Source organism: Hemiscyllium ocellatum, chromosome 47 (genome assembly GCF_020745735.1).
Source record: "Hemiscyllium ocellatum isolate sHemOce1 chromosome 47, sHemOce1.pat.X.cur, whole genome shotgun sequence".
Lineage (NCBI taxonomy): Eukaryota > Metazoa > Chordata > Chondrichthyes > Orectolobiformes > Hemiscylliidae > Hemiscyllium > Hemiscyllium ocellatum.
Genome location: NC_083447.1, coordinates 27,357,796 through 27,501,974, shown reverse-complemented (window position 1 = coordinate 27,501,974; position 144,179 = coordinate 27,357,796).

Sequence of the window (144,179 nt, the reverse complement as noted above, 5' to 3'; positions counted from 1 at the left end):
GAGAATGGTCCCCCTCTGTACTAGACAATCCACCAGGACCTCCGTGCCCCTGTCGACAAACCGGGTGTAATTGCCCCTTATCTGCCATGCTCAGAGTAAATTGTGCAAGGCAGCTCTAACCTGGGAAAGCTCAACCATGTGCCTATTGGACTTTTAAAGATGGCACCAGTGCCAAGGATCACGAAATACCAAAGGCATGCGGGTGATGGTGAGTATCTCCAACCTTGATGGGTGGGAGAATCGGGCTGGTATTGAAGGAGAGGGACACCATGGGTGGGGTGAGTAGCTAATGAGGTGAGTCCAATAAGATAGCAACAGGAAACTAGCTCAGCCTCGTGCAGACAATCCCTCTGTCACACTCAATGAAAATGCAACTGAAACAAATTATTGTTTGGTTCAACCCAATGAGTCGAAGACTCTGCTGACCCCATCCCAGTGACAACCCTGCAGCTGCTTGACCAATGCACTCCATCACAGAGAAGGAGCTAAACGTCACCTTATCCTTGGGAAATAAGGCAGTGGGAGGGGTGGTTGAAATATCAGTGGGGGAGCACTTTATGGCAAGTCATCATAATTCTATCAGTTTTAAAATAGAAATGGAAAGGGATGAAGCAGGTCTAAAATTTAAAGTTCTAAATTGTTGAAAACCAATTTTGATGATATTAACTAAGAATTTTCCAAAGTCGATTGGGACAGATATCCGAAGAGAAGGGGGGTTAGTTGAGAAGTGAGAAGCCTTCAAAAATGAGATGTCAGGAGTACAGAGACATTTTGTCCCTGTTAGGGTGAAGGGTAAGGCTGGTACGTGTAAGGAATGCTGGAGATTGGAGAAATTGAGGTTCTGGTCACGGAAAAAGGGAAGCATACGTCAGGTATTGACAGCAGGAATTGAGTTTTTTTTCTTAATTCATTCATACGATGAGGGCGTCCCTGGCTAGGCAAGCATCTATTACCAATCCCTAATTTCCCAGAGGGCAGTTAGCAGTCAACCACATTGCTGTGAGTCTGGAGTCACTTGTAGGCCAGGCCAGATAAGAATGGCAGTTTGTTTCCTTAAAGCATATCAGTGAACTAGATGGATTTTTCCAACAATCGGAATGGTCATCATCAGCCTCTTAATTCCTGATTTAAAGTGAATCACGAGAAGAATCTGAAGGCAACAAGAGTATAGTTAAGAGTGAAATTGGGAGCATAAAAATGGGACATGTGATAACTTTGGCAAATAGAGTTAAGGAGAATCCAAAGAATTTCTATAATTATGTCAAGGACAAAAGAGTAACTGTGGAGAGAATAGGACATCCTTAAAGATCAGCAAGGCTGCCCATGTGCAGGACCATAGGAAATGGGGGAGATACTGGACGAATATTTTGTTTCAGTATTTACTGTGCAGGAGGATATGGAAGCTAGAGAACTTGGGAAATAAGTAGTGATATCTAGGAAAGTGTCTGCATTACAGAAGAGCTGCTGGAGGTCTTAAAACATGCAAAGGGAGGAAAATGTCCTGGCTCTCATTGGATGTACGCTAGAACTCTGTGGGAAGCTATGGGAGTGATTGCTGGGCCTCTTGCTAACATCAATGGCCACAGGTAAAGTTCCGGAAGACTGGAGGTTGGGTATCTTGGTGCCACTACTTAAAGGATTGAGAAGGGTAATAAGGAAAAGCTAGTGACCCTGATGTCAGTGGTGGGTAAGTTGTTGGAAGGGATTATGAATCATCGGATTTTCAGGTATTTTGAAAGGTAACGAATGATTAGGGATAGTCAACATAACTTTGTGCAAGCAATATTGTGTCTCACTGACTTGACTGAGATTATTTTGACGAAGCGATTAAAAAGATTAATTAAGATAGAGTTTTGTACATTGTTGATATGGACTTCAGTAAGGCGTTGAATAACTTTGTGCCTGGTCATCTGGTTTAACAAGGTTGGTTCATATGAAAGTCATTTGGATGCAAAACTAGCTCAAAGGTAGGAGGCAGAGGGTGGTGGTAGAGAGTTGAAATGTCCTGGAAAAGGTTTGCCATATTTCCCATGTTGTGCAGAAAGTCCAGTTTATGGAGTAATCCTCTAGCACGGCCTGCACAGCCTTCCATCTTAGCAGTTACCTTACCCCAGTTTATGGTGTCTGGGCTGGTTCTCTGAAGCAGATTCAGAATTTGAGGCAATGGACCATTCCAGCAGATTTGGCAATGTTTTTATTCTTTGTTTGCATTCTTGTGAATTGGCCCACTGTTGTCTCATTTATCCAGTTATTCCAATCTCCCATCTCCTTATCCATATTTTCAGCAAGTTATCAGTTAATAAGTTATTTGTTTTTTTTCTGTATCTTTCCCTGGCCTTAGTTTTTGACTACCTCCTGTATCGATTGCTGTCATTGTGAAGCTCAGAAACAGTGAAATGGTGTGTGTCAGGCTGTTGTTCAATTCCCGATGCTTCCCATGTGGTTCTCCATGGACAGGGGTGTTCCAGCCGCTTTGACTCATGTGTTTGAAATCTTGGTATGCGCCTGCTCACGGAACACCTCTGTTTGTCTCTCAGTTGATCGTGCAGTCAGTAACACGAGGAAAATCCTGGAGTCTAATTGTAAAGGAACAGGCACCTAACTTGGAGCTGAGGGGCTTCTGACTGACTCCTGTTATTGAAAAGTTAGTGGAGATGCTGGGGATGGTTTGCTGGAGGTTGTAATGTGAGCTGCCTCAGACATTCAGGGAGATCTTAGGATTTGCTGACCCAACTCTGGGTCATGGGGACTGTAGTTACTGGGTCTGTAACATGAATAACAAATGGAGCAGAGGCTGCAGAGAAGTAAAGCTCTGAAACCACGCAGTGAGTGTGTGTGTGTGGAAAGGGATGTTCTGTATCTGTCCGTGTTTTTGCCTGGACAAGCACATACTCTCACTCTCCCCGTGACATACACTGATGCACACTCTCCATATCTGCTCCACACACATTCTCCCTCTCCTCTCTCACATGCACACACGCGCGCTCCATTCTTTCACACGCACGCATGCACACTCTCCCTCCCACACTTTGTAAATAAAACCAGTCTGACTCCAGATGAAGATGCAGATAGCGTCCAAACAAGGTCTCACGCTTAGAATACATTGTCTGACCGCAAGTGTTACTTCATTTACTTGAAGGTATTTCCAGGACTGACTTGAAATAAATTCTGTGATTTGCATATTAATCAATCAAATTTTCTCATCCCTTACTATTAGAGACTGGTTTGATCCTGTATCTCTCAAAATTATAACTTCTTGCCCTTCTCCCCCTGTTAGTTCTGAGTAACCGTTACTCACAGAATTGAATTCTTTATATATATCAGGTAATAAATCCACATCCAGCCCCTGCCTAGGCTGTGCACTTTCCTGAAGCTCCTCAGCTCGTGTTGGGGTCTCCTTTAAAACTTTCACTAATGCCACTGGCTTAGCTTCTTTTACGAAATCTTTTCCCACAGCGCCTTTCATAACGATCAGCACTGTGACCATACGTATCCCTCCTTATGGCAGTGAAAACATCATTTCCTAGTGCCCTTCTGAAACCACCGACACTGTAATTTTCTGTGTCCCACTCCATTTCAGTGAAAACACCTGAGACCTTTCAACTCCTTTCCACTCTCTTGGGCATCTTCTTTAACCTGTGGTAATCTCTTATTCTCTACTCTTTCTTTTATAGTGTAGCATCTCCCCTTCTCCCAAATTCTAACCCTCACAGGACGAAATTCTGGCTGGAAGCTTGTCTTATGCAGCAACATGTATTCATCTGCTAATTCTGCTGCCCTTCTCAATTCCTGAACTTTCTGTTCCTCCAGATAAATTCTTACCATTTCTGGAAGTGAGTTTTTAAACTCCTCCAGTGGAATAATCTCCCTTAGCGCCTCATAGGTCTTACCTATCTTTAAAGCCCGCACCCATCTATTAAAATGTCTATGTTTAATTCTTTCGAACTCAACATAAGGCTGACCTGGTTCCTTCCTTAATTTTCAGAACTGCTATCTATATGCTTCCAGTACCAATCCGTAAGCACTTAAAATAGCTTGTTTGACCTCTTCATAATCTTCTGATCCCTCATCTGACAGCGCAGCAAATACCTCACTAGCCCTGCCTACCAACTTAATCTGAACAAGCATTACCCATAGATCCTTGGACCACTCCACCTGCCTAGCCAAACTTTCAAATGAAATAAAGAAGGCTTCAACACCTTTCTCATCAACACGTGGCAAATTTTTGACACAGTTGTATCGATAACTAACGCCCCTTTTAATCTCCATCGTGTTAACTTGACTTTGCTGACTAAATTGCAATTTCTCAAGTTCGAATTCTCTCTCTTTGCTCAGCTAAGAAATTTCCTTCTCTTTTTCTCCCTCTGTCTTCTCTGTTTGATCAGCTAAGACCCTTCTCTCTTTCTTCTCTCTCTTACTCTTTCCCTTTGTTTATCTTTAAGCTGCATTTTCTTCAATTGTAATTTAAGTTTTTTTTTCTAAATCCCCTGCACTTGTCTGTTTCTCTGACGCACTTTAGTGTTTCAGTAATTTCCTGACAATTTCTGTTTTACTCTTGTTCTTGATTAGACCCAAATCTAAGTTCTTTGCTACTTCAGAAAGTTTGGCTTTTATCTTTCCTTCTAAACGCTCTCGGCAAATATGGGAATCATCTTCAAACCCCAGAACCTCTTTAACATTTTTAAGAGCCATTTCTCTCACTTTTAACTTAACCAACCACAAGTCACTGAAATTTAACAAACCGTCTCACCGACGTTTTATTTAAAGCTCTCGTACAATAATGTGCAAATAATTAAACCTACTGTGTGTTTTTCACAGCCCAAACCTATTTAACTCTGCCCAAATCTCAGACTGTATCTGTCTAAACCTATTCAAATCGCAAACGAAAGCCTGCAAACTGTTAAAGTTCAGCTCATGCTGGAATCTGTTAAATTTCGAGAGGCAAAGATCTCTTTACAGAGCTCACTATTGAAAGTAAAACTAACAATTTGGTTAGTTAAGTCCAACAGAGAATATTAAAATGAACAACTAATTAGAACTCATTTCGTTAAACCTATTTTATACCTACCACACTACAATACTGGTCCGATAAAACAAAACACTATGAATAATATTTTCAAAAAATATATCCCACTTAAAAACCAGTCAGCTTTTTAAATTCTCCTTTGTAGATGTTGCTTGTAGATTTTTTTCTCTAGTACCTCTTCGATGTTCTGCTGTACAAACCTCTTGTAGACAGGCACTTTTATAAAGCTTTTCAGCTAGTATTCTATCTTTGTGGCTGCCCTTGGCAGTTTTCCCCCTAAATATTCAACACGACCGGTTTTATACATCAAAACGTTGGATCATTTCATTGATTTTGAAGTCATAAAATACATTATATTTCAAACTCGATTGGATTTCAGTGCATTTGGGCATAATTTAAACTGACTGGCCCAATTTGAATTTGTTTTTGTTCCATGGCAACTCAGCATCACTGTTGATTTCACAGTCAAATTTTATACTTTAACTTCTTTCAGAACAATATACACCTCTACACCTTCATAACAATATCTTTTGTTTTCTGTAAACTTGATGATCTTAGAAAGTTCACACAATAACATATTCTGTTCCATAAAAATACCGTTTACTGTCATCCTTCCTTTAGCTAAATCTTTCTTTCCAGTTATGATTCCAGTTACTAACAATGTTACTGGCATTCTTCAACAAAGTAATACATTGTGTGTGTGTGTGTGCGTGTCTCTCTGTGTGTGTGTGCGTGTGTGTTTTTTGATTAATCTGCTATAATTAAACTGACATGAAAGAATGAGATGCAATCACATTCCAATAAGAAGAAGTAAATGTGCAACATTTCCGAGCTTTCTGATATTAAAAAGGTGCAAAAATCTCCTTTATTCAGGATCGAAAAGTGAGCACATGACTTTCATGTACAGGATGGAAGTAATTTAATGAACTTTTACTGGGACTATTGAAAAACCAAATATTTAGTTTTCTCCTGAAAGTTTAAATTCAGCATTTTTCAAGTCTGAGTTGCACATGTTCTTATCAATATGCAATCGTTATCAGTGACAAAAGCAGAAGTTTCTGGAAATGCCCAGTAGCTCTGGCAGTATCTGTTGTGAGGAATCAGATTCTACATAAATTAGTGGAATAGGTCTTGGATGTTTACTTTTCGCCAATAGTGTTCAGCAATGTACCGGTTAGATGCATTAGTCAGGGGTAAGTGCAGAGTAACAGAGTAGGCGGATGGGTCGGGGTACGTTACTCTTTGGAGGGTCAGCGTGGTCATGCTGTGTGAAACGGCCTGCTTCCCCATCGTAGGGATTCTGTGATTCTATGAATTCTTCATACAAAGGGCGGTTAGTGCCAGCATCAAGAATGTTTCAGAGCATGTTCATGGCATAGTGAACAGCCAGTGGTCATGGTACACGTTGGTGCCAATGACATAGGTAAGACGAGTGAAAGGTCCTGCAAAAAAGCTCAGAGAGCTCAGAGTGAGTTTAAAAGCAGGATCTCCAGGATTGTAATCTTGGGATTGCTCCAAGTGCCACCTGGAAGTGGGACAAGAAAGAGGAAGATGGTCGAGTTGAAAATGTGGTAAAACCTTTAACTAAACGTATGCAGTATTTGGAGTAAAATGAATGAGCTGACAGCTCAAAAAAAGGTAAATCAGTATGGCCTTGTGGGAATTACTGAAATGTGATTACAGGAAGGTCAGGACTGGAGTGTTAAATGCCCAAGGAGACTCTATTCAGACAAGCCGGAACAGCAGGTGGAGTGTCTATATTGGTTAAGGATAATGTCAAGGCTGCATTAAGAAATGATACTAGCACGTAGGACGATAATGATTAATCAGTCTGGTTCGAAATAATACACATGGAAAAAACCCATTGATAGGAGCATTTCCAGCCCACAAGCTCCCACCCCGGCAACCTACTTTCAAAGTAGCGAATGGCATGAAGCAGGGAATATTGATGGCTTGAGACAAGGGCACAACAGTAATCATGGGTAATTTGAACATTCATATTTACTGGACTAATCATTTTGGCAAGGGGAGGCTCAGAGGGCGATTCACCAAATGTATGAAAGATTATTTCTTTTTTAAGTAAAATGTAATCTAACTAAACAGAGAACTGGCTTTGGTATTGCGTAATGAGAAGGCTTGATAAATCATATTGTAGTACTGGATTATTTTAGAAAGAGTGACCACAGCATGCTGGGGTTTCACATTCAGATTGAAACAGGAAAGACAGAGTCACATATGAGAGGTTTAGTGTTGGACAATGATAATTTTACTGGCCTGAGGAAGGGGTTGGCTCGAGTGGACTTGGCAAAACATTAAAGTGCAAGACAATTGAAGAACAGTGGCAACTACTTAGCGAGATCATCAAACCTCTCAATTAAAGTGTAATCCTGAGTGGAACAGGAATTGTAAAAAGATGAAAAGTGATCCATGTCTTAACAAGGAAAACAATAATAACGTGAAGGTGATAGCCTGGTTGTATTATGTTCTGGGGACAGGCTTCAAATGTCACCATGGTAGATGGTGGAAGATATTTTCAACATAAAACAGGGATTAAGAGTCTATCAATGATAATGAATCCACTGCTCATTGTTGGATACACCCATCTGTTTTATGACTTTCCTTTCTGGACAGAAGCCACAATCCTTACCTGGTCTGACCTACATGTGACGTCAAACCCACACAAATTTGTTTGATGCTTAACTGCCCTCTGGGCAATTAGGGACGGACAATGAGTGCTGTCTAACCCAGCGACGCCATCATCTTGTGAATGAATTAAAGAAAAACGCTTACATTGTCAGCAAATGGTTACTAAAAACAAAATCAAAATGGCTACGAAGGAAAACGAGCAGTAATCATAAGAATTGATGAAGAACACTTCTCCGAGTATCAAAAAGGAAAAAAATGCTGTACCGAAATGTTGGTATTTTAGAGGATGACGGCAAGGTAATAATGGGGAACTCAGATTTGGCAGAGGCAAAACCAACATTCCTATTTTCACTGCTAGAAGATAATTTCTTCCCAAAATGTACAACAATTGCAAAGGATCTTGATGGAAATACAATGATGAGGAAGAAGATATTAAATACATTGATGGGATTAAAGTCAGGTCAGGCCCTCGGCCTAAACTCTATCAATTTAAAGGAGGTAACAGCAGAGGTACTGGATGCGTTAGTTACGATTTTCAAAACATCCCTGGATTCTAGAACAGTGCCAAAGTATTGGAAATTTAATAATGTGGCACTAGCATTCAAAACAGGAGATAGGCAAACAAATCACAAGTTATAGACAAATCAGTTTAACTTCTGTCGTGAGGAAGTTTCTTCAACAAACATAAAGTAGGAAATAACTGAACACTTGGAAAACAAAAATCAATTTACCAGTGTCAGCAAGAATGTAACCAACAATGTGGATAATTGGGATGCAGTAACTGCTGTACATCAAAACTTCAGAAGGCATTTGACAAGATGGTGCATAAAGGACTGATCTAGAAGGTTAGATTCCAGGGCTGAAGTGTAGAGCATTGAATTGGATAGAGAATAGGATGACTAATGGAAAGCAAAGCATTGGTGTATATCGTCTTATCTGGCGAAGTGAAACTACTGAGGTGCTGCAGCGTTCAGTTTTCGGACTTCAATTTTTGTTTGCAATCTGCCCAAATGACCTGGAAGGAGAGACTGAATGCAGTAACTAAATTCACAGATGATATAAAAATAGGTGGTAAAGCAGGCTGTAATGAGGAGCTAAAGAGTTTACAGATGAATATTTATAGGCTTGGAAAATGAGGCATATTGCTATATCTGGCCGATGGCGTTTAGTGTGGATAAGTGCATGCTTGAATTTCCTACCGCCAGTCTTAAAGTCTATGTTCTTGAGTTGCTCCATCTACAGTTCTTTGCATTTTATTTATCGTTGGTGGCTGAGGTAACAGGAATAGTGGGATTTTGGTTGAGAGGGAGATGCAGGTTGCTCCGTGTGTGGGGAACATGACATTAATGTGGAGAAAATATCGCAGTCAGGCCTTGTTAATTGCCACAGCAGGCCTGGCAACCAGATGGCCTATCCTAGTTCTTAATAAACCAAATCACATTGTTGCAGCCAGACAGCCAATCCATAATTAACATGCCAATTTCATAATAAAAGGACAAATGGCCATTGAGATCGGAAGTAAAGATTTGGCAAGTCCTTTTAGATTTAATGACTATTTGATACTGCAGTCTGAGAAGTGGCTGACGTACAACAAAACACTTCAGCATTTTTGAAACTTCATAGTTTAGATATTGAGTAAAAATGTTACATTATCAACATTGTTGGAAAGTGTCCATTATCTACGTCTTATGAACAATATGTTGAGTGTTTCATGGGAGAACACAAGCTTTGAAATGGTTAGAAAAGGAAAATGTGAAGAGGATATAAGTAATTTAAAGAGGTCTGGGCATGTTAAGTGAACTGGTAAATATTGGACTTTGGATCATAGTTGGGAAAACGTGCCTGTTTTTGTGAACGTTGGCGAGTTGAATGGAAAAACAGTGTATTTTTCGAGAGGCAATATAAATCTTGAAATATTTTAATACCAAATACGTTTAGAAATAGGAAGGTTTTTCTACAGTTTACACATTAATGATGAGGCCAGTTTCACTTTATAGTTACAGTGTGTCTCCTTATTATTGAGCCTTGGAATAAGGGGAAAAGCTGTTCTCTCTTCACCCTGTACATACAACTGCCAACCCCACCCCCCCCCCCACCCCCACCCCCCACCCATGCAGTTAAACACCTCCATCAGGAGCACACCTGATCATTCTTTGGTTAAAAGTAAAATCAAATAAATCGAGCCTCCCTTCAGTTTGAATGCTCTCTTGTCTTGTTACTTCTGAAATGTATCACATTTATCAGTGTAAATTTCATCACTGATTGATCTGGCCACCTGAACAATCGGTTTATACCCTCCTGCACACTCACGAGTTCTTTCTGGCTGTGAGTAACCATCTCATCTTTGTGTCATCAACAACATTATTTATCATTTCCCCAATCTCCATCCCTCCAATTCTTATCATCATCTTTTATGAAGTTCACTATATAGCCTTGATTTTCTTCGTGTTTTTCAGACGTAGTCCACAGGAAAAGAACTGAGAATTCCATTCTCTTGTATTTTTTTTTCTATTTCGATGAATTTACAGCAGAATGCAGTTGAGGTTTTTTCTTATTTTGGACATGGAGCTCAATTCCCCTTTTATATTAAACGCCTCTGTATGTTTTATTCATAAAGCTTGTACGTAATTAATGTTGGATTAGGTTTAGGCAGTTTTCACTGCAGCATTTGTGTTTTACGTGGACCTGGATAATGTTCTTTCTGTCGTTCCCTGCAACAGTCAGAGCTGAAGGAACTTTCCGTCTGTACGATGGACACAGATTTCGTTTGAAAGAGCTAGAGAGATGAGATAAAGATTCAATTAAATTCTACATATATAGCCTCACGGCAGGAGATCAAATTATATCGTAAGACACCTTGAATTGGAAACAAATTATTAAAACATACGCCCACTTTCCTTCATTTTGTAAAAACAGGTCCAAAAAATGTTCTTAGAGAAGCTTGGATCTTACAGCTGCTCCTGGGATTGTAGGCAGTCAAATATTTCATGTAGTTTTTTTTGCAGTTGATATAGTTTTCATAGTTTATTAATGTAACATTATTTTTTCTATTTTGTTTTATTAACATTCAATTCACACCAAAAAAAACTTACGACTTTCTTCCAAACGAATATTTTTAAAAAATATCTTTTTAAGGTGGTTTACGAAAAAAGAAATGTCTATTTATGTTTTAAAATGTTTCTTTTATTACACAGCAATAGATGTTTTAGTATTGAAAAGTTAATCAGTTTTTTTTAGAAAAATACAACGGAGTTGTCTCTTCATTCCAGAGAGTTCTACACATGCTCATGTCCGGAGAAGATTTTTCTTCTCAGAATTTGTTGTAGGGGAATACTTTTAGTGATTTAATTAGCTAAATGGTTGATTTTATTTAGTTTTTGTATGTTTGAAACGTATAAGTATATATTTTGCCATTGTCTGTAGGTAATGAAAGGTAACATAATGTGTAGTAAAAGAAATCCTGCTTTTAAGGTCACATTTAAGGGACAAAGAGGATGGCTGGTAGATTTAGAAAATAAATCCAGCAACTCAGTCAGATAGATGGATGGCAGTCAGAAAAGATAGGAATATAGTTCAAAATTCTCTTGTGGCTATACTTCTATCAAAATGATTTTCAGTTTTTATAACTGCTGAAGGGAATTGTGTCTCTGAGTAAAATGGAAGAGCCACCAGTTATTGGACACATGGAATGATTCTTATGTTCAGCAGCGTTTGACAATATTTAGTAGAATTATTCCTACAGTGAACTCTTCTGTCAGGGGCATCAACAGGAGATTCTATGGCAGTGACCATAGATTTAGGATGGTTTGTTGCTTTCCCTGTGCTAGGATTAAGAACATCTCTAAACCTTTCACGTACATTGTTAAAGGTGAAATTGAGTAGCCAGAAATTATTGTAGGAATGATAATTTAGGGAAAGTACAGAATGAATTTAAGAGGGGAGGTCGAAGATTAAAAATAAAACCTTAAAAGTAGTTATTTCTGATTTACTCCCAATGCCAACCCCAACCGGCAAGGAACACAAGGTTAAAGGAGAAAAATCAATGGCTGAAGAACTATTATGTCGTTGAGGGATTTCGGTTTTTGGGAAATAGAAATCTATTTTAGAATAGAAAAGACCTGTTCAGAAAGGAATGGTCGAATTTAAACTGGAAAGCAACCAATACCTTCGCAGAGAGATTTGCTCATTCTATGCAGGGAGACTTTATATGGATAGAGACAGCAAAGGGGATATTCCAAGTAGCATAACAAATTGTAGGATGGATGGAGAAGTTTATGAATGCGAGAAAGCATGTCAATTAGAAAAGAAAGACGAGAGAGTCAAGAGTATACAGTAATTCTGAAGCACTCAACTGCATTTATTTAAATGTAAGGGGTCTTACGGGGAAGGCTGATGAATTCAGAGCGTGTTTAAGAACATGGGACTGGGACATCATATTTATTACAGAAAGTTGGTTGAGAGATGTTCAATTCGAGAGTGTAGTGCTGGGAAAGCATAGCAGGACAGGCAGCATGTGAGAAGCAGGAAAATCAACGTTTTGGCAAAAGTCCCTTATCAGGAATGAGCTGATGAAGGACTTTTGCCTGAAACGGCGATTTTCTTGCTCCCCAGATGCTGCCTGACCTGCTTAGTTTTCCAGCCCCACAATCTCCAGCATCTGCAGTCCTCACTTTCGCCTGAGAGATATTCAAGACTGACAATTCAATGTTCCAGGTTTTAAGTGTCACAGAAAGGATAGAAAAATCATTCAGTTAGCTTTGAGGGGAGGTCTGCCATTTTTGATTAAGGAATAAATTAATGATGCAACTGAGAAAGTTATGTCTGAAAAAGCATCCAGTTAAAATATACGGGTAGCAATAAAAATAAGAAAGCAAAGATCTGTTTGAAGAGTTTGCACGAAATGCTCATTTGTGACAAATCGTCCAGTGAAAATACATTGGTAGGAATTAAAAATAAGAAAGGAAAGAGCACGTCAATGGTATTGTACTGAATGCTCTCCAACAGTAAGAAAGAAATTGAGAAACAAACCCGTAGGGACATCTCGGATATATATAAGCTTAATAAAGTTGTAATACTGGGGGATTTTAATTTTCTAAAATTGATTGGGACTACCACAGTATTATAGGGTTGGATGGTGAAAAAATTGTCAAATGTGTTCACGAAAATTTTCGTCATCAATATGTAAACGATCCCCAGGAGATGGGGAATAAAATTCCATTCCTGGTTCACTAGACAGCAACAAAAAAACAACATTGAGTGCACCTCATATTCATTCAGCTTGAACTGTATTTGTCCACTATGCCACCAGTTTTGGTGTCATCTGCAAACTTACTAACCTTGCCTTCGATATTCTCACGCAAATCATGTAAATAAATGACTAACAATGAACACCCAGAACCCACCTATGTGGAACACTGCTGGGCACAAGCCTTCAGTCCGAAATGTAATCGCCCACCATTTCTCTCTGTCTGCTGCCATTGTACCAATTGAAATTGCTGGAGAGAAACCCCACAGTTCTGGCAGTATCAGGGCAGAGAAAAATGGAATTAACTTTTTTTGGAGTCCAATATGACTTGTTCAGAACATGTTCATATAAGACTTGATATGTTAACTTTGTGTCTCTGCCCAGATCCTGCGTCATCTGTTGCATTTCTCCATCATTTTTCATTTGTATTTCAGATTTCCACTATCTCTAATATTTTTCTTTTTTTTAATTGGTCTAGATGCTGAACCCGGTTATATTTGGACAAGATGCTCCAATCCTGTTCCCATTACTTATCCCAGTGACGCATGTATTACACCTGATTCTGTTTCTTCTTTAAGTTCCACAAATAAATGTGTAGATCTCATGAAAGTGATTTTGATTTAAAAGGCCTTTTGGAGACAGACAGCTACACTCAAAGAAAAAAATAGATACGGTTAATTAATTATGACATTGTGCGTTTTATGACTCACATTGTCTCCTCAGTCGCTGAATATTTTCAATGTATTTCTCTGAATAATTGGACATTGGTGAGAGCACTGTTGGAGTATTGCATGCAATTCTGGGCTCCTTCCTATCATAAAGATGTTGTGAAAAGTTTCAGAAAAGATTTCCAAGCATGTTGCCAGGATTTGAGGATCTGAGCTACAGGGAGAGGCTGAACAATCTGGGTCTGTTTTCCCTGGAGCGTCATAGGCTGAGGGGTGACCTTAAAAACATTTGAGGGGCATCCAGAGGATATATAGTCAAAGTGTTTGCCCTGGGGTCGGGGAGTCCAGAACTAGAGGGAATAGGTTTAGGGTGAGAGGGGAAAGATATAAAAGAGACCTAAGGGGCAACGTTTTCGTGCAAAGGGTGGTACGTGTATGGAGTGAGCTGCCAGAGAATGTGGTGGGGGCTGGTACAATTGCAACATTTAAGAGGCATTTGGATGGGTATATGAATAGGAAGGGTTTGGAGAGATATGGGACTGGTTTTGGCAGGTGGAACTAGATTGGGTTGGGATATCTGGTCGGCATGGACGGGTTGGACCGAAGGGTCTTTTTCTATGCTGTACATCTCTATGACTCTGTGGTTATCATGCAGCCCATCATCTCTGTACCAGCTCGGTATGAGCTGTATCCTCACCCTAACTCTGCTGCAACTCACTGTAACTCATTACAGTTTGCTATCTATGTCTGATTTTATTTCTAAATATCCCGTCTAGATGTAAACAATCTTAACAACCTGCATAACCTGTGATTAAACAGTATCTAGAGTATAATTCTGTACATCACATTTAAAGATGACCTGTTCTGTTCACATTGTCATTCATCATTCCATGTACCAAAGGTTATTTGTTCTCTTGCTCTGCGTTTCATTTCATTCCATTTGTCAGAAATAGTGATGGTTGAAGATTCGTGACTAGGAGTTACTATACTCCCTTCAGGGATCTTCATCCTCTGGCCCCAGTCCTTTCTGTCTCATAGCCAATATAACATTCATTCCTTCCCATACACCTTAATTCATGACATTTAATGAACAAGGTTTTGGTACCTTGTTATGGAGCAGGCCCGACGCCTCAAAACATTTTTGAGCAAATAGCCCAGACCGCAAATTTGTTATTTTTTGAAGGTGATTGCATGGTGGATATTCCCAGACTGAATTAGCGACGTTTACACCAGCAGAATTTAATTATAAAAGTAAGGAATAAAACACAACTACCTGAAAATCCAGTACCTGAATAATTCATCCTAACCGAACATGACAGGCTGACACAACTTAATGATGTTGTTCCAGATTACTTGCAATAATCACAGAAACAAACCCCTGAGCACAAAGAGTAAAAATTACACAGATAAAGCTTACAAAGGTTACAAAGTCAGAGGGCAGAAGGAGGAGGAGAGGGTCTAGTTTCAACCATGATCCTGACTCAACTAATCCTTGAATTGTACTGACCTGTGCAGCTGGAGAGCTGGCCACATCCCCTTGCTTACACCAGTATTTTCTAGGAGACTTGAAGGCCTTCTGCCCGAGACATTATTTGTTAGGTAAAAAACAAAGCACCCTAATAAAGCATTCAAAATTGAGACATGTTGGAACCTTGGGATGGTTAGAAAATCTCTGAAAACAGTTCAAGAACAACATAACATTGTAAAGTGTCTACCTTTGTGACAACTCCCCTGATATAAAACTGAATCATCAATATCCAAAGATGTCTTCAGGTTTCAAACCCCTCCACGCCCCCCCCCCCCCCCACCAACCCAAAAAATTGTGATCAGTACACTGAAATACGGATGTATGTACATTTACTATAAACATACAAAAATGCACAACTACATCCGGATTCAGTGTGTGGTAATCCCATCATTGAGTGCCTCAATCTGTCATTCAGTATTGGCAATGCATCAACAATCATGTTTTCAAGACCTGCCACATGCACAATTTTTTATTTGAATGGCTGCACCAACAGGCTCCAGCAAAACAGTCTCGCATTTTTGTACTTAAATTTCTCCGAAAACGTCAATGGTTTATGATCAATGTACATGGTTGTCTCAGATGTGTTGCTGCTAATGTAAATACTGACACGTTATAGTGCCAACACAAAGCTCACAGTCACTTTCTCAACTGTTGAATATTTCTATCATTGAGCATTCAAGTTCTCGGAGAAATACTTAATAGGTATTTCTATCTTCTCGTCGCTTTCCTGCAGGAGCCCAGCACCGACACCCACATCACTCACATTTAAAGCCACTTTGAATGGTTTTGCATAATCAGGTGTGGCTGATAGTGGGGCAGTGGTTAATACATATTTCATGGCGTCAAATGCCTTTTGACAGTCCTCTGTCCACTGAAACTTCTTGCCTTTCTTCAACAATTCAGTGAGTAGAGCAGTCAGATTGCGAAAATGAGGCACAAACCTTCGATAAAATCTACACAATTCCAGGAACCATCGTACTGCTCCTTTTGTCAACGGTATGGGAAATTCCCCAATCGCCTTCACTTTTACATCCCATGATACCGTTTATCTGTGTCCAATAGCATGGCCCAGGAAGGTGATTTGAGCTTTGGCAAATTCAATTTTTGCCAGGTTTACCACCAAGCCTGCCTTCCGAAGCCAATCAAATAAATCCAATAAATGCTGTAAATGTTCCTTCCATGACTGACTAAAATTCACCAGGTCATCAATGCACATTACACATTGGATAATCTTGTAACTTATTGGTTAGCCCCTGAAATGTGGCCGTCACGTTTTTCATACCAAATGTAAGTTGCTTGTCCCAAATTTTGACCACAGCCTTCCAATGGCGGAACTGGGCATAGATCAATCTTTTTAACTGCATTGACTTTACGATAGTCCACACAGAACCGTTTGGTACCATTTGGCTTTGGCACCATGACTATGGGTGAATTCCAGTTACTGTAACGCACGTTGATTATGCCATTTAGAGCATGCATTCAATCTCCTTCTGAACCTGTGCCAACTTTAGAGGATAATGCCTGTAAGGATGTTGGTTAATCATAACAGCATCTCCTATAGCTACATTATGCACAATTGGGTTAGTACTTCCAAGTTAATTTCTGCATTTCTTCTCATATAATAGTAATAACTCTTTCTAGTCATTACAATTTTTCTCAGAAAAGTAACTCAATAATTTATCCCAATTTTAGACAACTACCTCATTGTCCACTTTATTTAAGGAACGCCATAATCATTAACACCTGCTCCCCTTGCTTTCCTTCCCTGTCAAAATACCTTTTGAGCATATTCACATGACATACGCTGTGAGATGTCTTTCTGTCTGTAGTCCTTCTAAAGTAGTTACCCCCACTCAATGTCCTTTTTATTTTATGAGGTCCACTAAACCTTGATTTTCACCTATCACTGGAAGTAAAAGAAATAACTTATCCCCGATAGCAAAATTGCAAATTTTAAATGTCCTGTCCGCTTCCTGTTTTATTGCATGCTGCAATACTTTTAAATACTGTCCAGCCAATTCCCAAGCGCTATTAATCGTTCCCAAAGAATTGAGATATAGTCCAAAAGTGTGACCTTTGATTTCTGATTTACTTCTTTCTCCTTAATCAACAACTCACTAGAACAAAGGACCCAATACCCAGCACGAGCCAAACTAACGTAGTTTACAAAATACCATGCAAGGACTGCACAAAACACTATATAGGACAAACAGGAAGACAGCTAACAATCCGCATCCATGAACATCAGCTAGCCACAAAACGACACGACCAGCTATCCCTAGTAGCCATACACTCAGACAACCAGGAACATGAATTTGACTGGGAAAACACTACCATCATAGGACAAGCCAGACAGAGAACAGCCAGGGAATTCCTAGAGGCATGGCATTCATCCACCAACTCCATCAACAGACACATTGATCTGGACCCCATATACAAACTACTACAGCTGAAACTGACACCCGGAAGCGGCAAGAACAAACCACTATAAATACCGGAAGAAACATCAAAGCAGCGCTTCACAGGAGGCTCCAACAGCACTGATGATGTTCCCTAGCCAGGGGACGAAACGTTTGCAGCAAAAAGTCCCAGCTCGGCGAACAGAACCACAACAACGGACACCCGAGCTACAAATCTTCAATCAGACTTTAATCTTTTATCTTTCTGCTGTGACTCAATTAGTTTAGCTGAACTCAAAATACATGCATGATCACAAACTTGCTCCTGTTTTGTCTCAACTATCTGATGGAACAAATTCTCCGTTAATGCCACTTAAGCTTCCTTATCTTTACTTTTTTGATATTGCCTGTTTCAACTGGTGACACTGGGAACTTGTTATCCCACAATCAGGAAAGTTTCCAGGATAAGACTCCTGCATTGCTTCAGTTGCCTACGTCTCCACTGGTTCTTCAACCAGAGTAAGCAGGACTCCTACCGGGGAATCAGCTATATTTTCCACAAGGATAACTTGCATTCCTGGAGCTGAGAGTTTGTCCAATACCCCTCCCACAATTGCTCCACACTTTCTTGAATATGTTATCCTCGCTTTACAAAATGTTGCACTTTTTGTCTCAAGATGAAATCCCTTTAGCAGTACATTTCCTGGAAATAGTTCTTCAGGAGTACATATCTCCTCATCTTTCAGAAGCATACACTGAGAGGATCGGTATCCCTTAATATTGCATCCTCTTTACCTGCCTATGTGAATAAACTTTCACTTTTCAGGTATATTTTCTGAGCAGATCTGTCACTTCCTCCTTAACAAACCTCCGATCAGTTTGTGCACTCTGATTCACGTTTCTAGCTTCCACTTTTTTCTGTTACCACTCCTACAAAACTCACAGGCTTATCCCGTTTTCCTGCATCTGTGATTTTTTTTCCCTCAACCCACCAACACAGTGATTTAATGTGTCCTAATTTGTTGCAATGAAAACACCATAGCTTCTTAACTTCTTTGTCTCCTTCAAGTATTTCCTTTTTAACCTGTGGAAAGTTATCATTTCAATCTTCACCGAGATCTACCTTTCCCTTTCTACGTGAGGACGTCTCTTTGCCCTAGTTTCTATCCATCATGGACTGAAATTGATTCTGGAAGCCAAAACAAGTTTTATAATCATTAATCACGAGTCATAATCATTAGCCACTTCAGCGGTCAGTCTTCCAAATGAGTTTGCACTATGTCACATTGTGAATTTTTGAACTCCTCCAATTTAATTGTTTCTCGAAGAGCATCGTAGGTTTGATCTCTTTATAAAGCTCTTATCCATCTATCAAAATTACTTTGTTTGATCCTTTCAAACTCAACATGAATTTGACCAGGATCCCTCCTTAGATTCCTGAAACATTGTCTGTAGGCTTCTGGCACAAGCTCATATGCACATGTCCCCTCCTCATTCACCCCAGATCCCTCCTCTGATAGTGTTGTGAATACCTCACTAGCTCTACCTACAAGTTTTGTTCGGGTCAATAAAGCCCACATGGTCACTGGCCACTGAAAATGTTTAGCCACTTTCTCCAAGTGTCCATCTCTGAAGCTCAAATGCTCTCCCTTTTCCTTTCTCTCCTGCGAAAGCTATTAGTTATTCTTTCTCTTTCCTCCGCTAAACCTATTCTTTCTTTTTCTTCATCTTCTAATGTTAGTCGTAGCTCAAACTGATTCATTTCTGCTTCTAACTCAAGCTGCTCAATTTGAAATTGAAGTTTAGTCATCTTTACAGATCCTGATGGAGTTTCCAGCAAATTGGAATGCTGAGCTACTGCTGCAATCATCTCATCTTTCCTCACATTAGGAGGTAGCTTCAATTCCCTTCGTCTACTAATTCTCGCTGCTTGGACTTATGTGCATTTTTTAAAACACCCAAGCTCACTTTTTCCACCTCCAAAACAAGCTTGGTTCCTGCAAGAACCATCACCATCTGAAGCATTGTTTACTCGCCAATCAACACACGAAATAAGAGACACTAACACCTGCCACTCGCTATCTAAACACTGCAAATGGCCCCCAGTCTGTTATGGGCCAAACCCAACCTCTCAAAACATTTTAAGCAGCTAGCCCAGACCATAACTTTGCGGCTTGTTGAAGGCTAGTGTGTAGCTGATATTCCCAGAGTGAATTAGCCGGTGAGACTGCCGAGATTTAAACACGTAACATTTATTCACCAACTTACTAAATTAAACATAAGGAACCGAAAATAGAATTCCTGAATAACGTATCGTATCTGAAACCAGCGTGCTATTCCGACTTAAGGATGCTGTTGCAGAATACTTGCAACAATCCCAATTAAAAAAACCCTTAGCACCAAGTGTAAAACAGACACAACTGCTGACAGCTTACAAGGTCAGAAGCGCAGAAGGAGGCAGAGAGCGTCCAGTGACCCTGACCCAACTAACCCTAGAACTGATTCAACCTGTCCAGCTAGGGAGTTGGCCACATCCTCTTGATTATACAGGTTTCTTTTTAAAGACATGAAAGGCTTCTGGATGAGGCATTATCTGTTAGGTATAAACAAAAGGGCACAAACGAACCTTTTAAAATTCTGACATATTAGAATCTTGGGTCGTTTAGAGCCTCTTTAAAGAAATCAAGGACAATCAAGGACTGGTTTTGCGACAACATTCCACGTTTGGCTTTGGACTGAATTCCACAAATGTAATTCTTACTGCTTTGAAGTCAATAAAGTGTATTAAGGTGTTCGTGAGTTTACAGAAAACAGTGCTTAATCGTATTGTGTGTTGAAGATTCAACATTTTCTTATTGCAACGAGAGGAATGTCCAGACAGATCCGCACTTCCTGTGCATGTTCAGGGCAAATATGCCCACTGAAAATCTGTTGCTAGGCACCTGTTCTAGTCGAGACGAAATCAGCATGTTAACAATATCTAGATTGTGTTTATTTTGGGTGGTCATGGTGGAGCGGTCAGGCAGTTACACTATTGCAAATGGACAACACAGCAGAAGCATCGAGCCTGCGACAAGAAAACATCCATCATTCTCCCTCACAACTAACTTCACGACAGTAATTGCTGATGGAAGATGTGACCATTAGCCAGCAATGTCAACATTCAATTCAATCCAAATGTTATTGTGAACTGAAGCTAGAATACTGAAAGGAGTTTACTGGATTTGTTTGTTCAGTGACTGTGATTGATGTCAGTCTCCATGGATCCTAATTATGTCACTGGACGGCTTTCCTCTTCTATATGTAAAGGGCTTCTTGCAATGCTTTATCCCATTATAGCTGCGGATGCATCACCTCCAGCACGAACAGGGATCAGCTGTAGCAGAGACAGGGAGAGGAGAGAACAGAATCTGAGAACCATAGACTGGAATGTTCCAACAATGGATCAGAATCTGAGAACAACAGACTGGAATGTCGCACCAGCGGTTCAGAATCTAAAAAAATAGAATGGAATGCTGGAACAATGGACAGGAGTTTATCCTGGGGTCTTCTCCTTGTTTCCAGGTATTGGCACAGATTACCATATCGGATATATGGTGTACTGCTGATTATTCAGGCTGGTTACTATCCCATGCTTGCTATTGTTGGCGTTCCTGGTAAGTCTCCCCATCTCTATCAATTTATTAATCCCACTAGCCATGGCGAACTTCAGTGATATTTCGGTTATCTATATTTAGTAAAGATTGAAACTTTTGTCTTCAGTTTCAAATGCAAATCCATTCATTCTCCTCAAATTTCAGAACCGCCCATACCCCCGCCCTCAAAAACATCTGAGAACAAGACTGTTCACACTCCCAAAGTACCGATTTGCCCCTAATTGATTTATGTCTTGGTATTCTCTCCATCACCAAAGCTACCCACGACCAGCTCCATGATATCCCCAGACCCAATCTTGACGTCAGTGCAGGTGTTAAATAAACCATTATCTATACCTTGGTAAAATTCAGACATTATGGTTCCAGTTCTCTTCTAATCATTCTTTCTCTTACAAATGTTTCCATCTCAATCTTGTTCTTGTCTGTAAAGTAAATTCATGACAGGGACACTGTGTCAGAGTAGTAATGTCGTGTTCACGTAATTCAGTGGCCCAGGTAACTACACTCAAGACACTATTTCAGAGAATGATAGAACTTAAAATGAAATGACAGGAACAGGAAATAAAAGCGAATTTTACTAATATAATCTCACCAGTACTTCATCAGTAAGTTTATCTATTTCACTGTTGTCCTTTGTTGACGATATCCCGCATTATTATCTGGTCCAGATTAAGACTGACGTCAAACCAACTGCCTTCAGGAATTACCTCACAGTGAAAGACATTTATTGAGGTCAACAAGTGCTGCAGACATCCCATATCATAACAACATGAAAGGTTGAACAAAAAGAATGATGCTACAGATCAGAAACAAAAAGAACGAGGAAGTGCCACAGAAACTGAAGATATTTGACAGCCTCAGGTCGAGAGAAAAATAGAAGTGACATTTCGAGTCCAACGACCGTACATCAAAACTGAACGTAACTGGGAAATAGTGTGACTGATGTTGGTGACAGGGATGTCTCTTGTGAAGGGGAGAAGAAGGGAGTTGAACAGATAGAGAAAAAGTGAGAGAGGAAGAAACAAACAAAGTGATTGTTGATGATCAGCTGGAATGGAAATAAAAATCCAGATTAATCGTATTTATTTTTCTCCTGTTCCCATATTATTGAAATTCATGCCTTTGTAAGGTGTACATCAAAGTTCCGGTTTTAAGTGAGTTATGTCCCTTTGTTTCTCTTCCGTGAGTGTGATCATCTTCCTTAATTCATTAGAATGGTGGGCCAGTAATTAATTTCCTTTCCTCATTGTCCTGAGAAGGTATTGGTGAGCTGCCTTCCTGATGCACTGCAGTCCATGGGCTGTAAGTAGTCAGTGCTGAGATCCGCCCGGTTTCATTTCTTTGTAGACTTTGATGTAACAGAGTGGCTGGCTTGGCCATTTCAAATTGCAATTGTGTGTTAACCACAGTGCTGTGGATCTGGAGTCACATGTAAGACCAACCAGGTGAAGATGGTATAATTCCATCCCTGAAGGGCATGAGCGTGCCAGGTAGGACAAACACAGTGATTTCATTGATTCATTTGATTCTCAATTCCTGATATTTTATTGAATTCAAATTCCAACATTTGCCGTGGAGAGATTCAAATCCGGGGTCTGGGTCATCACCTGTGTCCCTGGGTTAATATTCCAGAGATAACACAGCTAGGCCATCACCTCTTCAACCATCTCCATGGCAATAGCGCTGTGCTGCCGGCATGGCTGTGCTTAAAGCATAGCGCTTTGCAAGGCAATGAAATGATTTGGCAAAACATACCATCCTTCTTATTTTGTATTTATGAGCAGGCGAAATGATGGGAAGTGCTCTTAGTGTAAAAGAGCTGGATTTCCTTGGTCATGAGCCACTGACAGAAGTCATACGGAGCAGTACGTAATCAGCACAGTAAATGTGTGCTGTCCTTCTTTGAAAAATGATGGAAGTATAAGAGTGAAGACACTTTATTGAAGTTGTAGAGTGATATTGAGACAGTATTTGGGGCACTGTGAACTGATCTTCTCTCCTTTTTAAGGAATGACCTCCTTGCCACAATGAGACAGTGTAAAGGTGTTACACCACACTAATCCATGCGGTGATGGTACCATGGGGAGATTGTGAAGGAAATGAGTGTTTAAATTGTAATGCGACAAAAGAATAAAATGTGATTGCAATAAAACTTGAGTGTTATTAACCAACATTCATCATTTCCAAAACAAGACATTGATATCGTGAAATATAACGTGTTTTCCGCAATACATATTTTCACATTTGGACAAATTTATGGTCGGAAACGTTTAGAACGATATGGGCCAAATGCAGGGAATGGAGTTAGCATGGATGAACATTTTAGTCGGAATGGGCCAGTTTGGTCTGAAGGGCCTGTTGAACTCTATTACTCTATGATAGTTTACATATCTGTGTGGAGCCCCCATGTTGGTTGAGTGAGAGCTCCATGCTCTGAACAAACTCTCACCTTCTGAATGTACAGTTGGAGTGAGACCCTGCACTGAGCATCATGTTGCTCACAAACCTGTCAGCAGCCACACACTGATAGGGTTGGCCATTCGCAAAAACTTCTGACATCCGTGCAGAAGATTAGTCTGTCTTCTCAGAGATGGAAGATGCTTCCTTGAGACATCGCACAAACCATCCGGTGTGTCTCCTTACCATCAGGAAACCACGTTAATGTAACGCACGTGAACTATTATCAAGGGAGCTAGGAGGAACAACATGGAGCAGTCTGTCTTTGCAGTCTCTACTTCGTTGGTTTGTCGTTTTGTAGCATCAATGACATCCTCCTATTTCACACTCCATATTTCGTCCCTCATCTACAAACCAAGGCTCTAAAGGAACCTTGCAGATCCATCAAAGTTTTACCTGCACATCCACATAAATCATTTATTGCATCCGTTGTTCCCGAGGCGGTCTCCTCTACATTGGGGAGACTGGACGCCTCCTTGCAGAACGCTTTAGGGAACATCTCCAGGACACCCGCACCAATCAACCACACCGCCCTGTCGCCCAACATTTCAACTCCCCCTCCCACTCTGCCGAGAACATGGAGGTCCTGGGCGTCCTCCACCGCCGCTCCCTCACCACCAGACGCCTGGAGGAAGAACGCCTCATCTTCTGCCTCAGAATACTTCAACCCCAGGGCTTGAATTTAGACTTCACTAGTTTCCTCATTTCCCCTTCCCCTACCTCACCCCAGTACCAAACTTCCAGCTCAGTACCGTCCCCATGACCTGTCCTACCTGCCTAGCCTCTTTTCCACCTAACCACTCCACCCTCTCCTCTGACCTAGCACCTTCATCCCCACCCCCATTTGCCGATTGTACTGTATGCTATTTTATCTCCACCTCCACCCCCCCCTCTCATTTATCTCTGCACTCTGCAGGGACCCTGCCTCTGTTCCTGATGAAGGGCTTTTGCCCGAAAAGTCGATTTTCCTGCTCCACGGATGTTGCCTGACCTGCCGTGCTTTTCCAGTACCACTGTAATCTAGACTCTGGTTTCCAGCATCTGCAGTCTTTGTTTTTACCCCATGACTGAACAAGATGTTAAGGATACAGAATAAACTTGAACCTAGTGGCAATCAATTGTAAATTCCCCACTGGTTGGGCCATTCAGAACACAATGTAGCTGGTGGAGATCAATCCTCTCAGTCCCAGGATATCTCTGTGGGCGATCTTCCGGGTAGCTTCCTCGGCACGAACACCTTCAGCTGCTTCAGCAATGTCTGATCCTCCGTAGTTCGATCAGTAGTCAGGATGCTCAGAAAAGATCGCATAAAGTATCAAAACCTGGACAACATTCAAGCTCGTGCTGTTAATATGTAACAGTACTACTGGAACCTGAACATTTCCAAAAGACTAAAAACGAGGAACTCATTCGGCATCTAAAGCTGGTTTCACGGAAATATGAGAACGCCATTCAGCTCATCGCAGCTATTGGATAAGAAGGGGCGCAGCTCGTTCACTCTCTCTGACCTATTACACAAGAAGAGATTTGGTTTAAAAATGTGAATGTTGGAATGCAGGAGGCTAAAAGAACACAACGATCTAGGCAGCATCAGGAGAAGAAGTCCACACCTTGGGTATACCCTTTCTTCAGGACTGGGGGTGCTTGTACAGATAAAGAGGCGAGGTGGGGGAGTAGGAGGAGGCGGCATGGTGAGGTGGGGAACACAGGTAAAGGATACCACCGAGTTGCTCAATGATAAGAATGAGTCCAGTTGACATCTGGACGCTATGTCCACAACTTGTGCTCATATCAACAGGCCGAGGTATATGTGTGGAGACTGTTTCGTTCTCTCAGAGGGTAGCGACTGTTGGGGCTTGTTTATCCCAGCCAGCTACACCTCTGAAATGATTTGGGGCACAGGGAGATGTTAATGGATTTTGACACATCAGGGAGTTGAGGACTAGAAAGAATTCGACATGAAAGAGAAATTGCAGTCGAGAGAGATCAGCCCTGACCTTACTGGAGGGAAGAGCAGGCTTGAGGGGCTATATAGCCTGGTGTTAGTATACCCCATAGTCCAGTCACTTTGTTGCCTCTTCCATTTCCTGTGTTACTGACTTCAAGTAGCTGAATAATCAGATACTGTTGCAGCATGATCTAAACTGGGTCTCGTTCTATCTACTCAAGGGATGATTGGTCTCCTCCTGTAACTGTATAACATGCGCCAGGGGCTGAAAGCTTCATCCTTTTCTGGTGTAACTGAAATACACTTTCTCCAATGGTCTCCCACCCTTGGAGAAAGTGATCACTGCAGATGCTGGAGATCAGAGTCGAAAAGTGTGGCAGTGGAAAAGCCCAGCATGTCAGGCAGCATCCGAGAAGCAGGAGTATCGATGTTTTATACATTCCTTATGATGGAATCATGCCGGGAATGTCGATTCTCCTGCCCGTCGAATGCTACCTTACCTGCTGTGCTTTTCCAGCACCACACGTTTGGACGTCTACCGGCCTGCCCTACTCAACTTTTCTGGTCACGTCAAAACGCCTTGCCTACTATTCCTAATCAAATCCTGTTTTCCGAATGCATGCTCATCTTCTCCCTCAGAATCTTCTCAAGTAATATACCTCCCACAGATGTTAAGATGAATGGTCTGTCTTTCCCAGGCTTTATTTTTCAGTCCTTCTTTAATAAGGGCACAACATTTGCCATCCTTCAGCCTTCGGGGATCTCACCTGTGGTAACTGATGATCAAAATTATCAGCCAGGGCCCCAAAAAATTCTTCTCTAGCCCCTTGTAGTGTTCTTGGATATATCTGGTAAGGCCCATGAGATTTCTCCAACTACAAACATTCTAGTGCATCCAATACCTCCTCTCCTTTAATATGGACTGTCCCCAAGTAATCACCACTAATTTCCCCAAATTCCCATGTATTCATGTCTTTCTCCACTGTAAATATAAAGGAGAAATATTTGTTGAGGACATCGCCTATCCATTATGGTACTACACATACATGTCCACTTTGGTCTTTGAGGGGTCCTATTCTCTCTCTAGTTACTGCTTTTCCTTTATTATACTTAAAACACCTCTTTGGATTCACCCTGATCTTCTCAGGCAAGGTTATCTCATACCCCCTATTCGTCTTCCTGATTTCCTTCTTCAGTAAACTCCTATATCCCCTGTACACCTCCAGGGATTTCCTTGATTTTAGCTGCCTCTACCTGAGCCATGCCTCCATATTTTGTTTGGTCAAAGCCTGAACATCTCTTGCTATCCAGGGTTCCTCATTCCTGTCAACTTTCCTTTCACCCCCACAGGAACATATATATCTTAAATTCCCACTTGCTGGAACTCCCTTTTCTTGCAAACAGACGACTCTAACCAACCCCTGCAAACTCCTGTCTGAGTCCATCAAAATTAACCTTGTCCCAATTTAGAACTAGAATGTGTGGTCCAATTTTTTCCCTCTCCATAACTATTTTAAAATTAATAGAACTATGGTCACTGGTCACAAAGTGCACATCTACTGTCACCTCACTCACCTGTCCTGACCTATTTTTTTAAGAGTAGGTCATATTTTGCCCCTTCCCGATTAGGACCCTCTATATACTGCTTGAGGAAAGTTTCCTGACGCACCTACTTGATTCCATGCCATCGAATGGCTCAATGCTCTGGTAGTTCCAGTCTGTTATAAAAATTAAAACCCCTATTATGACAACCTGAATGTTCCTGCACGTCTTCCCAATCTCTCTAGATATTTTTATTCCTGTAATTCCTGTTGACTATTTGGGGGCCTATAGTACAACCCCATTAATGTCACCATCCCCTTCTTTTTTTCTTAGTTCCACAAACAAAGCCTCATTGGATGATTCAACAGTTATTTTATCTCTGATCACTGCTGTGGTACTCCTCTTAAACAGAAATGCAACCCCCTCCCTTCTTTCCACCATCTCTGTCCCTCCTAATGCACTTTACCCTGTTACATTAAGCTGTCAGTCCTATCCATCTCCCAGCCATGTTTCTGTGATAGCTACTCTATCCAGCGCCGATTACCTAAACACACCCTAAATTCATTGGCCTTACCTGTCAGTCATTTTGCATTGAAATAAGTGTAATTTAATCCGTAGACATTCCTTGCTCCCTATCGTATTCCTGCCTGATCTATCTCTTCAACGTACTATTCTGAATACTGTATCTCCTTCCAGCCTCACATTTGCCTCCCAGCTCTTCAGGATACCACCTCCTGCCAATCTCGTTTAAACACTCCCTTGAAGCACTAGCAAAACTGGCTGCGAAGATATTGGTTCCCCCCCTCCCCACTCCAGTGCATGTGCCACCAGTCCCCCTTGAACAGGTCAACTCTGTCACAGAAAAGCTCCCAATGATCTAAAAATACGAATCCCTCCGCCTGCACCAATTCTTTAGTCACATATTTATCTGCAATATCCTCCTATTCTTACCTTCACTACCTCATGACACTGGAAGTAATCAGGAGATTACCACTGTCAAGGTCCAGGTTTTTAACTTTTCTCCTATCACTCAGTAATCACTCTGTAGGACCACATTCCTTTGTCTACCTGGGTCATATGTATCAATGTACACAATGACTTCTAGCAGCTCAAACACCCCCGCTCCCCCCAGAACATTCAGTAGCCACTGAGAGACATCCTGGACCCTGACACCTGAAAGGCCACACAACATCCTGGGTTCCCGTTTGTGTCTCCCTAACAATCTAATCTCCTATCTCGAAGGCGCTGTTTATCTTTATTCTATCCCAGAGCCAGTCGCACTGCAACCAATCTGGCTACTGCTGCTTTCCCCTGAACGGTCATTGCCTGATACCCATCCCCCATCTCCCAACATTCACAATCAGTAACCAAAATGATATATTTATTTTTGCGAGGAATGACCACAGGGGATTCCTGCACTCTCTGCCTATTCCCTTTGCCATTCTTGGTGGTCGCCCAGCTACTCTCTGCCTGGAACACGGCTGTAAGCAAGGAATGCTTGTTGGATTAAATTTCATTTATTTAAATGTAACAGGGCTGACAGGTAATGCATATGAACTCAAGGCGTTGATCCTTCCATGTGACTGGGATATTATAGTCTTTACACAAACATGGCTAAGGGGGGACATGGGCGTTACCACCTCACTGAAGCTCTTATCTATGAAGTTCTCAGTATCTCGGATGATCCGGAGAGCAGCCAATTGCAGCTCCTGAACACGGTCTCCCAGGAGCTGCAGCTGGTTGCACTGCCCACATGTGTAGTCATCAGGGACGGTGTAAATCTCCCTGAGCTCCCACATCCCGCAGGAGAAACATGCAACTGCCCTAACTGCCAACTCAACTGCTGTCAGACTAGCATTAAAACGACTTTACTTGAGCTTACCTGCAACTTTTGCTGTGTTGCTGCTCACTGAAGCCTGTGGACCCAAATGCAACTAACAGCACGTCAATAGACCACTCTACATTTAGTTTTAGAGGGGGACGATACAAACAGGAAGACAGCTTACGATCTGCATCCATGAGCACCAACTAGTCACGAAACGACACGACCAGCTATCCTTAGTAGCCACACACGCAGATGACAAGCAACATGACATCGACTGGGACAACACTACTATTATAGGACAAGCCAAACAGAGAACAGCTGGGGAATTCCTAGAGGCCTTGCACTCAACCACAGATTCAATCAATTAGCACGTCGACTTGGACCCAATATACCGACCACTTCAATGGACAGCTGGAACTGACAACCGGAAGCGGCAGAGACAAACCACTATAAATACCGGAGGAAACATCACAGAAGCGCTTCACAGGAGGCTCCCAAGCACTGACGATGTCACCTAGACAGGGGACGAAACCTCTGCAACACAAATTCCCAGCTCGGCGAACAGAACCATAACAACGAGCAGCCGAGCTACAAATCGTCTCACAAACTTTGAACATTGAAAATATTCATGTTCTGAGCAATAATTACACTATATAATGATGCTAGCCTTGCAATAATTACATTTTAAATGCTTATGCTGCACTAAATAATCAGATATTCGCGAGCATTTACAATGGGAAATAATTGGATACTGACTTTTATTCACATCAGATACATGTGCAAAACTTTTAAGTACAGGAGGAGGACATTGGCCACTGTGTGTGCATAAGCTCCAGAAGTGATTCCCAAGCCCCTCTAATTTGCCAGCCCTTTTATCTGCAGCCTGTTAAATTCACATTTCCAAATACATGCCCAGTTATAGTCATGAAACAGACCCTTCGGTCCAATGTGTCCATGCCGACAAGATATCCCAACCCAATCTTTTCCCACCTTCTAGCAACCAGCCCATATCCTGCCAAACCCGTTCGATTCATTTACCCACCCAAATGCCTCTTAAATGTTGCAATTGTACCAGCCTCCACCTCATATTCTCGCAGCTCATTCCATTCACGTACCACCCTCTGAGTGAAAATGTTGTCCTTTAGGTCTCTTTTATATCTTTCTCCACTCATCCTAAACCTATGTCCCCTAGTTCTGGACTCCCTCACCCCAGGGAAAATACATTGTCTATTTATCCTATCCTTGCCCCTCATAATTTTTAAAATCTCTATAATGTTACCCCTCAGCCTCCGATGGTCCAGAGAAAATAGCCCCAGCCCGTTCAGCCTCTCCCTGTAGCTCAGATACTCCAACCATGGCAACATCCTTGTAAACCTTTTCTGAACCCTTCGAAGTTTCACAACATCTTTCCGATAGGAAGGAGACCAGAATTGCAGCAATATTCCAAGAGTGACCTCACCAATATCCTGTACAGCCGAAACATGACCTCCCAACTCCTGTAATCAATACTCTGATCAATAAAGGAAAGCATACCAAAAGCCTTCTTCACTATCCTATTTACCTACGACTCCACTTTCAAGGAGCTATGAACCTCCACTCCAAGGTCTCTTTGTTCAGCAACACTCCCTAGGACCTTACCATTAAGTGTATAATTCCTGCTAAGATTTGCTTTCCCAAAATGCAACACCTCGCATTTATCTGAATTAAACTCCATCTGCCACCTCACAGCCCATTGGCCCATCTGGTCCAGATCCTGTTGTAATCTGAGGAAACCCTCTTTGCTGTCCACTACACCTCCTATATTGGTGTCATCTGCAAACTTACCAACTGGACCTCGTATGCTCGCATCCAAATCATTTATGTAAATATCAAAAAATTGATGGGCCAGCAACGATCCTTGTGGCATTCCATTGGTCACAGGCCTCCAGTCTGAAAAACAACCCGCCACCACCACCCTCTGTCTTCTGCCTTTGAGCCAGTTCTGTATCCAAATGACTACTTCTCCCGTATTCCATGAAATATAACCTTGCTAATCAGTCTACCACGGGGAACCTTGTCGAACGTCTCACTGAAGTCCATACAGATCACATCTACTGTTCTGCCCTCATCAGTCTTCTTTGTTACTTCTTCAGAAAACTCAACCAAATCCGTGGTGGATGATTTCCTACGCATAAAGCCATGTTGACTATCCCGCGTCAGTCCTTGTCTTTCCAAGTGCATGTACTTCCTGTCCCTCAGGATTCCCTCCAACAACTTTAACACCACAGAGGTCTGGCTCATCCACAACTCTCCCAGGCAGTTCATTCCAAATCCTAACAACACTCTGAATAAAGAAGATTTTCCTTATCTCACTCCTGGCTCTTTTGCTGATAATCTTGAAATTAGAACTCCTTGATGCTGTAATGCCAGCTAACGGAAACGGAGTACTCCTGTTTTACATCTTTTCATACTTTTGAGCAAGTACTACATCGGAAAAACAGGCAGAAAACTAGCCATCTGGATGCATTAACAACAACTAGCCAGAAAAACAGACATAAACCACTATCACTAGTATCATTACATACAGATGAGAAAGTACACCATTTCGACAGCGTCTGCACATCCATCTAGGACAAGCCAAACAGATACATGCACGAAAATTCCGAGAAGCATAGCATTCCACCCTGAAGGTCGAGTTGAATAGGATATCAGGCACGGCCAGTTTAATGACCATGCCGAGTGAAGGAATCAAATCAGTCGAAAATGTGAGTTGGGAGTTGGAATAAATTATCGAGGTAAGGCACAGATTTTTCAGAGATTCATCAATAAGAATGGAGAGTGTGGGGGATGTGAGGGAGTGAGGTGTGTGAGATCAGGGAGACAGTGCACAAGAAAATGTTAAAGTGTAAAAAGGTTGGGGGGTGAATTCTGTGAGAAACAACAGGCAAAAAAACACAGGAAAACCTGCTGTTTGTCAAAGTGAATACCTGGGAAATAATTTATTATGCTTCAGAGTAATAACATTCTTATTGTTGAGGGTCTGTATCATATTGGAGGAAATGCTGTGTTCAAGTTCTGGCTGTGACTATAATAATGGCGGCAAACAGCCAGAACAATATCAGTGCTGCTGTTGGACAGTGCTTGCACAGAACATGTGAATTACCCTGGATGTTCCCAGAGATGGTTGGGCTGTCTTTGGTTGAGTAAGTGCTGAAGCTGCATGACATGATGCTGGTTTGTAATGTAGCCACTTACTGAGTACAGTCAAAGGAACAAAGCAGCAACTGCCATTGCTTATTGTTTCAGAATATACCAGAGTGTTCATGGCTGCCACTGCAAAGAATCCTGCAATGAAAAACAGGCCGATCACGTCATTGCCAGCAAGTGCATATCCAAAGGCCTGTTAAACGTTTGTGTGGTTACCTGCCTCAACCATTCTCCTAGACAACGCATTCCAGATTCATACTCCCCTCTCAGTTTGAAAGACATTCCACAAATCCTCTTTCGCTTTAAAAGTGTATCCCTTTGTTTTTGATTCTTTGACAAAGAAAAAAAAAATCTGTTGTCTGTTCATCCTCTCCATACCTCTTATGCTCTTGTACACCTGTACCATGTTCCCTCCTCAACCTTCCCTGCTGCAAAGAAAAAACGAGCAAATTTAGCCCTTCTCTTTCATACGCACTTTTGAGTACTCACTTGTCTTGTTACTTCTGTCTTGCATCTTCCCAATTTATCGGTGTTAAATTTCATCAGGCCATTGATCTGGCTATCAGAATAATCTGTTTCTATCCTCCTATGGCCTAACACCTTCCTCCTGACTGTGATCCACCCAGGTCATCTTTGTGTCATCCATAACATTGGTCATCATTCCACTGCTCCCCACCTTCCACATTCTCACAGTTGTCATTTCTGAATATCACAAACAAACCGTGATTTCCTTTCTGTTCTCCAAATGTTATTAAGAGGATAATTTGACAATTCCAGTCTCTTGCTTTTCTTATTTTGGTGAATTTATGAGTGATGTAGTTAACACATTTTACAAGGGAGCCACAAATGGATTTTCGACACAGAGTTGAATTCACCTTTTACACTCTGCCCCTCTGCATGTTTAATTTAGAAACATTGTAAATAATTTAGGATAAACTAGGGTTTGGCACCTTGCAATGGAACGTTAGTATTTTGTGTGGAACTGTTCTTTGTAACATTCCCTGCAATTGCTAGAGTTGAAGAATTTATTTAATCTGCAGGTTGGACATGTACTCATTCATTGTTTGTTTAAATCAGCGAGTGTGATGAGCATAAATATTCAAATAAATTCTATGTTATGGGCAAACTGCAGAAGATCAAATCATATTCTCATATCCACCATGAATTGGAAGCAAATATATACTGCAAATAAAATCAAAAATATTGAAACACCACCGTAGGAGACAAAGAAAAATGTCGTCTGCACTTGATGGAGATATAGAAATATATAATACATGTCCAACCTGAACAAGAATCAAGTGATAGAAGAAAAAGTACAAGAAATCCTTTCTGTATTTTGAATGGAAACCAGATCCCGATTTTTTTGAACGGTGATGTTTTCTCATCCAATCTCACTTCCTCAAAAACAAGCTTTTCCCTGTCACTAAAACATCATCTGCCATTCTTCCTCCTCCGTCCTACTCTTTTCTTACACTCCTACTCCCCTTGCATTACCCCTTCTGCTGCTACATACTCTTCCACTGATGATCTCCCTTCACACACTTCTTCTGCCACTCACACTTTAAGTTATACCAATTCCCCAGTTAGTCCCACTTTCTATGGCCACCCCTTCCCATTTTTGCTTTCCAACTGGGATAATGGGAGCCGCTGACATCTGTGCTGCTATTTGTCATCAGTCAGTGATGAGATTGAGATGATCAATATCACATAGGAACAGACAATAGTAATTTTCTGTCACTGTCTGATGCACCGTGAACAGGCTGGTTTAGTTCGCTATGGTACAGAGTTAAGTGTCTTTCTGTCTCTCTGTCACAGCATTTAACCAAACAGCCTCATCACAAATAGGACAAACCTCTCCTCAGGATCAGAAATCCATGCATCAGTTTTCCATTAAAAATTGTGAGTAGAGTGAGCACATTGTTCAAATAGGCTGTGTACTTTGCTTTGTTCTTTATTCATTTCACTGATTTTCCAATGTCAGATGAGGTGAGGTCAGAGCAACTTGCGTTGCTTCAAAGTAGTATTTGACTCATGTGACATCAGGGATCCTGAATAAATTGTGATCAATGGGAATCGCAGGACGTTCTGCACTTGTAATTTCCTCACTGAACAAAGACACTTTCCCCAGAGCTATTGGGAATGAGAAATAAACTCTGCCCTTGCTCGTGCATTCATAAACCATGGATAAATTTGTCCTGTTAATAACATCAAGATATATTATGTTTTCAGATTGGTCTAAAGTCTACAAAAAGAAAGACCTTGCTGCTTGAGTGTCACTCCAGTGAAATTGGGACGTTACAATAAGATTATCTTCCCAATTATTTTCAATCAGTTACTTTCTGAAGACTGATCGTGCGATATCAGCACCACTGAGATCAACATTTTCTCAGTCCAGCAGCAACGCATCATATTGCTTCAAGGCTTTACCACTCCACAATTTTAATTTATTGACCGGCTCATTCGCCGTGCTGACCAGATGTACTGGGCACACAATTTGCAACAACGTGGAGATGCCCTTGACCCTCTGGAAACTTCCTCCACTCCCATACCTTGCCCTCTGACTCCATCCCTCCCCCAACTCCACCTCCTATCGTTTATTCACCATCCCTCCTGAACTTCCACTCTCTGATGCTGAATGTTCTGTACTTAGCAAATATCTGCACTTTACTTCTCTGTGCCCCCACTTTAAAGAATTTTAGGCATGACATTAAGTTGAGCTCTTCCCCTGTTTTCGCCTCAGAGCCCATTTATTTCGGCAAGATTCCTCTCCCTCTCCCATATACCCCGTTACCCAGCTTCAACACTCTCCCTCCATCTGGCTTTTACCTGAACTAAATCGGTTCATTGAGAAATCTCCACATGACATTGGTTGTCTTAATTTCTCTGCACTCCCCTCGCCAAATCCAACCTGTCACTGTCCGAACAGTCTACACTCCATGTGCTCAGATCCAACCCTGACTGTGTTACTCAGCCTGTCCCGATAAGTCTGGGGGATTGATTTCGAAATTTCAGAGGTAGAACGCCCACTCTCAGATACCTCCTCTAATCTCCCCCTGCACTATGACCCTACCACGGCACATCATGGCATTTTATCAACTATGATAACTGACCATATTTCATCTGGGAATTCCTGCCCCACTCACCCCTCCCCCTAACTGCCCCAAATTTGATGGTCCTCTGATAGCAGTGCTCACTTCTATCTTCCCGCTAAAATTCACAAACAGAACTGCCTGGGCAGATCAATTGCTTCAGCCTGTTCCTGCCACACAGAGGAAGTGCATGGATACACACGTATGCCTGTTTCTTCTTGGGGTACGTCGACCATTCCCTGTTCCAGTTCTATTTCAGCACACATCCACAATGTTTGTCCGGTATATCGATGATATCATCGCTGCTGCGTCTCTACCATGTCCGGAATTGGAAAAGTTCACCGATTTCGCTTGGAATTTGAACCCCTCCATCACTTTCATCTGGTCTATATCTGACTCCTTCCTTCCTTTCCTCAACATCTCTGCTTCCAGTTCTGGGGATAGACAAGCCACTGATGTCCAGTATTAACCCACCGACTCCCACAGCTTCCTGGAGTATACGTCCTCACACCAAGTTTCCTGCGTAGACTCAATTCCATTCCCCCAGTTCCTCCGTCTCCACCGCATTGCTTCTGATGATACTAAATTCAACAAGGAGGCCTTTGAAATGTCCACCTTGTTCCTTAATCAAGGGATTCCCCATCGTTGTTGTCAACAGGGTCCTCAACTAAGTCTGACCCATCTCCTGCACTTCAAGCTTTTCCCTCCCCTTCCCTCTAGCAACGGAGTTTCCCTTGTCCTTACCTACTATCTCAGCAGCATTCACATTCAGAGGATCATCAGCCCGCATTTCCCCCATCTCCAGCGAGATGTCCCCACCTGCACATATTCACCGCTCCCCCATTGTCCACCTTCTAGAGGGATCATTACCTCCGAGACACACTGGTCTACTCTTTATTTATTCTCAACGCAGGTACACTTCACTTCCACTGCCGAAGGTGTAACACTGTCCCATTTACCTCCCTCCTCATCAGTATCCAAGGGCCCAACTATGCCCTCCAGGTGAAGCAGCACCTGACCAACATTTCGCAGAATCTGGTCTGCTACATGCGCTGCTCACAATGTGGTCTCCTCTACATCGGGGAAATGAAGAGTAGGCTGGGTGACCGCTTCACAGAACATCCAAGTTGTACCGCTGCAAATGACTCTGAGCTTTCAATTGTCTGACAGTTTAACTGCCCGTCCTGTTCCCTGGCCAATATCTCTGTGTCTGGCTTGCTGCAGTGTTCCAGAAATGCTCAGCACAAGCCCTTTAGACTCATAATTAAGTTCAATAATTTTCGAGCTGAACTCCCCTATGTCCTCCATAACCTCATCACCTCAGAGGATCTTCCATCCACCGCCTCCAACCTCATAGTCCCACAACCCCACACCGCCCGTTTCTACCTCCTGCCCAAAATCCACAAACCTGACTGCCCTAGCAGACCCATTGTCTCAGCCTGCTCCTGCCCCACAGAACTCATCTCTGCATACCTCGACACGGTCTTGTCCCCCTTAGTCCAAGAACTCCCCACCTACGTTCAGGACTCAACACACGTACTCCACCTCCTCCATGATTTTCGCTTCCCCGGTCCCCAACGCCTTATCTTCACGATGGACATCCAGTCCCTGTACACCTCCATTCCCCCATCACGAAGGACTCAAAGCCCTCCGCTTCTTCCTTTCCCGCTAGACCAACCAGTACCCTTCCACTGACACCCTCCTTCGAATGACTGAACTGGTCCTCACCCTGAACAACTTCTCTTTACAATCCTCCCACTTCCTCCAAACCAAAGGAGTAGCCATGGGCACCCGCATGGGCCCCAGCTATGCCTGTCTCTTCGTAGGATATGTGGAACAGTCCATCTTCTGCAACTACACTGGCACCACCCCCCACCTTTTCCTCCGCTATATCAATGACTGTATCGGCGCTGCCTCGTGCTCCCACGAGGAGGTTCAACAGTTCATCCACTTTACCAACACCTTCCACCCTGACCTCAAATTCACCTGGACCGTCTCAGACTCCTCCCTCCCCTTCCTAGACCCTTCCATTTCTATCTCCAAAGACCGAATCAACACGGACATTTACTATAAACCGACTGACTCCCACAGCTACATAGACTACACCTCCTCCCACCCTGCCTCCTGTAAAAACGCCATCCCACATTCCCAATTCCTTCGTCTACGCCGCATCTACTCCCAGGAAAACCAGTTCCAATACCATACAACACAGATGGCCTCCTTCTTCAAAGACCGCAATTTTCCCCCAGACACATCTCCTCCACTTCCCGCTCCTCCGCCCATGAGCCCTGCCCCTCCAATCGTCACCAGGACAGAACCCCACTGGTCCTTACCTCCCACCCCACCAACCTCCATATACCGCGTATCACCCGCCGTCATTTCTGCCAACTCCAAACGGACACCACCACCAGGGATATATTTCCCTCCCCTCCCCTATCAGTGTTCCGAAAAGACCACTCCCTCTGTGACTCCCTCGTCAGGTCCATAACCCCCACCAACCCAACCTCCACTCCCGGCACCTTCCCCTGCAACCGCAAGAAATGCAAAACTTGCGCCCACACCTCCTCCCTTACTTCTCTCCAAGGCCCCAAGGGATCCTTCCATATCCGCCACAAATTCACCTGCACCTCCACACACATCATCTATTGCATCCGCTGCACCCGATATGGCCTCCTCTATATTGGGGAGACAGGCACCCTACTTGTGGAACATTTCAGAGAACACCTCTGGGACACCCGGACCAACCAACCCAACCACCCCGTGGCTCAACACTTCAACTCCCCCTCCCACTCCATCAAGGATATGCAGGTCCTTGGACTCCTCCATCGCCAGACCATAACAACACGACAGTTGGAGGAAGAACGCCTCATCTTCCGCCTAGGAACCCTCAAACCACAAGGGATGAACTCAGATTTCTCCAGTTTCCTCATTCCCCTCCCCCCAACTTGTCTCAGTCAAACCCCTCGAAGTCAGCACCACCTTCCTGACGTGCAATCTTCTTCCTGACCTCTCCGCCCCCACCCCACTCCGGCCAATCACCCTCACCTTTACCTCCTTCCACCTATCGCATCTCAAACGCCCCTACCCCCAAGTCCCTCCTCCCTACCTTAGCCTGCTGGACACACTTTCCTCATTCGTGAAGAAGGGCTTCAGCCCGAAACGTCGAATGTCCTGTTCCTTGGATGCTGCCTGACCTGCTGCGCTTTTCTGGCAACACATTTTCAGCTCTGATCTCCAGCATCTGCAGACCTCACTTTCTCCTCCCCGATGTCCTAGCCCCCTACGCATACACCAGGCCGAGTTGTCATATAGCTTTCCATTACTCACACTCTATTGTTAGCTACTAACAGTCTCCATTAAGAGCTATCCAGTCTCTTCTACACATAAACCAACATTTTCCGTGTTACCATCAGTTCTGAGGAAGGGGCACTGGACCTGAAACGTTAACTCTGATTTGTTTGCATAGATTCTGCGCTACCTGCTGTGCATTTGCTGCAACTTCTGTTTTGTTTCAACGTTTTCATCACAAGTTCTCACAATGCAATACGTCACCGATATTTAGAGCCCTGTCAAAAATAGGAAATTTCTAATTTCTCATTTAATGTCCATAACAAGTTATTCGATATTCAATTGAGATAGCAGATTTGCTGCTATCATTCAGATCAGACACTTTGTCACAGTTCAGAAAGAAGAAAGAAATCAAAAGAGCTGGAGCGAAACTCAGTAGATCTGGCAACATCTGAGCAGAGATGCAAAAAATTAACCTTTCATTCCAACATGACTTTTCAGAACAGTGTCACATCGTATGACATATGTTAATTCTGTTGCTATCTGCAGATACTTCATCATCTTTTTTCATTTCTCCAGCATTTTCTGTTTGTTTTTCATGTTTCCATTATCTCTGTATTTCATGTTTCTTGACAGGTCTACGTGTTGACCTTGGTAATATTTGGACAATGTGGCACTTTCTTGTTTCTATTACAGTTGGTGTGTCAGTGACATCTGAATTACAGCCGAAATCTGTTCCTTCTTTAAGATAGAAAGTACAAAAACATTCTGAACATCTTGTAAATTTCTGGAAATCGCTGGAAATCTACTTTGTTTGAAAATGCATTTTAGATGCAGCTGAACTTCATGAAATAACAGGGATAATTTTTGATGATGGAACACTTTGTGTCCTTCATTGAACGAGCTTGTCTCTCCAATCTCCAAAAGCTTTCAATGCATAATATAGAATTATTACAACAAAGGTGGTGAAAACTCAACCCATTGTCTCTTCCAGTTTGGAATGAGCAATATTTCTACTATTCTTCTCCTATATTGTCCCCATAGCCCTGAAAATATTGTTATTTGCATCAACTTTTAATTGTAAGCATCCTGCCAGATATGAACAATATGATCAATCTCAAACAAAAATAGACTTTGGAGTGAAAGCTCAGCAGGTCTGGCTGTATCTGTGAAGAGACATCAAAGTTAATGCTTCAGGTGCGGTGACCCTACTCAATCTATATTCCCAATGATTAAATGGTGTGTATATAAAATATAGTTCAGTTTATCGCATTTAAAATGATCCTGTTCAGTTCATATTGTCATTCAGCGTTGCATCTCCCAAACGTTGGCTCGTTCCTTGTTGTGAACTATATTCAATTCTATCTGACGTTTAGAGTGATGATGACTGGGGAATATCATTGTACTTCCCATTCCGCCCTAATTCCTAGCTAAACCTGACTCATTAATTCATAAGTCTTAATTAATAAGTCCACTTCTGGTTTTGGACTGTTTTACAGCAAGTAAAACTGCATTAGGATGTTTGTCAATTTGTATAAATTAATTACTGAAGCATATTATGAATGGAAGGTCCAACGTTTCTTTATTAGAGCAGTGAGAGCAATATTCAGAGAAGTCTACACTTCCTGTCTATGTTCAGGGTAACTGTTCCCAGTGACAGTGTGTTGGCTGGTTTGTTCCCGTGGAGGAGAGATCAGCACAGTAACAACACCCTGTTTGTGTTTCTTTTTTTAGTCGAGGGGCGGAAATTTGGGTTAAGATGGTTACTGCATTGCAAACGTACAATAGAGCAGATTCATGTAGCCTGCAATAAGAAAACATCCATCATTCTACCTCACAACTGACTTCACTAGAGCAATTGGTGATGGGAGGTGTGACCAAAAGCCAGCAATGTCAGCATCCAGTCCAGTCCAGTTATATTGTGAACTGAATGTGCTGTATTGAAAGCAGGGACTGTTTGCTCAGTGACTGTGATTGATGTCAGTCTCCATGCAATGCAACTGTGTCGCTGGAGGGTTTCCCTCTCCTATTGGTGAAGGGCTTCACTCAGTGCGCTATCCCAGTGTAGGAGCAGATGCATCAGCTCCAACAGTAACAGAGATCAGCAGCTGCACAGACATGGAGAGGACAGATCTGAATCTGAGAATAATGGACTGGATAATTACACCAATGGAGAGGAGGTTTTCCTTGGGTCTTTTCAACATTTCCCTCAATTGGGAATTTATACCATATCGGATATTAGCGGTGCTGAATATCATTTTGGGTGGGGTGGAGGGTGTGTTACTAACCTATTCTCGTTATTGTTGGTGTTCTCTACCTCTGTCCATTCATTAATCCCATAAACAAATTTGAACTTCATTGCAATTTCTGTTATCTAAATTTGTCAAAGAAAGAAACTATTATCTTCAATTCAAATTGCTGTCTCCATTCATCTGAATTGCAGACCACTTACAAACATCTGAGAACAAAACTGTGAACAACCTCGAGATTTCCTTTTGCCCTGAACTGATGTATGTCTCATGTTCCCTCTGTCACCAACCCTGTCCACTACCAGTTCATAATATCCCCAATGTCCACCTCCGCGTCAGTGCTGTGGCTGAACAACGCATTGGCTGCATGTTGGTAAAATTCAGTCTTTATGTTTCAAGCTCTTTTCTGGCCACTTTTCCGGTTACAAGTATTTCAATCACAAAATTGTTCTTGTCTCAGACGTTACTTCATGGTTAGGACAATGTGTCAGAGTAGGAATGTCACTGGATATAATTCACGAGCAAAGCTTATTAAACGAAAGACATTGTTTCAAGCGACTTTGAAGATTAAACCAAATAAAAGAAGATGCTGGAGATCTGAAATTGCATAATAAATGCCAAGAAAAGAACTTCGAGTGCTGGGGAGCTTTTCTGAACTGAAAATAGTTGGAAAATAGTGTGAATAATGCTGGTGACAGGGAAGTCTGCTTTGAAGGGGAGCAGGAGTGAGTTAAATCGATAGAGAAAAAGAGAGTTAGAAGAAAAAGAGCAAACAAAGCGATTGCTAATCAGCTGGGATGGAAATAAAATGTGAGATTCACCTTATTTATTTTTAACTTTTCCCATCTTCCTGAATATCATGTCCATGCCGGTACATGTATATCCCGCTTTTCGAAAATTCGCTTTTTGCCACTTCAGTTTCCAAAAAACCTCCATTACGTCCTGTTTTCACTAACCAAAAGAAATCCGAAGAGGATTTTCACTTTTCCCAAGAAGGATGATTGTTTTCCCACATAAATTAATGCTACTTTGCTTTACTCCATATCAGCTTATGAAAGGTTTTGTCGGAACACTCTACTTTCAGATACCGAGGGAAACCTAAGATCACGTTTACAATGATTTGATCCCACTTGTCTGTCTTCGCTGAGTGTCGTCATCTTCTTAAATTTGTTAATGTGAAATAGGTATCGCTGGCTGGGCCAGCATTAGTTCCCTTTTTTGCTTGCCCTTGAGAAGACCTTGAGCCTCAATGGCACTTACACAGAGTGAGATACAAGGTGACACCTGCACAGGAGGTGTGCAAAGCAGGATCGACTTTCACAAGATTAACATTATTTGACAAGTTAGAGATTTCAATTCGTCAGTGTAATTAAGGTAAGGAAGAATGTGTTCCTGAGCATGCTGGTCCATGTTTTCAAGCCTCTGTATCTTCTCCCTTATGGACGGGGTTGTAGGAGATCATTACCGGTTTTGGAGAGATATTTGATCTTGCCAGCCTTTCGCTGACAATGAGAAGTATAAATGGATGGAAGGTTGTCTTCCATGATAGTCCGGGATGTGCGCACAAGCGTCTGTAGTTATGGTCTTGTGAAGAGCTGCTACCATCACACTATTGTGCACAAGAATAGAATGCTTTAAGTTGCCAGTATGCAGAGCACTGGGAGAAGGCAGTTCCAATATATTTAGATGTAACATTTGGCTGTTAAATGGATATCCAAGTTCAGGTTGCTTTTTTGACAACAATTGAAATTTAACCAATAAATTGAAATTATGTCCAAGATACCAAAACACAGTTGAGTTTATTTTATTGCCAACATCCATCCAAATAGCCATCGCCTGCTTCCAAAAAATAGAGAAGCCATCACCATCACAACGAGGGAGAAATAAACAGACATGTATAAGGAGACAGAGAACACAGCGAGGGAAATAGAAGGGCAGTAAGTAAAAAAAATGAAAGGAAACAAAACAAGAAACAAACAGTCACATGGACAGGGAGAAGGGGAGATAGTCAGTTCATGGAAAGAAACAGAAGACAGAGAAAAGTAAAATACAAAGAAATAGACAGTGTGAGAGAAATAGTGAGACACAAAACACACAGTGAGCTGAGGATGGGGAATGGGAGGTGCTGGGGGTGAGGACCAGAGAGAGCTCGGAGTGAGTTGGGGGTAGGGAGATGAGGATTTACTTTGACCTGTACCAACGTGTACAGGCTGATCATAGTAAGCAAGGATGTGCAGAACAATGGCTGTAAAACATGTCTGAGAGGCATGCAGGTTACGCTGCACACGGCGTGCACGAGGCGAGATCAACATGAATAAGTTCAGCATCATCTGAGATTAGAGAGTACATTCATCAGTCTAATAACAGTCAGGAAGAAACGTTTAATGAACCAGCTGCTCAGTGTTTTCAAGCTTCTGTGTCTTTTAGCCTGATGGAAGAGGTTGTGGGAGACCCTTACTGGGGTGTGATGGGTCTTTGATAATTTAACAAAACATTCCAGCACAGAAACAGGCCATTCGGTGGTCCCAGCCTGCGCCGATCCAAATCCTCTATCTAAACCTGTCGACTATTTTCAGGTTGTGAGTATCCATTTGCTCCCTGCCCATTCATGTATCTTTCAAGAAGCATCTTAAATGGAACCACTGATCACAGTTCTCCATTTTGAGAAACTCTCTCCTCCTCCTATTCTCTGCCTCCTGTTGCCCAGCCAGTTCTTTCTCCACGTAGCTAGCGCACCATGTGACTTTCACTTTCTCCATAACCCGACCGTGGGGAAACATATCAAACGCTTTCCTGAAGTCCATGTACATGACATCTACAATATCTCCCTCATCAATCAACTTTGTCACTTCCTCAAAGAATTCTATTGATTTGTTAAAACATGACCTTCCCTGCACAAAACCATGTCCATCACTGATAAGACTATTTTCATTCAAATGAGAGTAGATCTTAACCCTCAGTATATTCTCTAGCAGATTGCCTACCCCTGACATCAGTCTCACCTGTCTATAATTGACTGGATTATCCCGATGTTCAAGGAAGCTACAATGTTATCTGTAAATGCCCCAGTTATTTCCTGTCTCCCTTCCCTCAGTAATCTCGGGTAGATATTGGCAGCCTTTCTGCGGCAACAAGCCATGTAAATGGAATCAATCGTTGAGATGTTAGAGTCCGTGTTGGTCAGAGCTGTGCACCCAACCTTCTGTAGTTTCTCACGATCCTGAATAGAGCAGTTGCTGTACCAGGCTGTTATTCACTGGAACAGTACACTCTTCATGATGCATCTGTCGAAGTAGCGCATGCTGAATTTCCTCTATCACCTCAGGGAGGAGAGGCATTGTTGAACCTTCCTGACGTCGGACCTATGTGAGAAGTTCAGGACAGGTTGTGAGTTATCATCGTCCGAGGGACTTCATACTCTGCACTCTCTCAAACGGTTGATGTAGATGGAGTATGTTCCCCTCCTTTCTTCATAAAGTCAGTGAACAGTCCTTTACATTTGCCTGATTAGAGAGAGGTCATGATCAATATACCATGCCACCAAGCTGTCTACCTCCTTTCTACATTCGGTCGCGTTGTTGTTTAATATCCGTACTGCTATCGTGATGTCATCAGCGAACTTGTAGCTGGAGTTGTTTAGAATTTGGAGACTCAGCCTTGGGTGTATAGGAAGTACGTAGGGGACTGAGGACACAGCCGTGGGTGTACAGGGAGAACATTAGGGGGCTTAGGACACAGCCGTAGGAGTACAGGGAGAACAGTAGGGGGCTGCTAACAACCGTGGGTGTACAGAGAGTACAGTAGTTGGTTGAGTGCACAGCCGTGGGTGATCAGAGAACACACTAAGGGGCTGAGGACACAGCCGTGGGTGTACCTGGAGTACCATAAAGGGCTGAAGGCACAGACGTGGTGTACATGGAATGCAGTAAGGGGCTGAGGGCACAGACGTGGGTGTACAGGGAATACAGTAGGTGGTTGAGGGCACATCAGTGGGTGTGCAGGGTGTACAGTAAAGTGCTGAGGGCACAGCCATGGGTGTATAGGGAGGACAGTAGTGGGCTGAGGGCACAGCCATGGTGTATAGGGAGGACAGTAGTGGGCTGAGGGCACAGCCATGGGTGTATAGGGAGGACAGTAGTGGGCTGAGGGCACAGCCATGGTGTATAGGGAGGACAGTAGTGGGCTGAGGGCACAGCCATGGGTGTATAGGGAGGACCGTAGTGGGCTGAGGGCACAGCCATGGTGTATAGGGAGGACAGTAGTGGGCTGAGGGCACAGCCGTGAGTGTATAGGGAGGACAGTAGTGGGCTGAGGGTACAGCCATGGGTGTACTGGGAGTATTTTCTGGTGTCGAGAACACATCCTTCAGCAGCTTTCGTGTTGATCGTTATTGTGGACGAGGTGGTTTTAATCTATCTTCACGATTGTGGCTCAGAAATCTGAGGATCCAGTTGCAGAGGATGGAACCAAGACCAAGGTCGCTGAGTTTTGTAATTATTCTGTAAGGGATAATGATTTTGAAGGTGGAGCTTTAGTCAATGAACAGGAGTCTGGTGTCGGTGTCCTTGTTGTCCAGATGTTCCAGGGATGCGTGCAGGCTCGGATATGGCATCCATTGTGAACCCGTTACATCAGTCGGCAAATTATAGTGCAGCAGGTCAGCTAGGAGACTGGAGTTAGTGTAGGCCATAACCAGCCTCTCAAAGCACTTCATGATTATTGAGGTCGGAGTCACTGGATGGTCGTCTCTAAGGGCATGTTCCATGTGCTTTCTCACTTAAGAGGATGACGATGGCCTTCTTGAATCAGGTTGGGACTTCGCCTTCTGCAGGGCGAAGTTGAAGTTGTATGTGAATGCCTCTGCTAGTTGGTACAAACAGGATCTGTGTGCTCAGTCAGAAACACTGTCCAGGCCCATCACTTTCTTTGATTTGACTCATTGAAAAACTGACCTTGCCTGCAGCGGTGACAACAGACACGGGTACATCTGGGGCTTTCACGGCTAGTGTCAGCCCTCAGTGACAGTCACACAGTCATTTATGACAGACATCCCCTCCCCCCACCTCCCTCTGTTGTCTTCAACACACAATGACATTGGTCGGTGTGAGCACCACACAGTCAGCATTGAGACAGATTGCCATTAATAGACTGGGATCATGCGCCATCAAGTTCTGTGTCACCATAATAAAATGGTGGGCAGCGTGTCAGTGCCAGTGGTGCAAGGAGTGAAGACTTTGCAGATGTAAACCCAGTCATGCTGCTTTAACCTGAATGGAGTCAAGCATCTTGAGCGTTGTGCCTTTTCAATGATGGACCGTCCTTAGATAGTCAGGAAGTACCATTTACGTGAACCATCTGACCTGACGGCAGTTTTACTAGGTTTGCAGATGATACAATGATGATTGGATGGGCAGGTGATATTGAGGAAGTGGGGAGCCTGCAGAAAGACTTGGACAGTTTAGGACACTGGGAAAACACGTGGCTGATGGAACACAATATGGGAACATGTGAGATTATGCAATTCAGTAGGCGGAGTGCAGGCAGATACTATGTTCTAAAAGCCTTCATGAAATCTGAAGCACAAAATGAGTTTGGAGTCCTCACCATCTCTAACGGTTAATGCGCAGGTGCAGTTGGCAGTTAGGAAAGCAAATGCAATGCTAATGTTCATTTCAGGAGAGTGAGAATACAAGGGCGGAGACATACTGCTGAGAATGTAATGGGCTACGGTCAGACGACATCTGGATTATTGTGAGCTGTTCTGGGGAAGGATCTAAGGGTGTTTGACATGAACTATCCTGGGAATGGTGGCTTGTCATATGAGCGGCAGTTGAGGGCTCTATGTGTGTACTCAATAGAATTTAGAAGAATGGGAGGGGGCGCAACTGATTGAAACTGATCGATTACTGCATCGATTGATACAGTTAGAGTATAGAAGATATTTCCACTAGTTTTAGAGACTAAGACAAAATGGCAGAGTTTCAGAGTGAAGAGATAGGCTGAATGGCCTAAGTCTATTGCTATGTCTCATGCCCTTATGGTCATACAGTCTATTATTCAGTGCAGAATTGTAAATCTCAGACCTACTCTTGTAACTCTTGTATCTGTATGTTGATTTGACTTCACCCTCTGGTCAATGGTAACCCCTGTAATATGAATGGCGGGAGGATACAGTGTTAACCAATAGCGCAGTAATATGTTGAATATAAGCTGCTATCTGTGAGTCCCATCTGGCGGGAGTACATTGTCTCTACGATGATTGTCATTTTCAGTCTGGTATTTTTGAAGGATCGATCCTGCTACGCTCATATTGTTGAATTTACCAAAACAGTTGAAATTTATCACAGCGCTCAGCAATAATATTTCATGGAATACTGATCATCCTTCTAATAACAGAAAGGTCTAAAATGTTCATCATCAGAAACACTGCTTTCCTGTTCATGTTCAAATCAGACAACCTGTCCCATCGAGGTGCTCAAATTGGAACGACTTAAACTTTTGTTGTGGTTCTGTTCGCCGACCTGGGAATTTGTGTTGCAGACATTTCGTCCCCTGTCTAGCTGACATCCTCAGTGCCTGGGAGCCTCCTGTGGAGCACTTCTGTGATCTTTCCTCCAGCATTTATTGTGGTTTGTCTCTGCCACTTCCGGTTGTCAGTTCCAGCTGTCAGCTGCAGTGACCCGGTTATTGGGTCCAGGTCGATGTGTTTGTTGATAGAATCTGTGGATGAGTGCCATGTCTCTAGGAATTCCCTGGCTGTTCTCTGTTTGGCTTGTCCTATAATAGTAGTGTTGTCCCAGTCGAATTCATGTTGCTTGTCATCTGCGTGTGTAGCTACGAAGGATAGTTGGTCGTGTCGTTTCGTGGCTAGTTTGTGTTCATGCATGCGGGTCGTTAGCTGTCTTCCTGTTTGTCCTATGCAGTGTGTTGTGCAGTCCTTGCATGGGATTTTATACACTACATTTTTTTTTTTGCTCATGCTGGGTATCGGGTCTTTCGTTCTGGTGAGTTGTTGTCTGAGAGTGGCTGTTGGTTTGTGTGCTGTTATGAGATCTAGTTGTCGCAGTAGTCTGGCTGTCAGTTCGGAAATGCTCCTGATGTATGGCAGTGTGGCTAGTCCTTTGGGTTGCGGCAAGTCCTCGTTCCGTTGTCTTTCCCTTAGGCATCTGTTGATATGAACAAATACATGAACAAATCAACGGCACACCCATAGGCTCACCCATCTCTGGACTCATAACAGAAGCGGTAATGCAAAGGTTAGAATAAACAATCTTACCGCAAATTCAACCCAAACTCTGGGTCAGATATGTGGATGACACCTTTGTAATCATTAAAAACACAGAAATAGAGAACACACACCGGATCTTCAACGCCACACTCACAGGAATCCGATTCACGAGAGAGGAAGAAAAGGACAACCAACTCCCAATCCTAGAAGTGATGGTACAGAGAACACCTAACGGAGAATTCAGCACAAAGGTACACAGGAAAACCCACACACAGAGACCAAGTCCTGAACTATAAAAGCAACCACCCCAACACACACAAAAGAAGTTGCATCAAGACACTATTCAAAAGGGCCACAACACACTACAGTACACCAGAACTGCAAAAAGAGGAAGAAGAACACCTATACAATGTATTCGCCAAAAACGGATACCCGCGCAATTTTATCAATAGAATGAGGACATATCGCAACCAATAGGACTAGCCACATTACCATACATCAAGAACATTTCCAAACTGACAGCCAGACTACTGCGACCACTAGGACTCATAACAGCACACAAACCAACAGCCACTCTCAGACAACAACTCACCAGAAAGAAGGACCCGATACCCAGCATGACCAAACCAAAGTAGTTTACAAAATCCCATGCAAGGACTGCACAAAACACTACATAGGACAAACAGGAAGACAACTAACCATCCGCATCCATGAACACCAACTAGCCACGAAACAACACGACCTGCTATCCTTAGTAGCTACACACGCAGATGACAAGCAACATGAATTCGACTGGGGCAACACCACTATTATAGGAGAAGTCAAAGAGAGAACAGCCAGGGAATTCCTAGAGGCATGACATTCATCCACAGATTCAATCAATAAGCACATCGACTTGGACCCAACATACGGGTTACTGCAGCGGACAGCTGGAACTGACAACCGGAAGCGGCAGAGACAAACCACTATAAATGCTGGAGGAAACATCACAGAAGGGCTTCACAGGAGGCTCCCAAGCACTGAGGATGTCACCTAGAAAGGGGACAAAACGTCTGCAACACAAATTCCCAGCCCGGCGAACAGACCCACAACAACGAGCACCCGAGCTACAAATCTTCTCCCAAACTTTCTGAAACGTTTGTTTTGGATATTGGAATCGCTGGATGGGTCCATAATTTCTTGTCCATCCCTAGTTGTCCCTTTGAGAAAATGGTGCTGAGCTGCCTTCTTGCACTGCTGCAGTCCACCTGCTGTGCGTTGACCAACAATACTATGAGGGAGGGAATTACAGGGTTTTGACCCAGCAACAGTGAAAGAATTGTGATATATTTCCAACTCAGGATGTTGACTGGTTTGGAGGGGAGTTTGAAGGCGGTGGTGTTCGCAAAAGCCTGCTGCCTTTGTCATTCTAGATGGAAATGCTCGTAGGATTGGAAGGTACTGTCTGAGGATCTTTGGAGAATTTCTGCAGTGCATCTTGTAGATAGTACACATTGCTGCCACTGAGAGTTGGAGGTGAAAGGTGTGTGAATGCTTGTGGATGTGGTGCCTATCAAATGGGCTGCTTTGTCCTGGATGGTGACAAGCTTCTTTAGTATCGTTGTGGCTGCACTCATTCAGGCAACTCGGGAGTATTCCATCTCACTCCTGACTTGTGCCTTCTGGATGGTTGACACGCTTTGGGAAGACAGGAGGTGAGTTACTCACGGAGTATTCCTATCCTCTGATCAGCTCTCATATTTATGTGGCGAGTCCATTGAATTTCTGGTCAATGGTAACCCCAAGTGCATTGATAGCGGTGGGGTGGGGAATTTAGTGAAAATATGCTGCTGAATATCAAGTGTTTATATTGTATCTTACTGGCAATGATCATTGGCTGGCATTTTTATGATGCAAATGTTACTTGCCACTTGTCAACCCAAGTCTGGAGATAGTCCAGATCATGTTGCCTTTAGGCAAGGACTGCTTCAGTATCTGAGCATTTGCGAATGGTGCTGGAAATTGTGCAGTTATCGTCAAATATCCCTATTCTGACCTTATGATGGAGAGAAGGTCATTGATGAAGCCACTGAAGATGTTTGGACCTAGGTTTCATCCGGAGGGCCATTGAAGATGTTACGTAGTATGGTGATGAAACGTCAGTAAATGAACATTCCAGTTCATGGAGCAAACCTACATCCACATTATCCAGAGGGACTACTGCAGAGATGTTCTGGAACTGAGATGACTGGCCTCCAACAACAATTACCATTTTCCTATCTGTCAGGTATGACACCAATAATGGAGTATTGGCCGTGAAACCTTTTTGCTGGTGTTCCTTGATGCCATATTTGAAAGTATGCAGCCTTGATGTCAAAGGCTGGAATTCAGTTCCTTTTTCTATGTTTGAATCAAGGCTGTGACGAGGTCAGGAGCTGAGTGACCCTGACAAAACCCAAACGGGGCGTCACTGAGCAGGTTATTGCTGAGCAGGTGCTGCTTGATAGCACTATTGATGACAACTTCGTTCCTTTTACTGATGATGGAGAGTACACTGATGAGGCGGTATTTGGCCAGGTTGAATTTGTTCTGCGTTTTATGAACAGAACATACTTGAGCAGCTTTTCCCATTGTCAGTTTGTAACCGTAGTGGAACAGCTTGGCTAGGGAAGCGGGAAATTCTGGAGTACAAGTCTTCAGGGCTATTGTCGGCATGTTATCAGGGGTTATAGCCTTTGCAGTATCCAGTACCTTCAATCGTTTCTTGATATCAGTCAATCGAACTTGCTGAAGACTGCTATCTGTAATGATGGGGACAACGGGGGAAGGTCGAAATGGATCATTCACTCGAAACTTCTGACTGAAGAATTCGGTGAAGGCTTCATCCTTATCTTTTGCACTGATGTGCTGGGCTCTTCCATCATTGAGGATGGGGCTATTTGTGGAGAGTTCTACTCTAGTGAGTTGTTTAATCGTCCAACCCCATCCACTATCATATTAGGAGGACTGCCGAGCTTAAATCTGATGCATTCGTTGTGGGGTAGCTCAGTCCAGTCTGTCCCTTGCTGTTTATATTATTTGGCACGCAAGAATTTCTGTTTGGAAGCTTCAGCAGATTAACATTTCATCTTTGTATATTCCTGGTTCTGCTCCTGGCATGCCCTCCTGCATTCTCCATTGAACCAGAGTTGATTGTCTGGCTTGATGGTAATGGTTGAGTGGGGGATATGATAGGCCATGACATTACAGTTAGTGCTTGAGTACAGTTCTGCTGCTATTGATGGTCCACAGTGTATTATGGATGCTCAGTTTTGAGTTGCTAGATCTCTTCAAAGTCTGTGCCATTTAGCATGGCGATAGTGCCACAGAACACAATAGAGTTTATTCTGAATATGACCTTGAGACTTTTACCGATACTGTCATGGGCAGATGCATCTGCAATTGGTAGATTGGTAAGGATGAGGTCATGTATGATCTTTTTCCCTCTTGTTCCTTCCCTCACCACCTGCTGCCGACCGAATCTAGAATCTATGTCCTTTAACACCCGACAAACTGATCAGTAGTACTACTGTAAACCATTCTTGGTGGTCAACTTTGAAATCTCCCAGCCAGAATACAACTTTGTGCCCTTTCCACAGTCAGCGCTTTCTCCAAGTGTTGTTTAACATGGAGGAGCAGTGACTCAGATGAGTAACGATGTTACGTGGCAATCAATCAGAGACATCTTTGTCCATGTTTAATCTGAAGCCATGGGACTTCATTGGGTCTCGAGTCAATTTTGGGGCCTCCCAGAGCAACTACCTCCCGACTGTATCTCACTGAGCTGCCCATCTGCTGGACCAGTCCTTTCTTTGGGGCAGGATATATCCAGGAATGGTGATGGTGTGTCTGGGTTATTTCTGTAAGGTATGATACCGTGAGTATGACTATGTCAGGCTGTTGCTTGACTAGTCTGTAAGACAGTTGTCCCAATTTTGGCACTAACGCTTAGATGATAGTAAGAAAGATTTTGGAGGTTCTACAGTGATATTTCTAATGTTGACTTTTCCGATGCAGAGTTTGATGCCAGTTGGTCCAGTCGGTTTCATTTCTTTGAAACTTTGTAATGATTGGTACAACTGAATGACTCACTAGACCATTTCAGGGGGCGATTGAGAGTCTATAACATTGCTGTGGGTCTGGAGTTGCATGTCAGCCAGACCAAGTGACGATGGATGGATATTAGAGATCCAGATTTTCTGAAAATCGGCAATGCTTTCCTTCTCATAGGTAGATTCTTAATTCGAGGGACATTTTAAAATGATTGAATTTAATTTCCACCAACTACAGTGGCGGGATTCGAACCAGGGTCCAAAGAACAGGAGCTGATTTTCTGGATTGATATTCTATTGGTAATACCGTGAGGCCTATTTGAAACCACATGTTGTACGCAACTGCCAATTCTTGTGTTGTCCTGTTTTTCATTCACTATGTTATTATGTAATCTCATCCATCATTAAATCCTGATTCAAATACACAGTCATGAACATCCTCTCGACTGCTTGGATTTCATTCAATCCGTTTCGTTTGAACAGGCATTTCAAGGCAGCTGCCCATCAGAAAATAACAGGAAGGAAGAATGGCTGACTGTGCACAGTATGTATCACCAGACCAGCATGTCTGTCCAGGCACCTAAAGTATTTGTTGTGGGTCAGAGAACCTCAGATTTATTAGAGCACAGGTGGAGGCCATTTAGCCCATCGAGGTGTCACAAGCTCTCCAACACCACAAACAGATAGAGAGAGTGTGTGGAGATCGATGGTGTGTGATAGAAATAAACAGAGAGAAAGAATTTGAAGGAAGATAAACTGAGAGAGGATAGAAAGAGGAGTGAATAACTAAGTGAGAGAGGTGTTAGATGAGTTTGAAGTTAGACAGATCAGGAGACCGCATTAGAGTATATAAATATGGGCTGGTAGAAATTAGAAGTTTAATTTAGAAATTCCTCTGGACTGTAAGCCCTTTGTCTGGGCGCCATACCCTGTCAGCACTATGCTGATATTCACTGTCACCCCAGAGTATTTATTTCCAATAATATCACATAATCTAATTACAACTAAACAGAACCCATTCGGCCAATAAATTGCTTCCATGCGGAAAGCAGAGTTTTTTAAATAGACTGTGCCAAGAGCAACAGGAAATGATGACACCCCTTCCCCCCAACCCCCGGTACTGTATGAGAGACTAGGCCAGAGAATCTCAGTGAAGGGACTCACTAACTGAGGGGAAATAAGCATCTCAGCTGTGGGTCAAATAATAATCGATAAAGTTTGCATCCACTTACCTAGTTTTGTAATCCACATTTCAATTTATATTGCACATTATCGGGAGTGCATTCTATCAACCTTATCTCTTTGTACTTTGCATATATTGGTATATGTAGAAAATCATGTAGTTTCTGTATTTTATATTGCATGAATGCATTTCATTAATATTGTCTCTGCTATTTCCTCATTGTAAATGTATCCTTGAATCTGTTCTTCATATGAGTTATAAAGAGTAACGTTCCAATACTGGTAACTGGAGAACATCACTGTCCCTCTACCGACTCTAAACAACCATGTCCCCCAGTCCTCTCCATCTTCTGTCTTTCCCCAATGTCATAATCACAATGTAATTGAAGTCCATTAAATGACACTTCACCACAGTTCGTTAGCATGGACAACATTAACAACATAACCCACACCTGCCCTGTCTCATTCTGGAATAACAAACTGAATTGTGTTTGTCACTTACAATTCTCTGTTAACATATCCATGCCATTCGTTTGTTATAACCTACGTTTTCTTAGGCACACTTTACCATCAGAGCATTGCCGAAAGATGGTCTCTCAATGTTTTACAGATATTGCAATGACTGATCTGTAGTTACAGGATTTATTTCGCTATTTATGAGCAGAGAATCATGTTATGTTCCGTCAAGCCTCTGGCATTACTTTCATGTCCAAGGTAGATTGAATGATTACACACAATCCATCTGCTATCTTCAACATTCCTTCCTTCAGTCACACTCACATATCACACCTAGAAAGCATAAAGGTTCAAAGTTATTTTGAACTTTAATGAAACAGTATTGAATTCCATTCGGTTAACTGGAGTTATTTGTTCAGCGATTGTGATTGTGTCAGTCTCCGTGGATCCTAATCATTCTGAGAGAGTTTCTCTCTTCTATCAATAAGGGAATGCTTTCACTGTTTTATCCCATAGTATGAGCGGGAACATCATCCACACCAGTATCAGGGATCAGCAGCTCCAGAGAGGTGGAGGAGAGATCAGTCTGTGAGAACATTAGACTGCACTGTTCCAACAATGGACAGGAGTTTATCCTATGGTCTTTACTGGCTTTCCCAGCCTTGGATATCATTAGCATATCAGATTGAGGATACACTGATGTTTATTCAAGCTGGTTACTATCCTATCCTTGCTATAGTTGCTGCTCTTGGTAAGTTACTCTGTCTGTCGTCTGAACTGAATTGATGCTGACGATATCTAAATTTTGTAAAGGTGCAAGTCAACTTTTTCAGTTCCAATCAAAGATTATATTCCTTGGAAATAATAACTAGCAAATTATTATTGACAAATTACTCCCAATATGCGAGGATGAAACACACTGTTCTCAACCTTCTTGATTCATTTTCTCCTGCAAAGTTTACATCTCCATATCATCCCCACATACCAATCCTTTCCAGTACAAACATTAAGATGTCCCAATATCCTCCTCAGCCTCAGTGCAACTTCTGAATAAACCATTGTTTGCGCCTTTGTTAATTCTGGATACATGTTTCAAGCCCCTTCTTACCACGTGTGCGTTGCAAAATAATTGAACTTGAGATGTTTAACTTTTTCTCTGTGCAGAATCTGAAAGATTGGAAGATAGTTATGGTGGTCACTTCATTGGCTTCCAATCTAGATCCACAGAATAACAATCTGTTGATATCGGATTGCCTGATGCCCATTAGGGAAGGCAAGGGGTCATACTTCCCTGGTCAGGTCTCTGTTTAACTGCAAATTTACATCAATTTGTCTCACTACTTACTGTCCTGTGGAACATCTGAACCGGCCACTCAGTTCAAGATCAGTACAACATGCTGGCCTGACCAGGGCTGTACTCATCCCGTGAGGGAAAAACAAAAGTGAAGACAGCTCCCTTCCTCTGCCTGTTTCCCATAATCCTACACCTGATTACCATTCAGGTTGGTGGCCATTCACTGTTTTGGATGTATTCTTTGTGATTGAGTCTCTCCTTGGGAGTGATGTCCATCTCGATAGGCACCTCTGGTGCTGGCTTTATTGATGCTGACCTACAGATGTAAGGATGTTTGACTTTCCACATCAGTGTTAATGCATTGTAAATGAATGGTTTCCTTTGTCACATGAAGGGAACGGAGCCAGCTAAGTGAGCGAAATGAATTATTGTGATCAAACACGAGAGTTTTTTTTGAGGCAGTATTTGGGGTATTGTGGGCAGATTTTCTCTCCTTTACAAGGAGTGATCTCCTTACCGCAGAGAGAGTGAACAGGGGTTCTACCAGATTAATCCCTGGGATAATGGCATCAAGAGGAGTGAGTAAACATTGATCTCTAGTGTTTTCAGAGAATAAGAGATGATTGCATTGAACACTGAGTGGGATGGGTAAGCACTAATTGCATTTAAACAGATAATGAGAAGGTGATAAATACCATGTCTGCTGTTTCACTCAGGATGCGTGATTCTTGATAGTTTAAGTGCCTCTGAGGACGTTACGCCCACCCACCTCAACCTCCACTCCCCATGGTGGTTGAGAGAGACAGAGAAGTCCAGGTTTTGAAAAAACTCTCACCACATTAATACAGTGCAGTTGGTGTGTGATCCTGCACTGAATGTCATATTATCCACTGCCCTGACAGCAGCCACAATACGTTCAATCTAAAACAGTTAACTATTCCCACCAGGATCTGACATTCATGAAGAACATGAATCCATCTTCTCAGAGATGCAAGGTGACTCCTTCAGGTTTAGAATATAAGTCTATAAGAAACAGGAGCAGAAATTAGGCCAGTTAGCGCATTGAGTCTGCCCATCATGCAATATTCGCTGATAGGTTTCTCAAATCAATTTTCCAAGCTTCTTCTCGTAATTCTTCATCCCCTGGATTATCAAGAACCTATCTATCTCCGTCTCAAATATACATAATACACTGCCATCTGTGTCAATGCATTTCAAAGATTCGCCATTCACTGGTTAAAGACATTTCTCCTTATCACTGTTCTAAAAGGTGTTTCCTTTCATCAAAGTCTGTGTCCTCGACCTCTCGTCCAATGGAAACATCTTACCAACATCAACTCTATCCCGGTAATTCAGCATCCTGCACTTCCATTACTTTCCCTCTCATCTTCTAAACTTTACCGAGGATAGACTCAGAGCCCACAAACATTCCTTATACGATAAACTTTTCATTCCTATGACCATTCTCGTCAAAATATTCTGCACAAGCTCAAGAGCCACTACATCCTTCCTGAGATATGGGGCTCAAACTTTCGAACAATACTCCAAATGTGGCCTGACCAGAGATGTATGCAACCTGTTTTATATTCATTCCTCTCGTAATAAATGCCATCAATTATAAATGCAATTGCCCTCCTGATTACTGCCTCAACCTGCAAGGTTACCTTGAGAGAACCCTGCACTAGAACTCCCAAGTCCCTTTGCACTTCAGATTTCTGAATTTTCTCCCCATTTAAAGAAAATGGAACATACCTCTATTCTTTGTGCCAAAGTGCATGACCTCACATTTTTCAACGTTGGAATGCATCTGCCAATTTCCTTCTTCAGTCTCTCCGCCTCCTCAATACGACATAGTCCATCTGCCTATCTATGAATCGTCTGCAATCTTTGCCAGAGGACACTCAGTTCCATCATCTAGATTATTAACGTAACAAGTAAAAAGTTACGATTCCAACACTTAGCCTTGTAAATCACCACTTGTCACCTACTGCCATCCTGAGAAGGAATATTCTATCCCCACTCTCTGCTTTCTGCCAGACAGATAAGCTTCTATCCATGCCACTATCTTGCCTCTAACACCACGGACCCTAAACATACTCAGTAATCTCCTGTGTGACACCTTGTCAAAGGCCTTCTTGAAATCCAGGTGGATAACATCCGTTGCCTGTGCTTGATCAAGCCTGTTCATTTCCTCTTCAAATAATTCCAACAGATTTTTCAGGCATGATCTTCCCTTGATGAAACCAAAGTGATTTTGCCCTATTTTACCAAACACTTTGAAGTATTCAGAAATCTCATCCTTCACAATGGATTCCAGGATCTCACCCACGACCGAAGTTAAGCTATTAATTGTGGATTTCTTTTTGTCTTTTTCCTCACTCCCTTGTTACAATGGGGTGTCAATTTCGTGGGTTTCCAGTGTTCTGGGATCGTTCCTTACTCTAGTGATTCTTGAAAGATCACCACTATCCCCCCACACGCTCGACAGCTATCTTCCTTATTTCTCTGGGATGTAGTCCATCCGGTCCAGGATATTTAACCACCTGCAGGCCATTCAGATTTTTCTAGCATGCTATCTATAGTGGTGGCAAGCATACTCAGCTCTGGGCCCCCACCATCTTGACTGTTAAGGGATTACGCATATCTTCCACAATGAACTCATTTTTCAGTTCCTCGGCCTTTTCTTTTTTACCACTACTGCCTCTCCAGTATCATTTTCCAGCAGTCCAATGTCCACTTTTGCCTCTCTTTTGTACTTTATATATTGAAATAAGCTCTTACAGACTTCCTTTATATTAATGGCTAGTTTACCCCCATATTTACTAATCGCCCTCCTTATTTTATTTTGTTTGCCCTCTGTTTTGTATTTGTAAGCTTCCCAATCCTCTGGTTTCCCACTGCCCCTCGCCACATTATTCGCGTTCTCATTTATTTCTATGCTGTCCCTGAATTCCCTAGTCAGCAATGGTTGCCTCATCCTCCCTGTACCAAGCCTCTTTTTCCTCAGGTTAATTCTCTGCTGCATCCTGAATCAGCCCAAAAATCTCCTGTCATTGTTGTTCCACTGTCTTTCCTTCTAGGACTGTCTCCCAGTTAATTCTACCCAGCTCCTCTCTCATGCCTCTGTAATTGCCTTTATTCAGCTGTAATACCATTACCTCTGATTCTAACTTCTCCATCTGAAATTGCAGAGTAAATTCAATCATATTATGATCACTGTCTCCAATTATTTCCTTCATCTAAAGCTCCCCTCATCTAATCTGCCTGCACAAGCTGCTACAAAAAGCCATCTCATAGACATTCTACAAAATCCTTTTCCTGCAAAGCACTAACAAACTGAATTCCCAGTCCACCTGCATAATGAAATCCCACATGATCACTGTAAAGTTGCCTTTCCTACAGATGTTTCTATCTCCAGGTGTATCGTGCACCCCAGATTCTGACGACTGTTTGGAGGCCTGTCCGTAACCCCAATTGCATTTTTTCATCTTTTTGTTTCCCCAATTCTACCGACACAGATTCTCCACCATCTAATTCACCATCATTTCTTCTAATTGATCCAATTCCATTTTATATCAATGAGAACAATCTGTCTCTCTGCCCACCTGCCTATTCAATATCCTTGATAATTCCGCTCCAAATCCTGATCCTCTTGCAGTGATGTCACTGTGATGCCCAACGCGTCATACATGCCGATTTGTGTATGCGTCACAAGCTTATTTACATTATTCCTTACACTGCTTGCATTCCGATGTAACAGTTCAGTTCTGTATTTACCGTACCCCTTCTCATTGTCATTTGTTTGTCCAGCCGGTTGGTACCTACACGAACCCTGGCCACTGAATAATCCCCCTCCCACTCCAAGTTCATCTGCACTCCAGATGACATATCCCAAGCTCAAGCAACAGGTAGGCAACAAAACCTTCAGGACTTTCAATCCTGGTCACAGAGAATATTATCTATGCCTCTAACTGTACTATCCGCAATTATCCATAATTGGGCAACATAGAACATAGAACATAGAACAATACAGCACAGAACAGGCCCTTCAGCCCAGGATGTTGTGCCGAAAATTTGTCCTAGCTTAAGCACCTCTCCATGTACCTATCCAATTGCCGTTTAAAGGTCACCAATGATTCTGACTCTGCCACTCCCACAGGCAGCGCATTCCATTCCCCCACCACTCTCTGGGTAAAGAACCTACCCCTGACATCCCCCCTATACCTTCCACCTGTCATGTTAAATTTATGTCCCCTTGTAACACTCTGTTGTACCCGTGGAAAATGTCTCTGACTGTCTACTCTATCTATTCCCCGATCATCTTATAAATCTCTATCAAGTCACCCCTCATCCTTCGCCGTTCCAATGAGAAAAGGCCTAGCACTCTCCACCTATCCTCCTACGACCTATTCTCCATTCCAGGCAACATCCTGATTAATCTTCAATGCACCCTCTCCAAAGCTTCCACATCTTTCTTAAAGTGAGGCGACCAGAACTGCACACAGTGCTCTAATGTGGCCTTACCAAGGTCCTCTACAGCTGAAACATCACCTCACAACTCTTTAATTCAATCCCTCTGCTAATGAACGCTAATACGCCATAGGCCTTCTTACAAGCTCTATCCACCTGAGTGGCAACTTTAAAAGAGCTATGAACATAGACCCCAAGATCCCTCTGCTTCTGCACCTGACTAAGAACCCTACCGTTAACCCTGTATTCCGCATTATTATTTGTCCTTCCAAAATGGACAACCTCACACTTGACAGGGTTGAAATCCATCTGCCACTCCTCAGCCCATCTCTGCATCATATCTAAATCCCTTTGCAGCCGACAACAGCTCTCCTCACTATCCACAACTCCACCAATCTTCATATCGTCTGCAAATTTACTGACCCACCCATCGACTCCCTCTTCCAAGTCATTAATAAAAATTACAAACAGCAGAGGACCCAGAACTGACCCCTGCGGAACTCCACTTGTAACTGGGCTCCCGGCTGAATATTTACAATCTACCACCACTCTCTGACTTCGACCGGTGAGCCAGTTCTCTATCCAACTAGCCAAATTTCCCACTATCCCATATCTCCTGACTTTCCGCATAAGCCTACAAGGGGCACCTTATCAAATGCCTTAATAAAATCCATGTACACTACATCCACTGCTCTACCCTCATCCACATGTTTGGTCACCTTCTCAAAGAATTCAATAAAACTTGTAAGGCAAGACCTACCCCTCACAAATCCGTTCTTATTGTCCCTAATCAAGCAGTGTCTTTCCAGATAGTCATAAATCCTATGCCTCAGTACCCTTTCCATTACTTTGCCTACCACTGAAGTAAGACTAACTGGCCTGTAATTCCCGGGGTTATCCCTCTTCCCTTTTTTGAACAGGGGCACAACATTCGTCACTCTCCAGTCCCCTGGTACCTCCCCGTTGACAGTGAAGACGAAAAGATCATTGCCAACGGCTCTTCAATTTCCTCTCTTGCTTCCCACATAATCCGAGGATATATCTCGTCAGGCCCGGGGGACTTGTCTATCCTCAAGTTTTTCAAAATGCCCAGCATACCTTCTTTCCTAACAAATATCTCCTCTAGCTTACCAATCCGTTTCATACTCTCCTCTTCAACAATGCGGTCCCTGTCATTTGTAAATACTGAAGGAAAATATTCATTCAAGACCTCTCCTATCTCTTCCAACTCAATACACAGTCTCCCACTCCTGTCCTTGATCGGACCTACCCTCGTTCTTGTCATTCTCATCTTTCTCACATACGGATAAAAGGTTATCCTTGATCGTACCTGCCAAAGATTTTTCATGCCCTCTCTTAGCTTTCCTAATCCCTTTCTTCAGCTCCCTCCTGGCTATCCGATATCCCTCCAGCGCTCTGTCTGAACCTTGTTTCCTCATCCGTCATTCAGCCTCCTTCTTCCTATTTGCTAGACATTCAACCTCCCTCATCCACCAAGGTTCCCTCACACGACCATCGCTTTCCTGCCTGACAGGTACATACATATCAAGGACACGTCTTATCTGTTCTTTGAAAAAGTTTTACATTTCAACGACATCCTTCCCTGACAGCCTATGTTCCCAACTTATGCTCCTCAGATCCTGTCTTGCAGCATCATATTTACCCTTCCCCCAATTGTAAAACCTACCCTGTTGCACGCAACTACCTCTCTCCATAACCAAGGTGAAAGTCACAGAATTTTGGTCACCATCATCAAAATGCTCACCCACTAACAAGCCCATCACTTGTCCCGGTTCGTTACCAAGTACCAAATCCAATATGTCCTCCCCTCTGGTCGAGCAATCTACATATTGAGTTAGAAAAGCTTCTGGACACACTGCACAAACACCGCCCCGTCCAATCTACTTGATCTAAAGAGCTTCCAATCAATATTTGGGAAGTTGAAATCGCCCATGACTACTACCCTGTGGCCTCTGCACCTTTCCAAAATCTGTTTCCCAATCTGTTTCTCCACATCTCTGTTGCTATTGGGGGTGGGGGGTGGGGGGGGGGGTGGGCTATAGTAAACACCCAACAAGGTGACTGCTCCTTTCCTATATCTGACTTCAGCCCATACTACCTCCAAAGGCAGATCCCCCTCGAACTGCCTCTCTGCAGCCATTATACCATTTCTAATTAGCAATGCCACACCCCTTCCTTTTTTTACCACCCTCCCTAAACTTATTGACAAATCTGTAACCAGGAACCTCCAACAACCATTCCTGTCCCTCTTCTATCCATGTTTCCGTAATGGCCACAACACTGTAGTCCCAAGTACGGATCCACGCCTTAAGTTCACCCACCTTATTTCTGATATTCCTTGCGTTGAAGTATACACACTTGAGCCCATCTCTGTATCCGCAAGTATTCCCTGTCAGTGCTACCTTCTCCACAGCCTCCCTACATTCTTGAACATCCTGAAAAACAGCTAACCTACTTTCTGGACGACAAGTCCGGATCCCATCCCCCTGCCAAATAAATGTAACCCCCCTCCAGAAGAGTGCTAGCAAACCTACCTGCCAGGATATTGGTACTCTTCTGGTTCAGGTGCAACCCGTCCTGCTTGTCCAGGTCCCACCTTCCCCAGAATGCAGTCCAATTGTCCCAATACCTGAAGCCATCCCTCATACACCATCCTTGCAGCCACGTGTTCAACTGCACTGTCTCCCTATTCCTTGCCTCACTGTCATGTGGCACTGGCAACAACCCAGAGTTCTGTGCACAACAATGTTGCCTCACAGTGATAGGGACTCGGGTTCAATTCCAATCTCTGGAATCTGTCTGTGTGTACATTGTACATTCTTCCCATGTCTGCATTGGGAGCATTACCTCCTTTCTCTCTCCACAGGATGTCTCTGTATTTGCTTCGGATTTCTACAATCTCCAGTATATTTGCTTATATTTCATCGAGAAATGCAGCAAATGTGGCAGGTTTTGTAAAAGCAGCCATGGTTCTCGGGTTCCCTGGGTGTTTAGGAATCTTGCTGAATGCAGTGTCCCTGGATACCCATTCCATCTCTTTCAGTCCCTCAGTCCATCCTCACTGCATGCAACCTTTCCTTTGCCAAACCTGGGACTCCCCACACCCCATTGCCTGGCACTAGATTCTCCCTTCACAGGATTGTGCACACAATGACACTGGGCACTCTCTTACCCGCTGGGGATGCTAGGGTAAAGACCCTGCCATTGAAAGGAATAGAATAATTAAAATCCAATTTAATAGCAAAACAGAGTAAACAGGCTGAATGACATCCATCTGCTCTGTCATTTTGTAGTCTTCTGTTCATCCTCGTCAATCTGCAAATAAATGGTACATATGTCTACCTTGTCAAACAGGTTTGGTGGAGGTGATAGATATCAGATCCTGTGGTCATTGGACTGAGTCAGTGGGCTCCACCTACCTTGTTAATGAGGTGACACTTACGTTTTTATAATCACGTCTATCCACTTTAAAGAAAAGGCCTTGCTGGAGTTGTGCTGAAAGGATATTTGACTTTTGGAGACGCTAGAATATGTCACGTGCGAGTGAGATTAAGAATAGGAAGGTAGTACAGTTAAATACATGGCCAAAAAGCTGGTAGAACTTCTGATATGTGGATGATTGGGATTGCCAACTCATAGGATATAGCCAACGAAGACGGGATGGACCTGAACTAGCAGCAATCTTTGATGTGTGGGTCTTTGGGTTTCCTGGGTCAGTAGGATATACACAAGAAGGACGGGATGGACCTGAACAGGCGGAAATCTCCGATATGTGGATCATTGGGATTCCCGGGTCAGTAGGATATACACAAGAAGGACGGGATGGACCTGAACATGCAGCAATCTCTGATATGTGGATCATTGGGATTCCCGGGTCGGTAGGATATACACAAGAAGGACGGGATGGAACTGAACAGGCGGCAATCTCCGATATGTGGATCATTGGGATTCCCGGGTCGGTAGGATATACACAAGAAGGAAGGGATGGACCTGTACTGGCGGCACTGTCCTGGCAGGCAGGTTTGGTATTGACACTCCGGAGAGTTTAAACTAGTGTGACACTGTGCAGTGAGAACCAGAGCAGTCGGTCCACAATACAGTGACTGAGGAGGAATTGGAGACTAGAACCAGTGCATCTAAGACCAACAACAAAGAAGCAGAGGACACTGAACACAATGGGACTGGCAATCTGAAGTGTTATTAGTTTCATGTGAGGATTCTGGCAAGTCAGTACGTGGAGTTTGTATGAGTACATATAACTTCAACTTAAATATCACCAAGAATTCGTGAGAGAGGGACAAGAGAGCAATCAATCCAGTGGATCCAGAAATACTTGCTCAATATGCAGTGAGTAGCTGGAGACAGTCGTTTAAAGTGAAATAATGAATCAGCACTCTATCGAAATCGGACCATGTGTAATGCAAGGTACAGATTGAAGTGACAAAGGAGGAAACTGGAATTGTCTGTCTACAATATCTTCTGCTTCACTGATAGTCTTTTGTAATCTCTTGTCGCCAGAAAATAGCAGCAGAAAGTACTTCAGGGAAACTTAAACCAAATGTCAGGATGTGTATCTGATGTGTTTGGCTGAAGTGTATTTATTTCAATGCAAGGATTATTATGGGTAAACAGTTGAATTTAGAGACTGAATCCCTACATGGGACTACGATGTTGCAAACATTATAGGGACTTTGTTGAGAAAGAGACAGGACTGGCTGCTCAACTTTCCAGGGTTTTGTTGTTTTAGATGATATAGAGGGGAAGCCAAAAGAGGGGGAGGAGTTGCATTACGAATCAGGGAGTTTGTTACATCTGCACTTAGGACGTATTGGAAGGCTCATCTACTGAGGCAACATGGAGAGAGCTCAAGATATGAGGGATGCATGTGTTAGGATTGTACTGTAGTCCCCCCAACAGCCACCGAGAAATTGAGGTACAAACATGTTGGCTGATTATGGAAACGTGAGTTGTCCTAGTGTGGGACTTTAACATCCCCAATATTGACTGGGAATCCTTTCCAGCATGTGGTTTAGACGGGGTAGAATTTCTTCAGCGCATCCAAGAAAGTTATTTGCAGCGGAATGTGGATGGTCCAACTACAGCATGGGCCATACTAGACTTCGTAGTAGAAAATGAGCATGTCCGCGTGACTGACCATTCAGTAGAAGATCATTTTAGAAACAGTGATCACAATGACCTCAGGTTTGAGATAGCTACGATCATGGAATAAGTCAGGATCTTGTGGAAGTTAATAAATTGGTGGAAGGCAAATCCACATCAGGCAGAAGCGAGGGGCTGTTAATTGGGAGGAGCTGCTGTCAGGAAAATCCACATTTTGCATGGCGGAACTGTTTATTAAATCCTGATTTCAATATCGTCGGGCGAATGTCCTCCCAAATGCTCGACTGTCAATCTCTTTTGTTGAACAGCTATTTAGAGGATATTGCATGTCAGAAAACAGGAAGAGATAATGGATGATTGTGGGCGGCACGGTGTCACAGTGGTTAGCACTACTGCCTCACAGCGCCTGAGACCCGGGTTCAATTCCCGACTCAGGCGACTGACTGTGTGGAGTTTGCACGTTCTCCCCGTGTCAGCGTTTCCTCCGGGTGCTCCGGTTTCCTCCCACAGTCCAAAGATGTGCCGGTCAGGTGAATTGGCCATGCTAAATTGCCCCTAGTATAAGGTAAGGGGTAAATGTAGGGGTATGAGTGGGTTGCACTTCGGCGGGTCGGTGTGGACTTGTTGGGCTGAAGGGCCTGAGAACCTCAGAAATAATACAGCACAGACGGAGGCAATTCAGCCCATTGTAAATCCACAAGCTCTCCAACTGCACTATCTGAAAGCAGAGAGAGTTATTGGAGATACAGAGAAAGAGAGAGAGAGATACAGTCAGAGACACAGATAGAGAGAGAGAGAATGAAATAGAATGAAAGTATGTGAAGGGAGGTCAACAGAGTGGATAGAAAGAGGAGCGACTGACTGAGTGGAAGAAACGAGTGTTAGAAGAAAGTGATGCTGGATAGATCAGGAGTCAGCATGAGGAAAATAGACAGAAGATGGAAATTTTATTTAGATATTCCCATGGACTGCAAGCTCTTTGTCTGGTGCCACTGTGAGCACTGTGCTGATACTAGCTGTCATCCCAGATCATTTATCTCCAAAAACATCACAGACCTGGGTTTCTGACAGTTAAACGGAATCCAATAGTCCAATTGATTGGTTCCAGGGAGAAAGTGGATTAACTTAAATAGACTGCGAACAGCAGCAGGAACTGATAAGCCCCCGAAACACTGTGTGTGGGACTGGACCAGAGAATCTCAGTGAGAGAGGTCACTGACAGAGGGGAAGTCAGCGTCTCAGCTGTGGGCCGATTAATGATTGATAACGTTTGTACAGCACTTCCGTGGTTTTGTAATTCACCTTTCAATTTATACAGCTCAAGGTCATGAGTGTATTTTACCAATCTTATCTGTTTGTACTTTCTACATTTTGGAATGTACAGCAAGTCATTTTGTACCTGTATTTTGTGTTGCATATGCATATTGAATTATGGAGGAAGAAGGGACTTGTTCTAATGGTATGGTCTTCATCTGAACAATGCTGGGACTAGAGTCCTAACAAATCACGTAATTAGGGCTGCAGCCAAGTCTTTCAACTAATCTTTAGGTTTGGGTGGGATTTCAGTTATAGGGGAAATTAGAAAACTTGAATTCTAAGAGGAGGTAAGAGTGAAGAACGCAGGAGAGTTTAATGAAATCTCCAGCACAGGCACAAATAGGACACAGTGTATTGAAAGCGTAAACAATCAAACTTCAAGCACACTGGACAGACAAATGAAACTGAGAGCATGGACAGTTAATACAGGACTGTGAGTGTTATGTCTGAATGCATGCCATATAAGAAATAAGGTAAATGAGCTTGTAGCGCAGATTGAAATTGGCAGAGACGTGCTGCAAGGGAATCAGAATTGACAGCTGATGCATTCAAGCGTATGCATCCTATCGAAAAGATATGTTGAGTGGGGGGGGGGGGGGGGGAGTAAGAATGAAAATAAAACCATTCGTAAGAATCATGGTCTCCTTGCTATCGGAAGAATGTTGTGAAACTTTAAAGTATTTTGAAAAATTTACAAGGATTGGACTATTGGAGCTACATGCAGAAGGAGAATAGGCTGGGGTTGTTTGCCCTGGAGCTTCAGAGGCTGAGGGGTGACCTTATAGCCGTTTAGAAAATCACAAGGGGCCTGCATGGGATAAATAGACAAATTATTTTCTCTAGGGAGGGGGAGAACTAGAGGGCATAGGTTTAGGTTGTGAAGGGAAAAATTTAAAAGTTACCAAAAGAGCAAGTTGTTTTTCATGCACAGGGTGGTGTATGTATATGGAAACAACTGTGGGAGGAAGTGATGGACACTGGTCCCATTCCAACGTTTAAAAAGCATCTGGATGGGTATGCAAATAGGAGGCATACAAAGGATATAGGCCAAGTGCTGGCAAATGGGACTAGATTAGGATGGGTAATCTGATTGGCATAGATGAGTTGGACCGAAGGATCTGTTTCCATTCTGTACATCTCTCTGACTGTATGACAGAAAGTAGGGTCAGATGGCACAAAATCGGTGTGGGTAGAATTGGGTATCCCCAAAGGTTGCAAAAAGAAATATAGATGGTTAATGAAACCTTTAAAGAGCAGGTGTGCATGCTGGAATGGATAGAGTTGGAGGAAGCTGATGTGCTGAAAATTTTGTCAAACATTAAGATTGATAAGTCGCCAGGCCCGGACCAGATTTGTCCTCAGCTGCTTTGGGAAATGAGAAATGTGATTTCTTCGCCACTTGCGAAGATCTTTGCATCTTCACTCTCCACTGAGTCGTACCTGAGGACTGGAGAGTGGCAAATGTAATTCCTCTCTTCAAGGAAGGAAATAGGGAAATCCCCGACAATTACTGACCAGTAAGTCTCACGTCTGTTGTCTGCAAGGTGTTAGAAAGGATTCTGAGGGATAGGATTTATGACCATCTGGAAGAGCATGGCTTGATTAAATGCAGTCAACCCGGTTTTGTGTGGGGAAGGTCATGCCTCACGAATCTTATCGAGTTCTTTGTGGATGAGAACAGAAAAGTTGATGAGGGTCGAGTGGATGTGGTGTATATGGACTTTAGCAAGGCGTTTGATAAGGTTCCCCATGGTAGGCTCATTCAGAAGGTCAGGAGGATGGGATACAGGTGAATTTAGCACTCTGGATACAGAATTGCCTGGCCAACAGAAGACAGCGAGTGGTAGTCGAAGGAAAATATTCTGCCCGGAAGTCAGTGGTGAGTGGTGTTCCACAGGGCTGTGTACTAGGGCGTCTACTGTTTGTAATGTTTATTAATGACTTGGATGAGGGGATTGAAGGACGGGTCAGCAAGATTGCAAACGACACAAAGGATGGAGGTGTCGTTGACAGTATAGAGGGCTGTTGTAGGCTGCAGCGGGACATTGACAGGATGCAGAGATGGGCTGAGAGGTGGCAGATGGAGTTCAACCTGGATAAACGCGAAGTGATGCATTTTGGAAGGCCTAATTTGAAAGCTGAATACAGGATAAAGTATAGGATCCTTGGCAGTGTGGAGGAACAGAGGAATCTTGGTGTGCAGGTACTTAGATCCCTTAAAATGGCCACCCAAGTGGACAGGGTTGTTAAGAAAGCATGTGGTGTTTTGGTTTTCATTAACAGGGGGATTGAGTTTAAGAATCGTGAGATCTTGTTGCAGCTCTATAAAACTTTGGTTAGACCACACTTGGAATATTGCATCCAGTTCTGGTCACCCTATTACAGGAAAGATGTGGATGTTTTGGATAGGGTTCAGAGGAGGTTTACCAGGATGCTGCCTGAACTGGAGGGCTTATCTTATGAAGACAGGTTGACTGAGCTCGGAATTTTTTCATTGGAGAAACGGAGGAGGAGAGGGGTCCTAACTGAGATATACAAGATCATGAGAAGCATAGATAGAGTCAGTAGTGAGAGCCTATTTCCCAGGGCAGAAATGGCTAACATGAGGGATCGCAGTTTTAAGTTGGTTGGAGAAAAGTATAGAGGGCATGTCAGAGGCCGGTTCTTTACACAGAGAGTTGTGAGAGCATGGAATGCGTTGCCAGCAGCAGTTGTTGAACCGAGGTCATTAGAGACATTTAAGGACTGCTGGACATGCATATGGTCACAGAAATTTGAGGGTGCATGCATGAGGATCAATGGATGGCACACGATCGTGTGCTGAAGGGCCTGTTCTGTGCTGTAATGTTCTATATTCTATGTTCTACATGGCGTTATGTTCAGGATTCCAAAAAGTAGACAGGACCTGTATATATACACCAGGAGATAGAAAAGATGCATAGAAAAGGCAAAGTATAGTGGTCATGGAGATTTCTATACATGGGTGGACTGGGAAGATCAGGTTGTTAGTGGTTTGCAGGAGAAATGATTTGTGCAATATCTTCGATAGGGCTTTTTGGAGCAGCTTGTGGTGGAGCCCACTCAGGAACAGGCAATACTGGGTTTAGCGTTGTACAATGATGCACACTGTTTTAGAGAACATAAACTAAGGAACACGAAGGAAGCAGTAATCATAATATGATTTATTTTATTCTGCAATTTGAGAGGGAGAAGATAGAATGATAGGTAATGGTATTTCAGTTGTATGAAGTCAACTGCAGGGGCATGAGGAAGGAGCTTGGTATAATTGTCTGGGATGGGTCTAACATGAAAAACAGTAGAACAACAATGGCAGGAGTATCTGCGAGCAATTCAGGAGACACAACAGAGATTCTTCCTGAGAAAAAAAAAGGATGGTATAGGGGAGGATGAAGCAACCATGGATGGTTCGGTTACAAATCACACAACACCAGGTTATAGTCCAGCAGGTTTAATTGGAAGCACACTAGCTTTCAGAGTATGGCTCCTTCAACAGGTGTTTGTGTAGGAAGACAGGGACAGAAGAGCAAGCGTATAATGTGACGAAGGGCACAGGAAAACCAGACGATTTGGAAGCTCACAAAGACCAACAGAGGACAACAAAATAATAAATATGGAGGGAGGAGATTAAACATGGGGATATGCTTACCAGTTAAATCAAGGAAAGTTGGAAGATTTTCTTTAGATATAAAAAAGGCAAAGGCGAGACAAAAGTGGACATTGAGCTGCTGTAAAATGGCACAGGACAGACAGTAGTGGGGTCAAAGAAATGGCCGAGGACACGAATAAATTCCTAATAGGTCAAGAATGTGAAGAGGCAAAGCTCAGTATGTCACCCATCGCCAAGGCAAACAGGGTAGAAAAGCTAAATGGGCTGAAGATGTATAAATCAGCTGGACGAGAATAACTGTACCACAGTGTTCAAAGAGAGAACGCTCAGAGGTAGTAGAGCGTTAGTGTTGACCTTTCAGGAATCATTAGAATTAGGGAATGTCCCAGAGGACTGGAATAACGCTAATGTAAAATCCCTGTTTACAAAGGGAATAAGGCAGAAGACGGAAAATTACAGACCAAATAGCCTAACCTCAGTCGTGGGTAAGATCCTGGAACCAAACAGGAAGGATAATACTTCTGAATATTTGGAGGTGTATAGAAATATAGGGCAAAGTCAGCATGGTATCATCAAAGGGAGGTCATGTCTGACGCATCTGCTTGAACCTTTTGAGAAAGTAACGATCAGCTTAGACCCAAGAGCGCCAATGGATATTCTTACCCGGACCTCAAGAAGGCTTTTGGCGAGTGCCACACGGAAGACTATTGATTCAGATAAGGGCCCATGGTGACAGAGGCAAAGTGCTAGCATGGATAGAAGTTTGGCTGTTTGGCAAAAAGCAGGTAGTGTGGATAAAATGGTCCTTCCCAGGATGGCAACCGGTATTCTGCAAGACTCAGTGTTCGGAAAACTTGTCACATTGTACATTAATGATCTAGATGATGGAACGGAGGGCATTCTGGCTAAGTTTGCAGACATTACAAAGATATCTAGAGGGACAGTTAGCACGCAGGAGGCAGAGAAGCTTCAGAAGGATTTGGACAGGTTAGGAGATGGGCAAAGCAGTGGCAGTTGGAGTAAAACATGCGCTCGTATGAGGTCATGCACTTTGGTACGAAGAATAGAGGCATGGCCTATTTTCTAAATGGGGATAAAATTCAGAAATCTGAAATGCAAAGAGACTTGGCAATCCTAGTCCAGGCGTCTCTCAAGGTAAACTTGCAAGTTGTTAAGAAGGTAAATACAATGAACGGATTTATTTCGAGAGGAATTGAAGTTAAAAGCGGGGAGTAGAACATAGAACATAGAAAGATACAGCGCAGTACAGGCCCTTCAGCCCTCGATGTTGCGCCGACCGAATCCTACCTAACCTACACTAGCCCAATAACTTCCAAATGCCTATCCAATGCCCGCTTAAATGACCATAAAGAAGGAGAGTTCACCACTGCTACTGGCAGGGCATTCCATGAACTCACAACCCGCTGTGTAAAGAATCTACCCCTAACATCTGTCCTATACCTAACACCCCTTAATTTAAAGCTGTGCCCCCTAGTAACACCTGACTCCATTAGCGGTAAAAGGTTCTCAGTGTCGACCCTATCTAAACCCCTAATCATCTTATACACCTCTATCAAATCTCCCCTAAACCTTCCTTTCTCCAATGAGAACAGCCCCAAGTGCCTCAGCCTTTCCTCATAAGATTTTCCTACCATTCCAGGCAACATCCTGGTAAACCTCCTCTGCACTCGTTCCAATGCCTCCACATCCTTCCTATAGTATGGCGACCAAAACTGCACACAATACTCCAGATGAGGCCGCACCAGAGTCTTATACAGTTGAGGACTCCGGAACTCAATTCCTCTACCAATAAAGCCCAGTACACCATATGCCTTCCTCACAGCACTATTTACCTGGGTGGCAACTTTCAGAGATCTGTGTACATGGACACCAAGATCCCTCTGCTCATCCACACTACCAAGTAGCCTACCATTAGCCCAGTAATCCATCTTCTTGTTACTCCTACCAAAGTGAATGACTTCACACTTAGCTACATTGAATTCCATTTGCCACATTTCTGCCCAGCTCTGCAACCTATCTATATCCCGCTGTAACCTACCACTTCCTTCCTCACTATCCACAACTCCACCGACTTTTGTGTCATCCGCAAACTTGCTTACCCAGCTTTCAAGCCCTTCCTCTAGATCATTTATAAAGATAACAAAAAGCAATGGTCCCAAAACAGATCCTTGTGGTACACCGCTAGTAACTGCACTCCAAGATGAACATAGTCCATCAACTACTACCCTCTGTCTCCTTCCAGCCAGCCAATTCCTAATCCAAACCTCTAATGTATCCTCAATGCCATACCTCCATAGTTTTAGCATTAGCCTACCATGGGGAACCTTATCGAACGCCTTCCTAAAATCCATATACACAACATCTACTGCTTTACCCTCGTCCACTTCCTTAGTCACCTTCTCAAAGAACTCAATAAGGTTTGTCAGGCACGACCTGCCCTTCACAAAACCATGCTGGCTATCCTTGATCACTTTATTCCTATCCAGATGTTCATAAATCTTATCCCTTACCATTCTCTCTAAGACTTTGCCCACCACTGAAGTCAGACTCACTGGCCTATAGTTACTAGGGCTATCCCTACTCCCGTTCTTGAACAAGGGGACCACATTCGCTATCCTCCAGTCCTCTGGTACTATTCCCGTTGACAATGACGACATAAAAATCCAGGCCAATGGCTCTGCTATCTCCTCCCTAGCTTCCCATAGGATCCTAGGGTAAATGCCATCAGGCCCAGGAGACTTATCTATTTTCATCCTCTCCAATATTCCCAGAACCTCTTCCCTGCATATTTCCAGGCCATCCATTCTAATCATTTGTGACTCCATATTCACATCAGCAACAGTGTCCTGTTCCTGAGTGAATACTGATGAAAAGTATTGATTTAGTGTGTCTCCAATCTCCTCCGCCTCCACACACAACTTCCCATTACTATCCTTGACTGGACCGATACCTACCCTAGTCATCCTTTTATTCCTGACATACCTATAGAAAGCCTTTGGATTTTCCCTAATCCTACCAGCTAAAGACTTTTCATGTCCCCTTCTCGCTGCTCTTAGCTCTCTCTTTAGATCCTTCCTGGCTACCTTATAACTCTCTATCGCCCCAACTGAACCTTCATGCCTCATCTTTACATATGCCGCCTTCTTCCCTTTCACAAGGGATTCCAATTCCTTACTAAACCACGGCTGCCTCACAAGGCCCTTTACATCATGCCTGACTGGTATATACTTATCGAGGACACGTAGCAGCTGCTCCTTGAACAATCCCCACATCTCATTAGTGTTCTTCTCTTGAAGCCTGTTTTTCCAATCCACACATCCTTAGTCATGCCTCACTGCATCATAATTTCCCTGCCCCCAGCTATAACTCTTGCCCTGCGGCGCACATTTATCCCTCTCCATCACTAAAGTAAACGTCACCGAGTTGTGGTCACTGTCCCCGAAGTGCTCACCTACCTCCAAGTCTAACACCTGGCCTGGTTCATTACCTAGAACCAAATCCAGTATAGCCTCATCTCTAGTTGGCCTGTCTACATATTGTGTCAGGAAACCCTCCTGCACACATTGGACAAACACCGACCCATCTAATGAACTCGAGCTATAGCTCTCCCAGTCAATATCTGGGAAGTTAAAGTCCCCCATAACAACCACCCTGCTACCTTCACTCTTTTCCTGAATCATCCTCGCAATATTATCCTCTACTTCTCTAGGACTATTAGGAGGCCTGTAGAAAACACCTAACAGGGTGACCTCACCTTTCCTATTTCTAACCTCAGCCCAAACTACCTCAGATGGCAAGTCCTCTTCCATCGTCCATTCCACTGCTGTAATACTATCTTTGACAAGTAATGCCACACCTCCCCCTTTTTTACCCCCATGTCTGATCCTACTAAAACATTTAAACCCTGGAACCTGCAACAGCCATTCTTGTCCCTGTTCTACCCACGTCTCTGTAATGGCCACAACATCGAAGTCCCAGGTACCAACCCACGCTGCAAGTTCACCTACCTTATTTCTTATACTTCTGGCATTGAAGTATACACACTTCAATCCACCCTTCTGTTTACAGGCACCCTCCTGCGCGTTTAAATAGAGAAAAAACCCTACCCAGGTAACCTAGCAACACAAGCGTCCGGGTCTACCCGGCGTTTTTTTTTAAAAAAGACTTTTTTAAATTTTTAGTTTAAAAAACTTTAAAAAAGTTAAGTACTGGAACTTACAACTTAAATTTTTAGTTTTTAAAACAAAATAAGAAAAACAAAGAACTGGAACTCACCCTGGACTTCGAACCGGACAAACAGCCGTCACGTGATCCTCCGAGAAACTGAGGCCTACAGCTCGCCTGCGCGTTTAAACAGAGAAAAAACCCTACCCAGGTAACCTAGCAACACAAGCCTCCGGGTCTACCCGGCGTTTTTTTAAAAAAAACTTTTTAAAGTACTTACAAAGGTACTAAAAATCTCTTGTCAGGCCACATTTAGATTTGGGTCCTATATCTCAGCAGATATGTACTGTCCCTGGAGCGTGTTCAGAGGAGGTTCACTGGAATGGTCCTAGGAATGAAAAGCTTAACATACGAGGAACTTTTGAGGGCCTGGTTCGATACTCGATGCGGTTTAGAAGGCTGGGGGAAATCTAATTCAAACTTACAGAATACTGAATGACCTGGACAGAGTGGATTTTTGGAAAATGTGTCCATTCGTAGGTAAGACTAGGATTCGAGGCACAGACATAGACCAGAGCGAAGACCTTTTAGAACAGAGATAACGAGTAACTCCTTCAGGCAAAGCATTGTGAGTCTATGGAATTCACTGCCACAGAAGGCTGTGGAGGCCAGGTCATTGAGTATGTTTAAGCCAGCGTAGGATAGATTCCCGAATGTAAAGAGGATCAAGGATTTCGGGGAGAATGGGTTTGAGCAATTTATCAGCATTGACTGATGTTTGAGCAGACTGGATTGGGCTGAATGGTTTAATAGACAAAGAGAATGACTAACTAGGAACACCGACTATAGCGAGGATGGGATAGTAACCACCTTGAGTAATCCAAAGGATATCTTCGATCCGTGATGTTGATGATATCCAAGGCTGAGAAAGGTAGTAAAAAACCCTTGGATAAACTCCTGTTCATTGATGGAACATTCCAGTTAAATGTTCTCAGATTCTGATCTATTGTCTTCTGACCCCCGGTGGAGAGATTGTGGCTGATTCCTATTAAATTTAATTTAGTCAACGTTTCTTGATACCATCCGGAGTCAACTCGGGCCTTGATATCAGGGTCTGCCACTCTTATATGAGCTGCTGTGTTCACTTCCTTTGAACATACAAATAGTTTATTGTGTATAATAGGGGTGTGTAACCTTCTCACAGAAGATAGTGAATGTCAGAAATTATCTGGTCTAGATAGTTGGGGAGCTAGATCACTGAAAGTATTTACAGATGAGGTAGGTAGGTTTTTGACCTGCCATAGAATTTAGATATGTGAAGAATTGAGAAATAAAGCAGAGTTGATAACAACAATTGATCATCCATTATCTTATACAATGGCACGACAGGCCTGACCATCCGAATTACCATCCGATCCTGTTCCTTATGTTCTCATATTCAGTAATTAGAAAGTTAATGTTTGTTATTTTCCTGAACATTCAGTTACTGGATGTTGCAGTTAGAGAGAACAAAGCATTTTATGAGTCATCTCTGGGTGAGGTATGGGGACTGTATTCACAGTGAATCTGGGTCTGCACCATGACCAACAAATGAAGCACAAGTTGCAGAGAGGAGACACTCAATAAAATAGACCAAAGGCTTCTTTTGAGCCCAGCCTGGGTTTTGAATAAACATTTTTCAACCCACGCCAAACTGTGTGTAACAATTTTGAGGGACAGAAGAAGATCCTGTCTTACGGTGGATCAGGTATTTCGAGCGAGTGGCTGCATCTACTCCTGCGCAGGAGCTGTGAGGGGCTGAATGGAATATAGGAGCATCAGACTGAGGAGCAGGAGTGGACCATTTAGGCACTTTGTCTTGGCTCTGCCACGCACTAAGATCGTAGCTGATCTGATTGTGGTCTCAACAGTACTTCTTCTGTACGTGCACCATTTTCCTACATTCACTTGTCTATCAAATATTTAACAGACACAACTTTGAATAAATGTAAACACCCAGGCACCACAAACTTCTGGGGAGGGAATTCCCACTTAAACAGCCCTTTTAGAATTCGTGCTCCAATCAATGTTGCAGGGTCAGTGTTTCCTTTTGCAGTCAGACTGCTCCACTGTTTACAACAAATTGCATAGTTTAGTGATATGGCTAATCATATAAATGTCAGCCTGGCTCATCCTCTAGAAAAATGTCAAACACACACACACACTCATTCCCATCTTAGGACAAAATAGAAAAATGAAAGCTTTCCAGAGTGTCATAATAGTTGAACTCATAACAAATGGATAGATGATAGACTGACCTAAATGTTATTCTATCCTCTGAAGTTATTAGATTAGATTCACTGCAGCGTGGAAACAGGCCCTTCGGCCCAACAAGTCCACACCAACCCTCCAAAGAGTAACCCAACCAGGTCCATTTCCCTCTGGCTAATGCACCCATCACTATGGGCAATTTAGCATGGCTAATTCTCCTGGCCTGCACATTTTTGGACCTGTGGGAGGAAACCAGAGCACTTGGAGGAAACCAACACAGACACCGGGAGAATATGCAAACTCCACACAGGCAGTCGCCCAAGGCTGGAATCAAACCTGGGACCCTCGTGCTGTGAGGCAGCAGTGCTAACCGCTGAGCAACTGTGCCACCGATTCTGCTCAGACAAGCTGTTTGTAATGCGATTCCTCCCCAGAATAGTTGGATTTAGCTGAATTCCCTTTGTTTCAGACGGTAGGGAAATTCCAATGAATTTCTCAACAGGAATTTTCCACGACTCATCAGGTCGTGGTGAGTCAGGGATTTACTGTTGTCAGGTGGAACACAATAACAGAGAGGGATCAATCAGTTGCTGCTTCTCCGGCAGGGAACATAGTTCTCCCTCTCTGTGTTGAAACATGCAATCATGTCAACTGAACACCAAACTGGACCTCGTGCGCTCGTCATGAAAATTCTCTGGGATGGATAATAATGGACGATATGCAAGTGCATCATTGCTGTTGTTATACACAGTGCCTTTCGTTAGCAAAAAAAAGAAAATTCCTGCTTTATAATTTGATGATATGTAGGTATGCAGATGGTTAATTTTTAAAAATTGTTTGATATCTTCAAAATATCTGTGCGAAAATCAATAATTTTATTCTGAACATTTATTCCATAGTTTTAGTGTCCCTGAGAAGAGAATATATGTATCCAGCTGATTTTTCTTGAAATTGTGTATTCTTCAAAAAGATTTCTCATCTAAGACCAAAACTGATAATGTTTCAGAACAAAAGGCCTTCACTCCAGGAAAATGTGAACAAAGCATTGTTGATAAACTTCTAAAACAATTATTTTTTTTTAGGTTAAGGGATCAAAACTGCATATAAAACGCCATATGTGGTCTTAGCAATGCCTATACAGATGTAGATTCGAAAAATGTGATTCTGGAAAATAACAACAGGTCAGGCAGCACCCAACGAACAGGAGACTCGATGTTTAGGGTACATTCCTGATGAAGGACTTATACCCGTGACGCCAATTCTCCTGCTCCTCGGTTGCTGCCTGATTGGCTGTGCTTTTCCAGCCTCACACTGTTCGGCTCTATCTCCAGCATCTGTACTCCTCACTTATACCGGTACAGATGCAGTAACACATTCCTGATTAAACCTAGTACCCTTTGACAGAAACACAAGCATTCCACTTAGCTTCCAAATCACTTACTGCAAGTGCAGACTAACTACATATGATTCATGTACCAGGATCATGAATACCGTCTGTATCACAGAGTTCTCTATTCTCTCTCCACTTAAATTGTTTAACATTGTTTTATCCTTCCATCCAAAATTGACAACTCACATTATGCTATATCTGGTGAAGGTTTGCTCACTAACTTCCCTTTGCCTATATTACATTGATGACATACAACCTCCATTTAATGACATACTGGATGACCAGCTTGGTCTTTAAGCTAATTGGGCTTTGATATATTCAGCCCATTCCTCCAGATCTTTGATACAGATGTTGATCGTTCATGATCCCATAGTGATCTTTAAGGCACTCCACCAGTTACAGCTTTGTAATGTGAAAACAAGCATTTATCTCTTCTTTCTATTAACTGTTTGCAACCACTTCCTGTTTAGCAGTTCAGGCAGTTTAAGTGGCCTGCTGTGCAGTAAAATGTACTCAATGAGCTAAAATGATTCGTTCCATTTTTCTCTGTAACTCGTTAAAGAGGCAGAATGGTCTCCCGCAGTCTCATGGTAATGATAATGACTGGCTGAATGAGGTGGCCCCCTATCTTTGTCACAGCTTCGAGGGGTGGATGGAGGACACAATACATGTGGTAGTGGTAGCAGTATATCCCTGTAACAGCCTCGAGGGTGGATTGAGGGAACAACACGTAGCGTAGGGACAGCAGCATGTCTCTGTAACAGCCTCGCGGGTGGATTGAGGGAAAAACACATTGGATAGGGGCAGCAGTTGGCCATTCGGTGCCACCAGTCAGAATGCTCATGACTGATCCGAGTGTGTCTGACCATCCATCTCCTGCCTGTTCCCAATAAATATTGACTCTCCTGTCCAGCAAAGATCAGTCGAGCTCAGCCTTGAATATCTTAAAAAACCGAGTCTTCACTGCTCCCTGAGGATGAGGACACCACAGATAGTACAATACTAAAGTGAAAGGGGCGACCTTATTTCAGTGTGGACCCGTTCTTTTAAATTGTGTTAACCGAACATGAAATCGCCTCCTCTTTTGAAACACAAGTCCAGAATAATTAGACATAGACATAAACCATTCAGCCCTCTAAACCTGTCCAATAGGACCACTGACCCTTTTCAAAGAAATATTTATTAAACTCATTCTCTGCTCCTGTCCCAGGAAGAGAATAACTGATGGCATGACACCACACGAGCATTAAAAACGCAGAATTAGGACATTCGACCCATCGACTCTGAATGCCATTTAATACTGGCTTAGAGATTTCTCAACATCATTCTCCTGACTACTCTCTGTAACTCTTGACACGCTTATTCATCAAAAACCTATCTATCTCTGTCTTATAAGCACTAGTGTCTGTATCTCTATGCGTCCGAATGTGCACTTGTGTGTGTTTGTTCATGTGTCTGTGTGTTTGTGTATTTATGTGCTGACATTAGTTTATCTGTGTATTTATGTGCTGGCATCTGTTCATCTGTGTATTCGCCTGTGTGTTTTATTTGTGCTTGTGTCTATTTGTGTGTGACTATCTATGTCTCCATATGCCACTACCTGTGTGCGGTTATATCTCCGTGTAGGTACTGTGAGTGTCAGTATATTAGCGTGTTTACATATGTCTCTGAATATTTTTGTGTCTGTATCTCTCTTAAATGAGATGTTTATTGTTTTGGGAGGGAGAAAATTGTGAGAACAGACAGAATGGTTAAAGTGTGAATTGCCCTTCACTGAACATTGTTTTTTACTCAGTTGGAGGGACATGGATGTCACGGAATCTCCATACGATGCGTCCCGATCCACTCCGGCTCGTACCAGGGTCCTCCTCACATGGTTGGGTGGGGGGGGGTTGTGTGTGGTGGAGGAGGGATCAGATATCGGTTGCTCCACCATCTCGCTTGGCCCTTTCTCTCCTATTACAGCCCTTTTTCTCCTGGAATGGGAGAAAGGGGAGGAGGGAGTGATGGTGGGAGTGTGTGGCCCTGCGGTTAGTGCTGGTGTAGGTGGAGGGGGAGGGGCAATGGTGAGGTGTCCGGAGGGAGTCAGTCGACAGTGTTGTATCCATGCAGGGTTATTAGTGTTGGGAGTATAGTGGAGGGAGAGAGAGCGTGTGGGGTGGGAGTGGGGTGGGGAGGGTGCTGAATTCAATAGTGAAAGTGGTAGCGCGTGAGCCTTATTTGGAGTTAGAGTGTGAGCCTTGCTATGGGGTAGGTGCTATAAAAGGTAGTGAGTGTGAGGGAGCAGAGAGAGTACGGTGACAGTTAACCTGACAGGGTCGGGAGGATATTGATGATTGTCCTGTGATGCTGGTCATTTCTTCAGATCATGTCAGCGTCGAGGTGACCCTCCCCGAATGTCTTGTCCAAGTCTATCACTAATGACACCACAGACCCTGTCCCTCAGATTTCACAGAATCCATTTGGGTGGATCTTACAAATAGGAACGAGAAGCAAGCATTGGTGTATTATGTATCTAGACCAATGCTCTCGTGCAAATTCTATGCATTGTATGCTCTGGAAATTAGAGATGGAAATATTGAATGATCTCAAATTGCATCTAAACTGCGTTAACTTAGTGACTGCTAATGTTGTGAAAAATAAATTCCATAAGCATATAACAAGTCGGTTGAAGAGTATGTTGTGACTCAAACAAGAGAGCAGGTTATTTTGGATTTGGAGTTGTGTGGTGAGAAGGACTCATTAGTAACCTTGCTCTGAGGACTAGAGGCGTTAATATGTTGTATTCTACACGGCGCCTGCATACAATATAGAATGTTTTAACATGAAGTGGTAGACACGCAATGGCTGTTAGAGTCATAGAACCAAGGGGCCCTGCAGCTTGGACACAGGCCCTTTGGACCAAAGGGGTCCGTGCCGACCAAAATGTCCATCCTGCTCATTCCATTTCCCTGCCCTTGCCCCTTATTCTTCTAGATCTTTCCTATCCGCATATTTGTCTAAAAGCCTTTTGAACGTTGTTAATGTGCATGCCTCAACCAAACCGCTGTCTGCTAATTTCATATATGTACCAACCTCTGCATAAAAAAGTTGGCGCTCAGGATCCTTTTTATTCTTTCACCTCTAACCCTGATGTCCTCTAGACCTTGATTGCTAAAACTGACAAAAAGAATGAATGCATTCATCTTATCCATGCATCTCATGATTTTATACTTTTCTATACGATTTCCCCTCAGTTTCTTACATTCAAAGGAAAATGTTCTGGCCAGTCCAAACTCTCCCGACAACTTAGCCCATTGAGTACTGGCAACATCCGTGTACATTTCTTCTGTCCTCTTTCGAGTTTAATCACATCCTTCCTGTGGCAAAGTGAACAAAACCGAACACAATACTCCAAGTGCATGCCTCACCAGCGTCCTGTCCAACTGCAATATAACTCGTAAACTTCTATACTCAATGTCCTGACTGGTGAAGTTCAGTGTGCCAAAAGCTTTTTTCACTGCACCGTCTACGTACAACTACTTTCAGAGAACCACTGACCTGAGATCCAAGGTCCCTCTGTTCCTCTACACTCCTTCAGGGTCTAACATTCACCACGAAACTCCAACCTGGATTTGGCTTTCCAAAATGAAACACCCCACATATATCTATATTAATCTCTATTTGCCATTTCTTGGCCCACTTCCCCAGCTGATAAAGGTCCTACTGCAATTTCTGATAATCTTTCTCACTGTTCACAGTACTGCAAATTTTATTGTCATGCACATTCTCATCCAAATCATTGATACAGATAACAAACAGTAATATGCCCATCACCGACCCCTGAGACACTTCACTAGTCACAGGTCTCCAATCCAACAAGCATCCTTTCAGTATTAACCTCTGCTTTCTCCCATCAAGCCAATTGAGTATCCAATTTGCCAGATCCCCCTGAATTCTATACCATCGAACCTTTCAGAGCAGCCTATTATGTGGAATCTTACCAAAGGCCTTTCTGAAACGTAGATAGACTACGTCTACCACCCTACCACCTTTTGAGGTCCCTTCCTGAAAAGAATGCTAAAGAATTGTGAGCCATGACATCCTATGCACAAAGCAATGCTGACTGCTTCTTATGAAACCATGTCTTTTTAAATGCATGCATATGTTATCTCTCAGAACCTTCTCACGCAAATTGCATGTCACAGTTGTTAAGCTAACTAGTCTATAGTTCACAGGTTCTTCTTCGCAGCCTTCCTTGAACAAGGGCACAACATTCAAGACCGTCTAGTATTCTGGGATCTCCCCCGTGGACAGCGGTGATGCAAAAAGATCAGTCAGGGCCCCCGCAATATCTTCTCTCGCCTCTTGCTGTGTTCTTGGATACACCTGTTCAGGACTAGGAGATCCAGAGAAAGCCTGTAATGTCTGAAAAATATGTCTATTTCTTTAAGGTAGAATCACCAAAGAAAGGGCAAGTGACTTCATGAAGGTTAACATAATAAATTAAAGATTATATTAATCATAGGAAGTGAGCTCAGAACAATTTTAGACATTGTGGCAACCAGAAGATTCTCAGAAATTTGTTTGTGTGGAGATTGCATATTCTCCCCGTGTCTGCGTGGGTTTCCTCTGGGTGCTCCGATTTCCTCCCACAGTCCAAAGAATTACAGGTTAGTTGAATTGGCCTTGCTTATTTGTGCAAAGTGTTCAGGGATGTGTAGATTAGGTCGCAAAATGTAGAATAGGATGGAAATGGGTCTGGGTGGTTATTCTTCGGAGAGGCAGGGTGGACTTGCTGGGCCCAAGGGCCTTTTCCGCACTGTGGGCTTTTAATGATTCTGTGAAAGAAGAACACAAAGGCTACATAAATCTACAATCTGTTTTGCAAAGAAAACAAAATAAAAGCAGGGTCAAATGTGGAATTTTGTAATCAGGAGAGGAGAGGTTATTGAGGAGAGCAGGGAAATGGCCAAGAAAATAACCAGTTCCTTTGCATCTTTCATCACGGAGGAAGATCCAGAAAATCGCCGAGTAATACCAAATGATCACATGGAACTTGTGGAACTAAAGACAGAAAGTCAATTCATATCATTAACAAGGTAGTAGTTGAAGGCTAGCATAGTAGTATTGTAGCTGGATTGAGCATTGCTAAGTCTGATGAGCCAGTTCTACTTCATATCAAAATATTAGAAATAAATCAGCAATAGACACATTAATTGTGCTGTCGATGAATGTTTTATTTTCCTGTACATTCTGCAGAGGCTGGAAGTTAGTAAATGTGTTCCAAGCATTGGAGATGAATGGAAGGGATTCAAGCATCTGCAAAGGGAAGAGGAGATAGTATGGAGAACTGCAGACCAATTCACTTGACATCTGTAGGGAAGCTGATGGTATCTATTATGTAGGATCTGATATTGGATAATTAGAAATTAACAGCAACATTGGAGAGAATCAGCATGCACTGACAGAGTCTGACAGAGTCTTCATCCTTGACAAACTTCAGAATGATTTGAACTTGTTTATTGCAAAATAGAAATGGCGTATTTCGATTTTCAGAAGTCTTTTTTATAAGAACTCATGCAGTGAATTCATAAATAAAGTAATGTGAATGGTAATTGGAGGAATATATAAAAGTGAAAAATTAAAGTCAGGTTTGCCTTCATTTAAGAGAATTAGAACATTGTCGGAAGGTCATGCTGAAGCAGTTTCACAGCTTGCTACTGAAACTGTACATAGAGTATAGGGTCCAGTGTTGGTGACCCAATCTGAGAATGAATATAATGAATATTCTCCAGATTAATCCCTCAGGTGGTGAGATTGCCTGATGAGGAATCTCGGCCTGTGTTCTTTACAGTTTCAAAGAATGAGAGGTGATTATAGTGAAATTTAGAGAAGTCACTCAACATATGACAAGGTGGAAATAAACAAGAGTTTTCTCCGGTTGTCTACTCTACATTTAAGGCAAATTATTGCAGTCAAAGGATAGACCATTTCAGACTGGTTTGGGCAAAGTTAAAAATTTACCCAACACTAGATGATAGTCCAACTGTTTATTTAAGCACGACATTTCGACCAGCATTATCACACGATGAAGAAGCAGCGCTGTGAAAGCTAGTGCGTGCGAATAAAACTGTTGGATTATAACCTGGTGTTGTGTGATTATTAACCTTATTGTTTGTAGCATTCATAAATGATGCAGCTGTGAATTGCAGGGGTTTAGGGTGAGTGTGATAAATCAGTTTGTGTTTGACGCAAAGTTTGGCTGGTTGGTTGGCAGTGAGGAGGAAGGCCTTATATTACAGGAAGATACAGATGGAATGATCAAATGGGTGGATCAATGGCCAATGGAATGAAACCCTGATAAATATGAGGTGATGTACTTTGAAAGAAGGAAGCAGACAGGGGAGGACTCAATGAATAGCAGCACAATCGTAAGCTCAGAGGGTGCTGGAAACATCCCTGAATGTGATTAAACAAGTTAATGCACAAGTTGACAAAGCATAGCGACCATAAACATAGCCTTTTCTTCATGGAGGCACAGATTACAAGAGCTATGTGGAACTTTGGTGAGGCCAAATGGAATACTGTGTACAGTTCTGGGAGCCACAAAACAGGAAGTATGTGATTGCACTGGACAGGGTGCAGTGGAGATTCACCAGAATGTTCCCTTGAATGGGGTAAATCAGCTCGGCTTGTTTACTTTGAAGCAGAGAAGGCTGAGAGGGATGTGCTTCTGAAGGATAAGATTACCAGGGGCATGGACAGGATGGATAGACAGGAGCTGTTCCTTTCAGTCAAAGGGCGAACAACAATAGAGTACCATGTTAAAGTGCAGGGTTTAATGTTAATGAGGATTTGACGATTGGTTTTCATCCAGAGTCTGTTGGGTCAGGAATGCACTTCCTGCGAGGGCAGGTAACCTCACAACCGTTAATAAATATGTGGTCGTGCCCTTGAAGTGCCATAACATACATGGCTATGGGCCTCATTTTGGAAAGTGGAACTAATGTAGATCGTGCTGTATTTATGACAGTACAGAGCCAGTGCTTCTGTGACTGTATGGGTTGGACGGTCAATCATTGAGCAGCATAAGACATGAATTGATGAGCTTCTGAAGAATGTATTAACTAGGGTCATAAAAGTGAACTTGTCTCCATGAGCTAGAACAAGGAAAACTAGAAGTGTCTAATGCTCTGCTCCCTTCCTGATGTTTCTGTGCAGTGTGCGGGAAAGCTCTGTCATTGTTGTCACAAGCTCTTAAACATTAGGAAGGCAGCATCTGTCTGGTCGACAGGACTATGTTTCCCGTTCCCTTTTCCAAAACCAAGCTTGTTGCCGTGTTCTGTCTGGTTTTATCCTTTAAGAACTCAGAACAATTTGATACACTTGAGTGTCTTGCTTGGCCGTTTCAGAGACCATAACAGAGTTTATCACATGTCTGTGTGTCTGGAGACATTTGTAGGCCAGACCGGGAAGCACGGGAGATTCACTTCCTGAAAGTACATTGGGGAAGTAACAGATGTTTACAATAGACATTAGAAGGCCAATACTACTGGCACCAGATTTTATGTCACGATATTTTGTGAATTGTTTTTAACTTCCACCAGCTGCCAGAGCATTATCCCGGTCTGGATCAGTAATCCAGTGACATTTCCACAACAGCAACATATCCACATGAGGACCTGTTGTAAAATAGACTGAGCACATTATTTCTGTGCTGTATGACAGCTCCGTCAAAAGGAACTCCCACCAATGCGACTATCGCGACGGGACTGAAGGCGTGGTAAATGGTCAGACTGTAGTCATTCCCTTGTTATGGGACTGGATATAGTTGAGGAAGTTCCCACGTGGCCAGGCAGATGTGAGAGTTGGAGCTGGATTGAAACAGCTTACACAGCGACACGACTTGTTGTGCAGCACAAATCTTCAGTCCTATTGCAGCAATGGGGTCAGGGCCCATTGCCGTTATCATATCTACTGTGCCCAGCTGTTTCTTCATGTCATGTGCAGCGAATCGAATTGTTTGAAGACTGGCATCTGTGATTCTGTGGGCATCATGAGGAGGGTGAGGTGGATTATCGACTCAACACTTTTGGCTGAGGATGGTGCAGATACCACATCCTTGTCTTTTACACTGATGTACAGGGCTGGGGATATTTGTGGAGTCCTCTCCTCCGGTACGTTGTTTATTAATCCATCGACAATGATGACTGGATGTGCCTTGACTGCAGAGTTTAGATCTTATCTGTTGTCTTGGGATCATTTCCCCCCCTCCACCAGATAGTATTTCTGATGTTTATAATGTAACCAGTCAAGTGCAGTAGCTTTAATGGGTTGTCATCAGGTTTAGATACCCATGGTTCTGACTCTGGCATGTTCACCCAAACTCGGCACTGAACCGTCACTCGGCTTGATGATAATGGTAGAGTGATGGATTATCCTGGGGAAAGGTTAAGGATTGTGATCACAGCTGCAGCTGCTGCTGTGATCTACAGCATCACAAGCTAACCCAGTGTGAGCTGCAATATCTGCAAATCAATTCGACAGACTTTCACCCAGATCACACCGAGACCCATTCACCCATCAGACCTGTACTCAGTGACCTAACTTGGTTTCTGATGTGCGAACTATTATTATGAATCATTTTCTTTCCCATTATCATATCTTCTGTGTTTGAAGTGAATGTTTTTACCTCTGTTTTTCTTCTTGACCATGATTAAGACCTCTGTCGTGTCAGTGATGCCAGCCTCATGTAGTTTCAGAGCCAATGAACCTGTACACTTTGCGTTTTTGTTCACTTCTCAATGTACAGCGCTCCATGCTGGGCAGGGCTTTACAGCAGATTCGATATACGTGTTTGGAAAATGTTCAAAAGCAGAAATTGCTGAAGAAACTAAGCAGGTTTCTCTGCATCTTGTGGAGTGAAAGCTGAGTTCATCTTTTGGGTCCAGTGACCCTTCGACAAAGCTCCCAGTTTCTACAGCAATTTGTGCATTTTTATTTCAAGTATTCATAGTTATTTGTTTAATTGAAAATTTGTGCTGTGCCTATTCATTTCTGGAGAAAGCCAGCAGGTCTGGTAGCATCTGCAGAGGCAGAGAAACAGAGTTAGCATTTCAAGTCCAGTGTGACACTTCTTCAGAACTGAAAAGGATTGGACACTGGGTATTTTAGTCCCTTGCCAGAGGTGGGGGTAGGTGACAGGGAAAAGAGGATGTGGCAAAAGATAAACAGGCTTTTAGCAGTGGTGAACGAGAAGATGATATAAAATGAGTTTAAATTAAGATGTGACTGGGGGAAAGGGGTTCTCTCTATTGAGTGCAACATAAAGAAGACACAAACACATAAGGTCATAGGGAGGTCAGGAGGGAGAATGTTGAATATGTGGCATTATACAGATTGGCCAGAGATACATTTTCACTGCAGAGATCACCGCCATCAGACAAAGGAATTCAGGTGCTTGACGGTTTATTGGCACTAGTAAGATTTTCATGCTGGCTCAGTATTGTAACATAAAGAAGAAAACAAATAACAGTATGAGGCTTGGGCTGAGTGTTGTTTACCCGTCACTTTTAACATTGTTTCAAATTTGCAGGGCTGGTCTTTAAATGCTTGTTCTTGAAGTCAGTATCAGATGGAGTGTAGGAGGTTGAGGAGTGTATGTGTGTGTGTGTGTGTGTGTGTGTGTGTGTGTGTGTGTGTGTGTGTGTGTGTGTGTGTGTGTGTGTGTGTGTGTGAGAGAGAGAGAGAGAGAGACCGCAGATACTGCACTGAGCTGGGTGGTGAGCCCAGACCATGCTCGGTGGGGCTGGAGGTGAGGCCTCCTCTGGGAAGAGAATGGACCCCCCGTACTAGTCCATCCACTAAGACCTCTCTGCCCCTGTTGAAAAATCGTGGTGATAGTTCCCCTTATCTACCATGCTCGGGGTCAACTGTGCAGGGTGGCTTCAAACTGAGGAAGTACAACAGTGTGCGCATTGGTCTTTGAAAGATAGCACCAGTGTCAGTGATCGCAGAATAGCCAGGGGCATCAGTGCGATGGTGAGTCCCTCCAGCCATTTTGGATCGGAGAATCGGGGTGGCATTGAATGCGAAGAACATTATGAGATTGAGTGGGTAGTTAATGAGGTGAGTTCGATAAGATAGCATCATGAAACTAGTTCAGACTCGTACAGACAATCCCGCTGTCATGCTCAATAAAAATGTCACTGAGACAAACTATTGTTAGATTCAGCCCAATGAGTCGAAAACGCTGCTGACCCCACCCCCAGTTGCAAAATTGCAGAACAACTGTTCATCTAAAACTCTCCATCATCTTTACTGATGCCAATATCCCCTTCACCTATCATTTATGGCAATACTGGCTCATGTTGCGGGATGCTGTCAAAATGCTTTCATTTCAGCATTCTGAAACCTGTGATCTTACTTGAAATTGTCTCTCAATCTCCCTTTCGCTTTTTTTCCCAAAAATCTTTTGATTGTTGGTAGTTAAACTGATTTCCCCGCCATCTGTCTCTGGCAGGAATTTGGGAATACGGACTAGGCAATAAGTACTCTGTATCAGAGTGATCATGTAACTACACTGGTAATTCAGAGGCTCGGGCTGTGACTCCAAGGCAGTGTTTAAAATCCTACCACAGCCGATGACAGAGCTTAAATTCGAATGACAAAACTTGGAATGAAACCTAATTTCACTCATGGAAACCAGAAACCGTTAAGATTTATTTTTATTATTTCACTGATAGTTTTTGCTCAAAAAACTTAATATTATTACCCAGTCTGACCTCGTTGTGACTTCAGACTCACAACAGAATTGTTGGCTCCATTTTGTCTTGACAAATGGCTACGTAGTCAAGGACAATTAGTGATTGACAACAAATGCTGCCCTTGCCCATGTTGCTGGCATCCCGTGAAACAACAGCATTAAAGGTGAAATAAACCAAGGAACGGTGGTTGCTAGAGACCGAAAATAAAATTCTCCAGCGTCTGAATGTATTGGAGAATCTCACAGGTATGGCAGCATCTATCAGGAGAAATGCAGGTAACGGTTTGAGTCCAGTGACCTTGCTTCACAACTGAAAGCAAACTGGGGAATATTATAATTTATCCTGGTATCATGGATGGTTGGGTTGGAGAGATAGGTAGGGGCCAGGTTTAAATGGATGGAGAAATGGCCAGAAAAAGAGAGGAAAAGAAATGACAAGTGAGCAAAGGGATTTCTGATGATGTACTGACAGGAAAACAAAATTGCAAGTTATTCCCACATTTCCCCATTTTCCTATATTCCTGAATATCGCATCCATTTAGGTTTGTCGCAGTTTAAAGTGAGTTAGGTTCCCTGTATCTCTCTTCTCTGAGTGTGATGATCAAATCCATTAGCAATATTCGTGCTGCCCTTATAGTTGCTGAGATATAGAGAAAGGTAATGTTACATTGTCTCCGGCCTCTTTGGAGAGAGAAACTGTTAGTGTGAGAGTGTGCAGAGATGCAACGGCTTTCTCAGCCAGGAAGAGAAACTCAGGAGTGGAAATAGTTTTCAACACTGAGCGCGCGCACGTTTCGTGTGGGTAATTGACCCATTCCTTTCTTGGAAAATCAGTGGGGTTTCTGTGGATGTTTATCTTGGGTTCGTATTGTTAGCTGTTGGGCCTGGTGACCCCACCTCTATATATTGCATTTACAAAGTGTCTGGGTCCATAGTGAACAAATGGAGATGGGGCTCCACAGAAGGGAATCTCTATCAATCGGGTGGTGCAGGACAGTGCATTATCTTTTCTTGGATTTCCCGGGACATTTGCCTAAGTTGGACCAGGAGTCAGATATGAAACCAGTTTGTTTCAAAATTGAGGTGGTCACTGAGCTGTGTCCCCTCATTCAGTATACTGTGTAGCCTCACACCAGTGACAGGACTGTGCAAACACTAACCAAGAATTCAACTGGATTAACTCTGGAACTTTCCAGGCAGGCGTGATTAACACATCGATCATCCCCGGATGCAGTCCTCTGATATATTCACTGGCTGACAGAACACATCTCTCCGCTGAAAACATTATATTGTGTCCATCTCGCTGAGGATGATACGGAAAGAAACTTCCAGAAATACAAGGCTACAGAGTGACTGGTGAAAATGAGGAACAGTAGGTAATGAGAATGAATAAAAGGTATGTCTTTCAAAATCTCATTGGATTTAAGGTTGCTATTATGCTGCATCTGATGAGCTACATCCCTGAGTATTGAGGAGGTGGCAGGAGAGCGGGTGAAAGAATTTACTGATTGTTCTTCAAAGCTGGTTAGATTCTGGAAAGGATCCTCCAGACTGGAAAGCAGCTATTGGACACCGAGTTAAAAATCACACAACACCAAGTTATATTCCAACAGGTTTCATTGGAAGCACGCTAGCTTTCGGAGGGATGCTCCTTCATCAGGTGATAGTGCAGGCCTCAATCGTAACACAGAATTTATTGCAAAAATTTACAGTGTGATGTAACTGAAATTATGCTTTAAAAAATGATTATCTGTTTCGGCTTTCATCTGTTAGAATACAGTGATAGTTTCACTTCGTTCATGTTTAAATCACAATATTTTTTTAAATTTGTATTCTTGGGTTAGCTGTTAACAATGGTGATAGCTAGACAATATGTTGAAGGTGTTGGCCCCCTGTGTTCTCTCTCTATGCCTTTTGATTCTCAACTAAAAAGTGAGTTAACGGAGTTTTACATAAATTCGTGCAGTTTTTGAGCTCAGAGTTCTACATGAATGCATGCAGCTTTTGAGCAATGTACAATGTAACCCGGCAACACCTTCAACATATTGTCTAGCTATCACCATTGTTAACAGCTAACCCGAGAATCCAACTTTAAAAAAAAGTTTAGTGATTTACGCATGAAAGAAGTGAAATTATCACTGTATTCTAACAGATGTACGGCTTAACAGAAAATCAGTTTTTCAATGTATGATTTGAGTTACATCACACTGTGAATATTTGCGATAAATTCGATGTTACGATCGAGCCCTCCACTATCACCTGATGAAGGAGCGTCACTCCGAAAGCTAGTGTACTTCCAATTAAACATGTTGGACTATAAGCAGTGTAAGCTGTGAGAAAAACATTGGAACCTTTTGTGAGGAATGTGACAACTAGAAACTTGGAAAATAATGACATGATTCAGTAGAGTCAATCTAGAATCAGGAAGGGGAAATGATCTTGATCTTGGATAAACCTTCTGGATTTTGTGGAGGTTGTCCGTTGTGATATCGACAATGGAGAACCAGTGGGAATGAAGTATTTAAATTTTCAGCAGACGTTTGACATGTTTGAATGGGGTGAGTGGTAGGTAGGGGCAGGTAGGGGTGGAATACACCGAATGTAGTAAAAGTTGGATAATCGAGAGAATGAAGAGAGTAGGATAATTATCTGAAGTGAAGGTTTTGGGATATCAGATGGGTCAGTGGTTTGGCAATAGCTCTTTGCAAGATATAAAATATTTCAGGTATAAACACAAATATCATCATTCACATTTTTGTTCATTAAATAGTGAGAGGTTGGGAAGTGTTGTTGTTGAAACAGACCTGGGTGTGCTTGGTCATAAGTCATAAACAGAATTTTTACGTAGCAGGAAATAAATGATATGTGGCTCTTCATGTCAAATGATTAAAGTTTCAGAGTAAATATATCTTTCCCAATGATAGTGTTTTGTTGAGAGACTGTGAGGTGTATTGTGTACAGGCTGAATCAGCTTTATAAATAATGATCTGATCAGCGATTCAGTCCAAAGGGGTTTTACCAAACTAAACTCTGGCATGATGCTACCATGAGGAGAAATGAAGAAACTTGTGCTTAATAAAGTGTGTTAAGGTGTTTGTGAGTTTATATTAAAAAAATGCTGAAGCACGTTGAGAGTTGATGATACAAAATTGCCTTATTAGATCAAGTAAAGGAATACCCGGGCAAATTCACATTTCCTAAGTATTGGAGTGCAAGGATATTGGCTGGTGCCTGTTCCAGTCGAGGAGAGATCTGCACGGTACCAACATGTAGATTGTGGTGTTTGAGGGTGATGGTGGGAGGTTCAGCCAGTTACAGTATTGCAAACGGACAACGCAGAAGAATCTCCTAGCCTGCGACAAGAAAACATGCATCATTCTCCCTCTCTGCTAACTTCCCGAGAGCAATGGGAGATGTGGTCAATAGCCGGCGGTGCCAACATTCAATCCAGTCCAGTAGTTTTTGTGAACTGAAGGGACCATACTGAAAGGGGTTAAATGGAACTGTTTGTTCAGTGACTGTGATTGATGCCAGTCTCCATGGATCACAGTTGTGTCACTGGATGTTTTCCGTCTCCTATTAGTAAGGGGCCTCTTGCAATTGTTTATGCCATTGTAGCAGCAGATGTACCAACTCCAACGCTCAAAGGGATCAGCAGCTGCAGAGACAGAGAAAAGGAGATTTAAACATCTGAGAATAGTCTAGAATGATCCATTCATGGATCATAATCTGAGAACATTAGACTGGAATGCTGCAACAATGGACAGGAGTTTATCCTGGGGTCTTTACTTATTTTCCTCGTCTTGGTCAGCATTACCATTTCGGATATGGGCTGCACTGCTGATTATCCAGGCGGGTTACTACCCTATTCTCGCTATTGTTGGTGTTCCTGGTGAGTTTCTTCATCTCTATCCATTTATTAATCTCTTCAACCATGACGAACTTCTTTGCTATTCCTGTTATCTATATTTGACAAAGACGGAAACTACTGTCTTCAGTTTCAAACGCAAATTCCATTGATTACCCACAAATTTCAGAACCTCCCACACCCCCACCCTCACAAACATCTGAGAACAAGACTGTTCAAAATACTGAATTTGAATGAATAAAATTCATTTATGTCTCGGTATTCTATCCATCACAAAACCTATCCAACAGCAGCTCGATTATATGCCCAGTCACCATCTTGGCTTCAACGCTGACGCTTAATAAACCATTATCTATGCTTTGGTAAAATTCAGACGTTATGGTTACACCACTCCTCTAAGCACTCTTTCAGTTGCAAATATTTCGATCACAACATTGTTCTTGTCTCTAAAATAACTTAATGACAGTAACACTCTCTCAGAGCACTAACGTCGGAAGAAATGTAATTCAGATGCACAGGCTATTACACGGAAAGATACTATTCCACATCCTACCACAGACGATGTCAGAAAGTAAACACAAAAGACAGGAATTAGAAATAACAACCATGACTTTTCCAGCATTATGTCTGTAAGTTTATCTATTTCACTGATGTCCTTTGGTAAATAGATCTTGTGTTAATATCTGGTCTGGCTTAAGATTGATGTGAGACTCACAGAAATGTGCTTTCTTCTGTACTGCCTGAATGAATGACCTCACAGTAAATGACATTTCGTTAGGTCAACAAATGCTGCCCCTGTCAATGATGCAGGCATTCCAAGTAATAATAAAATTACAAGTTAAATAAAGCAAAGAATGTTGCAACAGATCAGAAACAATAAAGAACGAGAAAGTGCCAGACAAACTGAGCTAATTATGGCAGACCCCTCGGGTCGAGAGAAAAATAGAATTGGCAATTCGATTCTAATGACCATACATCAGAACTGAACACAGTTGGGAAATAGTGTTATTGATGTTGGTGACACCGACATCTGTTATGAAGTGGAGAAGGACTAAGTCGAATAGATGGAGAAAGTGTGAGATAGAGAGAAAGAAGGAAACAAAGGGATTGCTGATGATCAGGTGGTATGGAAATAAAAAATGAAATTAAATCTTACTTATGTTTCTCCTGTTCCCATATTACTGATAATCATGACCATGTAAGGTATATGTCAAAGTCCCTGTTTAAAGTTATTTATGTCTATTTTTCTCTCTTCCCTGAGTGGGATCATCTTCCTTTATTCATTAATTGGATGCTGGGCCAATATTTAATTCCCCTTCCTCATTATCCTTTGGAAGGTGTTGGTGAGCTGCTTTCCTGACCCACTGCAGTCTTTGGGCTGTATGTAGTCAGTGCTGAGGTCCATGTGGTTTCTTTTCTTTGAGGCTTTGAAGTGACTGATATAACTGAGTGGCTGGCTTGGCCATTTCAAACAGCAACTGAGAGTTAACCACATTGCTGTGGGTCTGGGGTCACATGAAAGCCCGACCAGCTATGGATGGTAGATTTCCTTTCCTGAAGGACATGAGGGTGCCAGCTAAGACAATCGACAATGGTTTCATTGTTTCATTTGATTCTTAATTCCTGATATTTTATTGAATTCAATTTCCAACATTTGCCATTGTGGGATTCGGATCCGGTGTCTGAGTAATTACCTCATTCCCTGGATTAAAATTCGGAGATAATACAGCTCGATCATCACCTCCTCAGTATCTCCAGTCAACTCCAATAGCAGCAGTGATGTTGTTGTTGGTGTGACTTTGATTAGATTAGATTACTTACAGTGTGGAAACAGGCCCTTCGGCCCAACAAGTCCACACCGACCCGCCGAAGCGCAACCCATCCATACCCCTACATTTACCCCTTACCTAACACTACTGACAATTTAGCATGGCCAATTCACCTGACCCGCACATCTTTGGACTGTGGGAGGAAACCGGAGCACCCGAAGGAAACCCACGCAGACACGGGGAGAACGTGCAAACTCCACACAGTCAGTCACCTGAGTCGGGAATTGAACCCGTGTCTCAGGTGCTGTGAGGCAACAGTGGTAACCACTGTGCCACCGTGCCGCCCACTTCATAACGCAAATAAATGATTGGCAAAAAAATGCCATCCATCTCATTTTGTATTTATGAGAAGGCGAGATGATGGGAAGTGCTCTTGGTGAAAAGAAGCTGGATGTCCTTGATCATGGGGCATTAACAGAATTCATACAGAGTAGTCGGGTACTGGCAGGTGGGACTCGATTGGGTTGGGATATCTGGTCGGCATGGACGGGTCGGTCCGAAGGATCTGTTTCCATGCTGTGCATCTCGATGACTCCATGACTCAGCAAGTAATCAGCACAATAAATGAGTAGTATCGTTCATTACAAAATGATTAAAGTATAAGAGTGAAGACACCGTCCTGCAGTTGTGGAGTGTACTTGAGACAGTATTTTCTTTCATTTATAATCAATGATCTCCTTGCTACGCAGAGACGGTGTAATGGAGATTCACCAGACTAATCCCTGCGGTGATGGTACCATGAGAAGAGTGTGAAGGAAATGAGTGTTTAATCTATAACGTTACAAAATGAACGAAACGTGATTGCATTAACACTGGAGTGTTATGAATCAACAGTCATTATTTCCAAAACAAAACACGTATAGCATTAGATATACCATGTTTTCCATGATACGTGTCTTCACATTTGGGCAAATTTATAGATAGAAAAGGTTTAGAAGGATATGGACCAAGCGCAGGGAAATGGGGTTAGCATGGATGGACATTTTGATCAGCATGAACCAATTTGTGCTAATGGGCTTGTCTCTGTGCTATAGGATTCTATGACTCTATGATAGTTTACAGAGCTCTATGCAGCCCCCATGTTGTTTGAGAGAGATCTCCAGGTTCTGAATGAACTCTCACCATTTGGATGTACAATTTGCGTGTGACCCTGCATTGAACGTCATGTTGTTCACGCATCTGTCGTCAGCCACACTCCGATATTATTAGCCATTCCCACCAGCTTCTGACCTCCATACAGAACACTAGCCTGTCTTCTCTGTCACAAACCAATCCTACTTTTTTGCTAAAAGCTGTTCATTCGCTCAAGATGTTTTTCAGAGGGTCAATAAAACGGTGCCAGGCTACGATCAGTCTGGTATGGTACAGACACGAAAGGGATTTTCAGAGGTCTTTTATTTATATGTAAAGAGATGAAACTACTGGCCAAAGTGGTCGTGGTTTAGAAGTGACCTTTATAATGAACGGGGAGTTGGCAGCTCTTTTAGCTGAGCTAGCTGAGTTGAGCTTAATTGAACAGTTTTCAGTTGTGTCTTGATCTGGGAAGTTAAACTGGGAGCTGTGTGGAAACTCTCTCTCTTTTCTGCCGTTCAGCTTCAACCTGGAAGCACGTTCCATTATAACATTTTTTCAAGGAAGTTTGATTTTTGGGACTATTATGTGTATTTGGAATAGCATAAATAAGTCTAGCTGGATAGGTTGAATTCTGTAGGGGTTCTTTATTCTGTTCGTTGTGTTTCATTGTGTAATTTTGTGAATAACGTTTTTCTCTGATTTAAAATCTAGTAGTCACCCTACCTAAATTACTCCGGGTAATTTTCATTGGATAATAACCAAAACAAACTGCAGAGTTATGCTCTGGGCTCCTTGATTAAGAATGTTTGAGTAGTCTAGCCTCGTCCATAACAGACTGGGGGATCATTGCTGGATTTTTCACAGCGAGTGGGAGGTGCTAGTGTCTTTGTTTTGGGTATTAGTTTGATTGGGTTGACAAAGCTTAGAATAGTAATGGCTAAACGTTTCCTGGATGTGCATGCAGTGACTTCGGAAATTTTACGAAAAGTGAATAAGACCAAGTTGCAAGAATTAGCAGAGAAGCTGGAATTGGAATTGACTGCTTCTGTGAGGAAAGGAGGAAATCAGTAGCTCGTCAATTAAACTTGCTAGAGAAACCATCAAAATCAGAGATGGCAAGAATTCAGTTGCAATTGAAACATCTTGAGTTAACGGCGAGAGGTAAGCAAAGGGCAGCCAAAATGAAACATTTGACTTTCAATAAAATGCAGAAGACGAGGGAAAAGAGACAGCAGCAGATCAGAGAGTAAAAAGAAAGAATGGCAAAAGAGATAGCAGCAGGGGAGAGAGAAAGAGAGAGCTTTTGAAGAGCAAAAACTGACACTTAAAAAGGAAAGTCAATGTAAAAGGCTGTCGATAATGGCTGAGGGTGGGCTTTGTAAGGAAAAGAGTACGGATGAGCAAGCCCCTAGTAGTCAGAAGACTAGTGAGAATTTGTTTGAGTATGTTCGAGCATGGCCTATTTTGATGAGAAGAATGTGATGCCCTTTTCATTTCATTTGAAACGTTGGCTAAACAAATGCAGTGGGCAGAGGCAATGTGGGTTTTGTTGATCCAAACGGAACTTGTAGGTAGGACTGGCGAGGTATTCACATCCCTATCAGAGGAGATATCTGGGGAGTATGAGAAGGTTAAAAAAATCATTTTGTCTGCATAGGCAACCTTTCAGGAATCTAATGAGGGATCCTGGTCAAACCTATACTGAGTTTGTAAGGATCAAACAGATTAATCTTGATAGTTGGTTAAGAGCTTTAAATTTCAAGCAAAGCTATAATGCCCTTTGAGAGGTTAGTATTTGGAGGATTTCAGAAATTCACTGCCTGATGTAGTGCAAACTGAGGTGGAAGAGCAGAGAGTGTAAGCAACAATGTTAGCTGCTGAAATGGCTGATGATTATGAACTGGTCCATAAACTTGATTTGCTTTCCAGAATGAGTTCTGGTCTCTGAGGGACAGAAATTGGAGCAAAGAGATATCCTCACGTGCAAAGGGAAAGATAGATCACAGTGTAGATCATAAGGATAATTTACCACCGTAATAAAGAAAACCTTGAGGGGGACAAAGAAGTTAAAATACTCTGGTGTTTTCATTGTAACAAAATGGGCCACACAAAATCACAGTCTTGGTGGCCTGGGAGAAAACCAGATGTCGGATACCCAGACAAGCCTGGACGTTTTGTTGGACGAGTAACAAAAAGCATAGGGGGAGTTAGGCAACTACCTCAGAGTGTACAAGATGTTTAGTGGACATGCCAAATCTGCATAAAAAAATCTACATGAAAGTATAAAGTTTATTCAAGTAGGTCAGGAGTAATTGGTAAGGAGTTTCCAATATTAATTGACACAGGATATTTTCAGTCTGTAATGCTGAGGGGTGAGGCTTTCTGCACTTTTGAGAGATTATTGCCAGAAAATGTGCTGGTAACAGGAATTCATAGTGAGGCAAAAAAATGCTCAGTTATGTAAAGTGAGGCTAGAGAGTCCAGAGAAGAGTGTAGAATGTGTGGTAGGAGTACTGGACCCCTAACTCTCAGCTCCAGGAATAAAATTTGTCCTTGCAAATAATATAGCTGATTCACTGGTCGGTGTGCTGCCTACTCTAGTTGAAAATCCAGTGGAGATGCAGGCAACTGAAGACCTGGAGAATGTTTATCCAGGAATTTTCCCTGATTACGTCATCAGCAGATCACAGATGCACAGGTTGAAGTGGGATAAAGGCAGAGATAAGGAAGCTGACGTAGAGTTATCCAAAGTTTCTTTTTGATCAGATAAGTGGAACAGAAGGAGCAAGTAGGAAAACATGAAAATATTATGAGCTCTGCTAAGCTGATTGAATTACAGTAGAAAGATGAGGTGTTACAAAAGTTATATCAAAAGACATTTAGCAAGAAAGAGAATGAATGCATTCCTGTTAATAAATGATGACTTAATGCTGATATGGAGATCAGTGCACATTGAAGCAGATCAGACGTGGACAGAAATTTATCAAACTGTTTTGCCTGTTGGGTATAGAAAGGAGGTGCTGTGAGTGGCACATGAGCTACCACTTGGATATCATTTCGGAGTGAGGTCATTACAGGCTGGAATACAGACATTTTCACTGGCCTGGTCTACACAAAGATGTAGTTGAATTTTGCCAGACGTCTCAAACATGACACACAGGCAGTAATAAAACCTGTGACTTTACTACCTATTCCAGCATTTGAGGAACCCTTCACAAGAGTCCTGATAGGTTTTGTAGGTCCGCGACCTCAAACAATAAGTGGGAATAAGTATTTATTAACAAAAGTAGATGTGTCAACTAGGTTTCCAGAGGCAGACCCATTAAACAGCATCACAGCTAAAAGAGTTATAGATTTTTTTTTTACTAGGTATGGACAACCAATAGAGATCTAGACAGATCAAAAGTCACATCCGAACTATTCAAGGAGATGATGGATAACTTGGGAATAAAGCAATTCTAATCTCCTGCGTACGATTCGGAATCACAGGGAGCATGAGAGAGATGGCATCAAACACTGAAAACCATGTTGAGGTTTTATGGTCAGGATTATCCAGGTGATTGCGAAAAGGAAATTCTTTTTGAACTATTTGTGATCAGAGACACACAGAATGAATCGACCAAATTCAGTCTATTTGAATTAATTTGTGGGCATGAAGTAAACGGACCATTAACATTGGTTAAGGAGAAATAATAAGTCAGAATTCAGAGACCACACATTTGGACAATGTGTCAACTTTTAGGGAAGGATTAAATTGAGCTGGAGAGTTGGGTAGACAGCATTTAAAAGTATCTCAGCATACAATGAAACAAGAAGTGGATCAGAAATCACAAATTCGCAAATTTGCAATTGGGAATAAGGTCTTGGTGTTACTTCCAGTAACAGTTGAGCCTCGAAAAGCAAATTTCAGTGTACCATATCAAATTGGGAAAAAATTGAATGAGGGTAACTACTTGATACGGACTCCAGACAGGAAGAGATCTCACAGAGTGTGTCATGTGAATATGCTCTAAAGGTATTTTGATAGTGAAATAAAGTAAGACGATAAGGTAGTAATGATTACAGCTCAGAAGGAAGAACCAAGTTCAGAGGATTCAGATATGGACATTCCCCAAATCAAATTGAATAATGAGAAAGTTGTCAAAAATTGGGATAAATTTTTGAGTTACCTTGCACAAGAAAAGCAAAGCGACCTGAAAGACTTATTGCTATCTCGTGGAGACATATGGGGAAAAAACTGGGAAATATGAACATAATTGTGTATGATATAGATACAGGAGATGCTGTTCTGATTAAGCAACATCCTTCTAGGCATGACCCTCCAAATTGGCACAGGCTCAGCAGGAGAAGAACACATGCTCCAAGATGGCATAATTAAAGTGAGTTACATTGACTCGAGCTCACGTATTGTCATGGTGCCAAAGTCAGATGGGCCCCAACGGTCATGTGTGAACTATTACAAAGTCAATGCCCTTACAAAGACTGATGCATATCCAATTCCACGTTTGGAGAATTGTCTCGAAAAAGTGGGAGAAACTATTTGCATTTCTAATTTGGATTAGCGCAGAGGCTACTGGAAGAACCTCTGCCAGAGAGAGCAAAGGCAATTTCAGCTTTCATAACGCCAAATGGACTATATCAGTTCAAAGTTGCGATATTTGTTATGAAAAACGATCTTGCCACATTCTAGAGACTGATAATAAGGTCATTGCCGGATTACCCAACTATGCGGTGTACATTGATGGCCTGGTGGTTTTTAGTGACTCATGAAAGGAACATTTACAGCATTTATGGGACTTGGTAAATTGACTTCAGAAGGTATGCTTGGCGGTAAACCTAGCTAAAAGTGAATTTGAGAAACCCTAAAGAACGTTCTTGGGTGACGTTATTGGACTTGGACAAATGCCCCCATGAGATACGAAAACAAAAGTAGTTGGGGATTGTTTCACACCGTCAACAAAAAGAAATATGCAGTGCTACGTTTCTTGGGATTGACTGGATTTTACTGAAAGTTTGTGCCAAACTTTAAGCAGTGCGGCTGCTCCAGTCACCGAATTGTCGAGGGCAAGAAACCTCAGTGGACAAAGGACTGTCAAAAGGCATTTTACAGCCTAAAAACTGTGTTAACCACTGCCCCCAGTATTAGCTACACTAGTTACATGAAACCTTTCAAGGTGGCTATCGTTGCCAGGGTGTCGGTCCGGTGTTCCTGCAGGAGGATGATGAGGGAATAGAAAGACCCATCGGGTATTTTTCTGGGAAGTCGAACGTTCAACAGAAGTGTTCAACAGTGGAGAAAGAGACTTTAAAGTTGGTGTTGGCATTACACCATAATTATTTTTATATTATCAGCAATGCATCTGAGACCATCGTATACACTGATCACAACACATTAACATTTGTGGAAAATATTAAGGACAAAAATGTCATGCTGTTTAAATGGAGCTGGTTGTTGCAGCCATTCAATCTGACAATTGTGCATGTGGCAGGTCGTGAAAACGTGAAAGCTGATGAGTTATTGAGACTCAAATGAGATATGGAGGTGTTCGGTGTTGGGTTTACCACGGCCTGAATTTGCATGGGTTTGTGCATGTTTAAATGTTTACAATTAATATAATGTATCTGTCTGTTTTAATACTACCAACTGGGTTTGAAAAGCAACCATCTTTTAGCATTGATGGTGTTTTTTTTGTGGGGGGTGGAATCATGTCACAAAGCAAGTGCCTTTTTTGTCCAAAAGCTGTTCTTTGGCTCAAGGAGACTCTGTCCTTTTTTTTTCAGAGATACAATAAAATGGGGCCAAGCTCCGATCAGTCTGGTTTGGTACAGAGATTGAAAGGATTTTTAGAGGCCTTTTGTTTACACGGAAACAGATGAGACTTCAGGCCAAAGTGGTCATGCTTTATAAGTGACCAGTATAATGAACGGAGAGTGATGAGCTATTTAGCTGAACGAGCTGAGCTGAGCAGTTTCAGTTGAGTTTAGAACTGGGAAGTTCAATTGAGAACTGTGTGGAAACTCGGTCTCTTTTCTGACCTTCAACTTCAACATAAAAGTGTGTTTTCCATTTGTACTGGTTTTTATTGGGAGTTTGCTTATAGGGACAGTTATGTATATTCGGAACAGTATAACAAAGTCTAGCTGAATAGGTTGAATTCTGTCGTGATTCTTTATTCTGTTCTTTGTGTTTCAATGTGCAATTTTATGAATAAAGCTTTTGTCTGTTTTAAAATCTAACAGTTAACCTAGCTAAATTACTCCAGGTAATTTTCATTGTACACTTACCGAAACAAATTGCAAAGGTATGCTCTGGGCTGCCTGCCTAAAAATGTTTTGAATAGTGTAGCCTAGTCCATAACATCTCAGAGATGGAAGATGCCTCCTTGGGACTTGGTACAAACCAATCACTTTCCCTCCTCATGGTCAGCAAACCACGTTAACATAACACGTGAGTAACCATTAGCAATGGAACCAGAAGGAACAACATGGAGCAGTCTGTCAATGCAGTCCATGCCTCATTGGTTTGTCGTGTTGCAGCAACAATGACATCCTCCTATTTCAGTGTAACAGTTTGGAGGGGCTGAATGGCCTCTTCTGTTCATGTGTCAGTGTTTCGGGGACAGAATGTCTTCCTCCTGGCCCGAGGGCAGAGGTTCAAGGACTTCAGTGAGAAAGCCATGGTTCCTGCCTACCAGCAAGTTGTGCTGACTAGACTCTATCTTCCTGAGTTATAGGAGACAAACGGAAGGCTGAAAGAACACTGCAAGCCAGGGAGCATCATGAGCTGGGAAAGTCAACATTTCAGGTATAAACGTTCTTCAGAACTGGGTTGTTGTGGAGTGTGGGTTGGGGGAGGTAGGGGGAGCTGCAGATAAAGTGGGAAGGGATTGATTGGGATGGGGAAGCTACATCACTGAAATGTTTGGGGGGGGGTGGATGCGAATGGGTGTCAATGGATTTTGACCAGACAGAGAGTCGAGGGCTGCAAAGAATTGGGCATGAAAGAGAAATTGCGGTCGATTGCAGCTCAGCCCTGACCTCCTGAATGGAAGGGCAGGTCTTAGTGGCTATGTTGCCTGGTTTTATTCCAGTATACCCCAAAGTCCAATCATTTTGTGGCCTCTTCCATTTCCTGTATTACTGACTTCAAGTAGCTGAATAGACTGATCCTGTTGCTGTGCAACTGGATACTGGTGCTGCATGATCTGGTTACAGTTTTATAGGCCCAAGGAGCTTATTGGCCTCCTCCTGCAACTGTATATCAGTCTCCCGGGACTCTAAAGCCTCATTCTGTTCTGCTGTAGCTGAAATCCATATCGACTAAATCTACCGCCCATGGAGAAAGTGAGCACGGCAGATACTGGAGATCAGTGTAGAAAAGTGTGGCACTGGTAAAACACGGCAGGTCAGGCAGCATCAGAGGAACAGGAGAATTGATGCTTTGGACGTTCCTGATGAAGGGTTTATGTCCGAAACATAGATACTCCTGCCCCTCGAATTTTGCCTGACCTGCTGCGCTTTTCCAACATCACATGTTTCGATATGTACTGCCCCAGCCACGTCAATCTTCCTGGTCACATCATCCAATTACTTTAAGAAAATTGTCAGGCGCAAACCTCCTCGCATAAAGCCACATTTACTATTTCTAATCAAAGCCTGTCTTTCTAAATGCATATAAATCATATCCCTCAGAACCTTCTCAAGTAACTTACCTGCCACGGATGCTAAACCTACTGGTCTGTAGTACCAAGGCTTTTTTGATCAGTTCTTCTTGAATAAGGACACAATATTTGCTGTCCTCCCGTCTTACGCGATGTCACCTCTGGTTAATGATGATCAACATTATAAGCCAGTGTCCCCGAAAATTCCTCTGGAGTCCCTTGAGGTGTTCTTTGATATATTGGGTAAGGACCGTGAGATTTATCCACTTTCAAACATTCTAGTGCATCCAAAATCTCCTTTACTATGATATGGATTGTCCCTAAAATATCACCACAAACTTCCTCAAGTTCTCAAGTCATCATGTCTTTCTCCACGGTAAACATAGATTAGAAACTTTCGTTGAGGACTTCAATCATCTCTGACAGTTCCGCAATACTTGTACACATTGGTCTTTGAGGGGTCCTATTTTCTATCCAGTTATTGCTTTTTCTTTTAATAGATTTAAAGTACCTTTTTGGGATCATCCTAATTTTCTCAGCCATGGTTCTTTCTTGCCCCCGTTTCCTTCTTCAGTAAACTCCTGTATCTCGTATATACCTCCAGGGATTCCCTTGATCCCAGCTGCCTGTACCTGAGCCACACCCAAGTTCGAACATGAACCTGTGGATCAGTTTTATCCCTCTACATTTGAAAATTTCGGGTTTTGCCCCTTCCCGCTTAGGACACTCAATATATTGCTTTCCTGACGCATTTAACAGATTGAATCTCATCAAATCCCTTAACGCTCTGGCCGTTCCAGTCTGTATTAGAAAAATTAAAATCCCCTAGTATGATAACCCTATTGCTCCTGCAGGTCTCCCCTCTCTCCCTGCATATTTGTTACTCTCATTCGTGTTGACTATTTGGGGGCCTATAGTACATCCCCAATCACCTCACCAACCCCTTCCAATTTCTTAACTCCACCCACAAAGCCTCAGTGGGTGATCCATCAGTTATTTTATCTCTGATTACTGCTATGGTACTCTCCTTACAGAGAAATGCAACTCCCCTCCCCTCCTTCCACCATCTCTGTCTCACCTAAAGCCCCTGTACCCTGGCATTTTAAGCTGTCAGTCCTATCCATCACTTAGTCATGTTTGTGTAATGGCTATAATATACCAGTCCCACCTACCTATCCACGCCCTGGGTTCATCGGCCTCACCTGTAGGCCTTCTTGCATTGAAATAGGTGCAATTTAATCCAAAAGGCAGTACTTTCTCTCTGTCGTTTTCCAGCTAACCTTATTATTTCTGATTACTGTATCACCTTTCAGCCTCGCACTTGCCCCCTTGCTCTTGAGGATACCACCCCCTGCCAATCTAGATTAAACCCACCCTGTAACACTAGCAAAACTGGCAGCCAAGACATGTCCCTTCGAGTGCTATTCTTGGCCGGTAATCTCACTCTCAGGAGATTACCACTGTCACGGTTTTTTTGTTAAATGTTTCTCCCAGCTCTCTGTAATCACGCTGCATCGCCCCTATTTCTACGGGTATTATTTGTGCCAACGTGCATAATGATTTCTGGCTGCACCCCCTCCCCCTTGAGAATGTTCTACAGCCACTTAGATATATCCTGGACCCTAGCACCTGGGAGTTAACCCACCATCCTGGATTCCCGTTTATGGCCACAGAATCTCCGATCTGGCCCTCTCACAATCGACCCTCCTATCTTTAACGTCCTGTTTACGTTTACCCTTTCCTGCTGTGTGCCAGAGGCAGTGGTAGTACCACCAACCTGGCTACTGCTGCTTTCCCCTGAACGGACATTGCCCCCAACAATCCAAAACGGTCTACTTGCTTTCGAGGGTAATAGCCACAGTGGATTCCTGCACTCCCTGCCTACTCCCTTTGCCATTCATGGTGGTCGCCCAACTACTCTCTGCCTGGAACATGACAGGAAGCAAGAACGCCTGTTGGATTAAATTGTGTTTATTTAAATGCAACAGGGTTGACAGGTAAGGCTAATGAACTCAGGGCAATGAACATTTGACTGGTATGTTACAGTCATGAAAGAAACATAACTAGGGGCGTGTCTTGGGTGTGGCCACCACTCTAAAACACTTATCTATGAAGTTCTCAGTATCTCAGATGACACTGAGTGCATCCTAAATTAGATTACCTACAGTGTGTAAATAGGCCCTTCAGCCGAACAAGTCCGCACACTGATCCACCGAAGAGCAGCCCACCCGGACCCATTCCCCTACACCCAACACGACGGGCAATTTAGCATGACCAATTCACCTAACCAGCACATCTTTGGACTGTGGGAGGAAACCGCAGCACCAAGAGAAAACCCATCCAGACACAGGGAGAATGTGCAAACTCCACACAGACAGTTGCCTGAGGCAGGATTTGAACGCTGGTCCGGGTGCTGTGAGGCAGCAGTGCTGACCACTGAGCCACCGTGCCACCCAGCATAACGCCCTAACATGGTCCCCCAGGAACTGAAGCTGGGTGCAGTGTCCACACGTGTAGCCATCAGGGCAGGTGGAAATCTCCCTGAGCTACCACATCCCACAAGAGGAGTGTGCGGCTGCTCTAAATGCCATCTCGACTGATGTAACAATAAAGTGAAAAGGACTTTATTTGAGTTTACCAGTAATTTTTGCTGAGCTGCTGTTGTCTGAAGACTTTCTGCTTACACTGCTACAACGGCATGTCTCTCTACCCTCCACATTTAGATTTGGTCAGGGAAGGAAGACTACAGTGATGTGGTATTTGGGCTTTCAGCACTCCTTGACAACTGACCCCTGACTACCTGTTACCCAATGCAGGTCTCTGCTTGGCCTTGTGGAGTGTCTTGCTGAGGTCTTCTTCTGGTAGTGGTGACTGTGTCGATGCAAATCCTCACCCCGATAGGCAATCCGTATTGTTGCAGTCCTCTGGTACTTTTGGTCTGTTAGTATTGCATTTATGAATTCCTTGAATCCCTCGATAGCATTCCAAACTATGTCTCACACCGTAGTGAGAGAGGTTGATGTTCTTGTGAATACAGAGCTATTGGAAAAGAACACCATTAGACATAAAGGCAACAATATGTCCATTCGCTCACTGAGTTTGCTTTTCCTTCGATTAAGTTATATTTATTTTGATAATTCCACTTTCCTGCGATTTCCCCATAACACGTGTATAAAAATCTGTCTGTCTCAGCCTTGAAGAGATTTAATGATCCAGTCTCAACAGCCCTCTGAATTTTCTACAATTGCTTCCCTCTCACTGATGTGAGACTTGGTGATCTTTAATCTTTTTTGTCCATTCTATCGTGCATAAACTTCCAATTCTTCCTCAGCTCCTCCAAACTGAAGACTGATTCCTCGGATGTGTTTAACATATTCTCTGGCACTGTGAACAGGCTGTCCCCTTAGTCCCTAATACTCCCAAATTTTCCCGTGTTATCCTCTTCCCCTTAATAAATCAAAAAAAATAAATCTTGCTAATCATACCCGCTAATGTTTTATCACCCCTCCTTCTGCTCTTCCACTGACTTTTTAAGTTTAGCCCTGCACTTTCTATATTCTTTTAGGACTTTCATTGACCTGCTCACTTGATACCTACTTTAAGCTTCTCTTTCCTTTTTCATCCTGGTCGGAATTGGTGTCGACATCTGAGGTTCTTTGGGCTTGTTTTCCTAAATGTTATCTGCGGTGTAACATGCTGGGCCGACACTGTCATCAATTCCATTTTAATCAAATGATCCCCCAACCCCCCGCCCCACCTTGTTCTGCTACAGTTTCACCCAGAAGCAACTGCACTTTGACCAGATCCTTTCATTTTTTTCCCCCATAAATCTGTCTCCCTATTTATGGGGTCTTTTCCTTAGCAAAGTCAAAATGTGTGATATCACGGTCATTGGTCCTATAATGCTCTTCCACCTCTGCCTGGAACAGCTGACTGGCTTCGTTCCCCACAGTGAGGTCCAGCACTGCACTGCCCTTTGTTGTATGTGCGCTATGTTCATATAAGAAGCTCTCTGGAATAAATTTCAAAGCACTTGCCCCTCTTAAAAAAAGTTATCACTTTCCGAATGAATGTTTGGAATTGACATGCCTGAATATAATGATCCTATTATTGTTTTTACATACCTCAATAACTTGGTTATATAACTGCTCTCGTACTTTTCTTTATCTGGGGGTCTATAATATGTCCCTAGCAGTGTTTCTGTCATGGTTATGATCCTGAGCTCTAACCAGCAAGCCTCAATAGAAGATACTTTCAAGATATCGTCCCTTCTTACGCCAGTAACTGACTCCATCATTAATAAGGCAACACCACCTCCTCTTTGACCCTCGTTCCTATCCTGACTATAGTTCTGGTACTGCTGAAAATGTGTTGCTGGAAAAGCGCAGCAGGTCAGGCAGCATCCAAGGACCAGGAGAATCGACGTTTCGGGCATGAGCCCTTCTTCAGGCTCATGCCCAAAACGTCGATTCTCCTGCTTTTTGGATGCTGCCTGGCCCGCTGCGCTTTTACAGCAACACATTTTCCACACTGATCTCCAGCATCTGCAGTCCTCACTTTCTCCTGTAGTTCTGGTAACACAGAGTATTGCATTGCCAGCCCTGACCTCCCTCAAACACAGCTCAGAAACAGCAAAAAATGTCACACTTCCACATGTCACCTCGTTTCCTTATCATATCTGTCTGTCTGATAATATTACCAGCATTAAAGTAAAGCACATCCAACCTGGAATATATCACTTGGAACGCTCTGTACGTCGGGGTTCTTCAGTCATTCACTGTTCGTTGTTAACCTGTCCAATTCATGAACTAAAACTGTAACTCTCGGACTAAATGAATATTTGTTGAATTTTAATATCATTTTTAGTAAATGTGTTCCTCAAATGCAACTTGCCAGAACTGAACAGTCAGCTCCGGATACATCGAGTTTCTGCTGATTAGTTTCCAGTTCAGTGTGCAGAGGGGACAGCCCTCAGTAATGGAGAAAGCGAGTACAAGTGAACAGAGTCGAAAATTGTGGCGCTGGAAAAGCACAGCCAGTAAAGCAGCATCTAAGGAGCAGCCGAGTCAATGCTTTGGGCATCTGCCCTGCCCATGTTTTCCATTCCATAATACACAGGATATTGGGAACCATACTTGTTCAGGAAGGCAGCACTGTACAGTGCCCTGAAATGGAAAGCAGTTGATCAGTTGGTTTGACAGGGAGTAAACAAGTTGAAGTGAAATACAGACTGATTGATGTACAAACATAAGGATAGATAGATCCCTCAGCCAGAAGGGAAACGCCCTAGGTTACTACAGGAAGAGAGGGAAGAGATTTCTGTGCCTTTGGCGATGGTCTTTTCGTCTTCACTCTCCATTGGAGTAGTGTCGCATGATTGGAGGGTGGTAAATATTACTCCCTTGTTCAGGCAAGGGAACAGAGATTGTCCTGAGAATGATAGACCAGTCAGTCTTACATCAGTATTCGGCAAAGTATTGGAGAGGATTCTGAAAAATCATAGTTTGATTAGAAATAGTCAGCATGGCTTTGTGAGGGGCAGGTCATGCCTCAGAACTCTTACTGGATTCTTTGAGGATGGGACTAAGCACACTGAAGAAGGTTGAGCAGTGAATGCTGAGTGCATGGATTTTAACAAGGAGTTTGATAAACTTCCCCATGGTAGTTTCATTCAGAAAGTAAGGATGCATGGCATACGGGGAGACCTATCTGTCTGGATACAGAATTGGCTAGCCCATAGAAGACAGAGGGTAGTGGTAAATGGGAAGTATTCAGTGTGGAACTAGGTGAGCAGTAGGGATCGATTCTGGGACCTCTGCTGTTTTCGATTTTGATAAATGACTTGGATGACGAAGTGGAAGGATAGGGTTGTAAGTTTGATGATGTAACAGAGGTTGGTGAACTGCGGATAGTGGGAAGGGCTGTTGTAGTTTTCAATAGAACATAGACAGGATGCAGTGCTCGGCTGCTAAGTGGCAGATGGTGTTCAATATGGAAAAATGGGATACGAATCATTTTGGAATGTCGAATTTGAATGCAGGTTATAGGGTTACAGGCAGGATTCCTACATTGTGGAGGAACAGGGGATCATATGGTCCATGGCATAGCTCCCACAAAGTGGCTACCCAGGTTTATAAGGTTGTTAAGAAGGCGTTTGAAATGGTCATTAGCCGAGGGATTGAGTTTAAGAGCTGCGAGGTTATGTTGCAACTCTATGGAGCCCTGGTGAGTCCACAGTTAGAATATTGTGATCAGTTCTGGTTGCCTCTTAATAGGAAAGATGTAGAAGCTTTGGTGAGGGTGCTGAGGAGATGCTGTCGGGACTGGAGAGAAAATTTGATGGAGCTAGGGTGTTTTCCTCATTGGAACGAAGATGAATGGAACATGACTTGACAGGGGTGTTCAAGATGATGAGAGGCATAGTAGATGGGAAAGCCAGAGACTTTCTGCCAGGGTGTAAATGGCTCTCGAGGCAGTATGATTTTAAGGTAGGTTTAGGGGAGCTGTCAGAGGGAGGTTCTTTAAACAGAGAATGTTGGGTGTGTGCATTGATCAGCCAGTAGTTGTAGTAAAGTCAGCTATATTAGGGATATTTAAATAGATAGGCACATGAATGATAGTAGAATGAAAGGTATGTAGTTGTGGTTCTGTTCGCCGAGCTGGAAGTTTTTGTTGCAAAAGTTTCGTCCCCTGGCTAGGTGACATCATCAGTGCTTTGGAGCCTCCTGCGAAGCGCTTCTTTGATGTTTCCTCTGGTATTTATAGTGGTCTGTCCTTGCCGCTTCCAGTTGTCAGTTTCAGCTGTCCACTGTAGAGGTTGGTATATTTGGTCCAGGTCGATGTGTTTGTTGATGGAGTTTGTGGATGAATGCCATGCCTCTAGGAATTCACTGGCTGTTCTCTATCTGGCGTGCCCTATGATAGTTGTGTTTTCCCAGTCGAATTCATGTTGCTTGTTGTCTGCGTGTGTGGCTACTAGGGATAGCTGGTCGTGTCGTTTCGTTGCTAGTTGATTTCATGTATGCGGATTGTTAGCTGTCTTCCTGTTTGTCCTATATAGTGTTTTGTGGAGTCCTTGCATGGTCATTAGCCGAGGGATTGAGTTTAAGAGCTGCGAGGTTATGTTGCAACTCTATGGAGCCCTGGTGAGTCCACAGTTAGAATATTGTGATCAGTTCTGGTTGCCTCTTAATAGGAAAGATGTAGAAGCTTTGGTGAGGGTGCTGAGGAGATGCTGTCGGGACTGGAGAGAAAATTTGATGGAGCTAGGGTGTTTTCCTCGTTGGAACGAAGATGAATGGAACATGACTTGACAGGGGTGTTCAAGATGATGAGAGGCATAGTAGATGGGAAAGCCAGAGACTTTCTGCCAGGGTGTAAATGGCTCTCGAGGCAGTATGATTTTAAGGTAGGTTTAGGGGAGCTGTCAGAGGGAGGTTCTTTAAACAGAGAATGTTGGGTGTGTGCATTGATCAGCCAGTAGTTGTAGTAAAGTCAGCTATATTGGTATTTTGTAAATTACATTAGTTTTGCTCATGTTGGGTATCGGGTCCTTTGTTCTAGTGAGTTGTTGTCTGAGCGTGGCTGTTGGTTTGTGTGCCGTTATGAGTCCTAAGGGTCGCAGGAGTCTGGCTGTCAGTTCCGAAACGCTCCTGATGTATGGTAGTGTGGCTCGTGCTTTTGGTTGTGGCATGTCTTCGTTCCGTGGTCTGTCTCTTAGGCATCTGTTGATAAAGTTGCGTGGGTATCCGTATTTGGCGAATATCTTGTATAGGTGTTCCTCTTCCTCTTTTTGCAGTTCTGGTGTACTGAAGTGTGTTGTGGCCCTTTTGAATAGTGTCCTGATGCAGCTTCGTTTGTGTGTGTTGGGGTGGTTACTTTCATAGTTTAGAACTTGGTCTGTGTGTGTTGCTTTCCTGTGTACCCTTGTGGTGAATTCTCCGTTCGGTGTTCTCTGTACAATCACGTCTAGGAATGGGAGTTGGCTATCCTTTTCTTCTTCTCTCGTGAATAGGATTCCTGTGAGTGTGGCGTTGATGGTCCGGTGTGTTTTTTTCTATTTCCGTGTTTTTGATGATTACAAACGTGTCATCGACATATCTGACCCAGAGTTTGGGTTGAATTTGTGGTAGGGCTGTTTGTTCTAACCTTTGCATAACTGCGTCTGGTATGAGTCCCAAGATTGGTGATCCCATGGGTGTTCCGTTGATTTGTTCGTATATCTGGTTGTTGAATGTAAAGTGTGTAGTGAGGCACAAGTCCAGTAGTTTAAGTATGCCGTCTTTGTTGATAGGTTCCGCCTCCTGTTTTCTGTTCTGTATGTCCAGTAGGTTGACTATTGTTTCTCTGGATAGGGTTTTGTCAATCGAAGTGAACAGTGCTGTCATATCGAATGAGATCATGGTTTCTTCTTTGTCTATGTGTGTATTCCTGATGACGTCCAAGAATTCCTGTGTTGATTGTATGGAGTGTTTGGATCCGCTGACCAGGTGTTTCAGTTTCTGATGTAGTTCTTTGGCCAGTTTGTATGATGGTGTCCCTGGTAGTGATATTATGGGTCTGAGTGGGATGTCTGGTTTGTGTACTTTAGGTCGTCCATAGAATCTGGGGGTGTTGTTGCTTTCCGGTTTCATTCTTTGTAGGTCAACTTTGGTTATCTGACCGTGTTTTTTGTAGATTCCTTAGTGAATATAGACTGTTCTATGGCCCGGGTCCATTCGCGGTTCGTGGTTTTTGAAATTAACGACTTTTGGCGCGCAATTTCTTGTTTGTATTTGTGGAGTCGGTTGTGAGCGACTGTGATCATTACCTGGATCATCCTGAATCCGTTCTGCTTGGCTTTGTTTCTCTGGCTTGTGGATTGTTGCCTGGTGGTCTGTACCTGACACATTGTGGAAGGATTTGATTCTTTTGGCATTCGTGTATGAACCGGAGTTGTTCGTATGTGGGGCTTAGGCGGTTAGAGCAGGATTCCCATTTCCTGGCTTGAAGGGCCATAGAACAGGCTGTCACTATAGGACAGAACAGGACAACACACCGCAAAAAAAAGGCACTAAAAGAAAAAAATGTCCAAACTAACACACAAAAAAGAGGACACTACAGCACACACCTGGGTTAAAAACCTCTCCCACAGACAGCTCGCAGACATGGAAAGAACTATACTGGCCAAGGGACTCAACTACAACCACAGGGATGCCAAGGCAGCAGACTTCCTAGCAGCACTAGAATGCACACTCAGGAACAATGGACTGACAGAAGAGACACAACAAACAGTGAGACAAACGGTCGTATCTATGATGATAAGAAAAAAGACAAACACATAACCTCAACACCAAGGTGAGGGAAGCACTGAAAGCACTAAGAAACGATAAGAACATAATCATACTACCAGCAGATAAAGGCAGAATGACAGTCATCCTAGATAAATCAGACTACATCAGTAAAGCACAACAACTACTCGCAGACACCAACACCTACCAAATGAAGGAATCTGACCCCACACCAAAACTCACCAATAGAATAAATAACACACTCAGGAATCTACAAAAAAAAAACGGACAGATAACCAAAGCTGACCTACAAAGAATGAAACCGGAAAGCAACAACACCCCCAGATTCTATGGACTAACTAAAGTACACAAACCAGACATCCCACTCAGACCCATAGTATCACTACCAGGGACACCATCATACAAACTGGCCAAAGAACTACAACAGAAACTGAAACACCTGGTCAGCAGATCCAAACACTCCATACGATCAACACAGGAATTCTTAGACGTCATCAGGAATACACACATAGACAAAGAAGAAACCATGATCTCATTCGACATGACGGCACTGTTCACTTCGATTGACAAAACCCTATCCAGAGAAACAATAGCCAACCTACTGGACATACAGAACAGAAAACAGGAGGCGGAACCTATCAACAAAGACGGCATACTTAAACTACTGGACTTGTGCCTCACTACACACTTTACATTCAACAATCAGCTATACGAACAAATCAACGGAACACCCATGGGATCACCAATCTCGGGACTCATAACAGAGGCAGTTATGCAAAGGTTAGAACAAACAGCCCTACCACAAATTCAACCCAAACTCTGGGTCAGATATGTCGATGACACGTTTGTAATCATCAAAAACACGGAAATAGAAAAAACACACCGGATCATCAACGCCACACTCACAGGAATCCTATTCACGAGAGAAGAAGAAAAGGATAGCCAACTCCCATTCCTAGACGTGATAGTACAGAGAACACCGAACAGAGAATTCACCACAAGTGTACACAGGAAAGCAACACACACAGACCAAGTCCTAAACTATGAAAGTAACCACCCCAACACACACAAACGAAGCTGCATCAGGACACTATTCAAAAGGGCCACAACACACTGCAGTACACCAGAACTGCAAAAAAGAGGAAGAGGAACACCTATACAAGGTATTCGCCAAAAACGGATACCCACGCAACTTTATCAACAGACGCCTAAGAGACAGACCACGGAACGAGGACATGCCACAACCAAAAGGACTAGCCACACTACCATACATCAGGAACGTTTCAGAACTGACAGCCAGACTACTGCGACCCTTGGGACTCATAACGGCACACAAACCAACAGCCACGCTCAGACAACAACTCACTAGAACAAAGGACCCGATACCCAACATGAGCAAAACTAATGTAATTTACAAAATAGCATACAAGAACTGCACAAAATACTATATAGGACAAACAGGAAGACAGCTAACAATCCGCATACATTAAATCAACTAGCAACGAAACGACACGACCAGCTATCCCTAGTAGCCACACACGCAGACAACAAGCAACATGAATTCGACTGGGAAAACACTACTATCATAGGGCAAGCCAGACAGAGAACAGCCAGTGAATTCCTAGAGGCATGGCATTCATCCACAAACTCCATCAACAAACACATCGACCTGGACCCAATATACCAAACTCTACAGCGGACAGCTGAAACTGACAACTGGAAGCGGCAAGGACAGACCACTATAAATACCGGAGGAAACATCAAAGAAGGGCTTCGCAGGAGGCTCCAAAGCACTGATGATGTCACCTAGCCAGGGGACGAAACGTTTGCAACAAAAACTTCCAGCTCGGCGAACAGAACCACAACAACGAGCACCCGAGCTACAAATCTTCGCACAAACCTTGAAAGGTATGTAGGTTAGTCTGATCTTTGAGTAGAATAAAACGTCGACAGAACGTCAAAGGCCTAAGGGCCTGCACAGTGCTGTATTTTTCTGTACTGCTGTATGTTTCCAGTTTCACCCAGCTTGTGGATTCTCATCAATTGTTGAATTTGTGAGGGAGTGATGTGTGTGAGATCAGGAAGCTTTGGAGGGGTGTAAGGCCAAAACCTCCAGTTATGGCGTGCATTGTTACAGTCACCTGAAAGCCTGTATAATATGTGTGGTTACTTAAACCAGACGGAATCCGCCAAGTTCAGTTATTAATGTGATTTGTGGCTTGCCGTTTGCTGCTGGTTACTTCACATCCATTCTACTGTGTGATCCATATCGTGATCTCTGACGATTGACAGAGATGTACAATTTTATTTTGATACTGGAGAATGTGAAGGTGACATGTATTGGGTATGACTTTAGACGTTTCTTTGTGAGACACAAAGCACTGCAATAGATTGTCAACTTGTTAACGTCTTCACCCATGTCTGATCCGGGGTGCAGATGTATGGAGTCAGGGAGGCAGGTCAAATTTCATCACCGTCGGTAACTTGTATGGTGTGATTCTGGCTCTCCATGTCTACACGTCTGCTCTCTGGGCCAGGCTCTGACTGAAGATGAATTTTAAAGCCTGGTTGCTGGTCAGCCATTAGTATTTAACCTGGACAACATTTGTACCTACACTGAGACCAGTGGTAGTCTGTTGGCGGGTTCTCCCCCTGGCCAAGGTGGATTCCAAATTATTTGTTTTGAAGTAATGTTTGATTGACTGCCCTGACCAGGTTAGGAGCTCTATGCACAGATTTTGGAACAGGCCACTGAGTCTCTCTGTGTCACAGGCAGCTGTGAGGTCCAATATCACTGCAAATGATTTCAGATCTATTGGAAGAAATTTCAGCGTAGATCATTGCAAGGTGTTGAGTTTCATGTACAGAACAATAATCGGATGTTTGCTATATTTCATGAATTGGACAAAAATAAGATGTGAACTATAATCATTCAGTTGAACTATAATCTCTTAAATCAATTATGTTGATTCTATATTTATGGAACTAAAATATAACTCCTGTCAAGATTTTGTTCACACAAAAATAAAGTATGTACATTTTATTTTATCGAAGAAAGATCATAACTCTTGTGGTGATCAGAATTAGATATTCAATGTCAGAATACAAAACAATGCTTTGCCACTCCAATATTTTTAAAGTGGTTGGCTTCTGAATGATTACATGTTCAGAGTGAGCAAACGATTGAACATACAAATAGAATTAGCGTTTTATACATTTATATATAAACAATCAGTTTAATTTCTCACTGAAATGTACAATCTTCAGCTATTTGCCAGCAATTTTAAAATGGCAATTATTCTACATGGACTGTGAATATTAAACTAAATAAATTATTTGTGTTATTACATTTTAGTGAATAATAATTTGAAAACTTCCAATTTTTAGAATGAATGATATTTAATATGAAATGTGGAGAGTGAAAAAAAAGCAACGAACATCATATCGTTTCAATGAAAAGTCAAAGCTTTCTAAAGAGTTTTGTTACAAAGCAATGATATATCTGCTTTAGTAATGGGAATACAACATGTAAAATATTCATGTTCTGAGTAATAATTAGACTTCACAATGAAACTGACCTTGCAATACTTGCATTTTAAATGCTTATGCTGCACCAAATAATCAGATATTTGCGAGCATTTACACAGTGAAATAATTGGATACGGAATTTTATTCACAGCTGGCACATGATAGAGTACAAAACTTTAAAGTACAGGAGGAAGCCTTCGGCCATTATGTATGCATCAGCTCCAAAAATGTCACCGAAGCACCACCACACACCCCCATTTGCCAGCCCTCTCACTGTTACCCATTAAATTCACGATTTTCAAATGTTGATCCAGTTCTCTTTTGAATCTTCATCCACAACTTTCCCAGACAGTCAACTCCAATTCGTAACAACTATCTAAATAAAGACGTTTTCCTTTTTTTTCACTCCTAGCTCTTTTGCTGACAACCTTGAAATTAGAATCCATTGATGCTGTAATGCCAACTAATAGAGTATTCTTTTTCTACTCTGCAATATTTTTCATACTTTTGAGCACTGCAATAAATTCACATCTTTGTCGGTTCTGCTCCAGGAATAATAATCCTTGCAAGAACTGTAACAAATACTACAACCGAAAAACAAGCAGAAAACTAGTGGCCAGAATATATGAACATCAACTAGCTACAAAAGACATGATCCCAACACCAATTTTCTTAAGTACTGATGAGGAAGTACGCCACTTTGACTAGGTCTGCATATCCATTCTAGGACATGCCAATCAGAGACAAGCACAATAATTCCTGGAAATATGGCATTCCAACCGGAATTCCACCAACCACAACCTCAAGTTTGACTCCATCCATCATCCTCTGAGAAAAGGGGCCGGAAATGGCATCATTGACACAGGAAATTGCTTATACAACTCAAAGAAACCGAAACATTTAAATAGAAAGTAGGAGATAACACCAGAACTTCACTGGAGGCTCACTTACTGAGTACAGACAATGGAACAAACTAGAACTGCCATCAGCTATTGCTTGAGAGCATATCTGAATGTTCGTGGCTGCCACCACACAGAATAATTGAACGAAAATGCGAGCCTGCACCACCAAGTGCATATCCAAAGGCTTTTTTAAAACGTTTGTGAAATTACCTGATCAATCACCCACCTAGGAAATACATTCAAGGCACATGTCACCAGAGACAGAATGGTGGCTCAGTGGTTAGCACACTTGCCTAAAAGCGCTGGGGACCCAGGTTTGATTCCAGCCTCGGGTGACTGCCTGTATGGATTTTGCATATTCTCCACGTGGGTTTTCTCTTGGTACTCCGGTTTCCTCCCACAATCCAAAGATGTGCAGGTTAGGTGAATTGGCCATGCTAAATTGCCCAAAGTGTTCAGGGATGTGTAGGTTAGATGCATTAGTCAGGGGTAAATATAGGAGGAACGTGTTTGGGTGAGTTACTCTTTGGAGGGTCAGTGTGGATTTGTTGGACCGAAGGGCCTGTTTCCACACATAGGAACTTTATATTCTCTGTCTGTGCCACTCTCTCAGTACAATGCAGATTCCACAAATCCTCTCTCAATCCCCTGCCTTTCACTTTGAGTATGTTTCCCTTTGTTTTTGACCCTTCGATTAAGGCAAACAGCTGCTGTCTGGTCATCCTCTCCATAACCCTTATGCTCTTGTATACCTGTACCCTGTTCTCTGCTCAACCTTCCCTGCTGCAAAGAAAAAGGAGCAAGTTTAGCCCTCGCCCTTCAACGTTTGAGAACTCACTTGTCTTGTTAATTCAGATGTGAATCCTGTCACATTTATCAGTGTTAAATTTCATCAGCCATGAATCTGGATATTGAAATCATCTGTTTATATCGTCCTGTAGCCTAACCCTTTCCTCCTCACTGTGAAGCACCCAGCTAATCTTTGTGTCATCCCCAATATTAGTTATCATTCCACTGCCATCCATCTTCCACATTCACACCATCATCATTTATGAATATCACAAACAAACCTTGATTTTCTTCCTGTTCTCCAGATGTTATTCACAAAGCAATAAATAAGAATTCCAGTCTCTTGTTGTTCTTATTTTGGGGAATTTACAGAGTGATGTAGTTCACACCTATTATGAGGGAGCTGCAAATACCATTTGCGACACAAAGTGAAATTCACCTTTCACACTTTGTCCCTCAGCATGTCTTATTCATAAAGCTTGTAACTAATTTAGAATGAACTATGGTTTGGCACCTTCCACTGGAACATTAGCCTTTTGTGTGGGACTGTCCTTTATAACAATAGTCAGAACTGAAGAAATCTTTCATCTACTGGATGGACACAGACTCATTGCTTGAATCAGTTAATGTGATGAGGATAAATATTCAATTAAATTCTATGTTATGGACAAACTGTAGGAGATAACATCACATTCTCATGTCAACCTTGAATTGGAAGCAAATACATACTGTTAAAAAAATTCAAAAATATTGAGACACAACACCAGGGGAGAAAAAAAAAACACGTCACCTGTATTTGATGGAGATACAAAACCACAGAGCGAGTGTTCAATCTGATAAAGAATCAAGTGATAGAAAAAAGAAGTGCATCGAAACTTAATTTTCAATCGAATCAGTTCCCAATTTTCCTGGCCAGTGGTGGTTTACACACAACTTCAGTTTTCCAAAAACAAGCTTTACCCAGTCACTAAAACTTCATTCGCCATTCTTCCTCCCCTTCCTACTCTTTCTTTACACTCCTACTTCCCTTGCACGACCCCTTATGCTGCCACATTCTCTTCCACTGATGATATCTCTTCCCACCCTTCCTCTGCCACTCCAACTGTAAGTTACACCAGTTCCCTAGTTACTCCCACTTCCACTGGCCATCCCATACCCTTTTTGTTTTCCACTTGGGTGATGGGAGCTGCTGGCTTCTGTGCCGCTATTGATCATCAGTGAATGATGAGATTGAGACTATAAATGCCCAATAAGAACAGACAATAGTGTATGTCTGTCATTGTCCAATGCACCGTGTTTAGGGTGGTTATTGTTTCCCCCATAGAGACTGGAACATTTTTCCGTCTCTTTGTCACAGCGCTTCACCAAACAGCCTCATTCCAAATATGAAACATCTCTCCTCAGAATCTGAAGTCCATGCATCTGTTTGCCCTTAATCATTGCGAGGACAGTGACCACATTGTTCAAATAAGCCGTGTTCTATCCTTTTTCTCTTTAGTATTTTAACTTATTTTCCAATGTCAGTTGAGGTGAGATCAGAGTAACTTCCCTTGCCATCAAAGTAGCATTTGACTCTTGCAGCATCATTGACCCTCAGGAAAATGTGGTCAATGGGAATCGGAGGAAATTCTGTGCTTCTAATTTCCTCAATGAATAATGACACCTTCCCAAGAGCTATTGGGAATCTCAAATAAACTCTGCTTTGGCAAGTGCCTTGCAAAACCATGGATGGATTTGTCTTATTAATAACATCAAGATACATCAGTTTTCACAGTTTGGTCTAAAGTCTCAGAAAAGTAAGAGTGTCGCCCCAATGAAATCAGAGCATTACAATAAGATAACGATTCGGATTATCTTCAATCATTTACTTTCTGAGGACTGGTCGTGCGGTGTCGTTGCCACTGAGATCAACATTTTCTCTGTTCAACAGCATCACATCACATTGGTTCAAGGCTGCACCATTCCCCAATTCTACTTCATTCTCCAGCTCATTCGCCATGCTTGCCAGATATACGAGGCCCACAAGATGGAATAACTCAGAGATGCCTATGAGCCTCTGGAATCTGCCAGCCCACCCATGCCCTGCAATCTGAGTCTATCCCCTCCCCCAAGCCCACCTCCTGTCGTGTATTCACCATCCCTCCTAAACTTCCACGCTCTAATGCTGAATGTTCTGTACTCAGCAAAGGTCTCAGCTTTATCCCTGTGTGCCCCCACTTTAATGAATTTCAGGAAAACATAATGTTGAACTCCTCTTCCACCGTCTTCTCCTCGGTGTCCAATTCTTTGTGCAAGAGTATACTTTCCATCCCATAGACCCTTCCCCCAGCTCCAAAACTCTCCCTCCAACTGGACCCATTCCTCTGGCGTTTACTTGAACTTAATCTGTTCGTTAAGAACGCTCCATGTAAGTTTGTTTGTCTTAAATTCTCTATATCCCTCCTCCCTATCCAACCTATCACCCTTTGAACAGACTGTACGCTGTATGCTTCGATCCAACCCTGACTATGTTACTCAGCCTATGCCGATAAGGGAGGTGGTTCTGTAGTCTGGTGGACTCACCTCTACATTTCAGAGGCTGAGTGTCAGCTCTCAGATACCTCCACATTTCACCTGCTTGTCCATAACCTTACCATGGCACATCAGGTTATTTTATTAACTATATCTGACCACATTTCATCTAGAGATTCCCACCCCTCGCCCCCCCACACCCCAAACACACACACACTCACCCCCATCTAACAGTCCCGAAGCTGATGGTCCTCTGCTAGCAGGGTTCGCTTTTATCTCCTCCTTAAAATCCACAAACTGAACTGCCTGGGCAGACTCATTGCTTCAGCCTGGTCCTGCCACGCAGACGGGGTGCATTGATACGTATGTGGGCCCGATTAGACCTGTTCCTTCATGGGGTACGTAGACCATTGCTTGTTCCAGTTCTATTCCAGCATCTCTTCCTTCTATACGTAGATGATATCTTGGCTGCTGCTCCTCTCTCTCGTCCAGAATTGGAAAAGTTCATAGTTTCCAATTTGCACTCCCCCACTTTCACCTGATATACCTCTGACACCTCCTTTCTTTTCCTCGATTTATCTGCTTCTATTTCTGGGGATAGACCGGACACTCATATCCAGTATTAATCCACCGACTCCCACAGCTACCTGGAGTATACATCCTCACACCCTGTTTCCTGCAAAGACTTAATTCCATTCTCTCAGTTCCTCCATCTTCCTCATCCGAGAATTCCCTAGCACTGTTAACGACAGGGCCCGCAACCGGTTCCGACCCACCTCCTGCACTTCTCCCCTCAGCCTCTTTATTCCCTCCTACAACAGCGTTAGAGTTCCCCTTCTCCTTACCTATCAACCCATCAGATGCAGAGGATCACATGCAGAGGATAATCAGTCCGCATTTAACTCACCTCCAGCAAGATGCCACCACTAGAAGCATATTTGCCTCCTCTCTCTTTTCCGCCTTCTGAAAGACCAGTTCCTCCAGGATACCCTGGTCTGCTCTTTATTCACTCCCAACACCTCCCCACACCCATCACAGGTCCACTTCACTTTCCCCTGCTGGAGATGTTACATTTCCCATTTACATCCTCCCTCCTCACTATCCAAGGGGCCAAATATACCTCCCAGGTGAAGCAGCATCCTACAAACATTTCCCACAATCCGGTCTACTACATTCGCTACTTATATTGTGGTCTGCCCTACTTTGGGGAAAATAAAGGTAGACTGGGTGACCACTTCACAGAATATCCCAGATATAACTATGCAAAAGACAGTGTCTCACAATGGCTTTGTCTCACCATGCAATACGTCGTCGATATTTAGAGCCCTATGAAACATAAGAACTTTATACTTTCTCATTTAATGTCCATAATCTATTACTCGAGATTCAACTGAGATAGCAGCTTTGCTTATATCGTTCAGATCAGTCAATTTGTTACAGTTCAGAAAGAAAAAGAAATCGATAGAGGGAAACTCAGCAGGTCTGGCACCCTCTGAGCAGGGATACACAGAATTAACTTTTGATTCCAATACAACGTTTTCAGAACAGTTTCATATCATATTCGATGTATTAACTCTGTTTCTCTCTGCAGATACTTCCTCATCTGTCGCGTTTCTCCACCATTTTCTGTTTGTATTTCATGTTTCTGTATCACTATATTTCATGGTTCTTGACAGGGCTACATGCTGAATTTGGTTACATATGGACAATGTAGTCCTTTCCTGTGCTTATTATAGTTGCTGTGTCTGGGACACCTGTGTCATGATCGAAATTTGTTTCTTCTTTTGGATTCAAAGGAAAAAAAAGAATATTTTTCTGAATATCCTGTAAATCTCAGGAACTCCATTTTGTTTGAAAAGACATTTCAGAGCCAGCAGAAATTTCATGAGATATTAGGAATAGATTATTGATGATGGAACACTCTGTATCCTTCATTGAACTAGCTTGTCTACTCCCTCTCCAAAGCTTTGATTACATATCATAGAATTATTTACAGCAAAAGTGGGGGAAACTCAGCCTATTGTCTCTTCCAGCTTGAAATGACTATATCTCTACTGTTAGTCTCCTGTATTATCCCCATAGCTCTTCACATTTTGTTATTAGTGTCTGCTTTTAATTGTAAGTATCCTGCCAGATATGAACAATATGATCAATCGTAAAAAAAAAACCCAGAACTTAGAGGGCAAGCTCAGCAGGTCTGGTGATCTGTGAAGAAAAATCAAAGTTAATGTTTCAGGTCCAGTGACCCTACTCAATCTGTATACCCAAAGATAAAATGGTGCCTATATAAATATTGCTCATTTTATCACATTTAAAATTATCCTGTTCAGATCACGTTGTCATTCATCTCCCAAATGTTGGCTGTTTCCCTGTTGTGCATTAGATTTAATTCTGTCTGTGAGAAAGAGTGATGATGACTGGGGAATATCATTGTATTCCCCATGCAGTCTCTGCAGCCACTGCCCCCATTCCGCCACATCTCACAGCCAATGTCATGTTCATTCGAACCTGACTCATTAACTCTTAATGAATAAGTTCATTGTAATTATGACTTTTGGTTTTGGACTGAGGCCAAATATGTAAAAAAAAAGTTTTACAGCAAATAAAACTGCATTTAGAAGTTTGTCAATTCATATAAATTAATTACTGAAGCATATTCCCTATGGAAGTTCCAAAGTTGCCTTATTGGAGCAGGGAGAGGAACACACGTCCTGTCTATGTTCAGGGCGGCTGTGCCCAGTGACAGTCTGTTCGCTGGCGTTTGTTCCCGTGGAGGAGAGATCAGCACAGTAACAACATCCTGATTGTGATTGTTTTTGGGGCGGATGGATTTGGGGAGAGATGGTAACAGCATAATAAATGGGCAACAGAACAGAATCATCTAGCCTACAAAAAGATAACATCCATCATTCTCCACCACAACTGACTTCACTAGAGCAATTGGTGATGGGAGATGTGACCAATAGCAAGCAATGCCAACATGTAGTCCAGTCCAGTTATATTGTGAACTGAAAGTACTGTATTGAAAGCTGGGACTGTTTGATCAGTGACTGTGATTAGTGTCAGTTTCCATGCAATGTAACTGTGTCATTGGAGGGTTTCCCTCTCCTATTGGTGAGGGGTTCATTCAGTGTGCTGTCCCACTGCTCCAACAGTAACAGACATCAACAGCTGTGTCGACAGAGAGAGGGCAGATCTGAATCTGAGAATAGCGGACTGGAACATTGCAACAATGGAGAGGAGATTTTCCTTGAGTCTTTTCAAGATTTCCCCCTATTAGGAATTTCTACCATATCGGATATCAGCAATGCTTATGATTATTCTGGGCGGGGTGGAGGGTGTGCTACTAATCTATTCTCGGTATTGTTGGTGTTCTCTACCTCTGTCCATTCATTAATCTCATAAACAACTTTGAACTTCGTTGAAAATTCTGTTATCTATGTTTGTCAGAGAAAGAAACTATTGTCTTCAGTTTCAATTGCAGTCTCCATTCATTACCCATGAATTGCAGACCACTCCCTCACAAACATCTGCGAACAAAACTGTGCACAACCTCGAGATCCCTTTTTGCCCGGAACTGATTTATGTCTCCTGTTCTCTTTGTTACCAAACCTGTCCACTCCCAGCTCATAATATCCCCAATCTCCATCTCTACGTCAGTGATGTGGCTGAACAAACCATTGGCTGCACGTTGGTAAAATTCAGACTTAATGTTTCAAGATCTCTTCTGACTACTTTTACGGTTGCAAATATTTCAATCATAAAATTGTTCTTGTCTCGGACGTTACTTCATGATTAGGACAATATATGAATGTAGGAATGTTGCTGGATGCATTTCAGAAGCAAATCGTATTAAACGAAAGATATTGTTTCAAGTCCTACCACAGCTGATGACAGAATTTTATTTTAAAATGATAATAATTGGAATAAAAGTGAATTTCACGAAAAACAAACAAAAGCAACATTTTTTTTTCACTGATCATCTTCAGTAAAGAAATCTAGTGTTATTACCTGGTCAGGGTTAATTGTGACTTGAGACCCATGGCAATCTGCTTAATTTTATATCGGCTTGTGGAATGGCCTCATAATCAGAGTAATTAGTGATGGTCCCAAATGCTGCCCTTGGCAGAGATGACAACATCCCACGGATTAAAAAAATTGAAGGTGAAATCAAATAAGGGAAGATGCTGAAAATCTGAAATTATACAAAGAAATGCAAAGAAACGAACAGGAAGTGCTGGGAAACATTCCTGAACTGAAAGCAGCAGGAAAGGAGTGTGATTAATGCCATTGACAGGGAAGTGTGATTTGAAGGGGAGGAGGAATCAATAGAGAAAGGGAGATACAGAAGAAAATGAGCAAACAACCAGAATGATGATCAGCTGGGCTGGAAATCAAATGTGTGATTCACCTCATCCATTTTTCGCCTTTCCCATCTTCCTGAATATCATGCCCTTGTAAATGCAGGTATTCCCCGCTTTTCAAAAGTTCGCTTTTTGCCACTTCCCTTTCCGAATGACTTACATTTTGACATTGCTTCGCTAACCAAAAGAAATCCGAACAGGATTTTCACTTTTACGAAGAAAGCTGAATTTTTTCCCATATAAATTAGTGCTACTGCACTTTACACCTTATCCGCTTGTGAACGGTTTTGTAGGAACACTCTACTTACAAGTAGTGATGGAAACCTGTATATATCTAAAATCATGTTTAAAACGATTTGATTCCCTATGTCTATCCTCCCTAAGTGTGGTCATCTTCTTATATTCATTAATTAGATATGGGTATCTCTGACTGGGGCAGCATGAGTTCATTTTTCCAGTTGCCCTTGAGAAGACCTTGAGCCACTGCAGTCCACATGTTTGATCTGATTTGGTTTCATTTATTTTAGTCAAATGTACAATGGAAAGGTTTCCTTTGCGGGTAGTCCATCAAATGACCATAAACAAGAAAACAGAGATCACAGGGTCCATGAACAAAGTGAGGCATACACGGTAACAGCTTCACAGGAGGTGTGCAAAGTAAGATCGACATTAGTAGGATTAATATTATTTGAAAAGTGAGAGATGTCAATTTGTCAGCCTAATAATGGTAGGGAAGGAAGTGTTCCTGAGCATGCGGGTCCATGTGTTCAAGCCTATGTGTCTCCTCCCAATTGGAAGAGGTTGTAGGAGATCATTACTAGTTTGGGAGATATCTTTGATGTTGCCAGCCTTTCTGCGACAATGACAAGTATAAATGGAAAGAAGATTGTCTTCCGTGATGGTCTGGGCTGTGCACACAACCGTCTGTAGTTTCTTATGGTTCTAGACAGAGCAGTTACCATGTCAGGTCATTATGCACCCGAATAGAATGCTTTGAGTTGTCAGTATGCAGAGCACCAGGAGACGGTCGGTTTCAAAATAGTTAGATGTGACAATTGGCTGTTAAATGGATACCCACGTTCTGGCTGCTATTTTGACAATAATTGAAATTTAACTGATAATTTTAAATTCTGTGTATTGTATTGTCAACATCGAAACAATGATCCATTACCTGCAACAAACGAAAAAAAAGCCATCACCATCACAATTTAGGAGAAAGAGACAGAAACAAAGGAAAGGAGAGAGAGAAAGGAAACAAAACAAGGAAACAAACAGTCATATTTACAGGGAGAAGGGAAGATAATAGGTTCAGGGAAAGAAACAGAAGACAGGGAAAAGGAAAACACAGGGAAATAGGCAGTGTGAGAGAAACTGTGAGAGACAAAGTTTACAGGGATTTAGGGATAGTTTCCTGAACTTACTGCTCTGTGTGTTCAAGCGTCTGTATCTTTTATCCTGATGGAAGAGATTATGGGTGATCTTTTCAGGGATATGATGGGTCCAGTACAGGACAGGAACTAGCCATTCGGCGGCCCAAGACTGGGCCAATCCAAATCCTCTATCTCAACCTGTATCATATTTTCTAAAGGTCTGTATCCCTATGCTCCCTGCCCACTCATGTATCTTTCCAGAAACATCGTAAATGGAGCACCACTGTTCTCCATTTTGAGAAACTCCCTTCCCCTACTACTCTCTGTCCCCTGTTGCCAAGCCAGTTCTTTATCCATGTAGCTAGCACACCCTGGACACCATGTGACTTCACTTTCTCCATAACCTGTCCATGGGAAATCTTATCAAACGCCTTCCTGAAGTCCATGTACATGACCTCTACAGCCCCTCCCTCATCAACCAACTTTGTCACTTCCTCAAATAATTCTATTAAGTTGGTAAGACATGACCTACCCTGCTCTAAACCATGTTGCCTATCACTGATAAGACCATTTTCATCCAAATGAGAATAGATCCTACCCCTCAATATCTTTTTTCGCAGCTTCCCTACCCCAGACGTCAGGCTCACCGGTCTATTATTAACTTGGATTATTCATGCTACCCTTCTTAAACAAAGCAATTAGAAACTTTCCAGTCCTCCAGGACCTCAGTTGTGTTCAAGGATGCTACAAAGATATCTGTTAAGGCCCTAGCTATTTCCTCTCTCCCTTCCCTCAGTAACCTGAGGTAGATGTTGTCAGCCTTTCTGCGGCAATCAGCCGTGTAAATAGAGTCAATGGTTGGGAGATTGGAATCCGTCATAGTCTGGGCTGTGAACACAATCTTCTGTAGTTTCTAATGGTCCTGGGCAAAGACTTGTCATACCAGGTCATTATGCACCCAGACAGTACGTTCACAACAGTGCATCTGTCGAAGTAGTGCATGCTAAATATCCTGAGCCAAGTGAGGAAGGAGAGGCGTTTTTGAACCATCTTGTCTGTCACACCTATGTGGGAAGTCCAGGGTAGGTTGCCAGTTATCATCACTCCGAGGGACGTGACGCTCTGCACTGTCTCGACCGTTGATGTAAATAGGAGCTTGTTTCCCTCCTTTCGTTCGAAAGTCAATGATCGGTTCTTTACTTTTGCCGAATTTGAGAGGGAGGTTATTATCATTCCACCATGCCACCAAACCCACTATCTACTTTCTGTGTTCAGACTCGTCGTTGTTTGTTATCCCTCCTGCTTTGGTGATGTCATCAGCAAGCTTACAGTAGGCATTGTTTGGAATTTGGCAACACAGCCACGTGTGTATCAGAGTACAGTAGGGACTGAGGGACACAGCCGTGTGTGTACCGGAGTACAGAAGGGGGCTGAGGACACAGCCGTGTGTGTACAGGGAGTACAGTAGGGGACTGATGACACAGCCGTGCATGTACAGTGAGTACAGTAGGGGTCTGATGACACAGCCGTGTTTATACAGGAGTACAGTAGGGGGCTGATGACAAAGCCGTGTGTGTACATGGAATACATTAGCGGACTGAGTGACACAGCCATGCGTGTACAGGGAATACAGTAGGGGTCTGATGACACAGCCGTGCATGTACAGGGAGTACAGTAGGGGGTTGGTAGCAAAACCGTGTTTATACAGGAGTACAGTAGGGGTCTGATGACACAGCCGTGTTTATACAGGAGTACAGTAGGGGGCTGATGACAAAGCCGTGTGTGTACATGGAATACATTAGGGGGCTGAGCGACACAGCCATGTGTGTACAGGGAGTACAGTAGGGGGTTGGTAGCAAAGCCGTGTTTATACAGGAGTACAGTAGGGGGCTGAGGACACAGCCGTGTGTGTACAGGGAGTAACGTAAGGGGCTGATGACAAAGCCGTGTGTGTACATGGAATACAGTAGGGGGCTGGGTGACACAGCCGTGTGTGAACAGGGAGTACAGGAGATGGGTGACGACACAGCTATATGTGTGCAGGGAGTACATTTGGGGGCTGAGGGCACATCTCTTGGTGTACAGGCTATAAAGTTGGGGGTGAGTACACAGCTGTGCATATACAGGGAATACAGTTATGGGCTGAGGCACACTGCCGTGTGTGTACAGGGATTACCATGGGGGGATGGGGAGACATCCTCCAGAAGCTCCAGTGTTGTTATTGTGGCGGAAGTGCAGATTCCAATCTTCACTAATTGTGGTCTGTGGGTCAGAAACCGGGGGATCCAGTCACAGAGGGTGGAGCCGCGACTAAGGTCACGGAATTTTGAGATCAGTCTGGAGGGGATACTGATGTTAAAGGTGGAGCTGTACTCAATGAGCAGGAGTCTGGTGTTCGTGTCATTGTTGTCCAGATATCCTCGGGATGAGTGCAGGGCTTGGGGTATGGCATCTGTTGTGGAACCGTTACATCAGTCGGCATATTAAAGGGGATCAAGTTAGGCTGGGAGATTGGAGATGATGTGGGCCATAACCAGCCTTTCAGATGACTCCATGTTTATTGAGGTTAGAGCCATTGGGCGATAATCATCAAGTCATTAAAGCATGAGCTTTCTCCCTTACAAGGTTGATGCAGATTGGGACATGAGCTTGTGGAGGGAAAGGCTTAAATTGTATGTGAATACCTCTGCCAGTTGGTCCTCACAGGATCTGAGTGCTCAGCTGGGCACACTATCCAGGCCTTTGCTTTCCATGATTTGACCTGCAGGAAGACTAATCATGCCTGCAGCGGTGACAGCAGGCACAGGTACATCCGAGGCTGGTTTCAGCCAGGCAGTCACACATTTATTCATCATAGACATTCCGTCGCTGACCTCCCTCCATCGTCATCAATGCACAGTGTCATGGTTGGTGTGAGCACCACTCAGTTCGTGTTGAGACGGAGTGTGATCAATAGACTGGGATTCTGCACCATAATGAAGTAAACTCACAACAAAAGAGGGTAGGGTGTGCTTCTACTGAGAGTCAGTGGTGCAGGGAGTGAAGACTTTACAGGTGTAATTCAAGTCAAGCCACTGCTTCAACCTGAATTGTGTCAAGCACCTTGACTCTTGTGCCTTGTAGATGGTGGACGGTCCTTTGGGAGCCAGGAAATATATTACATATGAAAAAACTGAACAAGGGACTTGAGTTCAGTTTTGCTAAGTTTGCAGATGATATTGAGGAAGTGGGGAAGCTGCAGAAAGGCTTGAACAGTTTAGGACTGTGGGAAAACACGTGGCTGATGGAACATAATATGGGAACGTATGAAAATATGGACTTTGGTAGGCAGAATAGAGGAGACACTGTTCTAATCGGATCCATTAAATCTGAAGCACAAAAGCATTTTGAAACATTCTTCCTCTCTTATGGTTAAAGTGCATGTTCAGTTGGAGGTTAGGAAAGCAAAAGCAATGTTCGCATTCATTTCAAGAGAGCAAGAATGCAAGACGGGAGACATACTGCTGAGAATGTAATGGGCTATGACAGACGGCATTTTGCCAATTGTAAGCTGTTTTGGACACTATCTCTGGAGAAAGATGGAGGTGATCCATCCTGGGGATGACGGTTTGTCATATGAGCGCCAATGTGTGTACATGATGGAATGTAGAAGAATGGTGGAGGGTGAGGGGGATCTGATTGAATTTAATGGTTTACTGAAAAGATTGATACAGTCAGTGTGTAGAAGATATTTCCACTTTTCATAGAGACAATGACAAAATGGCACAATATCAGAGTGAAGGAATGGGCTGAATGGCCTAAATCTATTGCTATATCTCATGCCGTTTTGGTCATAGGGTCTATTATTCAGTATAGACTTGTAAGTCTCTGACTTGCTCTTGTAACCCTTGCATTCGGATGCTGATTTGACTTCACGTTCTGGTTAATGGTAACCCCTGTGATATGGACGGTGGGAGGATTCAGTGTCAGCCAGTATTCCATTAATATTTTGAATATGAGCTGCTATCAGTGAGTCTCATCTGGCGGGAGTACATTATCTCTACAATGATTGTCATTTTCTGCCTGGTATTTTCGATGGGTTGATCTTGTTACGCCAGTATTGTTGATTTAACTAAAACAGATACAATTTAACATAGCACTCAGCAACAATAAGTCATCGAAAGGTCTAAAATGTTCAATATTAGAAAGACTGTTTTCCTGTTCGTGTTCAAATCAGATAACCTGTCCCTTCGAGATGCTCAACTTGGAACTATTTTTTAAAAAGTGTTTTTTGGATGTGGGCATCGCTGGATGTGCCCAGCATTTCTTGCCCGTCCGCAGTTGCCCTTGAGAAGGTGGTGCTGAGCTGCCTTCTCGAACTGCTGCAACCTACTTGCTGGGCGGTGACCCACGAGTGATTAAAGAGGGAATTCCAGGGTTTTCACACAGCAACAGTGAAGGAACAGCAATGCATTTCCAAATCAGGAGTTTGACTCGTTTGGAGGAGAATTTGAAGATGGTGGTGTTCCCAAAGGTCTACTGGTCTTGTCATTCCAGATGGAAGTGTTCGTGAGATTGGAAGGAGCTGTCTGAGGATCTTTGAATATTTCTCCATTGTGTCTTGGAGATAGTGCACACTGCTGCTCCTGAGTGACCATGGTGAAGGGAGTGAATGCTTGTGGATGTGGTGCAAATCAAATGGGCTGTTTTGTCCTGGATTGTGTCAAGCTTCTTTAGTGTTGTTGGGCCTGCACCCACTCAGGCAAGTGAGGATATTCCATCTCATTCCTGACTTGTGCCTTGTAGACAATGGACAGGCTTTGGGTAGTCAGGAGTTGAGTCACTCGTGCAGTATTCCTAGCCTCTGATCTGATCTTATATTCACGTGGCGAGTCCGGTTGAGTTTCTGATCAATGATACCACACAGGATATTGATAGTGGGGGAGATTAGTGATGATAATGCTGCTGAATGCAAAGCGGTTATATTGTTTCTTATTGATGGCAGTCATTGTCTGAATTTATGTGGTGCAAATGTTACTTGCCACTTCCCAGCCCAAGCCTGGATATTGCCCAGATATTGTTGCTTTGGGCATGGCCTGCTTCCGTATCTGAACATTTGCGAATGGTGCTGAACATTGTGCAGTCATCATCAAATATCCTCAATTCTGACCTTATGATGGAAGGAAGGTCATTGTTCAAGCAGCTGAAGATGTTTGGACCTAGGGCATTATTCTAAGGGACTACTGCAGAGATGTTCTGGAGCTGAGATGACTGACCTGCAACAAAAATGACCATCTTCCTATCTGTCAGGTATGACTCCAATAATGGAGTGTTGGCCCTCGATACCGTTTTTGCTTGGGGTCCTTGATGTCACAATTGGCAGAATGCAGCCTTGACGTCAAGGGCTGGAATTCAGTTCCTTTTTCTATATTTGCACCAAGGCTGTGACGAGGTCAGGAGCTGAGTGATCCTGGCAAACCCCAAACTGGGCGTCACTGAACAGGTTAGTTTTGAGCAGGTGCTGCTTGATAGCACTGTTGATGACACCTTCCATCATTTTACTGATGATGGAGAGTAGTCTGATAAGGTTGTATTTGGACGGGTCGAATTTGTCCTGCGTTTCATGTACAGAACACACTTGAGCTGTTTTTCCCCATTGTTGGTTTGCAAACGTACTGGAACAGCTTGGCTAAGGGAGTGGGATGTTCTGGAGTACAAGTCTTCAGGACTATTGCCAGCATATTATCAGGGCCTATAGCCTTTGCAGTGTCCAGTGCCTCCAACCGTTTCTTGATATCAGTTAATCGAATTTCCTGAAGGCTGCCATCTGAAAAGATGCAGACCACCAGTGGACGCCGAAATGGATCATTCAGTCAAAACTTCTGACCGAAGATTGCAACGAAAGCTTCAGCATTATATTTTGCACGGATGTGCTGGGCTCTTCCATCATTGAGGTTAGGGATATTTGTGGAGACCCCTACTCCGGTGAGTGGTTTGATCGTCCGCCACCATTCATGATCGGATTAGCAGGACTGCAGAGCTTATTTCTGATGCATTGGTTCTGGGATCGCTAAGCTCTGTCTGTCCGTTGCTGTTTATGCTATCTGGCACGCAAGTATTTCTGTTTGGAAGCTTCAGCAGATGAACATTTAATCTTTATATATTCGAGCATTCGATAAGGCGTTCATGAATGTGTATTTCAATCAGGATTTTATGAAGGATGAGATTCCAGAAAAATATAAGCAATGAATGAAAAACAGGTAACCCAAGAAATGGCAGCTGAGTACAACATGTAGTTCCAGGTAGGTCTCATGGTATTACCAATAGATTATCAATCCAGAAAAATCAGCTCATGTTCTGTGGATCGAGGTTGAATCCCGCCACTGCAGATGATGGAAATTCAATTCAATAATATAAAAATATCCCTGGAATTAAGAATCTACTGCTGAGAATGAAATCATTGCCGATTGTCAGAAAAATTCACCTGGTTAAATAATATCCTACAATGAAGGAATCCGCATCTGGTCTGGCTGACATGCAACTCCACACCCAAAGCAATGTCATTGACTCCAATCGCCCCCTGAAATGGTCTAATGAGTCATTCAGTTGTTCCAATCCCTACAAAGTTTCAAACAAATGAAACCGGATGGACCACCTGACATCGAAATGGGCACCGGAAATGTCAACATTAGAAACATCATTGTAGAACCTGCAAAGTCTTACTTACTAACATCTGAGGTCTAGTGCCTCATTGGAACCACATCCTTACAGACTAGTCAAGAAACAGCCTGACATAGCCATACCACGGAATCATACCTTGTGGAAATAACAGGAATTAAACATGGACAAAGGGGTCTCTCACTGATTACCACGTAACGTCGTTCCTCATCTGAATCAGTACTCCTCCATGTTAAACAACATTTGGAGAAAGCACTGACTGTGGCAAGGGCACAAAGTGTGTTCTGGTCTCGAGATTTCAAAGTCGACAATTAAGAATGGTTTTGGCAGCAGTACTACTGATCACGCTGGTCGGGTCCTAAAGGACATAGCTACCAGATTGGGTCTGCAGCGGATGGTGATGGAAAGAACGAGAGGTTAATAAAACATACCTGACCAACCCACCAACTGCAGATGTATCTGTCCATGACAGTATCAGTAAAAGTGACCATCACACTGTCCTTGTGGAGACAAAGTCTATTGTCTCCATAAACTCTATTGTGTTCTGTGGCACTATCACCATGCTAAATGGCAAGACTTTTAGCAGGTCCAGCAACTCAAGACTGAGCGTCCATAAGACACTATTGACCATCAATATCAGCAGAACTATACTCCAGCACAATCTGTAACGTCACAGCCCAGCATGCCCCCGACTCAACCATTACCATCCAACCAGAGAATTAACCCTGGTACAATGGAGAATGTAGGCGGGCATGTCAGGTGCAGAACGAAATGGACCATCCACTCAAAAACTCTGACTGAAAATTGCAACGAAAGCTTCAGCCTTATATTTTGCAAGGATGTGCTGGGCTCTTCCATCATTGAGGTTGGGGATATTTGTGGAGACTCCTACTCCGTTGAGTTGTTTAATCGTTCGCCACCCTTCGCGATCGGATTAGCAGGACTGCAGAGCTTAATTCTAATGCATTGGTTCTGGGATCGCTCAGCTCTGTCTGTCCCTTGTTGTTTATGCTATCTGACACGCAAGTATTTCTATTTGGAAGCTTCAGCAGATGAACATTTTATCTTTATATATTCCTCGTTCTGCTCCTGGCATGCCCTCCTGCACTCTCCATTGAACCAGGTTTTATCCTTTGGTTTGGTGGTAATGGTTGAGTGGGGGGCATGCTGGGTAGTGATTTTACAGATTGTACTGGAGTATAGTTCTGCTACTATTGATGGTCCACAGTGTCTTGTGGACGCTCAGTCTTGAGTTGCTAGATCTGCTAAAAATCTGTGCCATTTAGCATGGTGATAGTGCCACACAACACAATAGTGTTTAGGGAGACAATAGACTTTGTCTCCACAACGACAGTGTGGTGGTAACTTTTACCGATACTGTCATGGACATATACATCTGCAGTTGGTAGGTTGGTCAGGTATGTTTTTTAAGCCTCTCGTTCTTTCCTTCACCATCTGCTGCAGACCGAATCTATAGCTTTGTCCTTTAGGACCCGACCAGCATGATCAGTAGTACCGCTGCCAAAACCATTCTTGACAGTCGACTTTGAAATCTCCCCGCCAGAATACACTTTGTGCCCTTGCCACAGTCGGTGCTTTCTCCAAGTGTTGGTTGACATGGTGGAGTACTGATTCAGATGAGGAACGATGTTACGTAATAATCAGTGAGAGACTCCTTTGTCCATGTTTAATTTCTGTTATTTCCGTAAGGTATGATTCCGTGAGTATGGCTACGTCAGGCTGTTTCTTGACTAGTCTGTAAGGCAGTTGTTCCAATGTTGGTACTAGACCTCAGATGTTAGTAAGGATGATTTTGCAGGTTCTACAATGATGTTTCTAATGTTGACTTTTCCGGTGCCCATTTTGAAGACAGGTGGTCCATCCCGTTTCATTTGTTTGAAACGTTGTAGCGATTGGAACAACTGAATGACTCATTAGACCTTTTCAGGAGGCGACTGGGAGTCAATGACTTGGCTTTGGGTCTGGAGTTGCATGTCAGCCAGACCAGGTGAGGATTCCTTCATTGTAGGATATTATTTAACCAGGTGGATTTTTCTGACAATCGGCATTGATTTCAGTCTCAGCAGTAGATTCTTAATTCCAGGGATATTTTTACATTATTGAATTGAATTTTCACCATCTGCAGTGGCGGGATTCAACCTCGATCCACAGAACATGAGCTGATTTTTCTGGATTGATAATCTATTAGTAATACCATCAGACCTACTTGGAACCATGTGTTGTACTCAGCTGCCATTTCTTGTGTTACCCTGTTTTTCATTCATTGTTTATGTTTTTTTCTGGAATCTCATCCTTCATAAAATCCTGATTGAAACACACACTCATGAACGCCTTCTCGACTGCTCCAATTTCATTCAGTCTGTTTTGTTTGAACAGACATTTCAAGGCAGCTGTACACCAGAGAAGAGCAGGATAAGATAATGATGATTGCGCACTGTAGCTGTCACCGGACCAGCATGTCTGTCCATGAAGTATTTATTGTGGGTCAGAGAACCTCAAATATTATGGCATGGAAGTAGGCCATTCAGCCCATCGTAGTGTCGCAAGCTCTCCAATTGCACAATTGGAGATAGCGAGAGTGTGTGAAGAGAGATTGTGTGAGATAGAAATAAACAGAGAGAAAGCAAGTGAAGGGAGATAAACTGAGAATGTATAGAAAGGGGAGTGACTGACTGAGTATGAGAGGAATAGGTGTTAGATGAGGGTGAAGTTAGATAGATCAGAAGACTGCATTACAGTAGATAAATATGGGCAGACAGAAGTTATAAGTTTCATTCTGAAATTCTTCTGGACGGCAACCCCTTTGTCTAGGCTCCGTGCACTGTGAGCACTGTGCTGATAATACCTGTCATCCCAGATTATGTATTTCCAACAATATCACAGAGCTGGGTTACTGACAGTAAAATAGAACTCATTAGGCCAATAGATTGGTTCCATGGAGAAAGCAGAGTTTTTAAATAGACTGTGCTAGGAGCAGCAGGAAATGATAAACACCACCCCGTCTCCACGACACCCTCCCCCCATACACACACCCCTCACCGATAATGTATGAGAGACTATGCCAGAGAATCTCAGTGAGGGGACTCACTAACAGGAGTGAAATCACGATCTTAGCTGTGGGTCAAATAATGATTGATAAAGTTTGTTATGTAATTCACGTTTCAATTTATACAGCTCAATATCAAGAGTGTATTTTAATAACCTTATCTCCTTGTACTTTGCATATATTGGTGTGTGCAGAAAATAATTTTGTTCTTGTATTTTATATTGCATAAACGCATTTCATTAATATTGTCTCTGCTAATTCCTCATTGTAGATGTATTCTTGAATCTGTTCTTTATATGAGTTATAAAGTGTAACATTCCAATTCTGGTAAATGTGGAACATCACTGTCCCTCCACCCAGTCTAATCAGCCATATCCCCCAATCTTCTCTGTCTTCGGTCTTTGCCCCAATATCACAATCACAATGTAATTGAAGTCCATTAAATGACACTTCATGACAGTTCCTTAACATCAATAACATCAACAGCATGACCCACACCTGCCCTTCCTAATCCTGCAATAACAATCTGAACTGTGTTTGTCATGTGTAATTCTCTGTTAACGTATCCATGCCGTTTGTTTGTTGTAACCCACATTTTTTTTGGCACAATTTGCTATCAGATCTTGGATGATAGATGTTTTCTCAATGTTTAACCGATTTTGCAATGACTGATCAGTAGTTATTGAATTTATTTCTGTATTTATGAACAGAGAAGCATGTTTATGTTCCATTAAACTTCTGGCATTACTTCCATATCCAAAGCTGACTGAATGATTACACACAATCAATCTGCCATCTTCAACATTCCTTCCTTCAGTCACACTCGCATATCACACCCAGAATGCATAAATATTCCACGTTATTTTGAATTTTAATAAAGTAGCATTGAATTCAAAGAGGTTAACTGGAGTTATTTGTTCAGTGATTGTAATTATGTCAGTCTCCATGGATCGTATGCGTCCCTAGAGAGTTCCTCTCTTCTATCAATAAGGGCATGCTTTCAGTGTTGTATTCCATAGAATGAGCGGGAGCATGGCCAACAGCAGTAACAGGGATTAGCAGCTTCAGAGAGAAGGGCAGGAGAGATGGGAATCTGGGAACATTAGACTGGAATGATCCAACAATGGATAGGCGTTTATCCTATGGTCCGTACTGGCTTTCCCAGCCTTGTATATCATTAGCATCGCGGATTCAAGATGTACTGATGGTTATTCAAGCTGGTTACTATCCTATCCTTGCTATAGTTGGTGTTCCTGGTCAGAAGCCCTGTCTGTTTAGTGAAACGGTCTGAACTGATTCGATGCTCATGATATGCAGATTTTGTAAAGGTGCAACGCAACATTTTCAGCTCCAATCAAAGATTCTCTTCCTTAGAAATTATAACTAGCGAACTATTATTTACAAATTACTTACCAACACGTGAGGATAAAACATACTGTTCTCAACCTCTTTAATTCGTTTTGTCCTGCAAAGGGTACATCTCCATATCCTCCCTACACACCAATCCTATCCCGTACCACAATTAATATGTCCGAGTCTCCTCCTCATCCTCAGTTCAATTCCTGAATAAACCATCGTTTGGGCCTTTGTTAATTCCAGATACATCTGTTTCAAGTCCCTTCTTACCTCGTGTCCATTGGAAAATAATTGCACTTGAGATGTTTAACTTGTTCCCTGCACAAAATCTGAAAGATGGGCAGCCAGTGTATGGTGGGTCACGTCATTGACTCGTATTCTAGAACAACAGAATAATAATCTGTTGATATTGGCTTGCCTTATGCCCATTACAGAAGGCAGTGGGTCATCCTTCTCTGGTCAAGTCTCTGTTTAACTGCAAACCCATGGCAATTTGCTTTGCTATTTATTGTCCTGTGGAACAGCTGAACCAGCCACTCAGTTCAAGATCGACATAACATGCTGGCCTGACCAGGGCTGCACACATCCTGTGAGGGCAGAACAAAAGGTAAGGTAGCTCCATTCCTCTGCCTGCATCCCATATTCCAACGACTCATTTCCATTCAGTTAGGTAGCCATACACTGTTTCAGATGTATTCTTTGTGGTTGGGTCTCTTCCAAGAGTTATGTCCATCCCCATGGGCACCTCTGGTGCTGGCTTTATTAATGCTGACCTACAGATGTGAGGATGTTTTTTAACTTCTACATCAGTGGCAGTGCGTTGAAAATGAATGGTTTCCTGTTTCACATGAAAGAAACGGAGCCATTTAAATGAAGGAAAGGAATTATTGTGATCAAACCTGAGAGTGGCGTTGAGGCAGAATTTGGGGTATTGTGGACAGATTTTCTTCCCTTTATATGGAGTGATCTCCTTCCCACAGAGAGAGTGAAGACGAGTTCCACCAGATTAATCCCTGGGATGATGGCACCATGAGGAGTGAGTGAAGGTTAATCTCCAGCGCTGTGAGAGAATAAGCGGTGATTGCATTGAACCCTGAGAGGGATGGACAATCACTGCTTATATTCTAAACAGACAATGTGATAAATTCCATGACTGCTATTTCACTCAGGATGCATGATTCAGGATAGTTTAAGTGCTTGGGTGGATATTACGCCTACCCACCCCAACCCCTACTCCCCATTGAGAGAAACGGAGAGGTCCAATTTTTGAATATACTCTCCGCACATTAATACAGTGCAGTTGGTATGTGATGCTGCACTGAATGTCATATTATCCACCACCCCGACTGCAGCCGCAATACATTAATTTTAAAACAGTTAACTATTCCCAAAAGCATATCACCTTCATGAAGAACATGCATCTATCTTCTCAGAGATGCAAAGTACTTCCTTAAGGTTTAGACCAGAAGACTATAAGGCATTGGAGCATAAATTAGGACAGTTAGCCCATCGGGTCTTCTCCGTCATTCAATCATCGCTGATAGGTTTCTCAATCCCATTCTCCGACCTTCTCCCCGTAACCCTTCATCCCCTGGATAGTCAAAAACTATCTATCTCCCTCTCAAATATACTCAATGAGCTGCCTCCACAGCCTTCTGTGGCAATATATTTCAAAGATTCACCCTTCTATGGTTCAATAACTTTTTCCTTATCACTGTTCTAAAAGGTGATCGCTTTTATCTAAGGCTGTGCCCTCGGATTCTAATCCAATGGAAACATATTATCAACACCCACTCTCTCCAGGTCATTCAGTATTCTGTCTATTTCAATTACATTCACTCTCATCCTTTCAACCTTTATCAAGTATAGACCCAGAGTACTCAAACATTCCTCACGCAACAAACTTTTCATTCCGATGACCATTCTCGTGAAAATCTTCTGAACACGCTCCAGGACCAGTACATCCTTCCTGAGGTATGGAGCTAAAAAATGAGCACAATACTCCAAATGTGGTCTGACCAGAGCCGTATTAAGTCAGTTCTTATATTCAATTCTTTTCGGAGTAAATTCTCCTAATCATAATTGCAATTGCCCTCCTAACTACTGTCAACCTGCAAGCTGACCTTGACAGAACACTGCACTAGAACTCCCAGGTCCCTTTGCACTTCAAATTTCTGAATTTCTCGCCATTTAGAAAATAGACCATGCCTCTATTCTTCGTGCAAAGGTGCATGACCTCACACTTTCCAACGTTGGAATGCATCTTTACCTGTCCAAATCCTTGTTCAGCCTCTCCGCTTCCTCAATACGACCTGACAATCTCCCTATCTTCGTATCATCTGCAAATCTAACCAGAGTGCCCTCCACTCCCTCATCTAGATTTTTAATGTAACAAGTAAAAAGTTATGATTCCAAAACTGAGCATTCTGGATCACCACTTGTCACCAACTGCCATGCTGAGAAGTACACTTTTATCCCCACTCTCTGTTTTCTGCCAGACAGACAAGCTTCTATCCATGCACTACCTCGCCTCTAACAGCAGGGGCACTTATCATACTCAGTCATCTCCTGTGTGACACCTTGTCAAAGGCCTTCTTGAATTCCAGGTGGATTACATCCATTGGCTGTGCTTGGTCGAGCTGCTCATTTCCTCTTCAATGGATTCCAATAGATTTGTCAGGCATTAATTTGCCTTGATGAAATCATTCTGACTTTGCCCGATTTTACCAAACACTTTCAACTATTCAGAAATCTCATTCTTCACAATGGATTCCACGATCTTACCCATGACAGAGGATAAACTATTGATGGTGATTGATTTTTTTGTCTTTTTCCTTACTCCCTTGTTAAAAAGGGGTGTCATTTTAGTGGGTTTCCAGTGCTCTGGGATCGTTCCTTACTCTAGTGATTCCTGAAAGTTAAACACGATTGCCTCCACTCCCTCTCCAGCTATCTCCCGTATAACACTGGGATGTAGTCCATCTGGTCAGGGTTGTTAACCCACCTTCGGGTCATTACATTTTTTCTAGCATGTTCTCCACGGTGGGGGCCATCATACTCAGCTCTGGTCCCTCAACCTCTTGAATGTTTAATGTGTTACTCGTGCCTTCCACCATGAAAGCTGATGCAAAGTAATTATTCAGTTCCTTGGCTATTTTCTCATCCCCACTGCTATCTCTCCAATATCATTTTCCAGCAGTCCAATGTTCACTTTTGCCGCTCTTTTATACTTTATATATTGAAAGAAACTGTTACAGTCTAGCTTACCCCCATATTTAATAATATCCCTCCTTATTTTATTTTGTTTGCCCTCTGTTTTGTCTTTGTAAGCTTTCTAATCCTCAGGTTTCCCACTGCACTTTGCCACATTATATCATTTCTCTTTTGCTTTTATGCTGTACCCGACTTCCCTAGTCAGCGATGGTTGTCCCATCCTCCCTATACAAGTCTCTTTTTCCTTAGGGTAAATCTCTGCTGTATCCTGAATTACTCCAAAAATCTCCTGCCATTGCTGTTGCACTGTCTTTCCTGCTGGACCCGTCTCCCAGTCAATTCTACCCACCTCCTCACTCCTGTCTGTGCAATGGCCTTTATTCAGCTGGAATACAGTTACTTCTGATTCTAACTTCGCCACCTGAAATTGCACAGTAAATTCAATCATATTATGATCACTGTCACTTTCAGCTCCCCCCATCTAATCTGCCTGCACAAGCTGCTCCAAAAGCCATCTCGTAGACATTCCACAAATTCCTTTACCTGCCAACCACTATCAATCTGAATTCCCAGTCCATCGGTATACTAAGATCCCACATGATCACTGTAACTTTGCCTTTCCTGCAGATCTTTCTAGTTCCTGGTGTATCTTACACCCCAGCTCCCTGTATATAACTCCAACTGTATTTTTCCACCTTTTTGATTCCTCAATTCTACCGACACAGATTCTACACCATTTGACCTTATTTCATTTCTTAATATTGATTATTGATTCAATTCCATTCTTAATACTGAAAAAAACTCTATCTATCTGCCTCCCTGACTATCTTTTATCCAGGATGAATATCCTTGAATATTCAGCTCCCAATCCTGATCCTCTTGCAGCGATATCACTGTAATGCCCACTATGTCGAACCTTCCAATTTATGGATGAGTCACAAGCTCATTTACCTTATTCCTTATACTGCATGCATTCTGATATAATAGTTCAGTCTTGTATTACCCGTCACACTTGTCATTGTCATTTGTTTGTCCAACTGTTGGTACCTACACGGACCCTGACCACTGCATCAGTCCCCTCCTGCTCCAAGTTCTGCAACCCAGATGATATATCCCAAACCCGAGCACCATGTAGGCAACACAACTTTCAGGACTCTTAATCCCGATCACGGAGAACAGTATCTATGCTTTTAACTATACTATCCCCAATTATCGAGCAATGGCCAGCATGCTGACACAGCAATGCGGCCTCACAGTGCTAGGGACCTGGGTTCATTTCCAATCACTTGGACCCTGTCATTGTGGACTTTGTACACTCTTCCCGTGTCTGCTGTGTCTACGTTGGGAGTGTTAACTCTTTCTATCTCCACAGTACGTCTCTGTGTTTGCATCAGATTTCTACCAACCACAGTATTTTTGCTTTTGTTCGATGGAAAAATGCAGCAAATGTGACAGGTTTTTGTAAAAGCCGCCGTGGTTCGCGGGTTCCTCTGGGTGTTTAGGAATCTTGCCCGGCTACTTGCCTGAGGGCAGTGTCCGAGGATGCCCATTTCATCTCTCTCAGTTCCCTCAGTCCATCGTCACTACATGAGCGTTTCGTTGTGCCACCCCGGGACTTCCCACAACCCCATTGCCTGGCACTGGATACTCCCTTCGCAGGACTGTGCACACAACGACAATGGGAACTTTCTGACCCGCTGGGGATGCTGGGTAAAGACCTTGCCATAGAAAGGAACAGAATAACGAGAATCCAATTCAACAGCAAAGCTAAGTAAACAGGCTGAATTACAGCCATCTGCACTGAAATTTTCTAATCTTCTGTTTATCCTCGTCCATCTGCAAATAGATGGTCCATATGTATGCCTTGTCAAACAGGTTTGGAGGCGGGGATAGATATCAGATCCGGTGGTCATTGGACAGATTCACTGGTCTCACTTTCCTGACGGTTTTATTATCAAGTGTATCCAGTTTAAAGAAAAGGCCTTGCTGGAGTTGTGCTGAAAGGATATTTGAATTTTGGAGACATTAGAATATGTCACGTGCGAGTGAGGTTAGGAATTGTAAGGTAACACGGTTAAATACACGATCAAAGATACACGAGGCAGCACTTCCGATATGTGGAAATTGGGATTCCCGAGTCGGTAGGATATACACAAAAAGGACGGTATGAACCTGAACTGTAGCAATTTACAATATGAGGATTATTGGGATTCACAGGTCAGTAGGATACACACAAGAAGCTCGGGATGCACATGAACTGATAACAATCTCCGATATGTGGATCATTGGGATTCCCGGGTTGATAGGATATGCACAAGATGGGCGGGATAGACTTGAACTGGCAGCAACTACCTGGCAGGCAAGTTTGCTTTTGTCCTTTACGAGGCTTTAAACTAGTGTGTGGCGGCGGTGGGGGAGGGGTGTGTGGAAACCCAGAATAGGTCCACAGGTACAGTGACTGAGGATGAGTTGGAGACTAATCGCAGTGCAGCAAAGACCAGCATAAAAAAACAAAGGGTACTAAACACAGTGGCCTGGCAGTCAGAAGTGTGTTGATTTTAACTTGAGGAATCTGTTTGTTTCAACAGATATTTCGATGTCGCTGCATGTCAGAAAATAGGAAGAGATAATGGTTAAATGTCCACTGTGTCTTAAACTGGACAAGCTTGTCTCTCCAGGCACCAAAACTTGTTACTGTGGGTCAGAGAATTTCATAATTAATACAACACAGAAGGAGGCCATTCAGCCCAGCATGCGTCCAAGACCTCTCCAATTTGATAACTTGAAAATAGAGGGAATGATTGGAGCTAGACTGAGACAGTGAAGTGAGATAAACAGAGTGAAAAAAAGAGCGACAGAGTGAGTGAGAGCAAGGGGTGTCAGACGAATGTGAACTTAGATCAGGAGATAGCATGAGGAGAAATACACAGAAACTTTTCTTCGAAACTCGCAGACCACAAGCCCTCTGTCTGGTGCCATAACCTGTGAGCACCATGTTGATACTGGCTGTCATCTAGTATCCTTTATCGCCAATAACATCCCAGAGCTGAGTTGCTGACAGCTCAACACAATCCAATAGACTAATAGATTGGTTCCAGGGAGAAGGTGGATTAATTTAAATATTCTGGTCCAACAGGAACTTGTAGTCCCTCTAGACACTGCATGTGAGGCAGGGTGGAATCTCAGTGAAGGGATTCACTGGCAGAGGGGAAATCAGGATCTCAGCTGTGGGTCAAATCATGATTGATAAAGTTTGCACACCACTTGCATGGTTTTGTAATCCACATGACAATTTATATAGCTCCACACAGTAAGTGTATTTTAACAATATTATCTTTTTATAGTTTTGATATTTTGGTTTGTACAGAAAAGCTTTTTTATCCTTGTATTTTGTGTTGAATAAACACATTTTATGACTGAGGAAGAAAGGACATGCTCCGATGGGACAATCGTCATCTGAACCGTGTTGGATCCAGAGTCCAAGTGAATCCTAACCGGGGCTGCAGACAGAGGTGTGTGTGTGTGAGTGTGTGTGTGCGCGTGTGTGTGTGTGTGTGCGTGTTGGGGGTGCAGTTATAGGGTTTAATTAGAAAAGCCGAATTGAAAGAGGAGGTAAGAGTACAGAACTCAGGAGAGGTTTTTAAAATCTCCGGCACAGACACAAATAGGATAGAGCATCTGGAAATGTTTAACATATCAAACTTCAAGCACACTGCACAAATGAATGACAATGAGAAGAGGGACGGTTATTGCAGGACTGAAGGGGTTACAACTGAATGCATGCTGTATCAGGAATAAGGTAAATGAGCTTGTGGTGCAGACCTAAATCGGCAGGTATGAAGTGATGGGCATCACGGAGATGTGGCTGCAAGGCGATCTGAATATTTAAGGATATTTATCCTATCGAAAAGATAGGCAGGTGGGCAGAGGGAGTGGATTTGCATTTTTAGTAAGAAATGAGATTAAATCAATAGTAAGAAAGGAAGAAAGGGCAGATGTTGTATAATCTGCTTGGGTAGAATTGAGGAACCACAAAGGTAAGACAACCACAGTTGAAGTCTTGTGCATGGTTTCAAAGAGTAGTCAGGAGCTGGGGCACAAGATACACCAGGAGATAGAAAAAATGTGTAGGAAAGGCAAAGTACAGTAATCATGGGTGATGTCAGTATGCAGGGGCACTGGGAACATCAGATTGGTAATGGTTTGCAAGAAAAGGAATTTTAGGAATGTTTATGAGATGGTTTTTTGGAGCAACTTCTGGTGGAGCCCACTCGGGAACAGATGATACTGGATTTAATGACACAGGATTAGAAAGGGAGATTAGACAGAAGGTAAACTTCGGAAGCAATGATCAGAACATGGTTGACTTTATTCTGCAATTTGAGAGAGAGAAGATAGAATCAGAGGTAACAGTATTTCAGCTGAATAAAGGCAACTTCGGAGGCATAAGGGAGAAGCTGGGGAGGATTGACTGGGAGAGGGGTCAAGCATGAAAGACAGGGGAACAGCAATGGCAGCAGATTCCAAGATTAATTCAGGAGACACAGCAGGGATTCTTGCCGAGGAATAGGGGCATGGTATAGGGAGGA